The sequence below is a fragment of the Ammospiza nelsoni genome, chromosome 26 (genome assembly GCF_027579445.1).
Source record: "Ammospiza nelsoni isolate bAmmNel1 chromosome 26, bAmmNel1.pri, whole genome shotgun sequence".
Classification (NCBI taxonomy): domain Eukaryota; kingdom Metazoa; phylum Chordata; class Aves; order Passeriformes; family Passerellidae; genus Ammospiza; species Ammospiza nelsoni.
Window position 1 is genome coordinate 3,542,308 of NC_080658.1, and position 115,441 is coordinate 3,657,748.

Here is a 115,441-nt window from a genome sequence, read left to right on the forward strand (position 1 = left end):
TGGTGCTCTCTGAGATGTCACAGTGAGCCCCAGGTGACCAAGCCAGACCAATCCCAGGCTGGTGCTGAGGATTTCAGCCAAAAGTGCCACCAAAAGGATACCAAGCACAAGCTAAACCTGAATTCTTCCCTTGCAAGAGAACTGGAAAGCAAATTTCATTTCCTAATATTGGAATTCTAGCCCTTATAGCTGCAGTTGTTGTTTCAGTGACAATTTCAGCAGGGTAATGAATAAATCAACTTCTGACTCATTTTCTCTCCCTTTCCCTGCAAAAATCCATTTGTTTCTGGCCTCATAGCCAAAGAGGAGAATTCTGTGTGCCACAGAGCTTTGGGCTTTCATAGCTGGAATAACCACCCCCCTTCATTATCACATTAACATTGGAAGGCCATCTATAAATCAGTTTGGTTTATGTCTCATCAGTAGGGGATCCTGGATTAAATCCTAGTTTGTGTAGATTTTCAGGGCTACTTTAATTGTTTTTTTTTTTAACTTTTAAGTGAGTATCTTTGTGCAGAAATAGTGAACATTTTGTGCTTCAATTCGTTGAGCCATCCAAATATGCATGAAAATACTGAATTTCCTTTGGAACCGTCTGGTGCTCTCTGAGATGTCACAGTGACCCCCAGGTGACCAAGCCAGACCAATCCCAGGCTGGTGCTGAGGATTTCAGCCAAAAGTGCCACCAAAAGGATACCAAGCACAAGCTAAACCTGAATTCTTCCCTTGCAAGAGAACTGGAAAGCAAATTTCATTTCCTGATATTGGAATTCTAGCCCTTATAGCTGCAGTTGTTATTTCAGTGACAATTTCAGCAGGGTAATGAATAAATCAACTTCTGACTCATTTTCTCTCCCTTTCCCTGCAAAAATCCATTTGTTTCTGGCCTCATAGCCAAAGAGGAGAATTCTGTGTGCCACAGAGCTTTGGGCTTTCATAGCTGGAATAACCACCCCCCTTCATTATCACATTAACATTGGAAGGCCATCTATAAATCAGTTGGGTTTATGTATCATCAGTGGGGGATCCTGGATTAAATCCTAGTTTGTGTAGATTTTCAGGGCTACTTTAATTGTTTTTTTTTTTAACTTTTAAGTGAGTATCTTTGCGCAGAAATAGTAACATTTTATGCTTCAATTTGTTTAGCAATCAAAATATGCATGAAAACACTGAATTTCCTTTGGAACCGTCTGGTGCTCTCTGAGATGTCACAGTGACCCCAGTGGATAACTGGAGGTGACCAAGCCAGACCAATCCCAGCCTGGTGCAGGGGATTTCAGCAAAAAGAATGATGGAATACAGGCAAAATAAAGCTTTGCCTGTCCTCCTTATATCTGCAATAGTCACTTTTCTGATTTGTGACAGGGAAAAAGGGAGAGTTGTAATGATTCTGTTCTTTCTGCTGCTGAAACATTCTGAGGACAGCAAACTTTACTGAAATATTCTGGAAAAAGAAATGGATTTCTCTGAAATGGAGGATGGATTTTTCTCTGTAAAGTAATATGAAGTAATGAGTTATTTTTTTCTTTTTTTAATAGCATACTTAAGTTCCAATCATGAGTCTGGCAATTCTTTTTTTCCATTTCACTTAGATATAATTTTTGATCTTGAAAGCCTTAATAATACAGTGAGGAATGCAATTCAGAGCCAAACTTTAGAAGTGAGTGGATTCTGAATGGCATAATAAATAATTAAGTTACAATTATTAATAAAAACACTTGCCATTAAAGGAAAATAGACAGAGTATGTCCATGAATTCCCTTCACCAGACTTATACAATGCATAATTCAAGGTACATTGCCAAAAGAGGGCTGATAATCATTTATCCACAGGCCTGTAAAATATGACATGATAATTCTCCCTATTTCAGTAGGAACGATCTGCCATGCAGACAGCACAGAATAGAACATTCGTATCATAGTAACTCAAACCACCAATTTAACTTAGACAAATGAAAAAAAAATAGGCTGCAGCCCACACACTGTGGCCTGGCACAGAGCAGCACCCAAAGATGAATGCAGATGATGAGATTAATTTGTTGGGCCCTTACTTATCACCTAGAGCCTGAGGCTTCCTATATTCTGAGCTCATTTCCTGCTGCATGCCCAAGGTGCTATTTCAGCTTGGCTCCAGCCAAACAGGGCAATTTAGTGCAGCCAGAAGGGGCCAGAATTACCACATTAAAATGCACTCACAGCTCAGCTCTTTGAGCCTTGGCTCTGTCTGTCTGTCTGTCCGTCCCTTGCTCCATCTCACGCCTGCTGCTTTTTGGCCCTGGGACGTTTTAGACCAGAGGGTCTCACAAGATCTGCTGCAGGATTTTCTTGTTTGCACTTTGTGCTGGTGTTTGAGCATGTCTTCTCTTCAGGAAAATTTTGGTGTGGAGTTTGAAAGAAACAAATTCCCCTGTGCTGCTCTCCAGCCTAAGGGGCAGAGCTGGGACACCTGGGAGGGTCACACTGACTTGTGGATTCTTTTGCTTCTTTTCTTTTGCTTCTTTTGCTTCTCTTCTTTTGCTTCTTTTGCTCCTCTTCTTTTGCTTCTTTTGCTCCTCTTCTTTTGCTTCTTTTCTCTGCCAATGTCAGGATTAAGTGTGTGAGATGGTATTTCTTATTTGGACTCAGATGTTTATTAGTTCTTATCTATGTTACAGCCTCACAAACCACGCAGCACTTCAGCAAATTAAAAATGGAGCCTTATCTCTCTCTCTCTCTCTACAAGGCCTTTTAAGGATAAACTGTCCAATTGAGAAATGACACCTAAATTATTTTTAATTTTAACCCAATAACTAATCACCCATGGCCCACAATGTGGATTTTTTTATCCAATTGCACAAAACCACCCAAACCCATGGAGAAGAAGGTGAAGGAGAAGGAGAAGAAGGTGAAGAAGAAGGAGAAAAAGAAGAAGAGGGATCAGCCTCCACCCTAAAACCTCCATCTTGCTCTATATTTATTCCTATATTCTAAACCCTTAAACTCCAAGTTTTCCACCCTGTGATGAATGCATCTAATAAACTTTTTATTTTTATTTACCAAAAATGCATTTTGTTTATCGCACTGCCTCTCTCATTTCAGCTGGAATTGTTTTGTTCCTGCAAATTGCTATGAAAAATTAAAGATTCACAGAGAGAAAGTTTTTTAGGCCTGACTGTTGGGAACAAAATCTCCTACAGTACCCAGAGTGTTCCTGTGTGCTGCATGTGATTCCAAAGAAAGATGAGCAATTTTCTTACATGAACTAATTAGTATTTAGCTTTGGGATATGAAAATAAGATATTGTTCTGATGACATTAAAAATCAGTGAAAAAAGCTTATTTTGACATCATTATCTGACTGTGGTGTTTGTGCATTTCTTTGCTCATGACACAGTCTTTCTTGTAGTACATTTAAAATCTCGTGGTAAATATTTTCTGGTGAACTCAATAAATCTAACGATTTTACATTTAGAATCCAGTGGTAAATGTTTTCTGGTGAACTCAATAATATAATTATTATTAATTATAATCTAATAATCTAATTATTTTACATTTAAAATCTAGTGTTAAATGTGTTCTGGTGAACTCAATAATCTCATGGATTTACATTTAAAATCTAATGCTAAATGTTTTCTGGTCAACTCAATAAATCTAATTATTTTACATTTAAAATCTAGTGCTAAATGTTTTCTGGTCAACTCAGTAAATCTAATGGTTAACACTTAAAATATAGTAGTAAATGTTTTCTGGTGAACTCAATAATCTAATAATAGAATGGTTTTACATTTAAAATCTAGTGCTAAATGTTTTTTGGTCAACTCAATAATCTAATAATTTAATGGTTTAACACTTAAAATCTAGTGCTAAATGTTTTTTGGTCAACTCAATAAATCTAGTGGTAAATGTTTTCTAGTGAACTCAATAATATAATGATTTTACATTTAAAATCTAGTGGTAAATGTTTTCTAGTGAACTCAATAATATAATTATTATTAATTATAATCTAATAATCTAATGATTTTACATTTAAAATCTAGTGGTAAATTTTTTCTGGTGAACTCCATAATCTAATAATCTAATGGTTTAACATTTAAAATTTAGTGGTAAATGTTTTCTGGTCAACTCAATAAATCTAATGGTTTTACATTTAAATTCTAGTGGTAAATGTTTTCTGGTAAACTCAATAAATCTAATAATCTAAAGGTTTTACATTAAAAATCTAGTGGTAAATGTTTTCTGGTGAACTCCATAAATCTAATGGTTTTACATTTAAAATTTCACGATGTTTTTTGGTGAACTCAATAATCTAATAATATCATGGTTTTACATTTAAAAGCTGGTGCTAAATATTTTCTGGTGAACTCAATAATTTAATTCTCCCCAGAAATACTGGTCGATTAGGCTTGCATGTATTTTTGTTTTACAGGACATAAATAACTGGTCCTGGCAGCAAGATAAGATGCAATTCTTTGAGCTGCAGGATGGACACCACAAGTGAGTGACAGCAGCGAACCCGTGAGACTGGGGGAGAAAACTTTAATTTATTTGTCCAGCATGCACATGGAAAGGCCCTTCCCTCCCGTTTGGCTGATGATAAATGACAAGATGTGACAGTTATTAATTAAACTGCCTGGCATGGCAATGTACATGATGATAAGGGCTAAGAAATGTGCAGCATTCCTCCTTCCCCATCCTGAGAATGAGGCCCCTGCACCGTTCTCTGGCCCAGCAGAGACTGGAATAAAGCAGCAATATTCCACCACGAGCTCCTAGTAACTGAACCCAGGGCCCTAAAAATTGAAATTCTCCCTTGTGTGATGTGCAGTAATTAAACTTCAGCATTCTTTCTGCAGGAAATGTTTCCCCTGTGTTGTTCCCACAGATTGTGCTACAAGAACAATTCCAGCCCCATGAACTGTTAACCAATTATGAAGGGATTTTCTCAGTCTGCTTTAACTGGGGATCAAAGACAAACCCCAATTTTTTTTTTTCTTGCCAGATATTGTAATTTAGGACAGAGAACACCAAGCTTTGGTCAGTCCAACAAAATGGACTCAGTAACTCAGATCCATTTAAACTTTTCTGATTTGCCTTACCAATATTCCAACTGCTTTTCTCCTTAACATATTACCACAAAATTCCAATATATTTGTCCTGTTCTATTTCCATTTATTTCACATCTATATCCTATATAAATATCCTTCATATCTATATATATCTATCTATATCCTCTATATTTCCATATATATATATCCTATATATCCTTTATATATTTACTTTTAATATATATACTCTCTCTCTATATATATATCCTATATATCCTATATATCCTCTATATCCTTTATATATGTACTTTTAATATATATACTATATATCTATATCTATATATGTATATATCTATATCTATATCTATATCTATATATATATATGTATATATATATCTATATATATATATATGTATATGTATATGTATATGTATATGTATATGTATATCTATATCTATATCTATATCTATATCTATATATCTATATATCTATATATCTATATCTATCTATCTATCTATCTATCTATATATATCTATCTATCTATCTATCTATCTATATATATATATATATATATATCTCCTTTATGTATATGCTTCTTGGAGCTAAGGATGTCTGTATACTGCCCAGTAACTCAGAGTGAAATTTTTGAAAATTAACTAATTTTAAACTGCCATCAGCTGCAGGTGTGAAGAATTCTTCTGCTATTACTGCTAAATATGTTTATTCTGGCTGATTAGTTTGGCTTTTTTGGCCTTTCATACATAAAAGATCTTTTTTTAAACTGCATAAATGCAATCTGGGCAAATACTGTATTAAGAGCTAGATATTAAAAATCAGCACAGCTCCACAGAAGCCCGTATCAATTGCACTTATCTCTTGGGCATGAATTTCTTTACTTATGGGAGGGTTTTTTGGGTTTGTTTGGGTTTTTAATTTTTTTTTTTTTGTTTGTTTGTTTTGTTTTGCCTTTTTGCCTTTTTATTTGTTTGGTTTTGGTTTTTTTTTTTTTCAGTTTTCTGGACCAGCCTCTCACCAGACTTCTGTGTGAGGTCTCCCTGGAAAGCCAGGTCTAAATACATTTTACCATAACTGTCATTTCCCTAAAGACCACCCATAAAAACCATTTGCATGAATACCCTGTGCCATTCTACCTTCACTCTATGTATATATTAAAATTTATATTTCCACTTTTTGCAGAGAAACACAAATAAATTCAAGATCTTTTCCCATGTCTATACATAACACACACTTCAAAAATAATAGTGGTGTTTTTCAGTAAATACAGGCTGATGGCTCTGCTGACCAAACCAGAATTACAGATTTGAGGGCTGTGTAGCTTAAAAGTAAATTGGATGTGGGCTGAGTTTATTGCTCACATGCAAACTGCCAGCTCAGCCTGTGCTCCAAAGCAGCAGCACACATCCAGTCAAATTAGCAGAAGTTGGTTTTAAAAGTGAGAGTTTTCTCCTAAAATTAGGAGACTTTGGCCCCTTTGGGGTTCCAAACCCCTCAAAATAATAAAGAATCCTTACAGACACACAGAACTCCAAATAGAAGAAAGGGATCTGACTGAAGATGTGATGTTTGAATTCTGAATTGATGCCATTTTCCCACTCAGGATGTCCTATTCACTTTCTCCTGTGAGAATATTTGAATATTTGCATTTATTAACACTTTTCCATCGAATATTTACATTTATTAACACTTCTATTTCCACAAAGTGCCATTGTTCCACTGCAAGGGCAGGTCCAATCCTTATGACTGATTGTGAGTTCTCAATGCCATATTAGAGACGGTACTAAAAAAAAACAGTTCTAGAGAAAAATGTATTTCCCAATGGGCCCATTTTTGACTCCTGGGAGGACACTGGACACTTTTGATTTAAAGATTAATTTATTTGGAAGCCTATACTAATTGGTGATCTTAAGTACATATTTTCTATGTCATTGTTTGTCCTCTTCCTGCCCTGAATAATTTCCTGATTTGCACCACTTTTGTTTCTAGACATGCAGAAACTCAACATGAGTGAGAAGTTTCTGGTTTTGAGCGCTACCCTTAATCTGAAGAGCAATTTTAGGAGAAAACTATCACTTTTAAAACTTAACTTCTCCTGCTAATTTAACTAGGGGAAAAAAAATAAGGCCCCGCAAATAGCAAAACTCTCCAAATGGGGAAGTAATTACCTTAAATTAAACCTTATTTCTGGTTATAAAAAAACCCCAACAAAACAACAAAACCAACAACCACCCAATTCTAAAAGCATGTTGGGCAGGCTGGAAGCATTAGAGTTAAATAGAGTTTAGAGTGAAAGGGAAGGAAAGAGACAGGAGGAAGGAAGGAAGAAGAGATTAGAGAAATTGAGAGATGGAAATAGTCTCAGAGGAGCCACCGTGTCCCAAAACCTCCCCTAGGGGAAGTTTTTACACCAAAGAATCTGGAGGTCTGAATGAAGAATGACATCACTTATTTATTTAGCCAGAGCTGAGCTGTTTTCTTAATTAAAATAACCTCATGCTGCAAGCATTAAATTGTTGGGGGAGTGATAATGATGTCTGGTTAATTTAGGAGCTTGATAACCATGAAATAAATACCCTGTTATGGCTTGGTTTGAGAGTATATTTAATTTGCCTGGAAAGCCATGAGATAGAAAGCTTCAGCCTTAGGGTTGATGCTCCAAATATCCTGGGGTGGGAGTTTAATTTGATGCATGGTTTTGGATTTTCAGATCACCCAAGGTTTGGGGCACAGGACTCAGTCAAGACTTGGGGTACTTTGAGATGGAAATTATTATATTACCTTTTGAGATGAAAATGATGACATTACCCTTTGAGATGAAAATGATGGTATTACCCTTCTGGACACCAAGAACAGAGCAATGTGTTCTTTCTTCATCAGAAAATTCACAATTTCCATCTCAAGTTGAGTTCCCAAGTGGCACAACAGGAATCAGCTGTAATCTAAGTGGCCAATATGGGTAAAAAAAAAATATTATTCCCTTTACACACTCACCTGTGGGGGCTAAAATGGATGTTTATGGCTTCAGGAGAACTTGAAGCACATTTCCAACACCTAAATGGGGTCTGGAGGAACCATGGACAGGCCTCTGCAGCAGGGAGCCAGGGACAATGGTTTTAAACTGGAAAAAGTTCAGATTTAGGAAGAAATTCTTCATTGTGAGGGTGGTGAGGCACTGGGAGAGGTTGCCCAGAGAAGCTGTGGATGCTTCATCCATGAAGTGTTCAATTTGTCTGTGCACTGCCATGTGGTAAAGATGAGATGTTTAAAAAGTTCTCTTTGTGTTTGTTTTATACTTCATAATTAACAGGGCATGTGCTTGATGAGTTCAATTTCTCTGTACACTGCAATGTGCCAAAGGTGAAGTGTTTTAAATGTTCTCTTTGTGTTTGTTATACTTTTATTTCACAATTAACAGGGCATGTGCTTGATGAGTTCAATTTCTCTGTACACTGCAATGTGCTGAAGGTGAGGTGTTTTAAATGTTCTCTTTGTGTTTGTTATACTTTTATTTCATAATTAACAGGGCTGATGAGTTTTGTCTCTATTCAGGTTTCACTGATTAGTTTTTTACCCTCTTTTTACAGTAAGAAGTTGTTCTCATAGAAGAACAGTGAAAGCTTTAAGGATTGAAAGAAATAACCAGTTCAGCAGCATCAGAAATGCTTAAGAGAGAGAAAAATCAGCAATACTTCCTCCCTTTGGTCTTGAGACACTCTGTGTGTTCTACTCTACTCAGATTAAAATTCATTTTGGTGAATAATATAAAAAAAATACATATTCCTAATGCAAACAAGGCATCATAAGCCTTGTCCGTGGAACTTTGCTGCTTGACTCTCCAAAATTCAGTGATAAAACCTCTTTCCACAGTTCTGGAAAGAGAAATGTCAATGCCTTGAAAAAACCTGGAGTTGAATTTTCCTTTTGGTGGCTCTGCAGGGAGCAGCTGCAGTTTTGTGCAGCTAAATGACATTGGCTGCGTGTGCTGCAAGTTCTGCAGTTTGTGCTGCCTTGATTTTAAATGCTGAGTTCTTTTAGAAGTTATTTTAGAGTTATTTTAGAATGGATTTCCATCGCTGGCCTGTCAAGGGGAGTTCCACTTTATCAAATTTCAGGTTCACAGCATGTTCAACCCAAACTCCAGCTGCATATAAATGTGTTTTATGATAGCTGAAAGCTTTTGAGGCTGTTTATGACAGAAAAGTTGTTCTGTGTGCCCATATGCTGCACTAATTTGAGTGAAACAAGCTAATTATAAGTTGATGTCATATGGCTAAAAAAAATTACATGTTTATGCCTTGTGTATTTCACAATGCTGATTTTCTCAACCACATTGCAGAACACACATGGGATGTGTTTTCTGGGCCTAGTACCTCACTGGGTAAGGTTATGCTCTTTATTGTTCAATTTCTAATTAAAATGTTGAACTTTGTGCAAAATCTTTGGGGCCTTGTGGATACCAGCAGGATCCTTCTGCTGCTGGTAGGTTTATTTTTCATTTTTAAATTTTTAAAATTTTTTCTTTTAAATTTTTTTTCTTTTTTTTTTTCATTTTTTTTATTTCATTACAGCAGGATTCTACTTTTGCCAGAAAAAAAAATGAAGTGAGCACGGTGACTATTTTAAGGCAGTGAGTGCATTGTAGAGAATGTGCCACAGTCTACACAAATTGTTGGAAATAAAAATGAGGTGGAAAAGCAAAGATTTGGAGGAATCATGGATTCTGTCTGAAAAAAAGTGACTTGATTTCTTTTCTGGGTAAAAGTAGTGACCTGTTACTGCTGATACACCTAAATAATGCACAATTGTGCTGCTTTATTGCAGAAGTGACAACGAAGACATTCACTTTCATTTGAAGAATTTACAATTCCGAAGAAAAATTATCTAATTTAATAATCTAATCTAATCTGCTTTTGTAGAAGAAGCACAAAGCAGATCACTGTCCATTCTTTGAAAAGAAATGAAAACGTGTAATTTTGTGTAAAGGAGAAACTCAAATTTCCTACAAACCCACAGTTAGGGATGCTTTCTCCTCTGAAATTATGCAAAGCAATATTGGAGGTTAAAAAATAGAGGGCGATTGCAAAAATAAATAAATAAATAAATAAACAATCCCAAATTCTCTGAAAAGAATCCATATGGATGTGGTGGTGGAGGAGAATGTGGCATTCCACCTCTGTAACATCCTATATTTTGATTTTTTCAGCTGTTAGCAAGACACTATTTCCAGTTCCTCTCCTGATAAAATAAATTGCAAAAGTGCTGGCTGGAGGTGAGTGTTCCAGGAGAAAAATTACAGAAAATCAGTCATTTCTGCAGTGCTCCTCTCAGCCACCTTTACCCTGAGCTAAAACCAGTGAGAACTCACTGCAGACAGGATGGATTTTGAGAGGAAATACAGCATAAAAGGATTCCTCACCCTCTGGGGTTCTTGTAAAAGCTTTTATGGCTTGCAAAGAATGAATCTTTACATTGTGAGCCTGGAAAATGCAAGATCTGAGCGGCAGTTTGACAGCAGGAAGCACTGACACTTTTGAACAAGAACTGTGTGGGACAATGTGGTTTTTTGGGGTAGGAATATGATTTTTGGGGCAGGAATATGATTTTTTGGGGTGGGAATATGTTTTTTTGGGGCAGGAATATGTTTTTTGGGGTAGGAATATGATTTTTTGGGGTAGGAAGATCTCTTCTAGGTGAAATATTTGGGACAGAGACAATCCTGGTCCACCTGAATCAGGCCTGATGCTTCTGAAGTGCCTGGAACCCAGGGTGGAGTCAGAGATGAAGCGCAGCAAGTCTCTCTCGCTGGCACTGATCACAATCCATATTTAAAAACCAACATTTCATTGATTTTAGATGCTTGGGAGACTGGAACAGCTCTCCAGGGAGCTGAACTGCTTTTCTCACTTCAGCACTGCTTGCAGGGCTCAAACTGAATCCTGGAATTCAAGGCTCAAATTCATGAAGGCAAAGGTAAGTTTGGAAAATGTCGTTGCAGTTGTGACAATGCTTTACTTTGAGTTTTTATGTGGTTTTTTATTATTTACTTTGGGGTTTTATGTGGTTTTTTTTATGGTTTACTTCGGGTTTTTATGCAGGGCTTTATTTTTTCCCCCTAGTCAAATCAGCAGGAGAAGTTAGTTTTAAAAGTGGTATTTTCTCCCAAAATTCTTCTTTATGTATCAAGTCATAGTGAGGAAAGGACAATTTATATACTGGTTTAAATTGAAAAAGCTGCTCATTTTACACCTGCATTGAAAGACCTGCCTGCCGTGTGCAGCCCAAGCTCAGTTTTCTCTGATTTTATTGAAAAATGATTCTTAAAGACTCAATGAAAACGAGCATAGCTCTACAATACCGAAGTGTAAAAGATTTTAATTGTTGCTTGGCAGCCCTTGCAAAGGAGATTCCACACCGGTTTTCTTTCTTTTTTTTTTTCAATGAAGGAAATCTGAAGCAATCAGATTTCAACCAAGATGTCTTGATTGAGAACTCTTGAGTTCACAGATTTATTGTTTTCTTTGGTGGCTGTATCCAGTTGTGGACACACAAATCAGGGAATGTCTGGGGGGAGCAGAAATGAGAATATGGAAATAATTCTGAGCTGCTCATGTGCCCAGGAAGAATTTTTCCATGAGAAACATCCTGTACCAGAGCAAGGAGCTCCAGGGTGGAGTTTCTTTAGGGGTGTGTAGGTTGGTAGAATTAAGGATTTCAATTTTAATCCCAGAAAATGGACTTGACACCCTGACTGTTCTGTGAATCCCTGGCTTTGCAGGAAATCAGCTTTATGCTGTAGCTGGAAATCAGTGAGTCTTTCTAGAATTAATCGTTGTTTCTACTTTATTAACAATTTATTTAAAATTAAAAATAACAGACTAATATTTTTAAAGCAGTATTACTTCTCGTTCTCTACAAGTTGAAACATTGCATAAATAATTTTCTGGAAAAAAAATAAATACATAATTCACTCTCTGAAATGATATATTTTGTCCCTAGGTTCTGGTCTCACATAAAACAACTGAAAAATCTATCAACATTTCAAATTTCCACATTTATATTATTTCAGCATAAATTCTACAGGAGGTATACAGCATTTGACAATTCACTTTCTAACAATATCCTTTAATGTAAAAACATAAACATTACTCTGAGTGTTGAGAAGCTAAGCAAAGGAAAATTGCTGCCAAACTAAAGAAAAAACAAAGCTGCATATCCTAAAGACTTTTCTAGAGGAATTGATGACTTAGCAGAGGCTCACTTTTAATGCAGAAGCACCAGCTCACTCCCAGAGCTGGGTTTGCACAGTTTTACTGCTGCAGAGTGTGTGGCCACATAATCCAACCTCTACAGAACAGAAAATGTAAATGGATGTGTCTAAGCTGATATTAAAGTCAAACATGTTCTAGGAAATAAGGAATAATCACTATATTCTATGTTAGACTATGGATAATGTTAGCTGCTTACAGGACAAACATCAGTGAGCTTATCTGGTTTGGGAGGAGCATCTTGTTCGTAAATCTGCTCCACTCCAATTCCAGGAGAATTTGTTGAATTGTCCCTAAAACAAATCATTGCTCCCAAATCAATATGGTTCCAGCTGCCAGTTTTGAACTTGTCAACCCCATAATCTTCTAATTAAAAACATGAGATGGATTTGTCGCACTTTTACTTCTGTTTTGAGAACATTAATGTCACATTTTGGTTTGAGAGGCAACACCTGGCGCACGAGGACATCTGGTAATGTGCTCATTTCCCAGCAATTTGACTTCATGCACCAGAACCTGAAATCCCTGCTACCCCAAACTTTCTAGGGCTCCTTCAGACACTCTCCTGGTGCTTTCATAACTGCAGCCTTGTCCTGCATCCTGGTCTGGGGAACGGATTCCAAGATTCTATTCCTATAAATATTCCCTTTGGAATAAAGCAAAATGTGGCTGTGCCCACACCAGCTTCACTCTCCCCTGCCTCCCTGCTCCTCCAGGACACACAAACTGCCATGCACCTCCTGTCACCCTGATTTTTCTGATGAACTCAATAAATCTCATGGTTTTACATGTAAAATCTAGTGCTAAATGTGTTCTGGTGGCTCAATAATCTAATAAACGGATGGTTTTACATTTAAAATCTAACGCTAAATATTTTCCGGTGAACTCAAGAATTTAATTCTCCCCAGCAATACTGGTTGATTATCCACAAGGCTTGCAGTATTTTTGTTTTACAGGACATAAATAACTGCCCAGTGCTGGGAGCAAGACAAGATGCAATTCTTTGAGCTGCAGGAAGGACAACACAAGTGAGTGACAGCAGCAAACCCGTGAGACTGGGGGAGAAAACTTCAATTTATTTGTCCAGCATGCACATGGAAGGGTCCTTCTCTCCTGAAAAACTCATATTTAAGTTTTTCTAAGCTTTCTGATGTTTACATTCTTGTAACAAATTTCCTCATATGCTTTATGTAAATAACTCATTGTTTTGCATTCTTTTCTGGAGGAGGAGAAATTTGACAGACTGTTGGTTTGTCCAGTGTCATTGGAGAGGTGGCACTGTCACCCTCCAATCCACTGCCACTTTTGGAAATCTATAAATGCTGGAGCCAGAAATTAAAAATTCTCTTTTTGCCTTGAGAGAGCTGTGTGCTATTTCGTGTCCTGTAGTGACAGGTGCCTCCAGCTGCCTTTATCTCATTCTTTATCACACATAAGTGCTACAATCTGACCCATTTTTTGCCTATTTGACCCAGCTCAGCAGAAGGAATTGGAACCTTGTGCAGTCAGAACATCATGGTGTGACCTCCGAGTGCCTTTTGATGGTTCAGCAAACATCTGGAGCTGCTGGTCTGTGTCACCCAGTGCCACTGCCACATTTTCTGAAAAATCCCTTCGCCAGGATTTCTTCTCCTGGGAAGATGAGAAGCCTCAGAGAAAAGTGAAAACAATATTATCTCATTTGCTTCTCCCTGTTTTGCTGCTTTGGAATTGTTTACCAACAGGTTTGATTGGTTTCATGTGAATTGTTTTTACTTAATGGCCAATCACCACCAGCTGTGTCGGACTCGGAGGAGTCAGCCACGACTTTTTCATCATCATTCTTGTCAAGCCTTCCGGCCGTACCCTTTCTCTTAGTTTTAGTATATTCTTTTAATACAATATAATACCATAAAATAATAAATCAGCCTTCTGAGAAGAAAGGCATGGGAGGCAGATTCTCACCTCATCCTGGGCACCTCACAAACTCAACAACCCAGAGCCACCTCCATCCATCCTTCCATCCATCCTTCCCTCCTAATAGGCATTTTCCAGCTCGTGCTGGTTGGATTTGCCGCTCCTGGCTCTGGCCAGATGCGGTTTCTTGTTCTTCTGGGGCCGGGACACGTCCTTGCCGAAGTCCTTGAGCTCGGACTGGTTGTGGTAGCGGGTGTAGCGCTTGCACTTGCAGGCCGTGGCCGCCCGGAATTTGTAAGTCCGCGTCTCCTGCTGGGGACAGGCCATGAGGACGCGCTGGGTGCGGCTGTGCGCGGGGATGCAGCGGAAATCGGGCGCGTTCTGCCGCCACCACTTGCCGCGGCCGATGGAGTTGGGCAGCAGGTGCGAGGGCTCGCACTGGCCCGAGCACAGCAGCTCCTTCACCGGCTTCAGGCTGCGGCACGGCCCGTCCGTCAGGAACCGCGTGGTGCGAACCTCCCGGCAGCTGAAGGCGGCATCTGCGGACAGGGAACGCGTTAGTGCCTCGGCTGCCTCCCTGCGGCCCTGTTCCTGCCTTCCTCTAATCCTTCATTTCTGCTCCTCCCTTCGGCCCTGCTCTTCCCTTCAGGCCTGCTCTTCCCTTCAGCCCTGCTCTTCCCTTCAGGCCTGCTCTTCCCTTCCTCTAATCCTTCATTTCTGCACCCTCCCTGCGATCCTGTTCCTGCCTTCCTCTAATCCTTCATTTCTGCTCCTCCCTTCGGCCCTGCTCTTCCCTTCGGCCCTGCTCTTCCCTTCCTCTAATTCTTCATTTCTGCACCCTCCCTGCGGCCCTGTTCCTGCCTTCCTCTAATCCTTCACTTCTGCTCCTCCCTTCGGCCCTGCTCTTCCCTTCAGGCCTGCTCTTCCCTTCAGCCCTGCTCTTCCCTTCCTCTAATTCTTCATTTCTGCTCCCTCCCTGCAGTCCTGTTCCTGCCTTCCTCTAATCCTTCAGCCCTCCTCTTCCCTCCCTTCAGCCCTGCTCCTTCATTCCCATAATCCTTCATTTCTGCTTCTCCCTTCAATCCTGCTCTTCCCCTCAGTCCTGCAATCCTTCATGCCTGCTCCTCGCTTCCTTCATTCCTACTCCTCGCTTCCTTCAGTCCTGCTCCTTCATTCCTGTAATCCTTCATTTCTGCTTCTCCCTTCAATCCTGCTCTTCCCTTCTAATCCTGCTCGTCTCTGGAGTCCTGCTCTTCCCTTCAGTCCTGTTCTTTCAGCCCTGCTCTTCCCTGCATTCCTGCTCTTCCCTTCCTCTAATCCTTCAGCCCCCCTCTTCCCTTCCTTCAGTCCTGCTCTTCTCTAAAGTCCTCCTCCCTTCAGTCCTGCTCTTTTCTGTCAGTCCTGTAATCCTTCAATCCTGCAATCCTTCATGCCTGCTCCTCGCTTCCTTCATTCCTACTCCTCGCTTCCTTCAGTCCTGCTCCTTCATTCCTGTAATCTAATCCTTCATTTCTGCTCCTCCCTTCAGTCCTGTTCTTCCTTTCTAATCCTGCTCCTTCCCTTCAGTCCTGTTCTTTCAGTCCTGATCTTCCCTGCTTTCCTGCTCTTCCCATCCTGTAATCCTTCAGTCCTGCTCCTCCCTTACTTCAGTCCTGTTCCTGCCTTCCTCTAATCCTTCAGCCCTCCTCTTCCCTTCCTTCAGTCCTGCTCTTCCCTTCAGTCTTGCTCCTTGCTTCCTTCAGTCCTGTAATCCTTCATTTCTGCTCCTCCCTTCAGTCCTGCTCTTCCCTTCAGTCTGTTCTTTCAGTCCTGCTCTTCCCTGCTTTCCTGCTCTTTCCTTCTGTCAGTCCTGTAATCCTTCATGCCTGCTCCTCCCTTCCTTCAGTCCTGCTCCTTCATTCCTGTGATCCTTCATTTCTGCTCTTCCCTTCAATCCTGCTCTTCTCTTCTAATCCTGCTCTTCCCTTCCTGTAATCCTTTATTCCTGTTCTTTCCTTCATTCCTGTTCTTTCATTCCTGTAATCCTTTATTCCTGTTCCTTCCTTCATTCCTGTTCTTTCATTCCTGTAATCCTTTATTCCTGTTCCTTCCTTCATTCCTGTTCTTTCATTCCTGTAATCCTTTATCCCTGTTCTTTCCTTCATTCCTGTTCTTTCATTCCTGTAATCCTTTATTCCTGTTCTTTCCTTCATTCCTGTTCTTTCCTTCATTCCTGCTCTTCCCTTTACACCTGTTGTTTCATGCCCGTGATCCTTCATTCCTGCAATCCTTCAATCCTTTTCTTCCCTTCATTCTGGGCTCTTTCCCTGCCAGAAAGCGCCCTAAATCTACACCAAACCCAAACCCCAACCCAAACCCCAACCCAAACCCAAACCTCCCATGCCCTGGCTACCTGAGCTGCCAGTAGGAAGGAGGAACAATTTGGGGAATAAATGTGTTTTTAAGGGTTTATTTTACTTCTCACTATCCTCCTCTGATTTTGGTAGTAATAAAGTCACTCTGTACCTCTAAGCCAAGCCTGTTTTGCCCTCAGCCTCCAAACCTCCAGCTCAGTTTCTCTCACTCTCTCACCAAGTGCTACAATCTGACAGATTTTTTTGTTGTTGTTGATTTTTCTCTGCTCTGCCCAGCTGTGGCAGGGGAGGGTGAGTGAGTGGCTTTTGTGGGCCAGTGTCAAAGCACAAGATTTCCTGCAGCAGATCTCTCTCTGAGCCAGACTTGAACAGCAGATTTGCAGGAGAAATACCTCAAAAAACTCACCCATGCTGCTCCTGACTATTCAGCTACTCCAGCTGTAAAACCCTTGAGTAACAAAGTACAAATTGGTGAATAAAATCCACCAGATACTTTTCCTGTCAGTGATGTGCAGGGGGAAATGGGACAGCTGGGAATTTTTGGCAATATTCTCCTGGCTCCATTTAACTGTGGGCAACACCTTCCTCCACTGCTCTAGTTTAACTCTATTTACTTTAACTCTATTTACTCCAGATTTAAATTTTTTTTTCCAATAAAAAAAGAGTGCTTCTTAAGTGATTTTTAGTTTGCATGATGTGTTCCAGGTTAGAGAAATCCCAGGTAAGGACAGCACTAAGGAATTCCCACTATTCAGGCAGCAGCTTTTCCAAATTTCCTGTTCTCTGTGGTAATTCCACATGTCCCACAAAGCTCCCTGAGAGAGCTAAAGGCATCTTCTGGCTGTTAGAACCTTTTTTCCTCTCCTTTTTCTCAATGGATAACTCTAGGCAAAGGAAGCATTAGAAAATAGAGGATTTCTTAGCATTAAGTATTTAGAAATTTTCCAGTTGTAGGAAGATAATTTTTCCCAAAAGTGGCTCTTTTCCCTTGTTTAATTTACTTGTTGGGAAGACACAAAATTTGATTTTTAAGTGCTTATCAAATAACTTCAACTAGAAGTTATTAATTTACATTAGTTATTCATCTACATTAATGTTCTTCTCTTGTCAAAAGGACAAAAAGGACAGATTTAACTCAGGAACACTGTTTATGGTGGAAATCTTCAAAGTCAGCTCACAGAAGGCTGTGTCTGTTAGGCCCATTCTCCTCACTGTGTGCAAGGTTTAGTTCAGCAAAAGAGAATTCTGACCCTGAATTATTAGTGACACAACAGTATTTGGACAGACATTTTAATTTTTGTTTTTCCTGTGAAGTATAGAAACAGGATTTTCAGTGCTCAGATTTATATTTGTCAAAGTACAGCTAGCAAAATTTCATTTTTTTTTTTTTTAATTTTGAAGGACTGCATTAATGAAATTAAGCAATCCTTGTGACAAAAACACTGGCAACTGAACCCCACATGCACTTCAGTAACACTCTCAAGTTCCCTAAGCAGTCAAGAAAATTATGTCTGTCTGTAAATAAATAAATGAGTGGAATAAGGTGCATTTTACCTCCATAAAGCACAGGCAGTTAAATATCCAAGCACTTGCCTCAGCTCTGTAGGTGATATTTGTGCATTTATGTCCTGTGAGTGTGCAGGTGCAAAATCCCTCATGGTCTGGTGCTTATGTTCCAGAAATGGCCACTTTGGATCATAATTTTGATTCCTTATGTTAAAAATCCCAAAATAAGTATACAAGCCCATTGTGTATCTTAAACAGCTGCCCACTCTCCTTCAGTCTTTGATTGCTTAACTTGCTGTGCTTTCCACTTGGAAAAATATGCACAAATCCGTGGGGCAGGTTCCCAGCTGATGGCAGAGTAGTAAGAAGTTAAAAAATGAAGGTGTTGAGATGAGATAAAAAAAACCCATTCTTTTAAAATATTGTTAACCCTCTGGTTTTAAATGCCCTCAAGGCAGCTGCAGCAGAAATTCCCAATTGCCTTCAAGCTGTCCCCAGAAAAAGGAGGCTGGCTCAGATCTGCAATGCCCAACAGTGGAAATTCTAAGTTTGATCTGTGCCTGTGCTGCTCTGTGCTTTGTGCTGTGTCTGGAGGACCAAACTTGCCCTATTTTCCAGTGGAAAACTTTTTTAAATCCACATTTCTCTGTTTGGGGTTGGCTTTCCACCTCCTGCCTCTCCCCAAAAGGATGATGTCTTGCATCACTGCTAAAGTTAGACACTTGGTCGGGTGACAATGGATTTTGGAGCATTTTTGGCTGCTGGAACCTGGCTGAAGATCTGTCAGCCAGGAAGCAGCAAATTTCTCTCATTTAGCTGAGCACAGCCTCAATGTGCCACTTTTGGTGTGATCTTAGCCACAGCTGGTGTGGATGTTCCTAAATTACAAATTTATATTATTGTCTCCACTGTCAACCCATTCCCCATCCTAATATTAAACAGGGAAAGAGAATTTGTGATATTTCCTCACAAAACACAGAGAAGTGTTAAGTAAAATCTACAGATATTTGTTTTTATCTACAGGTATTAATTTCTACAGGTTGGATGTTTTGGAGTTGTCTGCAGAGTAGCAGTATTCAACAGAGAGCTGATGTTTGCATCAGTAAACTCCAATATATTCTTCCTAATATTTATATTCATACTTTTTCAACAGCAGATGCAAATCCCTGTCACTTAAAGCAGCTGGGCCACACCTAAAAGTGTTAATAAACAAACATAGATGATCACAAGTTTTCTTTTACAAATTGCTATGATCCAAACAGAAATAATGATATTTTTCTTACCGCTGAGGTCTGGAGTTTGTTGTATGTGTCTTCCTCCATGTTTTGCCTGGTTCATGGTGTTGTTGTTGCTGAAAGTCGGCTCCATTGGCGTTTCTGGATTTTCAGTGATCTCAGGAATGATTTCTGTAGCATCATTTTTAAACACCTGCCAGCCTTGCACAGAGTGAAGTGTGATTTGTGTCAGGACACAGACAGCACACACAGCCCAAGGGATCTGCATGGTCACAGATCAGCTTTTCAGCACCCTGACAGCCTCAGATCCTGGCCAAAGGCACATTATTCCCCTTTTTAAAATCCCTTTTAGAACCAAGCCAGCCAATGACTATACAAAGTGGGAAGGGCCAGACAACTCATTCATCTCAGCTTTTGTCAGTGTGAAATAAAATGGGTGTGTGGGGGTGGGTTAGTGACAATATTTTACAACTGTTATGCAAAAACTTCTCTCATCTACCTCATTTTTGAGCCTGGCAACAAAAGGTGATAGACAAGACTACAGTGAATTGCAACCTGCCAAGCCTTTCTGCAGTTTTGCTCTGACAGTGGTGTAATTAAAACCTGCTTCTGCCTCCATCCATATTTGAAACTTTGTCTTTTCCAAAGGTTTTCCAGATTTTTTACATTTTGCTGTTGTTATTCAGCAAATTCCCTCTTCCCTTTGCTCAATGTTTAAAGTGAGTAAATCTAGAAAGTGTAGCTCAGTAATTCTGCTTTTCAGTCTCTGCAGGGAAATTATTAGGGTTTTTTCCCTCTCCTTTCCATAACAAGGAGCTTTTTCCCCTCTCCTTTCCATAAAAAGGAGCTCCACATTTTGTTTCATGTTCTTCTAAGCATCATTTTCCTTACTTACATGTAGTAAATCTATTTTTGGCTTGGAGCTGAACTGAACAAGCCGTGAAGGACTCCAAGTCCTGAAGGAGCAGGGACTAAAGAAGGATTTTGGTATTATTTTGGTCAGACAGGAATAGCACCATGAGAGCCTTGTCCAAAGTGACATCAGAGCTGCAGAAAAGCAGGACAGGAGAGCAGAGCAGAGCTGAGTGCTGGCAATCACTGAGTCCTTGCTGCTTCTTTACTCCTCTGTTTAAATGCCCTCAAAGTTGGATGCATCCACCAAAGCTCAGTTTCTGTTAATTTTTCATGCAATATTTCCAAAAGCTGTTGTCTCTAGTGGGCCTGCACTGACAACAATCTCGTTTAGAGTGATCAGCTGTCACATAAAACAGAAAAATCTTCTTGATGTAGCTTCTCCCAAGCACTTAGACAATGTGTATTCACTCTTCTATACAAACTATTACTAACTATTGCATTTATCTGTATAACCCACATGGAGAAATAATACCAAAACAATATCTGATTGAAAAAACCAGAAGATCTATTTAGCCTGTGGCTTAAAACTTCTTGTCCATAAGAAGGGGGGCGGCCTAATAGATGCCAGGAATGAACCCAAAATTCAGCCATTCAGATTCCTTAACTACAAAAACATTTTTTTCACACCCTGTAGCTGCTTGCCTGCTCACAGCCCTTCCTGCAGCAAAGCAGACAGGCTCTGTGCTGCTTCCCTCCCCCCAAAAATTTGATTTTTGTAGTTTTAATGAAGCACAGGAAAAAATAAAAAGAGTTATTAGGGAGAGAGTGTTCTCAGAATGAGCCCTGACAGGGTGGGACTGATACTGGAGCTGAATATATTATATCAGAATATTATATATAATTATATATATATTATTATATATAATATTCAGAGCTGAGCAATTCCATCCTCAGCCACTGCTGTGGTTCGCCCATAGCCAGAGCCAAACCCACACAGGGAAATGGATTTGTAGAAAATTCTCAAAACTTAACAAAAAGCTCACACAGTATACATGTGTATGCAAACTTTAAAATAAGAAATACTAATTTAGAAATACCATGGAATAAGGTAGATATTGTTGAGAGAGAAATTGAACTAGAAAGAAGTTTCAAAAGATAGCCTTGGAAAAAAGACTAAATGCTTTAAAAAAATAGAACTATAAAAAAATACATCGTAGTAAGACCCACAAAAAAGTAATTTAATTTTAAATGATTAAAGCATTTACAGCATAATGTAGCTAAAGCTGATAGGCCAATAAATGCTTATAGGGTGGAAAACTTAAGACTTTGGGGATTTAGAATATAGAAATAAATATTTAATTTCTAAAATTTTATTTAGAAATAAATATATCTAAATGTATATAGATAATATATATATTATCTATGTATATAAGAGTAATTATTCTAAATATTTCGACTATAGAAATAAATATTCTATAAATATTTATATATTTATAGAAATTTTTTTCTAACATGTAGAAATTTGTATAATTACTTATAATAATAATATTAATTATAAGTAAATATAATAAATTCTAAATAAATAGTAATTATTTATAATAATAAATTTATTATATTATCAGTAAATATAATAAAATTCTATTATATTATAAATAAATATATCCTAAATATATTTAGAATATAGAAATAAATATTGAGGTGGTATCTTAAGCAAGATGGAGGTTTTAGGGTGTAGACTGGCCGTTCTTCTTTACCTTATTTTTCCTTCTTCTCCATGGCTTTGGGTGATTTTTTTGTAACTGGACAGAAAAGTCCACATTGCAGCTTTGAGGGATCAGTTATTGGGTTAAAAGGGAAAATAATCTAGGTGTCAGTTCTTAATTGGAAATAAATATGAAGCAAAATGGAGGTTTTAGGGTGGAGACTGGTTGCTCTCCTTTACCTTCTTCTCCATGGGTTTGGGTGGCATTTTGTAATTGGACAGGAAAATCCACGTTGCAGACTTTGAGTGATCAGTTATTGGGTTAAAAGGGAAAATAATTTAGGTGTCATTTCATAATTGGATAGTTTAGCTTTAAAAGGCCTTGTAACAAGAGATTGTTGGCCATTTTGTGTTTTGCTAATGAAACCTGCAGAACTCACGTTGCGAGGTTGTTGCATTGATAAGAAACAATAAACACCCGAGTTTGAGCATGAATTATCATCTCAAGTGCCTTCAATCCAGACCCAGAGAAACCAATAACCCCCAGCAGAAAAGGCCTCAGCTGTGTCTGCCCTGCTCAGCAGCAACACAAACATCTCTGTAAGATCATCACAAACCCAAAATGGGAATAAAGTTAACCCCACTGAGCCCAAAGCAGTGCTCTGCTCTGAGGAGGAAGCAGAGCCACCAGGAGTTAATTGGCATCTCCTGCTCAGCCTGAAGCCACTGCTGCTGCTTTCTGAACTCCAGAAGAGTTCAGAAACTCTTGAAACACTGTCCTGAAACACTGGCATTGAAGCCTGCAATTCAGGCACAGCTAAAGCAGCTCCTAAACTTCCTCAGTCATTCCAGCTCCTGAAATTCCTCATTCCATCTCCTGAAATTCCTCAGTCATTCCAGCTCCGGAAATTCCTCAGTCATTCCAACTCCTGAAATTCCTCAGTCATTTCATCTCCTGAAATTCCTCAGTCATTTCATCTCCTGAAATTTCTCATTCATTCCAGCTCCTGAAATTCCTCAGTCATTCCATCTCCTGAAATTGCCTCAATCATTCCATCTCCTGAAATTCCTCAGTCATTCCATCTCCTGAAATTCCTCAGTCATTCCAGCTCCTGAAATTTCTCAGTCATTTCATCTCCTGAAATTCCTCAGTCACTCCAGCTCCTGAAATTTCTCAGTCATTCCATCTCCTGAAATTCCTCAGTCATTCCAGCTCCTGAAATTTCTCAGTCATTTCATCTCCTGAAATTCCTCAGTCATTCCAGCTCCTGAAATTCCTCAGTCATTCCAACTCCTGAAATTACTCAGTCATTTCAGCTGCTGAAATTTCTCAGTTATTCCATCTCCTGAAATTCCTCAGTCATTCCATCTCCTGAAATTTCTCAGTCATTCCAGCTCCTGAAATTCCTCAGTCATTCCATCTCCTGAAATTGCCTCAGTCATCTCCTGAAATTCCTCAGTCATTCCATCTCCTGAAATTCCTCAGTCATTCCAGCTCCAGGTGCTTCCCTACCCACCCCTGGGCCTGAGGGTTGTGCTCAGCATCCCAGCCCAAAGCTGTGCAGGTGCAATTCCAGCTTCTCTGTGCACAAACTTCACACACTGCCCAGGAATTCTGGTTTTGACCTGATCAAAATTCTGAATTTTGACATGATCAGAATTCTGTTTTGACATGAACTTTGCTTCTCAAACAGTTGTTTGTTTTTTGTTTTTGTTTTTTTTTTTTTTCCATGCTGCAGCCTTTCCCAATCAACTTCCAGTTGCCTCAGAAGAATTCTGCAATGTCACAGAGTGAATAAAGTCTGAATGCTGTGGTGTCATCTCCTGCAAGAAGCCAAAATAAATGGATTCTTATTATTTTCCACCTCACACTGCTAAGTCATTCTGGTGGCTTGTCCTTTCCAGTGGTAAGAATTCCCTGGATTCACACCCCAGCACAGTTCAGGAGCCAGGGATGGCTCTCCAGGGAGGAAGAACAAGCCTACAGCTCCATCTGGTGAGTCAGCCAGCCAGCAGCACCAGCCTACAGGAGCTACAATTAAAACACACAACCAACACTTTGTTATTTCCAGGATTTATTTGCAGAATAAATTAATAAATAACTACAACTAATTCTCACCAGCAAATCCTTAAAAGACACCTCTCAAGCTTGTTCTATTTCTAGTTTTGCTCTTTGGTGAAGCCCAGAAAATAATTTTAGGAGAAATTTCTGTGCCAAACTAAGACAGATTTCACTAGATAATCTCTGTGCTAAAAACATCATAGTAAACTAGCAGAACTAATATAAAAAATAAAATTAGGTAAAAATTTCTGCTTCTGGCATCAGAGTGTTGCTGTTTGCGACAAACAGTTCTTTCCAAACGTACCTCCCTAAATTAGCATTCTCGTAAGGAAGATCTCACAGCAAAGGGCAGGTGCTCAGCAATTTCAGAGGAATAAAAAGCTCTATTTTTTTCCAATACATTCTCAATTTCATATTACAAGGAAAGAAAGCTCTCATTCCCATATTTTATGTATCTTTCCTTCTACAATCAGGAAGAGAAATTTGGTATACAGCATATCACTGTGGGTCACAGACATACAAGACCTTCCTGGCCAGCTAAAATGGGCAGAGGAATTTGCAGCATGACGGTACTTGGAGAGCAAGACTCAGAGGAAGGCTATGATCCATTAATGGAGCAGTGCTCTGACATTTCAACTATTTTTAGCCTGCTCTAAAAGCAGAAATGGTTTTGTTGCTGAGTTGCCTATCAGTGATTTTAGATATGATACACTGTCTCAATTTTAAAACCAATTTATAACATTGTTTTACTTATGCCTCTCCACTCTCATATTGCAAAACATTTGCTAAATCAGTTTTGTTATACTGAGACAAATGGGCCAGAGTTTCCATAAGAGTGACCAGTGTCCCAAGAAGTAAAAATTATCTTGAATATAAGAACAGATTCCCCTGTTTTGATTTTCAATATTTCTTGTTAGTGACAACTACAGAAATATCACCATAAAGTAAACACACTCAATTTTAATAAACCATTCTGGTTTATTAAAGGTCAACAAAGATCTAATGCCTAATGGTTTCTTAGCTCTTTAATAGACTGGAATTTTGATTTCCAAGTAACAGGTGAAAGATAAAGTGCATCCAGTGTGAACTTCCCTTTTTCTTCCTTATAGTGCAAATAGGTGTTAAGAATACATGGTGTGAGACAATAATAAAAAAAAAAAATCTATGTTTAAAGTATTTTTTAAAGGGCAATTTATAAATTAAACTGCAGTATGAAAAGTCAGCATTGTAGAAAAGGAGAAAAGGTAAGGCCAGTATTCCTGTTTCTAAAGCCACTACTCCTACTTCACACAACATGAAATTAGTAACTAGGAATTTTGAGGAAGCAATTAATCTACTCCTGATTAAGTGGATCAATGGGAGGAAGCAAACAGGTGTGTAATTAGGTAGTGGAATTGATTACTACTTATTAGTACCGAACCATCCTGGTTCAAAGCCAGCAGGGAATACTGACTGACAGTGGAGATGTGACAGGAACACCATGCAGAGTGTCCCTCCACTGTCACCTGAAGGACACAACAGAGAAAAGGCTCCTTGATGTGGCAGCTCCATCCTGTGGAAGGAAAAACAGGAAGAGTGGAGCTAAAGCAGAATAATCTGCTCTGGAATTTAACTTCAAGAACTTTACCTTGCTGTACAGAGCCCCCACTGCCTCTCCCCCACCTCAAACCACACAACCCCAAAATCAGCAGAAAAACAATGCATGCATGGCCTTTGTGATTTCTGATTGTAAACCGATGCATGCATGGCCTTTGTGATTTCTGATTCTAAACAATTTCTGATTGTAAAACAATGCATGGTTGTCCTTAGTGATTTCTGATTCTAAACAATTTCTGATTGTAAACCAATGCATGCATGGCCTTTGTGATTTCTGATTCTAAACAATTTCTGATTGTAAACCAATGCATGCATGGTTTGTGATTGCTGATTACTGACCTGAGTAGACAAAATTTCATCTGGGATCACATGTGCTACTATTGAAGTGTTTCTCTTTAAAACAGTGTTAAGATTTTTCATTCTAGAACTCCATTAAAGCACAGGTGAGCATGGAGCAGTCACCCAGGTTTCTGATGGTTTAACCAACAATTCCAGTTTGCAGTGGGAGATCACTGGCATGAATACAGTGCTGTAAATCACAGGTACACATTTACCACTAAGTCAGGCACAGTGCAAACAAAGCTCCCTCTCCCAACACTCATTTCATCTGTAGTAAACAGAATCAAGTCATCATTTATTTGAATACAATGTAAATATTTCCTATACAGTGTGGTACATTACAGTGCTCATTTTTATTTCATGATACCATGCAAGCAATCCAAGAAGTCAAGAGTGTTCTTGTGCAAACTGCTTTGTAAGGAAGGAATCTGCACGTGAGGTCATTCCATTCTGTTACTGAACAGCGATAGTAAAGAAGAGATAAAGACACTGTAATTCCATACAAGCTTTGAAAGGCATTATATTAGGATACTTATATTATATATCCACCACAAACACTTCTAAATATTAATATTATTTCTTCCTTGTTCATGTTCTTCCCTCAGCATTTGTAATTGACGTTTTTTCTACTATGATCTTGAAATAAAAGAGCATTTAATAACAGACTATTTCATGTCCATTGTAACAGAAAAGATAAAAAACTATTCTTGGAGACACAGTGTACATCAAGCATGGGTTCTGAATGGCTTTACTCTCACACTGTGTATAGCATAAATCCACACAAAACACTGCATGCACTTTCTTTTCCAAGTGAATGCATCTGTGCATTTGTACATTTGCTTCCCATTCCCTGAAGTTCCTACATTCAAACCTTAGGCACCTGTGTGCATGAAAAAGAAGCTTTAGAAATTACAGTTCTCCTGTTAAGAGTGAGTGAAGGGATGTGTTGGGGCTTTTGGGAGCTGGTGCTCTGGTTGAAAATATAGGGAGAAAATGTTTCTAAAATCATGGGTTATCCAGGGGAAATGGAAAGAAAGGCTGGGCCTGGGAAAACGTTAGGCTTTAATGGATCATGCAAAACTGCACCTGTATAATAATTTAATGACTGTGATAAAAGATATGATTGTTATATGATAAATGACATAATTGTTAAATGTGATGATTGTTTGGAAATTGGATATAATTATTGTTTAATCATAATAAGAATCACGAGAAACTATGTTTGGGGGGGTTTGATGGAAATTACTGAAATCCATGCTTGGATGAAATCAATGTATTGGATTTTTGGATTGGGAGTGGCACTGGGGACATTGGGACAGTCCCAGTCCAGTGTCCCCAAGGGCTTGTCCTCAGCACCAGCTCCATGCAGGATGCCAGGGACCCAAGCATTAGGTCCAGTTTGCACTGGGAACAGGGAAATGGGGACACTGGGGACACTGGCAGTGGCACTGGGGACACTGGAAGTGGCACTGGGACAGTCCCAGTCCAGTGTCCCCCAAGGGCTCATCAAATTACAAGAATCCATGCTTGGATGAAATCAATGTATACAATAGAACAATGTAAGTTTAATAATTAATATGGAGTTATATAATAAGGGTATAAAACTGTGCTCATCCTGAACCCATGTCAGAGTCAGATTTGGGTCTGTGCCCCTGACACCCAGAGCTCTTCAATAAAAGCAGCTGCATATAATCAATCTGTGATTATGTGCTCCTGAACTGGTGAGACAACTAAAGACAAAGCTTAAACAAATCACATTCAATGTCAACGCAAACCACATATGCTATGGAGCCTGCAGGGGCTCTGAAATGTGTGTGAAGACAGCTGAGTTACCCCTCTACAAACATCCCTTGATGGCAACAGCTCCAAACAGCGACACAATTTTGTCCCATCTCGAAAACATCACAGAGTTCCAGACGGACATTTTCACTAGACAAGCAGCAATTCCAGCCGGGCGGTTGAAATTCGCGTCTCTACAGCGCCTAACCCGTCCTCTAAAGCTCCGAGAAACCGAAAACAGAACCAGCGCAGCGCGGTGCTCTAGGGCTTGACCTTGCCCTCCTTGAGCAGGCGCTCGTTGAGCTGGCAGAGCTGCCGGAGGAAGCCGTCGTTGGGGCCGATCTCGCGCTGCTGGCGCACGGCGCAGAGCGCGCTGCGCACGTCCATGCCGCGCCGCAGCATCAGGTAGGCGATGACCAGCGTGGGCGAGCGGCTGTAGCCCTCGCGGCAGTGCACCAGCACCTGGCCTGCAGGGAGACAGCCACAGCTCAGGGTTAGGCTGCAAAGCAACGGGAAATGTAATAACAGGTGATGCGTGTTGGGAAGGGTGAAAGTTTGCCAAGAGTCAGCCAGTAGAGCGTGGGACTCTTTGAGCCCCACGTTGGGCGCCAAGTGTGTCTGTAAGAGCCGAAATGAGGGATGTGGGACTCCAGGCAGCTCTCCAAAATGCAGCGTATTCCATCCAAGAGGTTACAGCGGGCCAGGGTCACTCACTTCAATGTCAAACAAAACTAATAATTTGCAGTAGCCGGTTAATCTTAAAACTGACTCCAACATCACCCAGCTCCAAGGCTCATCCTTGTTTTCCACATTAAAAAAACAGTGGTAGGTGTGGTAAACAACTGCTCAGACTGAAATGGAACTGCTGCAAATCCAGACTGACTCTGAATTTACTGACCCTGAAACTTTTGAGATTAAACTGAGCAGGTACAGTCATGGCACAGCAAACCATTCTCTCCTCTTGCAGCCTGTTTCAGCGAGTCACAGTGCTAACTGCAAGAGTTGCATTTAATTTTTAGAATTTTTCATACTCCGCCAAACTGGATGAAGAATTTATTTCCATCTGTCAAAACCCACATCACAGCTCCAGAACCCCTTTGCCCATTTCAGAGAAAGAACTTCTAGAACTGTGGGAGTTCTCATTCCTGCTATTCAATGCTCAGTCACAAAGCAAGAAGGAAATTAGGCATGTGCAGAAATAACTGGAATAGCTAGACAACACAAACACCATCTGTCCCACTGCACTGTGTCCTAGGATTTCTGCTCTGAGGAAACACACTACAGAGAAATGTGGCAATAAACAACATTGCAAATATGACCTTCAACTTTCCTGCAATCCTAGGAAATAGAGGCAATCAACACATAAAATAATACAATGACTTAATATAAGAAAAACTATAAGGTGACAGTCTGTATTCTTACTGTACATTTGGGAAAAAACCCCATGTAACAGGTTATGTGACTACTCTTCAGTACTTGTATTACTTATATCAATTCTGCCTTTAAATTGTAATTTCTAATGTCCTTAAACCACTTTTAACTGCTTAACTTATTTTTTAAAGAATATTTTATTAGAAGAGAAGAAGAGAAAAAGCAAAAATATCTAAGGAAAAGTAAAATCATCTCTTGCCAGAAAGAAACTATAATAAGATGCATCAGCTGTTTCTCATTTCAAAGTCAGCCCTACATAATTCTCTTTGCCAGGTACTGGAGACCTGCATGTATAAACACAAGACTAAGCTGTGCCTTCTTGTGCCTGATCCAGGGCCTTTATCTGAATTTTTCCCTTGGTTGTTCTGTGAATAATAAGAGCAAAGAAGCATTTTCAACAGCAAATGACTAAGAAACCTATGCAGTGCACAGAAAACATGGTAGAAAGGTATTTCAGTTTGCCTTACCATCCTTCTGGGAAAGGGCTTTGTCAATAAAATCAGCTGCCTCCTCAAAGTAGCGACTGAGGTTAAATTCCTGTGTATCATTAGCTTTAATGCCATGGTATCTGATGCCTGAGCCTTCATAGAACTCTGCATTAGTGTTCACATGCATGAATGATTTCCCCTCTGCTGCATTCAGAACATGGGTTATCCCCAGATGCTGCAGCCTCGTTATGTTCTTGGCTATGAACCTGCATGACAAAAAGTGTCAAGAAAATGATTAGAATTTGGTGAATCATCTCAGTATTTAGGTATTGAGAACCAAACCCTCGGATTTTTCTGCTAATAGATGCCAAATGTGCCCAGAAAGTGAATTAGCTACAGGTTATAAATTCACAAAAATATTCAGAGCCATGGTCCCTTACTTGAGCATGAGAGAATGCTGATTTCTTGTCTGACACTGAGGAATGCACACATGAAAGTGAATCTGCATCTGTTAGATCCTACTGTGGCATAAAATTCTAACTTTCTGAACAAAAAATTCTGACCAAAGTAGGAAAATACTGGAGATGATAACACATTAACTTCTAAGGTTAACAGTTATCCACATAAAATGATTTAAAAACCAGTTAAACAACCCTGCTCAGTAACACAAGTGACCATGCACCAACCTCAGCTTGTGCCCTGGGATGCAATGTACAGTAAGAGGAGCTAACCATAAAGGAATATCAGGAGAGCATTGACTCCTTTTTGCCATAATCCCACTACTTTTCATTCTGAGTCTGATGATTTCCTTATGTCACTTGCAATATTTGCCTCACTTTCCTGGGAAATAAAAAAAAACCACACGTTTTACCACTCTGTGTGGTCTCCCAGTAAAATCTAAGCCCCACTGGCCAACATCAGCAGAATGTGAGAGATCCTTTAGCTGAAGGATAAATCAGTTCCTGCACACTGTGTGAAAGGAAGTAGCCTAGACAGATTGTTTTTAAAAGCAGCTTTCAGTATGTGTTTAACTGGATATGGAAACAAATATTTTTTTAAAACTCCCCACAGCTCAACTCATAAATTGCAAATACAAGAGGTCTTAATATTAAGCTGAGCTCCAGATAAGCATTTGTGCAGTATCATCCTGGACAAGTTTCTGTGAGATGGCAATGCATCCAGGGCTTTTGGCTGGACACTTAGGTAATCTAAAAAAATAAACATCCAAATTAGTTAGTTTACATCTATATGAATCTCTGAGTCCATTCACTCACAATTTTGATCTAATTCAAGGCCATGAACATCTTGAGAATTTCCTTCTTCCTGATGATTGCACACCCCTTAAATTCTAGTGAAAGCAGATGAAGATTTATGCATGACTGAAGCTTCTACATTTTCTGCTGTCTGTGCCAAGCAACTATGGCAATGAACCAAATATTTGTAAGACTTCATTACCCAAACAAATGCTGACAGATTTTCCATCTGGCAGGACATCATCTGTGCCAGGGGAGAAGTTTCAGTGTCTGGAGAATTCTGCTTTCAACACAAAAATCCTACAGAGCAAGGCCAAACCAAAAAGTGTTAATTCAGTGGTGAGTTCCTATGCTTAGTAGGGTGAGAACATGGTTTAATTAACATTATATAGATCAGCATATATCTGAGTGTTCAGCATCAACAGGAACTCCCATCCTGAAATCATGGTTGAATGTGACAACAGATTGTTATTTTTAAATTATTTACTGCACAAATCAGCTTGCAAACTATGACTTCCTTTTTTCCCCAGGAAAAAACTACTTGTTTTTTTACTACACTATTTTATAACTACTACAAATATGAAGGAGATGGTGGCTGTCAGACATCAGGCTGTTTACTGGATGATTTCAGTCCCCTTTCTAGATGTGAATGTCCTGGCAGTAACAAATATAATTTGGTTTGCCTTAGGAGTAAGTTAGTGACAATCTATGATCTTGACTTGTACTTCTTTAGAAGGTAAAAATCTAAAATAAGTACAGGGATCCAGTGTATTTAAAAAAAAAATCCCCCAATTTCACAGGAAAGAAGTGCACAGGAATGGACCAAAAAGGGAATGGAAAATCAGCAGTGTGAAAAATGTGAACTTTAGGATTGGCTTTTCTCAAATATTAAAATGAGTGTTATATGTGTTGTGTTAGAAAGTAATGCTGTATTAATTCTCTTAAGTAGTGTGTTTAATATGGTTTTAGGTTATAACAAAACGTTAAAATGGAAACTATGCTTTGTAGGATACTTTTTTCCTAAAGAAAGGATTCACACTGAGATAGCAGCCACAGGACACCTGAATCTTTCAGAGAAAGAGAATTTATTGCTCCATTATCAGGAGAAACGAACTTCTTCCTGCCTCGCTCAGTCAGGACGACGCTGTCAGGATTCAGAGGAAGAAGCTGACACTGACCAGACAGAATCCTGTGTTTAAATGGAATTTATGCATCATGTATGAGGTGTATGAATATGCAACAGGCTGTTGCTTTTAAGGGTTAATCCTCGGTTAACGGGTGTCCTTTTTCGGGCTTATTTTGCCCAGAAAGAGGTACCCAGATCCTCTGTAACTCTTTGTTTCTATTGTCTCATATTATCCTAATCCAAATTGCCCAAATTTTTATTACTCTAATTATGGTACTATTTTTACAGCCATTTTATCACTATTCAACTTTTAACATTTTAAAAACAAGTGAGTGGCGTTTTTTACGAGCAGGATAGGACCGGATAACTGAAACCATGATGTGGCGTAAAAAATAAACCCCGCTGAGATCCAGCAGAGCCCGTCCTGCAGCCTGACTGCCCTGGGCTCGGAGCACCGGGAGCTGCTCGGTGACGGTCACGGCCCGACCCGGCCCTGCCCGGTCTCACTGCCCTCCGGGCACTTCACCCGGCCCAGCCCGAGTTCTTCACCCTCTGGGCACTGCACCCAGCCCAGCCCGAGTTCTTCACCCTCTGGGCACTGCACCCAGCCCGGCCCGAGTTCTTCACCCGCCGGGCACTGCACCCGGCCCAGCCCGGCCCCTCCACACACCGCACCCGGCCCAGCCCAGCCCAGCCCGGCCTCACTGCCCGCCGGGCACCGCACCCGGCCCGGCCCGGCCCTGCCCCTCTTCCCGCCGGGCACCGCACTCGGCCCGTCCCGGCCCGGCCTCTCCACACACCGCACCCGGCCCGGCCCCTCCGCACACCCCACCCAGCCCGGCCCGGCCCGGCCCCTCCGTCCCCCGTGCCCGCCCAGGCCGGGCCTGCCCCGCGCCCCCGCTCCGGCGCACTCACGCGTTCCCCACGTGGATGCGCGGCACCACCTCGTTGCTGTGCGCGCTGGGCAGGCTGTAGCAGCCGCTCCCGTTAGACAGGAGCTCGTTCAGCTCCTCCACGGAGAGCTGGAAATCGCCCATGGCCGAGCCCTTGGCGCTGCGGCTCCAGCCCGGCCCGCTCCCGCCCCGCCCGGCCCCGGCCGCCGCCTCCGAGGCGGGGCCGCACCGCCGGGAGCAGCGGGGGCCGCTCGGGGAGCGCAGCAGCAGCAGCAGCAGCAGCGGCGGTGCCTGGCCCGGAGCGCTGCGGGATGGAGCCCGCAGGCCTCACCCTGAAGCTGCTGCTGCTCGGGGACAGCGGCGTGGGCAAGTCCAGGTGCTGGAGCGGCCCGCGGGGGAGCCCCGAGCGCAGCCCCGCGCTGAGGCCGCGCTCTCTGTCCCCACAGCCTCCTGCGGAGGTTCACGGACGGCGCCTTCGAGCCGCGCCTCACACCCACCGTCGGTGAGCCCGGGGTCCGCCCGCCCGCGGCTGGGCTCCTTCCCGCTTGGGCTCCTTCTTGATGGGCTCGTTCCTGTTGGGCTCCTCCTTACTGGACTCGTTCCTGTTGGGCTCCTTTCTTCTTGCTGGGCTCCTTCTTGCTGGGTTCCTTTCTTCTTGCTGGGCTCCTTCTTGCTTGGCTTCTTTGTTTTGGGGTCCGGAGCCAGGATCGTGCAGATGTGAGGGCTGCCCAGGGTGTTCGGGTGCCGAACTTTTTCAGCAGTTCCTCCTGACGAGCCTCCCTTTCTAACTCTCAGGTATTGATTTTAAAGTGAAGAAAATGCTGGTGGACGGCCGTGCAGTGCAGCTGGCCATATGGGTATGTTTTGTTCCAGACAGATGGGGGTGTGTTGGGTTTTGAGAGGTGTGCAAGCTTCAAGAGCTCGTTTTTGTGGTTTCCTCGTTTCCTTCCTGCTCTTCCTCTCTCTTTGCTGAAGTCTTCCTCACGTTGAGATTTCATGAGTGTCGTGATGGTACAGCAGGAGCTGCAGACAAACAGAACCGCTTCTAGTCTTCCTTAGTCAAGGTTTGGGACTTCCTTCCATTTCATGTTTTCCTTACTGCTCAGGAGTTAAAATTTTAAATTTGCTTATCTTGTTTAGTTTAAAATACCCTTTTTTTGTTGTTATAAATGTATTTGATGTTGTGTGTTTGGGGTTATTTCCCCCCTCCTTCTGCAGGATACAGCAGGACAGGAGCGTTTCAGAACAGTGACTCCCAGTTACTACAGAGGAGCTCAAGGGGTTGTTTTAGGTATGAAATAAATGGAAGAAAAGCATGATTACAGAAATTGTGGGCTTTATTTCTCCTAAATGTGCATGTCCTTGCAGAAGGAAGTTATCCAAGATAATCAGAGGAATAATTATGGCTGAAACACTGGGTATGCAAAACCACAGGCAGGAAATATTGCTGCTTCAATTTATTGCTTAAATTAAAAAGACAGAGATGTCATGGTGCTGGCTGTTGAGTGGATGAATTATTAGCTTTGTAGCTATCACATGGGTGATTTTCTGGTAATAAGGCTAATCAGGGGTTGTGTTGTGTTCATTTCCCCATGATTTTGCTTTTTTCTCCCACCAGAAACTATTGATGTGATTGTTGTGATTATGGTAAGACTTGAGGTTTGTACACAAAGCCCTTTCTGTGTGGCAACAGCAATTAGAAAACAAAGGGGTTCTTCCTTTCAGGATTTGTGAAGACTAACCTTAACTTTGCTGTACAAAATATTCTTTCTGTGATTTTTAAACTTTAGTGATTTATGTAAATGCAGTTATTAACTCAGTCCATGTTTTACCAGCAGTGTGTGCATGTACTTATACATAAAATTAGCTTACAAAATACCTATTTAAAAATATTCTCTGTGGCCTAATTCAGCACTACCAACAGATAGAGTATTTCTGTTGGGAAATCTGATTTTCCCTCCAGAGGTGCTTGTGTTCTGTAATCCTGAGGGAGCACAGCCCAGTGTGTTCCAGCTGTGGGAGGAGTGTGTGGTTAATCCCTCTTTCTGTAGTTTCCTAGCACCTTTTGTTTTTTCCAGGCAGTAGTTAGGAAGTGTGGATGGACTAAATTCTGTGACAATGAAGGAAATGTTGTCCAAGGCTCTATAGCTGTTAAACTCCTTTTCCTCTGTTCTCAGTGTATGATATTACAAGAAAAGCAACTTTCACAGGACTAGGAAGGTGGCTGAACGAGCTGGAGATGTACACCACCCCCAGCAGCACTGTGAAGATGTTGGTTGGCAATAAAACTGATAAGGTCAGTTTGGGAATGCATCCTTTTCCATTCTTCCCTGGGTTATTTATTCATCAGAGTGTGTAAATGTGAGGTGAGTGCTGTAAGTAACACAGCTGTTGTGTCAGGAGGTAATTCACTCTGCAGCTCAGCTGGGAAGGCTCCATCTCTGGATTTTTTATTTATCAGTGTGTAAATGTGAGGTGAGAGCTGTAACACAGCTGTTATGTCAGGAGGTAATTCACTCTGCAGCTCAGCTGGGAAGGCTCCATTTCTGCATTTTTTATTCATCAGAGTGTGTAAATGTGAGGTGAGAGCTGTAAGTAACACAGCTGTTGTGTCAGGAGGTAATTCACTCTGCAGCTCAGCTGGGAAGGCTCCATTTCTGCATTTTTTATTTATCAGAGTGTGTGAATGTGAGGTGAGTGCTGTAAGTAACACAGCCAGCCTGGCAGTGAGCTACAGAGTGGGAGACTCCAGTTTATTATTACATATCACAGACATTTTTCCTTTCAACAAAACTTCATTTTTGAGGTTTAGTTCTCATTTCAGTGCTGCTTTTCTGGGTGCTTTTTGAAAGTGGCAAGTGTAGCTTATTTCAGTTGTGTTCTTCATCTGTCTCTGCAGCCTGAGCGTGAAGTGGAGAGAAAAGAAGGGCTCCAGCTTGCCAGGAAACACTCACTGCTTTTTATAGGTATGAACCTCTGGGACAAAAACTTCCACATTCAAATGCTTATTTTGGTATTGCCAAGCATGAATGTACAATTGTTTTTCAGCTTGATGGGTTGTTAAACCTTTTTTTTAAATACCTTATTAATATGAGTTCCTTTTGCTGTAATTCCTGTGCAGGGATGTAGGTTTCAGATTCTGCATTGACCAGAAACATTTTTCTCTGAAACAGAGAATTTACAGAGATTTTTTTTTACAGAAACAGAGATTTACTGCATATACTGTACAGGCATAAATTTCATATTCTCTTGAAACTAGCAGGATTTTTCAATTCAGAGCCCAGAAGACTGAAATTTTCCTCCTTACTGATGTCTGCAAGGACCTTGGCTGATCTTTCATTTCCAAGTTTCTGTTGCAGCTACATAAAAGACAATTTCGTAGAGCAACAATAAAATGTACAATGTGAAGATATAAAGGTGGGAGTTTCTAAAGAGGAAGTTTCTTGAAAAGATTTCTAGGAGAAATTAAACACATAGGGGACAACATGCAATTACCTCTGTATTCTTTCTCAGCTTGGTTGTGGAATAATTATCTTCTAGATTTACTGTCACAACCTGAGAAGAATTTCTTTTTTTTTCCATTATGGAGAAAATGGGCAACTGTGGATTTCTTTTTGGTGGAAAAATGTGATACTTCAGACTGGGTTGTATTTCTGTTTATCCTACATAAGTGTACATTTAAGAGAAAGGAGAGGAGATTCACTAATTAAAAAACTCCCATCTTCTCTCTGGTCCCAAAATACATTTTTCTAAGTGGAATATACTCCCTGCAAATAAGATAAAATATTTTTTCCCCTTTTCTCCAGAGACCAGTGCCAAGACACAGGATGGAGTGCACCATGCCTTTGAGGAGCTGGTCATAAAGATCCTGCAGACTCCAGATCTTTGGGATAAGGGCACAGGGAAAAAGGGAATCCAGCTCATGGAATCTTCAGCACAGCAGCATAAAGGGTTATGTGGTGCCTACTGTGCACTTATTTAAATGTACAGCTGGCTGTTCTGCCTGACTGGAGGCAAAAAAAAAGGGGGTGGGGATGGGATTCCAAGCACCAATCTGTGCCATCAGTTGTGCAGATGCAAACCACAAACTCATTAGCAAAATACATTTTTATTCGTTAACAAAATACAGTTTCCCCTTCCCTTTTGCACAACTGCTGCCTGCAGGTATTTTTCTGGTAGCTCTCAGATTTTTCACTATTAAATCATAGTGCTGCTTAGAGAATTGTGCTGTTGCTGTATTCAACATGGACTTTTGCTGGAATTCCTGCCTCAGCATAAATTAATTGGTATTCAGTTCTGGAATATTATTGAGAAGATTCTCTTCCCTTGGATGGCATGGGAGGCTTTGAGGCACCCAAGTCACTTTCATGTAGTTACTCAGCAGGAGTTTGATCAGTGGACAGAGTTTCCTGATTTTGGATGGTTTTAAAAAGTCAAAATTGCTACATGTGCCCAGACAGTAAGCTGAGTTACTGGTTAATTTTGGGGCTGGATGAAGAGGATGTGAATTTTAATACTTGTCAGGAAAAGTGCAGGGCACTGGTGATTGCTGTTCTCTTTGCACTGAGGATCAGGGATTTTTAGGGCTGTGATGAAGAGGATGTGTATTTTAACAGGAAAAGTGCAGGACACTGTGGTGATTGCTGTACTAAGGGTCAGGGATGAGGTGCACTCATCATTTTGGGCTGTGGTTTTGCAGTCACTGAGAGTCTCTGCAAACCCTTGTTCTCTTCCAGAAACCACAGACAAAATTGAAAATTTTATCAGAATTGATAAAAATGTTATCAGAAATTGATAAAACTCAATTTCACAGAAAATGTGCTGCTTATGGGAGACTTTGCACTTGGGTGTCTGTCACCAATCCCCCTATGAAGTTACCCTTTTGTCTTTTACATTTGTAATGGCAATATTGTATTTTTACTAACTTACATTAAAATAAATGAAAATTCCAGATGTAACTTGTGCCTTGCTTCTGTTAATGCATATTCCTACTATTAGACTGTGTTAGATAATAAAGCAAACATAACAGCTTTATTTACCACTAGCCATGCAAAATATTTTAAGATGTTATGATAGCAACCTTGCTTTAAATAAATTCTGACCCTTAGCTTTTTAACTTAATCTGAATCTTCTAAATATATTCATGTCTTGCAGACACTAAAAATCAGTTTGTAACCTGAAATACACAGCTAGGGTGAGATCAGTCTGGCCATTTATTATTTTCATAAAATGATTTAGTTTAAAATGCTGTTACTGAAATAATTTTTGAAGTATTTCCTATAGTTTTTCACAGGATCAAGGTATATCTGTCATGAATTGCCTCTCTAAGAATCCTTTTTGGTAGCACATGGTTGCAGAGCTGACAGCCCACTGCATGTGGAGGAGTCCTCAGCATTTTTTGAGGTCACCAGGCTGCAGCACTGACAAATGCAGGAAAAAATTCTGTTTTTGTAGCAGTGGGAACAGAACCTCAATGCCCACGGGCAGGACCACACATGGAAGTTCTCATTTGGAGAGGATGGATGGGGATGATTCTTCTGCACAACTTTCTGGGCTTGACATAATGTAGATTCAGTGACACTGGTGTGTAAGAAATGTGCTTTTAATATGCAGCTTTTAGTTCTGCTAAATGTCATGGAACAAGAAGAACATTATGTGTTAGAATATAAGGAACACCAAAAGCTCTTGTTTAATACAGAGGAAATATCAGACCTCAGCAGGCAAGTGAGAACAGGAACTAGTTACAGCTACCATGCACCTGTGCAATGCTCTCCCCTCAAATCCCCCAAGGATGAAGCACAGCTACTTCCAGAATCATCTCTGCACCTTCCTAAGACCCACTCAAAAATACTCTATATTCAAGTCTCAAATATATACAAGGTCCTTTAAGAGTTTTCTTCTCCAGGCCAATTAGATGCTCTGGAAGCCTTTACCAGATTTGGAACAGAAGTGGTCACAAATGCTGGAAGGATGAAGATTTTGACTTGTAGCTCCTCCTTTGAGTGCATAAATGCTGGAAGGATGAAGATTTTGAGCTGTAGCTCCTCTTTTTAGTACATAAATGCTGGAAGGATGAAGATTTTGAGCTGTAGCTCCTCTTTTTAGTACATAAATGTTGGAAGGATGATGATTTTGACCTGTGGCTCCTCCTTTGAGTGCCCTTTTTGGAGCTGTTCCATTGGTGTCAAGGCTGTGGCCCACCATGTAGCACAGGCAAAGATGTTTTGCAGAAACAAAGCTTCCTAACTGTCCTGTTTTAGAACCATTTGCAGTTGTTTTCATGTACACTATAAAAATCTGTGCTTTAGGATTTAATTAAATTGCTTTAATTTAATTAAAGGTACCCTCAGAGGTTGTTCAGCTTTTGTGACTGGGAAAGTGAGCATAAGTTGTGGATGAGCAGACAATACCTGTGAGCTGTGCAAGATAATTTGGAGTACAGGAAAATGTGATGGACATAAAAACCCCTCCTATAGCTGGCCTAGTTTTTAGTGCCTAATTAGGAATTGAAATTAATGCTTCTGTGTGAAGGGAAGCATGTTTTGCTGGCCAGCTGAACTTGTTGAGCCTCTCTCCAAAGAACACTTCCCACCCAGCTGAAGGAGCTTGTTCCTTCATTCTGAGGTGTTCAATCTAGCCACAAAAATTTGTGGCCAAAGGACAAACCTTCCATCTTTGTCAGTGTCTCAGCACAAAATGCTTTGGAAGTGTGGGAGTCTCTGTGAAACACCACTGTAACAAAATGCACAATTTCCAGTGTAAAGATCAGTAAAAGACTGGACTGGCTTATATGGTCTGAGTATCAACTTCTAAACGACAGCTGCTATTCAAAATTTGACTCAGAAAGGCAGTGTCAACTTGTGACTTTGTTTAATCTTTCCTCATACATTCTTTATTTATTGCCTTCTAGGTAAGACCAGCAGTTTTGAAGCAAATTCAGTGTACTCCCCTTTTCTAATTAATGTATTTACAGAACATTTTTATACAGTCTTTCCCTCAAACATGGTAACAAGCTATGACCTAACCCAGCTGACTGGCACCCAGAATGAATCCTTGTTCAGTTTATCTAACACAGTTTTCAGCTCATTACATGCACTCTGGAGATCTTCTTTCACCAGTACAGTGTCAATTAAATGGCCATACTGCTCTTCAATGAATGCTGCTGAATTCAGAATTTCCTGCTGTTCTTCATCCTGTTGATCCAAACAAGATATTGGTATGAAATTTGCAGCATGTCCTTCTAGTACTTCAAAGTATGTATATATTATTTTAATATATATATTAAGCTATACATATAAGATTATTATATGCATTATATATATTACTATACATTATAATAAATATATATATATGTATAAAGTATATGGTATTTTAAAGCATAATGAGTCATTACTCTGAGAACATGTAACAAAAGCTGCTACCATTAGGAAAAGGTGTTGAAGATATTAAAACTGAGATCAAGGAGCAGTATGCTACAGGCAGCTGTTCCAAAAAATGCAAAGGGCCTCAGGGAAGGGGGAAAATATGGTATAGGAGGGACAGAAAATGGTGATACTTCATTTTATGTAGTTTAACCCAAGATATGGCAACCACACTCCTCAAAACTGAAAAGAAATTATGCATCTACTGTCCCAAGTTCAGTATTTTTGAGGGTTTACACAAAAACTTACCAAGTGAACTAAGTTTAGGTTATCATAAATATATATATATATATTATATATATATTATATATATAATATATATATTTTATATATATATATTATATATATATATATATATACACACACATAAATTTAAGTTTAGGTTATCATAAGTAAAACCACTATGCACTCTGTCACTCTGTTCAGGTTTACACATCACCAAGCTGCAGCTGATCCAGGTTTGATCCTCAAGACATCCACACACTGTGATTTGTGTGTACACCATTAAACACTGCTGTGGTTGTCACTTTGGGGGTATAACAAAATTACTTTTTGATGGCTGCTCATAGGAAATGTAAAATTATTGTTGGTTTATCTGAGTTCAGCAGCAACTTCCTGTCACTGTGGTATTTTATGAAAAATCCCTTTGCCAGGATCTTTTCTCCTGAGAAGCTGGGAAGCTTCAGCTTCTCCATGTTTTGCTACTTTGGAATGTGATTTAGAGAATTGTTTACCAGCATGTGAATTGTTTTTAATTAATGGCCAATCACAGCCAGCTGTGTTGGACTCTCTGAGTCTGTCATGAGATTTTATTATTTATTCCTTTCTAGCTTTCTGATGTCTCCTTTCTCTTTCTTTAGTGTCGTTTTAGTATATAATTTTCATATATTATATTATATTATATTATATTATATTATATTATATTATATTATATTATATTATATTATATTATAAATCAGCCTTCTAAGAACTTAGAGTCAATTCTCATCTCTCACCTCATCCTGAAACCCACAACAAAACCACAACAATTAATAACCACAACTCCCCCTGCTGCAGCCTTGATGATGTACCCAGATGAATATGGAAGACTGGCACTTGGCTTTGTGTTACTTTAAAACTTGAGGAGATAAGGAATCAAAAATTCCATTTTCTGAAGTTACACCTGAAAGGCTACAGGACCTACTTAGTGCCCCACTTTAACTCTTGTTATGGAAGAGGAGTTCTTTCAAGTAACAGAAGTGCCAGCCCCAAATATTTCTTTCAAGACATTAGAACTTGGAATACTCACAAGAGGGGATGAGATTTCTTCTGACATGTGAGATTTTAAGACATGTTTTTTCTTTTCTGAAATGAGAGGCTTCACAAATATAACATAAGGCTTAAACTCAGGAGTCCTCAAGTGCTTTACTGCCTGTGAACAGATGATTTTTTTTGTTATCAGACTTGTTTTTGCAACATTTCCATGAGACTCAAACTGGTTTCAGTGGTTTCACTGGTACTGTGGTGTGAAGTGCTGTTTCCTACACATCTGACCACAGCAATTTTTTGCCCTTCAAACAAAGGCTCATGCCAGAATCCTGGCTAGCACCCAAGACTTCATGGAGCATTGCCTGAATAGCACTGGGATTCCAAGGGGCAAGGACATGGCAAAAAATACTGAGGAAAGTATAAAAAACCCCTGACTTCATGGGCAAGTTATGGTTTGCTTCACCTATGCTGCAAATTTAATTAAAGAAATGTAATTCTTTGAACAACTGCTGGACAATCACTTGGCAGACACTAAATCAGAAAATCTGACCTCAGCAGTCAGTTCTAGGAGATACCCTTGAATTTCAGGGCATCCTGAGAAACTGCCTTAGCACAACACTGCAAATTTTAAACCTGAAATTCATCTGAGGTAGCACCACAAACCTTTTCCTAGCCCAGTTAGAAAATCTGGATGAAATTTTCAAGTATTAACTCACAGCATGGGGGTACTGAGAGCTGGCACTGCTTTCACTGCTCCTGTCCTGGGGTGATTCATGGTGTTACTGCATTCTGTATCTGCACCCAAAAATGGGTTCTGCATCCTTGAGATCCTACAAATGAGAGCCTTGGGGGGGTGTGGGTGTGCCATGGCCAGCATTTTTAACATCAGAACTAGAATGGAAACAACAACTCTGTTCTAAGGATTCTCTCTGGGTCCTGAGCAGGCTGGGACAGGGTTTTTTAAAATCAGATCTAGAATGGAAATAACAACTCTGTTCTAAGGATTCTGTCTGGGTCCTGAGCAGGCTGGGACAGGGTTTTTTAAAATCAAATCTAGAATGGAAACAACAACTCTGTTCTAAGGATTCTCTCCAGGACCTGAGCAGGCTGGGACAGGGTTTTTTAAAATCAGATTTAGAATGGAAATAACAACTCTGTTCTAAGGATTCTCTCCAGGAACTGAGCAGGCTGGGACAGGGTTTTTTAAAATCAGATTTAGAATGGAAATAACAACTCTGTTCTAAGGATTCTCTCCAGGACCTGAGCAGGCTGGGACAGGGTTTTTTAAAATCAGATCTAGAATGGAAATAACAACTCTGTTCTAAGGACTCTCTCTGGGTCCTGAGCAGGCTGGGACAGGGATGCACACTGGTCCTACAGCAAGGGAAAAGTCCCACAGTGAGCATTACTACAGAGACATCCAGGCTGTGCTGGATTAATCCCTTTTCTGACCCAGAGATGGGGTAACTGAGATGTGTTTTAAAAGCTTTTATCCAATTTTCAGTCTCATGTGAAGGGTGAGACAATACAGATGTTATAATTCACGCCATCACATTCAGAAGCCAATTATTTGCTAATTACAATAAATTATAAGTGTTTTTTGACCTATCAGCTTTTGCCACGCCATGCTGTAAATGCCTTAAAGCCAATTACCCCTCGTGGGTCCTACTACAGTGCATCTTTCACAGTTCTATTTCTTTAAAATATCTAATTTTATCTGCAAGGCATGTCCCAGCTGGACTGTAGGAACTGCAACCACTGCCCTGCATTCCCAAGAGTGCCATTCTGCTCAGGCAGCAGGAAATGATATTTGCATTCTTTAAAAGAAGCTGCAGGACTTACTTCAGGTACCACATCCACCAGACAAACTTTCTTTTTGGCCATCACAGACCGGATTGCCTCCAGGCTGGTGCCATACAAATTCTCTTTGTACTCTCCGTGTTCCACAAATCTAAAAAGTCAATACACTTTTAAATATCATCTACAAAAAATATTAACAATATTTAACTTGGAACATTTGATAGTTGTTTGCTGAAGTCAAAGCAAAGAGGGAGGAGAGAGGCAGAAAACCAGGAGTGGGTGGGGAGAGATTTTTTTTTTTTTTTACTTATTTTTTTTCCTTCCTTGCTTTGTAGCAATTCTTCATAAATCACTAACAGTTAATCAGCACTGCTGACAAAAAGGGGAAGAAGAATGAATATTTTTCACAGAAAACAGAACAAAGCTGGCAAGGCAATGGACTGCAATTCTCCCATCTTTTGGGAGCCTGGTGAAGATCTGAACTTGGAGAAAACATGTTCAGGCTCACAGTGTCAGGTACAACCACAGGTTCCATTTAGCACACACTTTCAAGGAGACTTGTGAATAAAACTTTTTACTTTCAAGGAGACTTGTGAGTAAAACTTTTTACTTTCAAGGAGACTTGTGAGTAAAACTTTTTACTTTCAAGGAGACTTGTGAATAAAACTTTTTACTTTCAAGGAGACTTGTGAATAAAACTTTTTACTCATCATATTAAACAGAAAGTAAGCAGCCCAACCAAGTATCTGTTATTTTCACTAGATTCAATTCTGACCAATCATTATGCAGATTATTTAAATTCTAACTCAGGATCCTCCTACTGATGTTATTCCTAAATTGCTTCCAGCTCAATATTTGAGTTTGCTCTAACAGTCCAGACTCTGTAAAGAGCTTTTTACATAAAAGCTGAAAGCTGAATCCTTCTAATCTTGTCCAACTTGTCACCTGATTTTGGTATTCATGATGTAAAATTGTGCAACCAACATTTTTAAATAATCAATTATAGCAGTATTTAAAAATTAACTCACTTGTTTTGCTGCACATCTGTCTCAAATGATTGCTTAGAAACAAAATTGTATTCTACTCCTTCTCTCTCATGACTTTTCCTTGACCTTGTTGTATCTAGAAGAGAAGGGAAGCAAGACATGGGAGACACATCAGCCTTTGCAAATGTTTTCTCTACTTAGTTCCAGTCACATTTTCCCAACTTCAAACAAGAAAGTTACACAGTGGCAAATTTAAATGAACAAAATATAAATCAGACCCTATAATTTTGTTTTAGACTCAATTTCAAATATTGTGTGACCAAAAACGAAGTTATTTTGCTCCCAGGAGTGCTGTAACTAACAAAAAAAATTTAGGAAGATGAGAATTTACCATGAGAAAAAAAATTGGAGTGCTTCATAAATATTAATATAATCAATAGTCAGAACAGAAATGATTAGTGCAGATGGCAGGACATTAATTAGACAGCATTTATGGAATACAGATGTAACAAACACAATCAGTAAATTTTACTCACGTGGAACTGCAACCCCATACTCCTGGGGGTTCTCTGACACAACTTTTTGCTTGAGCTCACTTAACTTGGCCCCCAAACAACCTAATAAAATAAAATAACACTGTCTGACAGGTTTCTGTGTGAAATTAAATAATGCAGAAAATAAATATATTACTTTCACACAAAGAATATGATTTGGGAGTGAGCTTGAAGAAACCTCCTTCATGAGAGAACTCGTGACCTGCTCTGCCATATTCTGCTTTGAAGATCATCAGGAACAAATTTAATTCTTTGAACTGCTGGACAATCACCTGGCTGGCACTAAATCAGGAAATCTGCTCTTAGCAGTCAGTTCTAGGAGATACCCTTGAATTTTAGGGCATCCTGAGAAACTGGTTTAGCACAAGGCTGATAAGCTGAAATGAAATTTTATACAAAATCTTGATAGATAATTCTAACATCTGCCTCTTCATCAATAGTTCTGACAGCCTAAACACTCGAGTAAAAACCAGAAAGTGAATCAGAAAAATGAGAAATAGTCCTGCATCATTATTTTTAGAAGGATTTGGTGAGTTTGATTCCTTGTTTTGGTTTTTTTTTTTTCGCTTTTTTTTTTTTTTTTTTTAATGTAATTTAAAATAAAAGACTGAGTTCAGAAAAATATTTTGAAAAACCCACCAGAACCCCAAAATGAAACATGTAAGAAAAGCCTCTGGAAGTGCAGGATAAAGGAAGAAGGAGAAATATGAAAAACTTTGAACACATTGGGTACCTTACCAATCAAAACCACCAGCCTCTGCTGTTCACCAGGCTGTTGCTGATATTTTGTGACTTCTTCATATGTGAGGAACTCTGCTCCATCTGCCTGCTCTGCCTGCTTGCCCTCGTTGCCATTGTTTTCTTTCTCTTTTCGACTCAACCTAAAGCTCCTGCGTAAACCAGCTGGGCACAAAACACAAGAAAAAGATAAAATTCAGATTTTTAAACTTGTTCAGCCTCAAGTTGTTGTCTTCAAATGGGAGTTACTCCCATCAATTTTGTTTATCATCAAATCAGTGATCAGATTATAGGAGAAATCTGTAATAAAAGCTGCTGCCATGAGGAAAAGGTGCTGAAGATATTAAAGATGAGATCAAGGAGCAGAATGTTACTGGCAGCTGTTCCAAAAAAGGCAAAAAGATAAAAGGAAGGGGGAAAATATGGATATGGGATAGAAAATGTAACATCTCATTGAATATGGGATAGAAAACCTAAAATATGGGAGAGAAAACCTCATATTCCACTGAATATGGGATAGAAAACCTCACATAGGTGATAGAAACCCTCACATCCCATTGAATATGGGATAGAAACCCTAAAATATGGGTTAGAAAACCTAACATCCTATTGAATATGGGATAGAAACCCTAACATCCCATTGAATATGGGATAGAAACCCTAATATATGGGACAGAAAAACTAACATCCCATTGAATATGGGACAGAAACCCTAAACCATGGGTTAGAAAACCTAACATCCCATTGAATATGGGATAGAAAACCTCACATAGGGGATAGAAACCCTCACATCCCATTGAATATGGGACAGAAACCCTAAAACATGGGTTAGAAAACCCAACATCCCATTGCATGTGGGATTGAAAACTTAAAATCCCATTGCATATGGGATAGAAAACTTCATATATAGGATAGAAAACCTCACATTTGGGATAGAAAATCTCATATTCCATTGAATATGGGATAGAAACCCTCACATCCCATTGAGTATGGGACAGAAACCCTCACAGCCCATTGAATATGGGACAGAAACCCTAAAACATGGGTTAGGAAACCTAACATCCTATTGAATATGGGATAGAAACCCTAAACCATGGGTTAGAAACCCTAACATCCCATTGAATATGGGATAGAAACCCTCATATTCCACTGAATATGGAATAGAAAACCTCACATAGGGGATAGAAACCCTCACATCCCATTGAATATGGGATAGAAACCCTAAAATATGGGACAGAAAAACTAACATCTCATTGAATATGGGATATAAAACCTCCCATCTCATTGCCTATAGGACAGAAAACCTGACATCCCATTGAATATGGGATAGAAAACCTAAAACATGGGTTAGAAAATCTAACATCCCATTGAATATGGGATAGAAACCCTCACATCCCATTGAATATGACAGAAACCTAAAATATGGGTTAGAAAACCTAACATCCCATTGAATATGGGATAGAAACCCTAAAATATGGGACAGAAAAACTAACATCTCATTGAATATGGGATATAAAACCTCCCATCTCATTGCCTATAGGACAGAAAACCTGACATCCCATTGCATATATGGGATAGAAAACTTCCCATATGGGATAAAAAACCTCCCATCCCACTGCATATGGGATAGAAATCCTAATATGTGAAATAGAAAACATAACATGCCATTGAATATGGGATTGAAAACCTCATATATAGGATAGAAAACCTCACATTTGAGATAGAAAATCTCATATTCCATTGAATATGGGATAGAAACCCTCACATGCCATTGAATATGGGATAGAAACCCTAAAACATGGGTTAGAAAACCTAACATCCCATTGAATATGGGATAGAAAACCTCACATAGGGGATAGAAACCCTCACATCCCATTGAATATGGGATAGAAACCCTCACATCCCATTGAATATGGGACAGAAACCCTAAAACATGGGTTAGAAAACCTAACATCCCATTGAATATGGGATAGAAACCCTCACATCCCATTGAATATGGGATAGAAACCCTAAAACATGGGTTAGAAAACCTAACATCCCATTGCATATGGGAGAGAAAACTTCAAATACAGGATAGAAAATCTCATATCCTACTGCATATGGGATAGAAATCCTAATATATGAAATAGAAAACCTAACATCCCATTGAATATGGGATAGAAACCCGAATATATGGGTTAGAAAACCCAACACCCCATTGCATGTGGGATTGAAAACTTAAAATCCCATTGTATATGGGATAGAAAACTTCATATATAGGATAGAAAACCTCATATCCCATTGCCTATGGGATAGAAAACCTAACACCCAACCACTAATAAAATCCCCCTCATAAAACTTTAGCTGCTTTAGGTTATGCCTCTTCACAGAGATAATTTAGCTTATGAATGTATGGGAAATTAATTTAATAGTTCAGTTTGGATTTTTTTCATGTGGAGGTGGGTTCTTTTGGGGGTTTTGTTTTGTTTTCATTTTGGTTCTGGTTTTCTTTGGGGTGGGTGTGCTAGGGAACAGGTAAAGGTTTGGTTACTCACCTATGTAGTGTCCATTGAAATATCCTTCACAGTCACAGTCTTCTGAAAATTCAAAAGTGGGGTAGGGCACAGAGGAAAGGAGTGAGAGGGAGGAAGGAATATCAGACAATGTGTGTGATACAAGTCTGGCTCATTGGCAAGGAAAGAAATTTTATATCCTGCATTGTTTGCAGGTACTTTTTAAACATAAACTAAAAAATACTTGCCTTTACTAGTGGTTTGTATTTGAAAAAATCCTTGACTTTGATATTGAATTAGAGAATTTTATACCTTGGTATTTACAGTTCCCAGAGTTTATGGAATTCAACAGGAAATATGTGATATTTAGAAAGGCAGCTGGTACACGACATACAAACTGCATAAGCCCAACAGAATTGCTCATAATGAAAATAACACAGAAAACAATGAAGACAAATCACTTAGAATGAACATGGGTGCCCTAAAATGTTAAACCCTAATATTTCTTTATTTTTTAAACATACCAAAGACTGCATTTAACTTGCAAGTCTTTGAACCTCACTCAGAAACCTCCAGAATATGTAAACACATCTCAAATCCTTTCTCTTGAATCAGAAAAGCAAACTCACCATTACTTAAGTCATCAACCTGAATTAGATTACTTTAAATAATAATTCACAAAGAAAATGTCCTAGGAACAATATATCTACTGCTCCCTTTGGAATTTTAGAAAATTTTATTATTTTTATTTTAGAAAATACTTTGGTTGGTTGTATTCATACAGAAAGTGAGTGAGGAGAGCACCTACCTTTGTCAGAAGACTGATCATCTATAAGTTAGCATGAAAGGCAGAGTTGGGATGATATTAAAAAGATGGAAAAATAATTGAGCAAAATTAGAGAAAATAGAAAGGAAAGTTCTGGTTTAATTTGCTTAGCAGGCTTTTCTATCTTAAAAAAAGTACTGCAATACAATACCCTTATCAACTGATTAAAGAATTTGGGGCAGAAATGGAGTTATTATAACCAGTTATCAGCTTAATTGTCTTGAAAACATCTGAGATAAAGCTTAAGCAGCACTCCTCATTACATGCCTTTATTTTCATATGAATCTAGACTTGTTTCATGCACTCATATATGAATTTCCAGAAGATGCATTAGGTTATTTTTGCAGCTTTCAAGTTTCAAATCACAGAAAAAGTGTGAGCAAATGTTAAGGCATCTAAATATGTGAGGCCAGATGTTTTTGAGAGCAGAGAGAGAGGGACAGCTATGAGTTTTGAAAACAATAAGCACTGACAACACTGGATAAAGCTCAAACCCAAATCCTCCTCCTCCCTTGTGTCCATGTATATCAACCAGTGGCAGCTGGTATTTAAAATATCAATCAGTGGTGAAATAATTGTTGAAATAACAGAAAAAAATTATAATTTAGTATCAATTAAAGCACCACTGAAAGAACATCTGACTTACATAAAGGTTTCTTCAGAGTTCTGGTATTCTGCAGAGTGCCTGTTGTTCTCCTGTAAGTCAGTCGTCTGAATAGGAAATAATTCTATTTTACATATGGAAACTCAGAATTACAGAGAATTTATAGCATGGAAAATAAAGAATGACATAGTGCTTTTCTTAAAAAAAAATTAAAATGTTTCTGATTCAACTATTTAAAAGGCTTTATTTAAAACTATGATAGTCTCACATTGTTACTAGTAAGGGAATGAAAAGAAAATTTCAAAACATTTTATGCTTTCATATATCAGAGCATGGAAATCAATAGTTTATCAATCTGGTTTTTTTTACTATTTCCCTTTTGCCCACATGATCTTTTATTGCAACATTAAGAAAAGTAAATAACCTTTGTCCAAAGCAGTCACTGAGCTGTGCATAAGTAGAAATTATCCACCTTTTTCCAGATCACTTGGAAGTTTTCTGTTATTTACTAGTAAAGAAACCAATTTACCCAGCTTGTGTGAAAATGTAAGAACAGAGTTTCAAGTAAAATCTTCCTTAAGTGTTAAAATCAAGTAGGAAGTTTATGATATAATTGGAGAAGATGGAGCTTTTTAGCACTTTCCTCTTGGCTGTATTTACCCTGCCATGACCATGCCTTTAATTTTCTGCGAAAAAAACCTGGCATTGTCACAGATATATTTTATGAAAACTCCTTTTGACAGGATTTTTCTCCTGAGAAGCTGAGAGGCCTTAGAAACAAAATGTAAACAATGGTTATTTGCTGCTGTGGAATGCAACAGGTGCATCTGGGATTGGTCTCATCTGGTTGTTTTTTATTAATGGCCAATCACAGTCAGCTGGCTCAGACTCTCTGGTCAGTCACAAGATTTTATTATCATTCCTTTCAAGCCTTCTGATGAAATCCTTTCTTCTATTCTTTTAGTATATAATTTTATTTTAATATAATATATATCATAAAATAAAAAATCAGCCTTCTGAAACATGGAGTCAGATCCTCATCTCTTCCCTCATCCTGGGACCCCTTCGAACACCACCACAGGCATAAAATCAATTTATCAATATGGTGACAACTGTATACACGTAAAAGAAAAATAAAACCTGTAATCTTTGCTGACAAACCTTTCTTGGAACTGTTTGGAGGGGATCAAGCCTGCTCTGAGGTTGGTGTCCCCAACACGCTTGGCTTGCCACCACGTGGGATCATCCTGGCTCACAACCTCCAGCACGTGGCGGCGTTGGAACGGCAGCCCGGCCTCCTGGCAAGGAATGGCTCTGTCCTCCTTGGGGTTATAGCAGAAAAGTGCCCTCATAAACACCTGCAAAAGAAAGGTAACATGTCTGGCAGGATCATTAGCTTATCAGACTGACCCCAAGAAAAGTTTGAAAGTCGCTTTTCCCAGCCCGGCGCTTGAAGGAGTCAAGGATCTTCATTTCTTGGTCTCAAGGTTGTTTGTTTTATGTTATCTATAAAAAATTTTCTCCTGCCCTGACGAGGTGAGCTCAGCAAGACAGTCTGAGGCACTCTGCCTGCCCTCAGGGCAGTGTTATGTCTTTATACTAAAAGCTATGTGTACAATATTTACAATTACTTTCCAATACCTATCACCTATGTTACACAGTGAGCTTCTACTCTAAACCAATCCCAAAGTGCCACCATCACTGCAGAAAATGGAGAACAAGAAGAAGAAGAAGGAGAAAGGCTGGAGACACCCAGTTCCCTCCATCTTGCCTCCTGAACCCCCATTCTAAAAACCCTAAAATCTACTTTTCCACCTTGTGATAACTTCACTTATATTCTACTTAAACTGTTTTGGCTTGCTGATCTTCATACAAGGTTGGTAATTTGCTCCATGGGTCTAAATCAAAACCACAGGGGCATTTTGTGCTCTGTGCCAGGGTCCCTGAGACCCCTGGCAGGGGTCTTGGCTGCTCAGGACAGCCAGAGGGATGACACGTGTCATTTCTTCTTGTCCTATCTGGAATTTGAAATGTCTGCCTTTAAAAGGCTTTCCCCAATGCTAACACTGCTATATATATACTTTATTCCTCCTGCAAGCACTCAAAAATACTGACACCTGGTAGCTTGTGCAGTAAAATAAATTAACTTTCCAGGATATATCCAGTAATTATGGAATTGTGGAACATGAGACCCAAAAGACCAAAGTTCCAAGAAACACAGATGACAATCTACATTAAGTACAAAATGCAATAAAGGAATGGTTGGAAAAAAATAAGGGAAGGGAGGAAACAGTAAAAATGGATTTTCTTCTCCTTCTGAGAAGCTAAGAGGCTTCAGAAACAAAATGTAAACAATGGTTTTCTGCTGCTGTGGAATGCAACAGGTGCATCTGTGATTGGTCTTGTGTAGATGTTTAGAATTAGTGACCATTCAAGGCAGAGCTAGCTCTCCCTCTCTGTCTGAGCCACAGACCTTTGTTTTCTATTCTATTCTATTCTATTCTATTCTATTCTATTCTATTCTATTCTATTCTTAACTTAGCTTGCCTTTTAAGATGAAACTTTTCTTTCTATTATTTTTAGTACAGTTATAATGTAATATATATATAATAAAATAATAAATCAAGCTTTCTGAAATATAGAGTCAAATCTTCGTCTCCTCCCTCATCTTGAAAACCCCTGTGACCACTGTCACAGATTTTTTGCAAAGTTGCCCAGTCGTAAAGACTGTTCTTAAAATGTTCCTTTAATGCATCAAAATCTACTGTTCAACTTTGGATTTGTATCTTAACACAGTTTAACACAAGGGCAGAACCAATACAGAAAGTGATTTGTGGGCTTGAAGGAGAAGTTCAGCAAGCAAGAGCAGGGAGGCAGAGAGACTGACAGAGGAACCTTGTGAGGGACCAGCTGAGCAATCACTTATTGCTGATCAGGTAGGGCAGCTGAAATGGGCTGCTGGGGTCACATGGTGATGCTGCTCTGCTTGCAGAGCTCCATTTTCACTCAAATGAGTGGCAAAATGCCCAGAGAAAATGGACAGACTGCAGCTGCCACGGTGAGAGGAGACAGCAGAACACTCAATTTAATTACACAGACCAAAAAGAGAGGCAGGATTTCAGAAATGCTCTAAAAGAACACGTGCCAAGATGGAGAGGAGCCATGAATAGAAGGGTACTGCACAAAAAAGCACTGTGCTGTCTTTGCAGCTCAATCAGGAGTCTGTGGCACTTCCCACTGGAGCAGGAATGGTAAAGATGTGCTGAGTGGTTCAGCTGCATACCTTGCTGTCTTTGAGACGATCTTCTTCTTTGATGGCTGGAATTATCTTCAGTGTTATTGACCCTTGAGACTGAGCCTGAGCAAAACAGAAATGGTTTTTTACTTTGAAAGCAGGACAAGGATACAATGCAGACTATTCAAGCTCCAGTTAAGGAGCTAGCAGCTGTCTCCTCAGAACTCTAACAGGCCAAGCTAATCCACAATTTAACTGCATTACAGAGAACATCAGGATTTTCCATGACTCCACAACAGTGGAGACATCCACAGTAATTACTTGGCTAAAACATATTAAGACCTGCATTAAAATTCCCTTGTTTGCTTTTAGCAATTGCATTAATTTCTGGGCTACACTTCAGAGTACATTACATATTTCTGGGGCTTTTAGTACAACACTGACTTAAATTTTTGCAGACTAATAATTTTAAAGTGCTGCTTTGAACAATACTGCTGTGTTTTCTCCATATAGTGGCTAACTTGTCAAGAGTGAAATATAAACATGTACAAAATAAACACCTACTTTCACTCTAGAAATCTTTGCTAGGAAATTACAACTATTAGTTATAGTAAACTAAAAAGCACTTCTGGGTCCTTCAGAAATCTGGAATGGGTTTATCTCATCAGAAATCTGGAATGGGTTTATCTCATCAGAAATCTGGAATGGGTTTATCTCATCTGTTTTAGATGCCTTATTTTGCATGAGATGAACTGTGTTTCAGGGAAGCCTGCAATTCTGCACAGATTAAAAAGCAAACACAAACATTTGTAGCTTTTCTTCAAATAATAAACCATGAAAAAGAAAGTGTTACACTTCAGGCATTAACTCACATGGGACATATGTAATTAGAAATCACACAGGACAGATAAATAGCATCCCAAGATCCCCATAAATTAAACTTTACACACTATTTCAAAATGGTTTTGACACCCCCTGCCCCCCAAGTTAAAAGCAGTCATTGGCATTATTGGGATTATTTGATCTCAATTGAAATGAGGTGATGGAAGTGACACCAGTGTCCTTACTGTGTCCCTAACTCCACTCCACGCCAAGACAAGGGGAATTACAGCACAAAAGGGAAATCAGAGATAAAGAAGCAGAAGAGCTACACCACTTTCTACCAAGATTTGTGGGTATTCATGTTAGAGAAGCTTGAAGCAAGAAATTGCTCATGTCACCAGGAATCTGCTGGTAAAGGACAGACTGACAGCTCTCCTGAACACACAGACAAGACTCTCTTCAGCTTCCCAACACACCACATTATGAATCATCCTCTAGGAGTGTATTTATAATTTGCAGCTTGCTTGCCATAAACAAAGCATTAAAGGGAAGTTCTTGACAGAGCAACATGTTAATTTTGTATTTGTATCTTACTTGGTACCAATCCAGTTCGCAGAAGTTTCTGAAGTCAAAAGGAGAAGACTAATCCACTGGGAGAAGAAAAACTCTTAATGCAAAGACAAGCAGGGATTGCATCTTTTAGCTCTATATTTTAAACTCATGGTTAAATTTCATCATCTACTGTAATTACTAGATCACCAAACAGAAAAGATCTTGAAATGAAAATCAGTGCAGACCAAAATCTGACTTATTTCTTCTGGTCGTTTGTGAAGCACAGTAATACCATTGACTTCTCTTAGTTCATCTCCAACATGGACAAGACCTGAAAAGATGATAAGGAAATTAAAATAGGTCTAGAGACTGGAAAGCACTTCTCCTCTGATGTCCAGCCTAAATCATTAGCTTGTACTTCCTCAGCTCCCTCATCCAGACTGATGGATTTAGTACCAAAGCCTTTGTTGGAAATGTGCCTCAGTCTCCTGCCTTTATTGCTAATGGCACTTTTCTTTCCATGCAGCACAGGCTCAAAGGAAAGCAGCATGCAGACAGGCAAGGAACCCTGGAAAATCACTCTTTGGATCACTATTAAGTATACAACTGGAATAGTTTCATGAGTGTGCCCAAATCAGGAGACACACAGAAAATAAAGGCAGGAATGACATATCTGTCACCTGACAGATCAATACTTCACACTCACAGAAAGAATGCTACACTAAATTTTTTAACAAGCCATGAAGAGACTCTACAAGATTTAGATTTGTTTATCCAGTTCAATAAGAAATGTTGTAGTTGCCATATATACAGCTACTGTTAACTGCCATAAAATAAATTCTCAGTAAAGCAAACAGAAAACAACACATGATACACTGAATAAACCAAGGTACTAAATTAAAAGTTAAAAACATTCTTTGCATTTTTCTACAGCTCAAACATACTTCTTCCATCTCTGTTTTCATTTTTTCCTAATAAAAAGCATATGTAATTAGATGAACAGGTTACTGATAAACACAGAAATGTTAAGAGCATGCCCAGGAAACTTCAGAGGTTTCCAAATTTAATTCAGAAATGAACTACTGCAATCATACCACTGCGATCAGCTGCACCACCCCTCATGATCCTGGCTACAATCACAGCTCCTGTGTGCTCATCTCTTCTGATGGTAGCTCCCTGAAATAAAACATACCCCCCACCCAAAAAAAGGTAAGAAATTTACCCCGAATTCAGCAACCAGAGAATTAATGTGTATACTATTATGACTTTTAGACCGGAATTAATTTATTCTATGATTTTTCTCTTTCTCCCTGATGATTTCCACCATTACTCAAGTTTTGCCCATGCCAAGTGATTATGGGAAGGTGCACCCACCTTCCTTTCTGCTGCCTTTGATTATTGTGGTCATCAAAGCCACTCAAGTGTGCAAAACATATTATTGTAACAAATTCCTTCTCCTCCTTTTCTGAATCTGTATACAATACAGTCAGCACTTTTATATGTAAAAGAAAAAAAGCCAAGTAATTGGATTTTTTTTTTCCTCCTCCTACCTCTGCTGGCAATACAAAGCTTTAATAATTTCTTTCCCAATACAGCTGTTTTGCCATAGGGAATAAATTCTTCCATTTCCATTTGTATAAAATTAGGACTTTGACAATATAATGATTATATATAGGTATCAAACATACTCTCACTGACTTTCATGCAAGTGAACACATGAAGTCACTGAATGCTAGCTACAGCATCAAAAGAATTAATAGATATAATCAGCATAATTGCTCCAACATATACAATTTCTTCACTGTTTCCTGGCATTATAAACTATGCCCATAAAGCAGCTAAATGCAAAATTGTGAAGGTGCATTTATCATTTACCAAATTGTTTTTTATGTTACTTTATAAGCTTCAGAACACTCCAAGTTTCTGAAGGCTATTTGATGACATCTTCAAGTATCTCCTCCATACTCCCAATAACACTCTTGCACTATAAAGTTTTATAATCAGAGATAGGGGATCTAATATGTACCAAGGGTTCTTTATTTTTCACTAGCCGAACAATTTTCACTGATTCCTCATCAAAATCATCATCAAAATTATCAGGCAGAGGTGGAAGAGCTGGGTCAAAGTTCTTCTGTGCTACAGTGTCATGTACTACAAGCATTGCCTGCATAAAGGAAATAAAAAACAATAATGTTTAAAAATGTAATGGAGTAATACCACAATTCCCATTCTCATCTTTCCAGTATTACAGCAAAATTAAACCTCCCCCTTTCTTCCCTCACCACAAATCCTCCAAAAATGATTTAGCAATTACCTTACCCATCATGTAAACTACACACTGGTGTATGTCAATATTTAAAATAAATCCAGGCAACAACAAAAAACACAGTGGACAATGAAAAGCAAGAAGGTATAATTTTCTTCTCCTTTTCTGGTCCCTCAGAAAATATTAAGGAAGAGAAGAACAGAAGACAGCATGGTGCATTATGCAGGAAAGCTGTCTCTTTTCAATTTTTTTCACATGCTAAAGTCTGTGCAGGAAATCCCAGTGGAATAGAAGTTTGTGGGAGGCTTCTATATAACTTTTCTGTTACAAAATGTTCTATCACAATTCTGCAAAGACATTTCTTCGTGGTTTTTACCCTGAGATGTGGTGTTGACAACAGCTGAAGCAGCTCCTTTTCTTCATTATTCACTGGTGCTGTCTGCAATTCTTCTATTACCTTTAAAATAAAAATTTACAACCTCAAAATTAAAGGAATTCACCAAACAAGGTCATGTATTTACATTTCTGTTGAGTGTTTGCTAACATCTATCATCCATCAACGTAGTGTGCACAGATCAAAACTGATCCCAGTCTATAGTGCATGAAACCTGAAAGAAACCAAAGCTTCTTTAGCTATTTTTATTAGATAGTACAGAAGACAGCATTAGGAATCAGAATAACAATCCCTAAACATACATTTTTAAGAGTTATTCCATCAATAGAATTTCAGGAATGAGTTCTGAAATTTTTAATTCCATATGGAATACATAAATGATACCTGAAACAACACTCTTGCATTATTTGATAAAAGACTTTAAACTTGTGCAATCATCTAGTATTACCTGTGTGGAACATGCAACATAACTTCCCTTGTTCCCCTGCAAAACCTGGACACCAAAATATGCCCTGGACTCTCAGGCACTTTAAATGAAAGATGAGAGAAATAATGGAGGCACTTCTGCACTGGGCTGAGTGGGTGGGAGGAGAGAGAAAGCAAAGGAGGGAGGAGGAAGGGAAAATGGATTGAGACAAAAGAGATTTCCTTACCCTGTTAAGGGTTCTAAGCAGGGAATTCATACAGCTCTATAAAAAACTTCTCTGCTGTTCTGAAGATGGAAATTTTGTGTGACTTGCCAGGTAGCAGTGCTGAAACTTTTGTGGAGGTGGTACAGTGTGTGTGGAACAGGGAGAGGGGGTGTGCTGCATGTTAAGGGGGGCCCTGGGGTCTCCTGACTTTGAAAACTGAAATGGTCCAGCTCCCAAACCTTCCACTGCCCCTTCCTATGCTATGGTAGGGAACAGGTGCATGTAAAGAGCCAGCAAATGCCATAATAAAAACAGTTTGAAACCTTCTGAAAATGGAGTGTGCTGCTTTGTGTTGTCTCTGTCTCAACTATGATAATTCAGCACATAAATGAGGCTTACAAGAGAGAGAAAAGCTCTTTACCAAGGCTTGTAGTTTTAAATTGAAAGAGAGCAGACTGGATATAAGGAAGAATTAGATTATCCATATTTAGATTGGATATAAGAAGAATTTTTTTATGATGAAGGTGGTGAGATGCTAGAACATCTGCATGGTGAAATGCTGGAAACAAGGCTGCCAAGAGAAGTTTGGGATGCTCCAACACTGGAAATGTTCAAAACCAGGATAACAGGGCTGTGAGCAATCTGATCCAGGGAAAGGTGAGATCTGTGGTGCTTAGATGAGATCACCTTTGAAGGTCCCTCCAACCCAAACCAACAGCAGAGCTGCCTGGGCTGTAATGGTTTTAAGGCTGAATGTGACTGAATGCTCAGCTGGGATATTTCCACACAGGGCTGAATGATTTTTGCAGCCTCTCCCTTAGGAAGGTAACTCATAATATCCTTTCCTTCCACCTGAATGTGTCCATCTTCACTAAACATTTAATAACTTGGTATTTTTGAGCTCTCATTTCCTTGATTAATCATGGCCAACAGATTACAAAGACAGCTGGGGGAGATGAGAAATATGTTCACATACAGCACAATTGTAAAGCTTTGATTTGTTAGGAAAGCAGGTGTAAATAATAGGAGACAAGAATTTTTACTCACATCTTCAACTAATCCTGCTGCACTGTGTAAAACAGGAGTTGGGCTCTGTCTTTCATAATGCCGGAGCTTTTCATGAATCTGAAAAAAGATTATTCAGGGATATTTCTACAGAGAGATACAAAACTTGCTAAATATACCTACACTGGAATGTTTTTCTATTTAAGGAATATAATTTATCTAAGATGTGTCAGAAAAATAATCTCTCTTAGGGTTATTTTTGTTTTGTTTGGGACTCTGTTTTCTTTTTGCTCACGGTAGTTTCAGACAGAAAATCTGTAAAGACTTTAGGAGCATAAGGAAAAAATGAAGCCATTTCACATTACTTTTTAGCTATGGGGCACTGTATCTTCATTTTAGCAAGAAGAGCAGAAAAATTTATTTCTGAACAAAATATGCTAATTGTCAAACATTATTAATGTTTGTTCTTAAGCACACATATGTTTTGCTTGGTACAGAATTCTTAAAAAAAAGTTTGGCAAAGTAAATGCTTGATAAATCCAGTGAACAGAGAAAAAGTAAACTGTAAGGAGAATGTACATAAATAAATATAAACTTTTACCTTCATCAGGTAGCTGAGACTCCTTTCACTAAAGACATCCCTAAGGAATCCCATTTCCTCTTTATGGTTTGAATCAGGTCTTAGCTGAGATGTCAAAAGGGCCAAAGTTTCGTGCAACCCTAAATTTAGATTCAGGACAGAACAAAAACATTGTACACAGGATTTATCACTGGGCTTTCTACTGCAGACTTAACAGTCACTACATTTATTTGGGTAAAACATTGGTGATCATCAAATTTGCAGAGTTTATCTTGTGTTTATCATGTTTATCTTGTGTTTATCCACCATTCATTTTGCAACATTCCCTTCATAAGTGGCAAACACAGCATCATATTAAAGCAAAGGCTAACAAAGCAATATATATATATTTTAAAATTTCTTTCACATTTCCCACTTCATGTTCAATATCCTTTGTTTCCAAAACCTTTTGTTTCCCTCTTACAAATGTTGAATTTTTAGTACCACAGCAGACTTTCAAAATGACTGAATGAGCTCCTTTAGCAGCTCCACCTCCCCATTCTGGTGGTGATTACAGAGAATTAACAAAAGAGAAGAGCACACCCCCAAAACTTTCCCAGCTCAGTCTCTCTTCCTTGCATGCTGGAGCTCTCAACCAACACCCCACAAGCTCAGAGCTCTGCATGGATTTTTCCTGTGGCAAAATTTGGGCAAAGGGAAGGTGAAAAGAGGGAAAAAAGAGGGGGCACCTGGAGTTGAACCAGGGACCTCTTGATCTGCAGTCAAATGCTCTACCACTGAGCTATACCCCCTGGCACAACACCTGCACCTGGGAAATTTTTAAATATTTCCTAGCAAAGAGAAAGTTTTGTTGTCCAGGAACTGCATTTCTTCCCTTCACAGCTCCACAAAGTGCCTACTAAAGGTACACACAGTTAGACCTCAGAAACTAGGAGAACAATCAAAGCTTTCATACCATTTCACAAATTCAATCCAGCATTAACAAATATAAGCAATCTAGTCCTTTCATAAAGAAGATCAAAAAGAAATTCTGGTGGTGATTACAGAGAATTGACAACAGACAAGAGCACACCCCAAAAACCTTCCCTGCTCAGTCTCTCTTCCTTGCATGCTGGAGTTCAGAACCAACACCCCACAAACTCAGAGCTCTCCATGGATTTCTCCTGTGGCAAAATTTGGGCAAGGGGAAGGTGAAAAGAGGGAAAAAAGAGGGGGCACCTGGAGTTGAACCAGGGACCTCTTGATCTGCAGTCAAATGCTCTACCACTGAGCTATACCCCCTGGCACAACACCCACACCTGGGAAATTTTAAAATATTTCCTGGCAAAGAAAAACATTTTGTTGTCCAGGGACTGCATTTCTTCCCTTCACAGCTCCACAAAGTGCCTACTAAAGGTACACACAGCTAGACCTCAGAACAATCAAAGCTTTCATACCATTTCACAAATTCAATCAAGCATTAACAAATATAAGCAATCTAATTCTTTCATAAAGAAGATCAAAAAGAAATTCTGGTGGTGATTACAGAGAATAAACAACAGACAAGAGCACACACAGACACTGAGTGCTTCCAGCACAACCCCAAAACCTTCCCAGCTCAGTCTCTCTTCCTTGCATGCTGGAGCTCTCAACAAACACCCCACAAGCTCAGAGCTCTGCATGGATTTTTCCTGTGGCAAAATTTGGGAAAGGGAAGGTGAAAAGAGGGAAAAAAGAGGGGGCACCTGGAGTTGAACCAGGGACCTCTTGATCTGCAGTCAAATGCTCTACCACTGAGCTATACCCCCTGGCACAACACCTGCACCTGGGAAATTTTAAAATATTTCTTGGCAAAGAAAAAGTTTTGTTGTCCAGGAACTGCATTTCTTCCCTTCACAGCTCCACAAAGTGCCTACTAAAGGTACACACAGTTACACCTCAAAAATTAGGAGAACAATCAAAGCTTTCATACCATTTCACAAATTCAATCAAGCATTAACAAATATAAGCAATCTAGTCCTTTCATAAAGAAGATCAAAAAGATATTCTGGTGGTGATTACAGAGAATTGACAACAGACAAGAGCACACACAGACACTGAGTGCTTCCAGCACAACCCCAAAACCTTCCCAGCTCAGTCTCTCTTCCTTGCATGCTGGAGCTCTCAACAAACACCCCACAAGCTCAGAGCTCTCCATGGATTTCTCCTGTGGCAAAATTTGGGCAAAGGGAAGGTGAAAAGAGGGAAAAAAGAGGGGGCACCTGGAGTTGAACCAGGGACCTCTTGATCTGCAGTCAAATGCTCTACCACTGAGCTATACCCCCTGGCACACCTGCACCAGGGAAATTTAGAAACATTTCTTGGCAAAGAAAATTTTTGCTGTCCAGGAATCCTTGACACCTCCTTTTGCACTTTAATGGACTTCTCAATGGCTTTGCATGGGGTCAAATGTCATAAATGATGGGGAAAAAATGAGAAATTCAGGTCAATCTGATGCCTGCAGGGAATTTCAAACACACAAAAGCTCACACAGGCAGCCAGTGCTTCTCCCTGCACTTCCCCAGTGTTCTCCTGCCCCTTCCACCTCTGAGGCACCTAAAAAAGCCAGGCCTGAACAGAGGAAGAAAGGACAGGTGGAGATTTCCATTGTGGCAGAATCAAAGCTTGTGGCTTGTTGTCTAAAAATTATTTTAATCACCAGTATCCCAGTTTTGCAGCACACACAGCAGACAAACACCAGATTTTTCCTGGTGAACAATGTCTGGGAACACAAGACCAAAACAAAACAGGAAATAAGAAAAGGTGGAGGGGGCTCAAATATATTCCTGTGGCTATTCTCTCCATGAACCTCAGAGTGAATTTTGATCCAGGAGATTCAAACTCACTCCTGCTTTAACCCTAAGCATCATTTAATATCTGTGACTTCCCTCTGGGCAGCATACTGGAAAAGTTAGTAAGCAGCTCTGAACAAAGTCACTTATTTTAAGTTAAAAGTAAGAATATTAACAAAGTTTACCAACCCCTGTTTAGAAAATATTAAGAAATGACCCAGCAAGCAGCAGATATACATGGGCTGATCTTTAATAAGCAGGAGTAGAAGGCACTGTTACACTGAGAGGTCCAACTCTGCCTACAGAAACTTATCAGAATATATTCAAGTTTATCAGAATATATTCAAGTCTATCAGAATATATACATGTTTATCAGAATACACTCAGGTCTATCAGAATATATTCTGGTGCTCTAGGGTTATCAGGAAACTGGTTCCTGACAAACTTTATTAATTTTTACCTTTTACATTTCACCTTCTTTCTTGTAAGTAATTGCTCAAAAACTCCAGCTGAATTCTCTTAATTCCATTACATTTTAGTCCAATTTGAATTAATTTTATAAAATTTATAAGATTTCAATCCCTGTTCTGTTGAAAACATGCAGCTGAGTTACCTGAGTCTTCTGAAAGCACTGGCATGGCTCTGTTCTTACTCTTAGAGAAAAATGTTCAACTTCAAGAGGATTGTTTCTTTTTCTTAGAGACAAATCTTCAACTTCAACCAACAGGATTGTTTCTTCTTTCTGGGCTGTGGTTCACAGGCAGTCCTGAAATAAGCAAACATAATATCTAAGCTCAAGCATGCAAGAGAAATGTCAGGCATGTAAAAATAGCAATTTTCTAGTATTCAGTTTAACCTGGATCAAGCAGGGCTCTGCAGTTATTCTGCTATGCAAGTAACAATGGAAAATACCAGGTTATGTAATGAAATGTAAGTAAAATGGAAAAGGTTATATAATAACCATGTTGTATCTGGGATAAAGCTGAGGCTGAAGAGAGCATCTCTCAAGATAGGTAATTTTAACAGAAAAAAACACAAGAGAAGAGATGTTTAAAAGCCCTGGGAAATATCACGTGCAGAAACAGAGCATGCAGGAAGATGCCACATCACAACATGTGCTGGGGCTTCCTAAAACTCATCTCAAAAAAGTGTCCACATCCCTGAATTCTGATGGGAACCACGCTACAGTTACAGCTCCTCAAAGCTGGCAGGGCTGGCACCCTGCCAACCTTGGTCACAGGTACTATGGATGTTATAAAAATAAAGCTACTTCCACTGCTCAGAAATGGCTTTGGATACTTCTCTTGCAGATTTCTCTTGTCACTCGGAGCAAATTACTCCAGAGCATTTTTTTTTTTAAATTTAAAACAACCCCCAAAACTGAATCTACGCATGTAATTGCCAGTCCAAGATGAAACATTGTGTTTCAGGGCACTTACAATCTTCTCCATGCTTATAAAATTCATTGGAGTAGTATTTTATAAAAATAAACTTCCATAACAGCACACATACTCCAACTCTTTGCTGAATACAAAAAAGGATGCTCCTTGTGTTTCTATTTGTAGATAAGTCTATCATATTTTGGTTGCATGAAACAAGTTTGATGCTTCCAATTCAAATTTTCTTGACTAGCTGCCTGAAAATACCATAGTACCGCATGGCAAATTAGCATTTCCTTATTTAGAATCTTTTAGATTTCTGAGTTTCTCTACAATACAGTGAAATACTAAGCCCAACAGTCACCTGTGTTTTACACCCTGTATTTTCTACTACTACAATTAATTAATCCATCTAGGCATCAAAACATGGTTGGAGTTCTCTAAATAAATTATCTGAGTGTTGAAATTTCACTCTAATCTATGGATTGTGCTCCAGTGCATTATATATACCTTTATTTAAACACTCTTATTGCCTATTGCTTAGAAGAAATAAACATTTCACTCACTTCATGCCAAAGAAATTTATGGGCAATTCATTCAACTGCTTTGGTTCCTTGATTATGGCATTTCATTTGACTCATATTAAAATCTTCTCAAATGATTAAGAAAGAACTTTAATTGCCTGCTTCATCTTTGCAACAATGTGTGCTTCCTACAGTCAAACCTATTCAGCACCAAACCCCACAAAATGGCAAGTTATTTTCCAGATTATTAGTGAAAAAAAAGCCCACACAGGAACCTGAAAAACACATTTCAGCATCTTAGAAACCTGACAGCAAACTCAGGAGCATCAGAATTAGTCGAGTTAGGCACAGCAGTCAAAATGGAGGCTTCCCCTAGAGGCATCTTCCATGCTCTGTAAAAATCCCGTTACACAGAACTGCCCGGAATGAACACTCCAAAGAATGGAAAACATTCCAGAGCCAGGGCTGGCTCTCAGAGGTATTAAAATCAGCCCCAGCACGTGATATTTTGCAAGATGTGTCTCAAAACCATCAATCTGTCCTCTCATCACTATAGCATCAATAGGCTCAAATACACTTTCCCTCTTTAAAAACATCTACCTAAACCTTAATTCATTTTTCTTGTCCAGCTGTTCCCAAGGCTGAAAGCCTGAAGCACCTTTCTTACCTAGAAAAAGGGTTGATAATATTCGGAAAGGGCTAAATAAACTCAACTGATGCTCACCATAGGGTCAATGCAGGAGATAAAACAGAAGCGTAATATGACCGTAATATTACCAGAAGCATAATATCCCCATTAACTTATAGAACAAACCTATTGTGGTTTACAGCCTAACACAACATAAAGCTTCTGTAATCCAGATTGTATCATTCAAAGCAGCAGCTGCTTTCAGAAAGCATCTGCAGTTTAACATTTCACATTAGATCAGAAGATGCATCACTACGCTAAGCGGGCCGTAAGTGATAGCTGATGGCCACACAGGTTTTCTCCTCCTGTCAAACCTGAGTGAAGCTCTTCACGGGTACCTAGTTCAGGACGGAAAAAGACACTACTCTGGTGCCGAACGAAGCACAGATAAAACCACACAACCTTGATGAGCATCACCGGGCCGGACTTTTCCTCCGAGCCCCCGGTCAGGGGCAGCCCCGGCCCAGCCGCGCTGGGCGCTCCGGGCTCAGCCGGGCAACCCCTGACCGGGGTGGGGACCCGGTGACACCCACCGGCAACCCCGGCAAGGGCTGTCCTGCCCCGGAGAGCTTTATGTGAGCTCCACCGAGCTGGAGGTGATACCTGCGGGCCCAAACCTCCTCACAGCCCCACCGCGTACGGAGCGGGGCTGCGCTTCGCACGGGACCGGAGATGCTTCCCGAGCCGTGAGGCGAGCACGCTCCGGGCCCACATCCACCGGGGAGCCCTAACCCGGAGCGAGCCTCCAGGCACACCCAGCGCACACCCGCGGGCTCCCTCACGCCGGGCCGCGCCTCCAAGGCAGCACCGGAGCCCGGCCCGAAGAGCCGCAAAATGGCGCCGCCCCCGCCGCCTCAGCGGCCCCCGCGCCGCGCCGCGCCCCGGGGCCGGCGCTGCCCCGGGCCGCCGTTACCTGCGGGAGCGGCCCGGGCTGGGCTCCTGCGGCGCTGGAGGCTGCCCCGGCCGGCCGCGGAGCTGCCCGCAGCCTGCTGCGCACCTCGCTCATGCGCCCTCAAGAGCCGTTCTAAGCACGCCTCCCTCCTTCCCTCCCCCAAGCTGCCACGGCCTGAGGGGCGGCTGGATCGCCTCGGAGCCCTGGATCGCCCCGGAGCGGCGGCTGACAACGAAATCGTGGCCTCGGCACCGCCGGGGTTAGCGTCTGCCAGCTCCGCCCCGGGGTTTCGCCCCAGAGCGAGCGGCTCAGGACGCCGCTGTCCCGGGGGAGCTCCGGGCGCCGGGCGGACCTGGGCGCTGCCTCAGGCCGGCTTCCGGAGTTCCCTTGTTGAAGTCACCCTTGGGGACTGTCAGGAAAGTCCAAAACGCCAGAAGTTTATGTCCCAAAAGGAGATGGAGGAGTCCTTTGATTTATTCGAATAAAGGGAGAGAGTTCACTGGGGCACGCACCCGCGGGGTTTTCTCTCTTTGGGTTTCAGAGGACTCGGTCTCCTTTTTATTCTAACTCCTGGCAGCATGGTGCCCTGTTCCTTTCCCCATTGCTGAGGTACCAGGAGGGTGCAGCCACTCCATAGTCCCCCTTGAACCTGGCATTTTACCCCAAAGTTCAGCCTTGTGCAGACCCGTGCCTATCTCAGGAGCCAAGCTCTCCAGGACAGTAATAAACCTGCTGCCCTAAGTCAGTAGAGACATTAAAACCCATTTCAAAGATGTTAACACCCATATCTTCATCCATTAAATTATTTGTAAAGACATCAGTAGTTAATTTAGTAGCTGGCAGAGGGCTGTGTTTTGGAACCAGTATGAGAATAATGTTGATAACACACTGATGGTTTTGGTTGTTGCTAAGCAGTGCTTATCCTAAGCCAAGGACTTTATGTCTCATTCTCTGCCAGTCAGGAGGTGCACACAAAAGCTCAGTGGAAGAGCCAGAACAGGTTATGGACTGGCCAAAGGATTTCCACACCATAGAACACCACACTCTACATATAAATTGCGGGAGTTATTGAAAGGAGCACCGACAGGAGTTCAGGGACAGAGTCTACTATCAGCTGGCAGGTGGTGTGATTGTATTGTGCATCACTTGGGTGTTTTTACCTTGGGTACGTGGGCTCGGCCGGGCACCTCCAGCGCCGAACCCGCCCCGAGCCCTGGCTCTCCCAGGCACTGCGTCCACAGCCCAGCCCGGCGCGGGGCGGGGTCTCTCCCCGGCCGAGCCACTGTCTCCACAGCCCAGCCCGGATCACCCCGGACCGGCCTAGTCCCCCCTCCCCATCCCGGCTCTCCCAGCCCCAGCCCCAGCCCCAGCTCCTCTCTCCCGGCCCAGCCCCTCTCCACAGCCCAGCCCAGCCCGGCTCTCCCCGCCCCATCCCAACCCCTCTCTCCCCGCCCCATCGCGGCTCTCCCCGCCCCAGCCCAGCCCGGCTCTCCCTACTGGCTTGCTTGCTCCTACAGCCGTCTGCCCGCTCAGGCTGCAGCTGCTCCAGCCGTTCTCCTGCCCCGCTGGCGATTGGGCAGCGCTGGCAGCACCGCTCCAGCTCCGGCTCCGCGGGCATCCCGGAGCTCCCCGCGCCCCGGGGGTTGGCGGCCGCAGCGCGCAGGCAGCGCGGTGCGCTCAGCCTCCCGCCCCGCCGCATCCCCGGCGTGCCCGCCGAGCCCCCGTGCAGCCGAGGGCATGGCAGCCGTGCGCAGGAAGTTTGGGGACGAGTACCAGGCCGTGGGCCTGGCCCGCTGCAGCGCCCGCAGGGAGCGGCAGCGCTTCGTGGACAAGAACGGGCGCTGCAACGTGCAGCACGGCAACCTGGGCGGCGAGAGCAGCCGCTACCTCTCCGACTTCTTCACCACGCTGGTGGACCTCAAGTGGCGCTGGAACCTGCTCATCTTCCTGCTGACCTACACGGTGGCCTGGCTGGTGATGGCCTCCATGTGGTGGGGCATCGCGTACCTGCGCGGGGACCTGCAGCAGGCGCACGGTGACTCGTACAGCCCGTGCGTGGCCAACGTGTACAACTTCCCCTCCGCCTTCCTCTTCTTCGTGGAGACCGAGGCCACCATCGGCTACGGGCACCGCTACATCACGGAGCGCTGCCCCGAGGGCATCGTGCTGTTCCTCTTCCAGTCGCTGCTGGGCTCCGTGGTGGACGCGTTCCTCATCGGCTGCATGTTCATCAAGATGTCGCAGCCCAAGAAGCGAGCCGAGACCCTCATGTTCAGCCGCGCCGCCGTCATCTCGCAGCGCGATGCCAAGCTCTGCCTCATGTTCCGTGTGGGCAACCTCCGCAACAGCCACATGGTGTCTGCCCAGATCCGCTGCAAGCTCATCAAGGTGAGGCGGTGGCACAGGGTGGCACCTGGGTGGCGGGGGTGACACGGGTAGAGGTGGGCACAGAGGGCAGCAGCGTGAGGTTTCTCCTGTGTAGCCGGTGCTGGTGATGCCAGCTGGCAGCTCTGCCCTGCCCCGTGCTGTCCCTTGGCTGGGGCGGTGGGAAGGACTGTGCAAGATTTTTCCTGTTCGCAGCAGGAGCCGTGAAAGAGCCAAGCAGGTGTAGGGAAAAATTGTCTCATCAGAGAGCCCCCAGTGGATTGCGAGGCTGGCAGAAAGTCAGGATGGAGGGATGGATGTGTCAGGATGCAGGACAGCTCCAAGGATGGGTACTGAGGCATGCTGCTTAGCAGATGATGGCTGGGAATAAGGAATTGATTTGTGGTGGTATTAAACTAGGATAAAGATCAACCTTGACCTCCTCTTCCTCTTGGAGGAACTTGGTGAGCTTTAACTTGCAGTCCCATATCCCAGCTATGTTCCAGCTAGTGACCTGAGAGCATTTCAGAGGGATTGTATAGATGCTCCTTTGATTGTCACCAGTATCTGTTTATTAATCACTGACAATGACCAGTAGAATTCAGAATGGAAAAAAAAAAAACTGGGATTCAAAGGGGAATATAAAAAACAAACCAAAACCAAACCACAAAACAACAACAACAACAAAAAACAAACCCAAAGCAAACAAACAAAAACACCCAGAAGAGTTTGGCAGTCACAAAGGTCCAGAAGATAAATTGGGCTGGAACAGAATGGAAGAAAAGCACTAAAATCCTAAGCAATGTATAATCTCACAGCAGCTGTGACTTGTCAGGGGAGCATCCTTGGTGAGGAGCTCTGTCTGAAGCTCCTAAGCTGTCAGAAGCTGGATCCCAGTGATGAGATTAATTTCAGGATATCATATTTGAGTGTTATAAATGTTCTATCTGGTAATTCTCTCTGGCCTATTTAATAATCTGCATGAATAAACATGAAGCAGTAGGTGTTGGGGCAGTGGTAAATATGAATTATAAGTCTGTGTTAAATATGAGTGGTAAATCTGTTCTGTGCTGAATGCCATCCTGAGCTGTGAATTTTTCTTGCTACATAATACCACTTAAAATGGAGAATCTGCTAAGGTTTAAAAAGAAAATGTTTATATATCTATATCTATGGGAACAAGCTGTCAGGAGTTACACTGGAGCAATTTTTGTAGGAATTGGAAAGCCAGCTGAACCATGGTTTTTGTTGCTTTATCCTCCAGAAATCTCCTTGAAAGTGTTTAATTCTATCATTCAGAATGGAATGCAGGTCAAAGTGGAATAAAAGTGGTGTCACATTGTGTTTTTACAGAGAGGGCAACTAATTTTCTTTTGAAATAAGACACCAAGTACACAGCCTGATGTCCTTTCTGCTGACAATTCTATTGCTACACAATGCTGGTGACTGGGCCAGAAAACTGAAGGACATTTGATGGACCTGCATGACCATGGTATCTTAGGATAGCTGTTTTGTTGGCCAGACTATGAATCAGTGAGCAATTCTTAATTTTATTTTTTTTTAATATGATCATCATGTTGTCTTCAAGCTGCTTTGTGACCTTTGACAAACACCAGCTATGAGCAGAAGATTTAAAATTGAGTGTGCAGTAACTGCCCCCTCAGTCCTCATTGCAAGGTGTGGTATTTCTGTAAATCCTGGTCACTGAACTGGACACACCGTTCTGGGAGCCACTGGTGGCTCTCCAGGTCACCCTTGAATTTCCATCAGCTGCTTTAAAGGGACGTTTTGTGTCCTGTAAATTAGGGTGGATGTGCCAGAATTTGCTTGCTGTCTTCAGCAAATCCTTTTGAGCTCTGCCCTCTGTACTTCCCTGCAGCCAGCTCCTGCACCTGATCAGGTAGCCAGAATTTTCTTTTGTACTGGTGCCACAGTGAATAAATGTGAATAAACACATCACATTTTTGTACTTGAGCTAGGAGATATATTCAGCAGTGAATGTGGTGTTTCGCTGAGACCAATGGAGCTCTGAGGATTTACCTTTGTACACTAACCTGAGTTTGTCTGAACAGCATTTCCTGACAGTGTGATGATGCCCTGGTCCATTCAGTGGAATAAAATGGTGCTGCCACACTGGGCTGGCTTTTCTTTGGGTCCAGCAGCATGGCAAAGTGATACCATGCAAAAGTCCGTGGCTCTATTTAAAATGAGTTATGGAGAGCTTGGAAGACAATTACAAGATTAATTGTGTGTTTTTCAGCAAAGACTTTTCCAGAAATCCAAGTCTTTTCTAGTTTACATAGAGTGCTACAGAAGCTGGGAAAAGCAAAATCCTGGGGCAAGAAACAGAAAAGAAAAGCTATTTGGAGCTAGCTGCTGAAAATGTGCAGTTTCAGGTCCTGGACTTTTTAAAGTCACAATGAACTGTATTTTTCTGCCTTGATTCCTGGACCTTTCTAGTGTGCCTAAGGCAGCAGCCACAAGTATGGCAATCAATATTGATTTTGTAAAACTCAATCACAGTACACATTTGTACATTCTCTTGATGTGGCTACATATGTCATTAATAAACATGATAGCATGGTCATCTATACAGTATTTCAGCTAGTATAGGACATTTTGATTCAGAAGGAATGTAAAATCATCTTAGCCTGTTTTCAACAACAGTTTTAACATTAGTTTCATTAGTACCATTAATAACAATAGTTTCAACATGTGCTAACAATAGTTTTAAAAATGCAGTTGTGAAATATGATAGCCACAGGGCAGTGAGCTTTGGGTTAGAACCAGCAGGCGCCTGTTCTTTAGGCTGTACTTACTAACAGCTTTGAATGAGCTGAAAGCAAACAAAATTGTACCAGAAAGTTTGCAGATGGCAGGTGACAGGCATTGGAAGTAAGTAAGAAGACCCATTATATTGTGATTTCAGTAGGCTGATAAGTAGGGCAGAAAGTGCAAAACAAAAGAGATTTTTAATATTACAGAATTGTTCAGATTGGAAGAAACTTCAGGAAGTTTGGGGTCCAACCTTCTGCTGAAAGCATGGTGAGCTAGATCAGACCAGGTTATTCTGGGCTTTTTCCAATATAGTTTTGGAAACCTCTGAGAAAAAAAACCTGCACAGTCTTGCTGGGCAAGCTTTTCCACAGCTTAATTGTCCTCATGATGAAAATATTTTCCTTCAATCCAATCCAATCCAAACTTCCCTTGTTTCAGTTTATACCTGTTGTCTCTCATTCCTGCCAGGTACCTCTGTGAAAAGCCAGGCTCTGTCTTGGTCGTGTTCCTCTCATGTTCCTCATCCCTGTTGGGGTGTTTGTTAGATCCTCCTCCATGCCTTCTCTGCTTTGGTCTGAGCAAGCCCAGCTCACACAGGTCCTATTTACAAGCAGACTAAAATAAAAAGCAGCAGTGATCCTAGGAATTCTCTCCAGTGGAGCTCCAGGTGTAATGTCACAACTGATAAACTCCACACAAATCTTCAGCGATGGTATCCAAGTAACAAGATCATTTTATTCCATTGTTCCATAGACTTCATATTCCAGTAATACAAAATACAATAACACTTCTTGCAAGCTGATAGTCTGAGTGTGGGGGAGGAGCAATGAGCATGTACCAATTCAGCATTTTCTAGATTTTTTTCTAGATATGTTTCTCTACAATATTAAGCTTGATGGTGCTCCATCTTTTGAGTCCCACTTTTTCTGCTCCAGTGCTTGATTAGTTCACCTGGATATCAAAACATAATTATGTGAGTTCTCTCATGAGTGAAGTGGCAGAGGGATAATAATAATGATAATGATAATAATAATAATAAAGCTGCATTATCTCTACAGGGAGATATGCATGTTTATGCATAAACAGGGTTTAGAAAAGCAAAGAGAATTAATAAAGGATGGGAGTGAAGATTTAAAGAGCAGGATGTATTTGTTCAGACACTAAAACAGACTTAAGTGGTGATGCAGTAGAAGCCTGCCTTGTAATAAAAACTGAAACAAAGATGCAGTGGCAGAAAGTTAAAGACACAGGAGTCTTTTTTGCATTTTAAATTTTTTTTTACTTACCTGTGATGCAATTAACCTTTAGAGGAATTCTTTGAGACTTTTAGATTATCCCTCTCTGACCACATTTAAATTGCAGGCTAGGGCATTTCTAATTCATTGTTGCCTTGTTCAGCATGTATTAATCTGCAAAATTTCCTTGTCTTTGTGTTATGCGGATGGTGAAAATAAAGAGTCACAAGTGTTCCTTCCAGACTTATTCCTGACATTTCATAGCCCTCTGTCTTCTTGTTTTGTGATCCTCTGAGTAAAGCTGTAGATGTAAATGTAAATATAAAACAAAGGTCACTGGCTAGGAGGCTGAGCCTGTTGGGGCTATTAAGCTCTCTTCATTCAGGTTAACCTATTTTTATTCAACAAACAAGTTTAAAAATCCTCCATGCCCTGCATAAATCAATCCTGCATGTAAGATCCTGAATACCTCAAATAAAACCTTCTGCTTTCTCCCAGATGTGTTACCTCTCATCATCCTGGCTGGGTTTGTTTACTATTGAATGGGTTTGATTGAAGACTTCCACAAAGAAAAACGCTGTGTAGATCAAACAATTCTCAAGTCAGGCAACAGTTTGTGCAAAATGGCACATTTTTTGTCTAGGTAGATGCGTTTGATGAAGATTTGGGACAATTTGAGATTTAGATGTTGGCTCATACTGGTTAGAACAAAGATTATACCTGGGCAATCAATTTGTGCACCCACTGCAAGAACAGCAGCCCGGCAGCAAAAGCAGTGTTGGTCTGCAGCTTAGCTCTGCAGGAAAAGAGAAAAGATGATTTTGCACTAGGCTGATTCCACCTTTGCTTATAACAGACTGTCATGACTGCTGTGGAAGTGTTGATAACTTTTATCTCACAGTAACATCACTTTCATCTCACAGTAAATCTCACAAAGAGATTTTTATCTCTTTACCTTTCAGATCATAAATAATTTGTGAAAATGCTTTCACATGCAATCAGCTGATATTTTCTCTGTCTTCATCAGCAAAGGAGAAACTGAATCTTGGCCTCCTGTGTAGGAATGTGCCCTGGAGTGACTAAATTATCTTTTGGCTTCTTAAAAAAAGGAAAAAGTTCAGAAGTTTCTCTCCTCAATGAGGTGAAAAGACACTTCATAGGACCTTGGGGACTTCACCTCAAACTTAAGGACGGCCAAGTGGACAGAGGCCAAAAGGTCCTGCCTAAGCAATTCACTAGAAAAAAAGAGAACAAAGGAACTAAATTGGTTTTGTGGGGTGTTTTACCAGGAACAAGAACCTCTTGCCCCTGGCTTGGTTTTTCTCTATAAAGAGCTTTGTTATTTTGCCTGTTTTTAAAATATTTCTGTTTCCAACACTACCACAGAAGCCATCCTGCTGGTTTTATGTCATTTGAGGTGGCTGAGCTATCTCAGGTGTGATAGAGACCTCCAAGAGCTTATCAGACCTGGCTCAAAGAAACCCCTGAATCACTCCTGTGCAGGGGAGAACTTTGTTACTTAGACAGGAAGAATATTTCTTCCTCAGCAGCAAAACAAGCAGGTAGCACAAAGATGAAACCATGGATTGTATTTAATAATGAGCTGTGCTCCAGCTGCTGCCTAGCTGGGTATGTAATCCCCAGTAAATACTAGGCAGTTATAAAATCAGCATTTTTAAGGTCCATGTGAAGAGGGGAGACAATATGAAGATCAACTATTTGCTTGGGGATTTTCTTTAAAGACAGAAACTTTCTTAAAAGAACACTAGGCAGATCTGAGTTGATGGAAAACTGCTGCCTTTGGCTTGCTCTCAGTGAACAAGGTTTCCAAAATGCAGCACAATTAAAACTATTTATTTGTTTATTTATGATAGTAGAACTTATAATAATATTACTAGAAATATAGATAGTATAGATAAATATATATAGATAATAGAAATATATATATATAAATATAGGTAGTAGAAATATAATAATATTTATTTATTTATTTATAATCAGTAGTCATCTTCTTGAAGAGTTAAGTGCTTTTTGGTCAGAAATAAACAGGAAAGATTTGAAATAGGATTTATTTATCAGCTGTGCAAAGCTGCTAATTTTGGTGGGCAGTTTCCACCAGACACCTTCAAAGCAATCACATGAGGAGCTACCTGGCCAAGTGATGTAATTTTTAGTTAGACTTTGAATACCAGGAAAATTTGGAGAGAAGCCTGTGGGGTAGAGGGAAGCTGCTATGTCAGTATTTTTATTGAAGCCATGGAATGATGGGAAGAAGAATGAGGCACTTTGTTTAATAATAAGTTCAGTTTGTTAAGGTTAATATGCAGTAGGTGGTACAAGCAAGGGGTGAGAGCATCATCAGCATCAATTCAGGTGATTTGTGAAAATGCCACTCACCAGATACACTGTGCAATTAATGTGGTGGTTACCTTTGAGTTAGTACATCACAGTGCCAAACAAAAGTTAGTAACATACAAAAATAACAGAACATTAATTCAAACATCAGAATAAAATGTGTCCAGCTTCAGATTTTGGTCTCATTAACAGGAACTTTTGCCACAGGGTATTCATGTTGAACATCCATTACAAGGCATGTAGTGTGTGGTACATGACATTTTTTGTCAAAAATAAATGTATATTAAAAAGATATAAAAATAAATAGATATTAGATATATAAAATATATAATATATAACTAAAATAATAAATTATATAATAATTAAATTTAGAAAAATATATCTTAATATATTATTAATAATGCATTATAATATAATGATATATAATTATATAATGATATAATTAATAATATTGTAACATATAAGATATAAATATACACACACACACACACACACATATATATATATATATATGTCACAGTAAAGTTTGTAGGTGGTGATGAGATCCAGTGGCATAATAAGAAAAGTCAACCTTGATCTTGCATAGCACCCTCACAGTATTTAGCATTATTTCATCTCCATGATGAAGCCCCCAGACCTACCACATGCAGCTGATAATATCATGCAAGAGGCAGATTTAAACTTTATTGCATTGATTTTATGTTTTGCCTCACACAGTGATTACTAAATCATCTTTTTCTCTTTAGTCCAGACAGACACCGGAGGGGGAATTTCTGCCACTGGACCAGTGTGAGCTGGATGTTGGATTTGGAACTGGAGCTGACCAGCTGTTTTTGGTTTCCCCTTTAACCATCTGCCATGAAATCAACTCAGAAAGCCCCTTTTTCTGTCTCTCACAAAGATCCCTGAGGAGTGAGCAATTTGAAATCGTTGTCATCCTCGAAGGAATCGTTGAGACCACCGGTAAGGCTTGGAATAATCTGCATACTCTGATTTTTAATCTTTGTTTTTTTCAGTGCTGATATTTTTAGCAAGGCAGCTGTTGGTGCTGCATGCTGCAGCATTTCCTGCCATATGCTGCAGAGCTGCAGTGGCTCTCACAAGGAACAGAGACCTCCCTTCCCCACAGGGCTTGGCACTGCCAATCCCCAGAGTGGCCAGCAAGGGACACAGCCTGCCACTCTGTGTGCCACAGCTCAGTGCTTTTATGAGGCCTCTGTTTTAGGGATCATCACTCTGAAAGAAAGCTGAACTTTAAAATTTGCCAGTGCTGCAAAGTTCCTTTCAGCCTAGTGTGGTATTTTCTGGTTCCCCAGGATGAAGGAGGTATTGAGAATCTGACTCGATGTTCTTAGAAGGCTAATATAATATAATATAATATAATATAAATAATTGTTTTATATAATATATAAAATATTAAAATAGATAAATAAACCTATATATTATTATATTATATTACATTACATTATATTACATTACATTACATTACATTACATTACACTATATTATACTATATTGTATTATACTATATTTTATTATACTATATTGTATTATATTATACTGTATTATACTATACTGTATTATACTACATTGTGTTATATTTTAAGGAATACTCTACTAAAACTATACTAAACAATAGAGAAAGGAAGCAGACAGAAGGCTACAAAGAATGATAATGAAAACTCATGACTGACTCCTCATAGTCTGGCACAGCTGGTTGTGATTGGTCATTAATTAAAAACAATTCACATATTGGATCAGAAATCTCCAGACCACATTCCAAAGCAGCAAAACAGGGAGAAGCAATCAGATAATTATTGTTGTCATTCTTTTCTGAGGCTTCTCAGCTTCCCAGGAGAAGAAATCCTGGCAAAGGGATTTTTCCAGGAAATATGACAGTGACAGCCTAGCTTACACTGACTTGAATTCAGAGTAAGAAATTCATTATTATACATAATTATACAGACAAATTTGACTGAATTTTTTCTGAATTTTGACTGAATTATTCTCTCAAGGCTGAATTGGGATTATTCAGCCTGGAAAAGGGAATCTTTGGGATGACCTAATTGCTTCCAATACTCAACATGGAGAAGAAAATTAATTCTGTCCCAGCTAAAACCAGCACACAAGCTAATACTGTTTTATTTTATATTTTGCTATGGCTTGGTTGCAAGTCTGCATAAAAATGTAGTCAGTCAATTAGAGGCACTCCATTGACTGGACAATCAGATTGTCTAGGAACAACTGCCCCATTTTATAACCTATAAAATCGTTGGCTTGCTGGCTGAAATTTATTTTCATCTGTCAGCCTCTGGCAAGCAGTAGTTCCTTCTCCCAAGAAACAGTATTACTTACTCTCTCAAGTCTGAATAGGGATTTTTCAGCCTGGAAGAGGGAAACTTTGGGATGACCTAATTGCTTCTAATACTAGAAACAATAAAGAAAATTAATTCTGTCCCAGCTGAAACCAGCACACAAGCTAATACTGTTTTATTTTATACTTTGCTATGGCTTGGTTGCAAGTCTGCATAAAAATTTAGTCAGTCAATGACTGTCAGAAGATTGTCTAGGAGCAACTGCCCCATTTTATAACCTATAAAATCACTGGCTTGCTGGCTGAAATTCATTTTTATCTGTCAGCCTCGTGTATTTTTGGTTCCATGTGCCAGTCTGCTTGCTCACATGGAATGCTCTTGTCCATTTGCACAGGAATGACGTGCCAAGCCAGGACCTCCTACACAGAGGATGAAGTGCTGTGGGGTCACAGGTTCCTGCCAGTCATGTCTCTGGAAGATGGATTTTTCCGTGTCGATTATTCTCAGTTCCACGCCACCTTTGAAGTCCCCACTCCTCCTTACAGTGTCAAAGAGCAAGAAGAAAGCCTGTCCCAGTCATCTCTCTTGAACAGTCCTTTTGAGAAGAAAAGCAGAAGAGAACAGGTTTGTCCTCTTGACTGTGCTGATGCTACAGGAGAGAAGAACAAGCTCCCTGCTAAACTCCAGAAGATCAGCTCGAGGAAGGAGGGCCTTCCACCAAGAGCCCTGAGAATGAGTTCCTGTAACACACAGAAGAATTTCAGCACTGGAGATCTCTTGGAAATTGAAGAAATAAGTCCCATGTCTGATGGTGAAGACAGTGATCACAGGATGCAGCTGAAAGGCTTAAAAATAAATGCCAAGGCTCTGACTCAGTCAACCAGCAAGCTCGAGTTACAGAAGGATTTTCCAGGTATGGGCACCCTAGAGGTGAAATTGGAAGATAATTTCCCTGCCAAACTTTGAAAAATGAACTCTGATTACTTCTTTCAAGAGCTGAAGAAACACAAGTTGCTGATAAACTGCATTTGAGACTGCTGCCTTGGAAGAGTTGTATCACAGTAAAGTCACAACTTGGTTTTGCTGCTTTCAGGAAGAATGATCCTTTTTGTATAATTGTTCTGTACAGATCCAATCTAGGTAGCATAGCAGGACTTTGAGGGACAGTAAGGTTACCCTGTCATGCCAAAGAGGTTCCTGCCCTGATAATGCTTGTCAGCATGCTCATTGCAAATCCAGCCTGTCTTCCGTGTATGCAGATGCTTTTTCACAAAGCAAGGATCAGATCCTCAGGCACAGATGGAAGCAAGAAGGGTGTAAGAGCAGCTGGAGCCTGGTTTTGTGCAGCTCAGGTCCTGGAGTGCTCCTGAAGGGCAGAACATCAGAGCACAGGAGGAGTATGTGACACTGCTCAGCCCTAGCCCAGCTGTCTCTTTGCAAAGAGCCTTTCCTGCTCCATCCTTCTTTCCCAGTGACTGTGGCACACTCCCTGTGTGCTCCCAGTGTCTCATCCATGGTTTTTCAGGTGAGGAAGCAGTGTGCAATAACCATTTGGGTCATGTGGCCCACATGAGCTCTCCTAAACGTGAGGATCTTTATCCTGTCCAGAATTAGACCTCAGCATTTGATTTGGTGGAACATGTGCTGAATTTTAATGGCCATATCACCACTCACTGTGAAGGAAACTTGAGATCAGTAGCTCAGATTCTTGGCATGTTTTATACTGCAATTAAATGACATTTCAGTTTGGAGACATTGTAAGTAAATAAATAAAAGCCAAGTGCTAAATAATGCTCAGTCATTACACATCTCAGAGTTTTACTAATGAATGGTAGTCTTTGGTGTTGCTAATTTTCATTTTGTTACATTTGCCTTCTCCATTTATATATGATTCTCAGTAATTTTGTAGATTTGTTATTTATTGCTATTCAGCTCAATCCACCTCTGTCTGTGAGAGAGGCTTTTTCTTTCCTGGTTGGTAGTAATTATAAACACACCCTGCTGTTTGTAAACAGTGTTCAGTGCTCAGCATCCAGTGTTCATCACCAGACCACTCTCCAATAAAGGATCAATTCTGCTCTTGTTACATGGACAAAATTCAGTCAGATTTAATTATAAGGGGGGCAATGGCCATGTTGTTTGCTAATGCATTCCTTGATGGTAAAATTATGTATCCAGGCTATGAACAGCTTGGCTTGCAGAACTCACTATTTCTTTTGATCTGTCTACAGTGTGAAACTGGAAAATGCTGTTTTATGCAGGGTTAAGATGTGCTGCTTTGTTGTTGTTTACCTGTTCTCAACATGAATTTCAACAATATATATGTGCTAAAATCTGTATTTTCATTTATCAACTGTATTTGTATGGAGTACTTAGATGACAGCATGAAGTCTTAAGTGATGATGACTCTCCCTACTCTCCAGAGCTGCCAAAATTAGTATAAAATAAAATTACATCCACCTCAGGTCTCAGGTGTTCTTTGCTCAAATGTGCATGTGTGTGTTGGAGCAGAGCAGCTGCAGGAGATGAGGCCCCACCCTTGGGCACACTCCCCCTCTGCTGTGGGGCAGAGTCATAGTATTAATTAATTGTTAATGAGCAACGGCGCTAATTATCAATGAGTTACCCAACTTAGAGGCCAATGTTTTTTACACTGCCACTTATAAAATAATTAAACCTCCTAATTTCTATACACACTGACACACAAAAATTAACTTACAGAAAAAGTAATTGGACCTCGGAGCACTTCACCATAGGAGAATGGGTGAGTATAGATCTATACAGAATAAATAAATATCACCTAAAATGTTGAATTGACTCCAAGGCTTTGGAATGCTGAATGCTTTATATTATATTATATTATATTATATTATATTATATTATATTATATTATATTATATTATATTATATTATATTATATTATATTATATTAATCTATACTACAAAGAATCCTAAAGAAAACTCATGACTGTCTCCTGACAGTCAGGACACAGCTTGGGCCTGATAGGCTAATTAACATAAACAATTCTTGTATTTACAGGGAATGTCCCAAGAAAGGCAGGAATGATGAATCTGATCCCATGTTCTCAGAAGGCTAAGTTATTATTTTATAATGCTATATTGTATTAAAAAAACACTACACTATACTAAAGAATACAGAAAGGATACTTACTGAATACTAAAAAGATAATAATGAAAACTTGTGACTCTTTCCAGAGTCTTGACACAGCTTGGCCCTGATTGGCCAATGAGTCAAAACAATTCACATGAAACCAACGAAACAACCACCTGTGGGTAAACAATCTCCAAACACATTCCACATGAGCAAAACACAAGAGAAACAAATGAGATAAGAATTGTTTCCCTCTTACTCTGAGGCTTCTCAGCTTCCCAGGAGAAAAATCCTGGGCGAAGGGATTTTTCAGAGAATGTGAATGCCACATCTCCTGAGTCACAAGAGAGCCCAGTTTCAAGTCCCACACCCAGGGATCCCCCTGATGGGCAGCAAAAATTGTTCCCTACTGCTGTCCTCAAGAGCTGTAGCCCCTGTGACCAGTGTTCCCTTCTCCCATCACAGCTCTGTTTTGCTGGTGCCTGGCCTGGGACTCCTTGTCTTGCACAGGAGACTGGACTGGACTGCAAACACGTGCTAACAGTGGCTATAGGCAACTTTATTTCCACAACTAAATTTCAGCATTTGTGTGCGTGCAGAGGAGGAAGATGGGCAGGAGAGAGGACACCTTTGACCCTGAGGCTGCCTTTGGATCAGCAGGCACAGCCCCAGTGTGAAGTGGTCATGGTCCACTGCAGCCTGCGCTGGATCTTCTTCATCCTCCTCCTTCTGTCTTGTTCCCCATGAGGCTCTGCAGCATCTGGTGCACCTGAGTTAGGAAATGCTGCAGTATCTCGTACGGATGTGGCGTGGGAAAGAGAGAGTCTGTTGGCATTGGCTCCACAGAGAAATTTGAGGGCCAGGGTATCTCTGGCATGGTTGCTGCAGTTGGCTGGTAAGTACTGGCTGTAGTAGAGCAGCCTGCCTCTGTTGGTGTTGGTGTTGGCTGCACAGGGGGGGTTGTGCTGAAGGTTGGCTCTGGCGTTGGAGCCTCTGTGACAGTTGTCTGTGGACATGCAGTGGGAGTAGAGGTGGAGCAGCCTGATGGTGTTGGTGTTGGCGTTGGCTGCTCAAGAGGCATTGAGATGCAGGGTGACTCTGGTGCTGAAGTGGCTGTCACAGGTGGGCACACACCCATCTGGATCAGGATCCAGTTGTAGAAGTACTGAGTGGAGGTGTAGACTCCGGGCTGTTTGGCTTTGGCACAGCCTTTCCCCCAGCTGGTCACTCCAACCAGCCAGAAGTAGCTGGCACGGTTGTCTTTGCACACCAGAGGCCCTCCACTGTCACCCTGCAACACAGGAAGGAGGATTAGGGTGGCTGCTCTTGCACATTCCTACACCTCATACATGATGCATAAATTCCATTCAAACACAGGATTCTGTCTGGTCATCATCAACTTCTTCCTCCGAATCCTGATGGTATTTTCAGGGCTGAGTGAAGTGGGAAGAAGTTAATTTCTTCTGATAATGGAGCAATAAATTCTCTTTCTTTGAAAGATTTAGGTGTCCTGTGGCTGCCATCTCATTGTGAATAACTCATTCCTTTCTTTAAAAAAATATCCCACATACTTGGTTTCTATTATAACATTATGTTATAGCCTAAAACTGCATTTAACACGCTACTCAAGAAAATTAACGCAGCTTCACTTTCTAACATGACACATATAATATTCATTTTCATATTTGCGAAAATCATAAAATATGCATTTTTCACACATATTCATGCACCTCATACATGATGCATAAATTCAGTTCAAACAAAGGATTCTGTCTGGTCAGTGTCAGCTTCTTCCTCTTAATCCTAACAGTGTCGTCACAACTGAGCAAGGCAGGAAGAAGTTCATTTCTTCTGATAATGGAGAAATAAATTCTCTTTCTCTGAAAGATTTAGGTGTCCTGTGGCTGCTATCTGGTGTGAGTACCTCATTCCTTTCTTTAAAAAAATATCCCACGTACATAGTTTCTATTTTAACATTATTAGTTTCTATTATTTAACATTATTTCTATTTTAACATTTTGACATTATAACCCTCTATTTTAACATTATGTCATAACCTAAAACTCTATTTAACATGCTACTTGTGTAAATTAATACAGCATAACTTTCTGACATAACACATATAATATTCATTTTAATATCTGTGAAAATCATAAAATGCACATTTTTCAGAATCAAAAATGTCAAGTCCTACCTGGCAGGTGTCCATGGCACCCCGTGGGTAGCCAGCACACAGGTTGTGGGTGTGGATGGCCCCGGCGTACCAGCGGCTGCTGTTGACCAGCCGGATATCCATGAGCCGGACCTTGGCTTCCTGCAGGACATCGCTGGCACCCTGAGCTGGGAGCACAGCAAGGAGTGAGCACCCAGCAGCTCCCTGCCACCTCCACTCCCCTGTCTGGTGTTCTGAGGAGATAACCCAAAACTCCACAACTTTGTGGAAGTTGTAAAGCCGGTATGTTTATTGCAGCGCCGGACGCACGTGGAGATTGCTCTCCTTAAAAGGCATGTGTACCTTTGAGAACTTCAGGTCCCTTTTTATCCCCCTCTCAGATACATATGCATTCAATTTCACAGTAGGTTCATACATATTCATTTTTACAAATTTCATGTGACATTTGCCACTAGTTCTTCTTTTTCAGAAAGAATTCCTAGGTCAGGTTGACCTGCTCTCACAGCAGTCTCTCTGTCTTTCTTTATCACCCTCTGCCTCCCTTTATTTCTGTCCTTCACAGAATCCCTGAGCCTAGGCCTTGCATTCAGCCTACATAGCTATGTTTCAAACTACGGACTTAACTCAAAGATGTACATTTCACCAAAATCAAAATGGATTTCTACCCTGGAAAATTTCCACTTTGCCTCACTGGGGGTGAAGTCATTCCCCTTTGATGCCGGCCAGGGGTCTCTGTACAAATCATGAATGGGATGGAGGCTGCTGTGGAAAGTGCCTTGAGCTGTTTTATTTTCCAGCATCAGTCTCAGTACATGGTTATGATAATGGGAAGATGCCAGCAGCTCACATCTTAGGCAGCAGACCAAGAACTTAATGTTACAACTTACTTTGTAAGTTTGTGTGACCAATCACACAAAGCAAAAGCACATTGACAGTAGTTCCATCCAATTGCTATAAGCACAGGTACCTTTGGTTAAAACAATGTTTGCTTCTTTCAAATATAATACTTGTAAGCTTTACACAGAGCTCCAATATTAAGCTTCAAACTTCCTAATATCTTGCTAGATAAACTTTTCTGTAGCTTAGAGAGTTATTCTAGACAAGCGTTAATACACAGACCATTGTTCTATTTGTCCTTGCTTTTCTACTTTCTAAATAATTTTTCTGCAGACCTATCTCATGGCTGCTGCTTAGCTCTAATCACAGTTCTGCTGTCTCTGGGGCCTGCCTTTTGCAGCTTTCCCAAAACCCTCAGATTTTGTGGATTCCCACAACCAGGGCTTGGCTTTGCCTCTGGAGCAGCTGTTGAAGGTCTGTACCCTATAGGAATGTGCACTGTGTTGATGGAGTGACAAAACTATCCTTTGTCTCCTTGTTTGCTTTATCTCTCTCTCTGAGTGACTGCATTCACACCTCCCTCCAGAGGGGGCATTTGCTGATAACAGCTCTTGAATGTCACTGCATGGCTGATAAGAAATATAACATCCCATTGGGAGATGTGAGCCCAGAGGGAGGAGCCAAGAATTGCTACCCAGATATAATCCAGAGGTTTTGAGACACCAGCACGGCTTTCTCCACTGCATTCCCCAAAGGAACAGCAGCTGTCTCTTCCTCCACTGGATCTTCAGAGGCAGAATACATCCTTCTCTGCAGATCCCCCTGCTCCAACAGAACCCCCCCTGACACTGCAGGAGGGCTGAGCCACAATTCCAATGGCACTGCCACCAACACCCTGACCCACAGGGTGTCAGGCTGGGTTCTGACTCTGTCAGTGTTGTTCTAGTGTACTGCATTGTTTATTTCATCCTTTTATTTTTTTTCCTTCCCTAATAAAGAACTGTTATTTTCTGCTCCCATATTTTTTTGCCTGAGAGCCCCTTAATTTAAAATTTATAGCAATTCAGAGGGGTGGGGACGGTTTACACTCTCCATTTCAGGGAAGGCTCCTGCCTTCCTTAGCAGACTCCGACTCCTGGCTTTCCAAACCAAGACAGCCCAGCTCACCCACAGTGTGGAATAAGTGAATTTTTGGAAGCTCACCTTTAGCACTGGCAGAACTCCATCCAGCAATGTAGCAGGTTTTCAGCTCCGACACCGTGAGCGAGGCATTGGGCACGCAGGCGAGCTGCACGTAGTCGCTGCACTTCACGGGCTCGTCCAGCTCCAGCAGGGCAATGTCATTCTGCTGGGAGTCAGCCGTGTACTCCTGGTGGGCCAGCAGCCTCTTGACGTGGCGCACCTGAGCCTCGGGGCCCAGGTGGCTCAGCTGGGTGGCCCCGATCAGCACGCGCCATTTGGTGACGTTCCTGCAGGGCACAGACAGGGCTGAGAGGGAGCAGAGCCGGCTGCTGGTGATCCCTTGGGATTTGAGCTTTTGTGTTTTTTCGTCTGTGACCGTGTTCACAGGAGTCTTAGGATGAGGGAAGAGATGAGGACCTGACTCCATGTTTCAGAAGGCCTGATTGTCGCAGATATCTTTTCATTAAAAATCCTTTCCTTAGGATTTTTCCATTCTGAGAAGCTGAGAGGCCTCAGAAACAGAATGTAAACAACGGTTATCTGCTGCTGTGGAATGCAACAGGTCGATCCACGATTGGTTTCATGTGGTTGTTTGGAATAAATGGCCAATCATGACAGAGATGGTTCTTTCTCTGTCCAAGCCACAGACCTTTGTTGATTCATTCTTTTCTATTCTTAGCCAGCCTTCGGATGAGAACTTTTTCTTCTATTCTTTTTAGTATAGTTTTAATGTAATATATATCATAAAATAATAAATCAAGCCTTCTGTAACATGGAGTTAGATCTACGTCTCATCCCTCATCCTAAGATCTCTGTGAACACCGTCACATCTTGATTTATTATTTTATGATATATATTACATTAAAACTATACTAAAAGAATAGAAGAAAGGATTTTGTGGGAATCTACAAAATTAGAGGGTTTTGGGAAAGCTGCAAGATGCAAGCTTTAGATACAGCAGAACTGTGGGCCAGAATAAAGCTCTGGATCCAAACCCTCCATCAGAACAGACTCCTTTCCTTCACCATCACCTTAAATCTTCTCTGCCAGAGGTAAACCCAAGGATTAGACGCTGTTATGTGGGGAAGCTCCATCCCACCCCCACCAGAGCTCCTGCAGGCCTGGAATTGTCTCCACACGCCCAGCTGCAGCACCCAGCCAGCCAAAAGCGTCTGTGGGGTGAAACACCACACACCTGCCAGTCCAAAGTGTCTGTGGGGTGAAACACCACACACCCAGCCAGCCCAAAGTGTCTGTGGGGTGAAACACCACACACCCAGCCAGCCAAAAGTGTCTGTGGGGTGAAACACCACACACCCAGCCAGTCCAAAGTGTCTGTGGGGTGAAACACCACAGTGCCTCTATTTGGTTCAGCACCAACGTCCAGACAAACTCAGGCACGTCCTGTCTGGCTATATTGGTAATTATTCCAATATCTCCCCCTTACCTGGCCTGGAGGAAGCAGTGTGCTGCTGTGAGGACCCACTGTGGGCTGATGAGAGACCCTCCACACGTGTGGCCGCTGCCATCTTTCCTGGGGTCCTGGATGCTGACAATCCAGGGCCAGGCCCCGGGCAGGGCCCCTGTGCCAGCCATGATTCTGTAGTCAGCAGTTATGGAGTCGTAGTCAGCCATGGGCCGCTGCCCACAGGTCCCTCTGGAAGCACAAAGTCATTATCAGAGTGATCAGGTTCTGGAATGTTCTGCCCCGGGGAGGTGGTGGAGTCACAATCCCTGGGTGTGTTTAACAAAGTCTGGATGTGGCTCTGGGTGCCAGGGTTGAGTTGAGGGGTTGGGGCTGGGTTGGACGCGATGATCTTAAAGGTCTCTTCCAACCCGGTGATTCTGTGATTTCCCTCAGCTCTGCTGGAGAAATACATCTGGGGAAACACTCTGCTGGGTGCCATCCCTGGATGTGTTTAACAAAGCCTGGATGTGGCTCTGGGTTCCAGGGTTTAGTGGAGAAGATGTTGGGCCTGGGTTGGACTCGATGATCTTGGAGGTCTCTTCCAACCTGGTCATTCTGTTCTGTCCTTTGTGCTCACACCATTCCCACGAGGTCATTTCCTCTGCAGTGCTCACCAGTGACACCAGGACAAGAGGACACAGCCTCCAGCTGTGCCAGGGGGAGTTTAGGCTGGGCATGAGGAAAAAATCCTTCACAGAAGGAGTGACTGGGCACTGGGATGTGCTGCCAGGGAGGTGGGCACTGCCCTGGGTGTGTTTAAACAAGGCTGGATTGATACTGGGTACCAGGCTTTGGTTGAGGTGTTGGGGCTGGGTTGGACTCAATGATCTTGGAGGTCTTTTCCAACCTGGTCATTATGGGAATTTTGGGACTGGGGAGGTGGTGGAGTCACCATCCCTGGATGTGTTTAACAAAGCCTGGATGTGGCACTGGGTGCCAGGGTTTAGTGGAGAAGATGTCTGGGCTGGGTTGGACTCAATGATCTTGGAAATCTCTTCCAACCTGGTCATTCTGTGTTTCTGTGAATTCTGTGATTACTGCCCTGCCCATTCTGGCTCCTTCTGCCTCCTCCCACATGGAATTTGGAGTGTGACAGGGGGAGACAAGCCCTCTCCCAGAGCCTGGGGCCATACCTGCAGTTGTCCCAGGTGCCATGTGCAGGTGTGTATGCAGCCAGGAGGATGAGGAGGTACAGCAGGCTCATCACTGCCAGCTGAAAGAAACAAAGGCTTGTCTCTTCCAGAGCAGCCTGTGAGCCGAGTGCCTGCAGCAGCTGCACTGCCCCTGGCACCTGCAGCCCTGGGGCTGATGTCACAGACTGGGTGGTTCCAGGTTCTGGGCACGGTGGCCTCAGAGGGCAGGGAAAGGCCACAGCCTTAGAGAAACACAGGATGGTTTGGGCTGGGAGGGACCTTGAAGGTCACACAAGGAAAAAGGGGTCCCGTGCCTGCAAAATGACAAATCTGGCACAAAGGGAAAGTCACTCCAAAGGCTTCCCCAAAGGGAGCAGAGGGACACCCAGGTCCCTCTAAGGGAGTAGAGGGACACCAAGGTACCCAAAAAGGAGCAGGAGGACACCCAGGTTCTCCTGAGGGAACAGAGGGACACCCAGATTCCTCAAAGGGAACAGAGGGACACCTGGGTTCCCCTGAGGGAGCAGAGGGACACCCAGGTACCCAAAAAGGAGCAGAGGGACACCCAGGTTCCTCAAAGGGAACAGAGGGACACCCAGGTACCCAAAAAGGAGCAGAGGGACACTGAGATTCCCCAAAAGGAACAAAGGGACACCCAGGTGCCCAAAAAGGAGCAGAGGGACACATAGGTTCACCAAAAGGAGCAGGGGGACACCCAGGTTCCCCAATGAGAGCAGAGGGACACCCAGGTTCCTCAAAGGGAGCAGAGGGACTCCCAGGTTCTTCAAAGAGAGCTCAGAGACACCCAGGTTCTCCCTCTTTTAGGGAGCAATCAGGATCCAAATTCTGGGGCTTTTTAAGGCTGTCAGGAGCATCCCTGGGCCCTTACCCTTTGATTTTTATCTAAATCTGCAGTGGTTTTGATGAGACATCAAAATGAAGGGCAGAAAGCAGATCTTCCTCCTCTGAAACTGCAGCTTCCCCCCAGCTCAGAGGGAGCAGAATAAACCTTGGCTGGGAGGAGTTTTGTTACAGTGACCATCACCTGGATCCTCTGGGGAAAATCCCAATTCTTGGCTGGCCACATGGATACAACAATCACAATATAATAGAGAGTTTTCTGCCATGTACTTCTTTTTCTTCTGATTTCTTCAAAATGTCCTTAAGATCTTTAAATTCTGTATTCCTCATGTCTCATTTCAGCAATATGTCTCTCTTCAGACTTTGTTCATTGAGGCATGTCAAGGTTAGTTTAATAAAACTTTAGAGTGTCAATAATTTTTCCAGTAATTTTCCCAAACTTTGTTCCTGAAGTTAAAAGTTAATTTAAATTCATTAAAATTAGTTTTAAATTTTTAAATTAAAAACTGTCATGCCCCTCTATGGCAGTGGTCACAAATGCCATTATTAATGAGAGAACTACACATTTCTTCTTTCTTAGGCATAAGAGCATATGACAAATCTAAACTACAATAACAGAACTATACATCACTAAAGCTTTTTTAATATTCACACAATAGTTCCCTTTTCTTGGATCCTGATCTGAGGCTGCTGTGGGGCTTGCAGGGAAATTATTTTGTGCAATTATTGCCAAGGTGGAAGTGAGAAGGAAAACCTAATTCCTAAATTAACACAAATATAAATGGAGTTTGTGTGGTTCTGGCACCTCCTGCCTGTGCCCCAGACTCTCCCCAGCAGGAAGGTGTTTGGTGGGCCCTGATCTCCAAAAATCCATCCCTGTTTTCACAGCCTTGTGACAGAACTTGAACCCCAGTTCAAGTGGGGGTGATGCCTTTTGGGACTACATAAACACAGAGGCCAGAAAAAATTAATAAAATAAAATAATAATAAAATAAAAGTGGAATAAAAAGTGGTTAAATTTATTGAAGGGCCTTCAATAAAGGTACATTTTCGGCAGATGAAGTTCCTCCACGTGCTACACCCAAAAACGAACCATGGCTCATGGATTTTTTATATTTTTATAAGTTTAGTCCTTTTGCATATTGGGGGTTAATCTTCCAATTACAGCTTCAGGTAATGAAGTTATTTACCCACAGTTTGCTCCCCCCAATTCACTTTTGTTCACATCTCTTGGGGCCTGAGGCAGTGAGGTGTCCTTGGAGAGGAATTGTTGTGTCTGACCAGAATGGGAAAGCAGCAGCTCACGTTGAATATAGAGTTTAGAGTTATACAGGAAAGAATTGCGGGATTACAAATAGATGAAAAATAGAAAAGTTAAATTTGAAGGCATCAGTGGTGAATAGCAGCCTCCTTGCAGCATGAGGAACACCAACTGCTGCTCAGAACTTCAGCGCATGGCCCAAACCCACATGGATCAAGTGGAGCAGGAACAAATCTGCCTCCAGCTGTCCTGAGTGAGAATCTGGCTAAAGCTGTGTCTGCTCAAACCCAGCCTGGCCAAGCCTGGAGGAAGGATTCAATGTGAAGCTGTAAAAAGTTCACTCAGCTCAGGCTCTGCAGGGCCCCTTTGGTGATGCTGGTTCAAGTCAGCTTGGGGGTACCTTGAGGGCTGATAAAATTCCCTGTGTTATGTTTGCCCAATTATCCCATCATAAAAAAAGCCCCAAACAATATTTGAGGTAGCAGCAATTTTAATTGAATTGTTTAGAAAATATACATTGACAGTATAATTTGATTAAAAATAAGGGATAATTTGGGGGGTCATTTTTGATGAAGGCTTCTCCTCTTCTTTGATGTCTTTCAACTCACCCTTGGGTTACACATGTGCACCAAGCCAGTACAATGTAAGCCAAAACTAACATATTACTTCATTTAAGCATCAAAGCAATAAATCTCTTATAGCTGGCATTTTCCTGGGACCCAACCAGATTTTCCCTTCTTTCTGTTAGTTTTTAGTAACTGTCATCTCTTGCTTTTTCCTGCCCTTGAACATCTGCAGGAAAGGGGGGGGGGGGGGTGGAACCCCTCTTCTCAACCCCTCCTCTCCCTTTCTTTCTTGGCATGACACCTTTTCACTGTTTTATTATTTCCAAATATTAATTACTGTATCCATATTGATTACTGTTGTCGATTCTGTCAGCACGAATCACACCTATTTACCACAACTGGAAATGACCTTGTGAGGGCCTTGGGTGCTTTGCCAGTGGAACAGAAAGCCCCAGTGACCTGTGTGCCAGGCAGAGCTGCGACCAGGCTTGTGCCAGCTCTGGCAGACCTGTGCTCATTCATCTCTGTGGTTTGGGGAAGGAGTGGCAGCTTTTTCTAATGAACCCCTCTTCATCAGCAGCACAGGGAGAATCCCAATGACTTCCACCTTGAGGGGAGCCAGGTGGGTTCCTGTGTGTCGCAGACATCTTTTATGGAAAATCCTTTCCTCCTGAGGATTTTTCCTCAGGATTTTTCCTCCTGAGAAGCTGGGAGGCCTCAGGAACAGAATGTAAACAATGGTTATCTGCTGCTGTGGAATGCAACAGGTGCATCTGGGATTGGTCTCATGTGGTTGTTTGTAATTAATGGCCAATCACAGCCCAGCTGGCTCAGACTCTCTGTCCCAGCCACAAACCTTTGTTAATCATTCCTTTCTATTCTATTTTTAGCCAGCCTTCTGAGGAGAACGTTTTCTTCTATTCTTTTACTATAGTTTTAATGTAATATATATCATAAAATAATAAATCAACCCTTCTGAAACATGGAGTCAGAACTCCGTATCTTCCTTCAACATAAGGCCCCTGTGAACACGGTCACACCTGTGCCCATGTGGCCTCAAGGGGACACATCCCTGTGTCACAGAGGGGCAGAGATGTGGCACCTGTGCAGCGATTGTGACCTCACCTGCCCAATGCTGGGTGTCCTGAGGGCAGGCTAATGAAAGAGCTGGCCTGCAGGATAACTCAGCTTCTTCCTCTACTACTCATGTCCCTGCCTTTTAAACAAATTTATTGCTTACTGTCCTCCTCAACTTTCATCCTCTCTAAGGTAATTATGATTTGACTCTTGGGATAGTGTGACGGTGTTCACAGGGGTCTTAGGATGAGGGAAGAGATGTAGATTTGACTCCATGTTTCAGAAGGCTTGATTTATTATTTTATAATATATATTACATTAAAACTACGCTAAAAGAATAGAAGAAAAGGTTCTCAGAAGGCCAGCTAAGCTAAGAATAGAAAGGCAACAATGATAACAAAGGCAGCTGCCTCAGACTCTCTGTCCAAGCCAGCTCTGCTATGATTTGCCATTAATTAGAAACAACCACATGAGACCAATCACAGATGCACCTGTTGCATTCCACAGGCAGCAGATAACCATTGTTTACATTTTGTTCTTGAGGCCTCCCAGCTTCTCAGGAGAAAAAATCCTAAAGAAAGGATTTTCATAAAAAGATGTCTGCGACAAGATAGATCACAGAGGAAGGAGATATGGGATAAAAGTCTAGGCTGGTTTATACCTTGTAGCTGCCCAGATACAGGCCAGGCTAGAGCTCTTATTTGCTGATTCTCTTTAGCCTAGGATAGGTAAGTAGGGGGTGATTATAGTCTGAGGGGCACAAAGCCCACCCTGGCTGCTGCAGAGGGAGTGAGAAAAAGGAGAGCAGCAAAGGCTGTAGTTAAAGTAGTGGCTGAAATTTGGCCACTCCTGCAGAGGAGGAGGGAAAGCCAGAGAAGGGAACGTGCCCTGGAGCACTCCAGAGGAACCTCTGAACCTCCCGTGGGCTGGGGCTCTGCCACTGATCCCAAAGCTGTGAGCCTGCAGTTCAGCAGCTGGTACAGGCACCACTGAAATTCTGGATGGCAAATGCTCTTCTATTGGTTGTATTTTTTATACTTTTGGTGAGCTACAGTAATTTCTTTGCAATCAGGTGATGGGATTGACACAGATCTCTCTATTCCGGAGCATGTCCTGATGTCCTTGGTCACCCAGAGCTTTGCCCTCTGCTCCTGAGAGAGGCAATGGCCACAACAGGGAAGGATTTCTGTGAGTAGCAGCTTCACTGGCAGGTTTGGACTTGGTGAATCCCCACAGACAACTGACATGACTGGTGGTCAGACCCAGAATGATGTGCTCACAACCCAGAGTGAGCTCTGGGATGTTTCCTGAGAGCAGCCAGACTGACCCAGGTGTTTGTGATTAGGACAACACCTTTTGTCTCTCCTTTTTCACTATTTACAAGACTTTGAAACATCATTGCTCATAGAGAGCTCTGACATCCTTGAGTTACCTTTTGTGTTCAGTTTCTTGTTTTCTGTAAGTTACAATCAGGGAAAGCTTGACCTGATAATCCAATCTACAACTCTGGTGAGAAAGGAAGGTTCCCTGGGGCCCAGAAATCAGAGTTGGGGTTTGTAGGACTCTTGCAAAGTAAACAGGGATGTGGGAATCTTCCTTACTCAGGGTCACCAAATGTGGTGGAGACCACAGGACAAGGGAAGAGATGAGAATCTGAATTGTTTCAGAAGGCTAATTTATTTTTTTATGATACATATTATATTAAAAGAAAATGATATATTAAAACTATACTAAGAGAATAAAGGATTTCATCAGAAAGCTAGAAAGGAATGAAAAGGATAAAAATAAAATAATAATAAAAAATAAAATAATGAATACTAAAATAATAAAATAAACAATAAATTAAATAAAAATAAAAACTACAAAATAAATAAATAATAAAATAAATAATAATAAAATAATAAAATAAATAATAATAAATAAATAATAAAATAATAATAAAATCTTGTGGCTGCTCACAGCCTCGACACAGGTGGCTGTCATTGGTCACCAAGTAAAAACAATTCACATGCTGGGTAAGCAATTCTTCAAATCACATTCCAAAGCAGCAAAACATGGGGAAGCTGAAGCTTCCCAGCTTCTCAGGAGAGAAGATCCTAACAAAATGATTTTTCACAAAATGTGACACAGGGAGCAGAGTTTTCCAAAGCAGTAAATTTCAAAGGCAGTGCTAGGCTTCCCCTGGTGCTGAGTTCAAGATTCAAGTCCTGACTGTTTGTGTGGAGAGCTCAAAGTTTAAATGAGGTTTTGCTCCTCACCTCACCTCTTTCCAAACCGGAATTTCTCCGCAGTCATTGCTGAGGGAATAGCTCCTCCAAAAAGGATCCTCTTTCCACCGGAGAAGATCTGCATGGTCTGGCAGCAGAGGCAGCATGCTGGGGCTGGGCTCTTCAACGTGGGCAACACCTGCTTCCTCAACTCTGTGCTGCAGTGCCTGACCTACACCCCGCCACTGGCCAACTACCTGCTGTCCCGCGAGCACAGCCGGGCCTGTGAGTGCTGGGGGAACATCTCCTTGGGAAATCTCCCTGAAAATCTCTCTGTCAAACCCCAAAGATGCACAGAACATGGAGTTAGATTTAGGGAGAATGTGGTGGTACCACTGTGGGTGTCTCTGGGTCTGCATTGAAGGCACTTGAGATGATATTTCCAAACATAGTCATGTTTGGACTCATGTGTTTATTATTTCTTATCAGTAAAACAGTCTCAAATGTGGTGGTACCAGTTCTGGGTTTCTCTGGGTCTGGATTGAAGGCACTTGAGACAGTAGTTCATGTTCAGACTCAAGTGTTTATTGTTTTTCATCAGTAAAACAGTCTCACTACTGAGTTGGGCAGCTTTTCATTAGAAGGCACAAAATGGCCAACAATCTCTGGTTACAAGGTCTTTTAAGACTAAACTATCCAATTAAGAACTGACACCTGCATTATTTTCCCTTTTAACCCAATAACTGATCCCAAAGAGCCCACAATGCAGACTTTCCTGCCCCATGATAAAATGCCACCCAAACCCATGAAGAAGAAACTCAGGATGACACTCTGTGCCATCTTGCTTCCATCCACAACACACTAAAAACCCCAAAACCTCAATTTCTCGCCCAGTGATACACCTACACTGCTCTCTATAATCTATTTCACACTTTTGTGGGTTCCAGTCTGTCTTGAAGTCTGGGAAACTTTCTCCATGAATGAGGGTCAAAGTCAGAGCTCCCCTGGGGGTCAGGGCACCCCAGAGCAGACAGAGAAATATTCCCTGGGTTTCCACAGGAGAACAGCAGTCCTTTGTCAGCCCCATGAGTTTATGTTCTTTGAGCACTCAAGCCTAGAAGCCACTTGTCCTACCCAGCTGTCTTGCCCTTCATGAAGACATCTCTTTGTAGCTCCAAGTTTTTACTCCTGCAAGTTAAACATTCTTGGCTTATTGCACAGAAAACTGTCAGTTCAGAAGCCCTCTTAAGAACATTTTCTAAAATGCCCTGGGATCGCTGGGATAAAATCCCTCTTTCTAAAATGCCCTGGTGTGGTGTTGTGAGGTCGCCAGGATGAGGTGAGAGATGAGAATTTGACTCCATGTTTCTCATAAGGCTGATATATTATATTATATTATATTATATTATATTATATTATATTATATTATATTATATTAATCATACCATACCATATTATACCATATTATAGTATATCCTATATCCTATATACTATATACTATATTATATCTTGTATATTATATATTATGTTATATTATATATTAAAACTATACCATAGAAAGAGAAAGGATACAGCAGAAAGCTAGAAAGGAATGAGTAATAAAAACCCATGACTGACCAGAGTCCCGACACAGCTGGACTGTGATTGGTCATTAAATTAAAACAATTCACATGCTGGGTAAACAATTCTCCAAATCACATTCCAAAGCAGCAAAACAAGGAGAAGCTGAAACTTCCTAGCTTCCCAGGAGAAAAAATCCGGGTAAAGGGATTTTCCATAAAATATCATGGTGACACCTGGGATGGCTGGGACCCTGGGAGGAGTGGAGCATTGCACTGGGGTGGGAGAGGGGCATTACCCCGCTGCCGTGGATATTTTGGTAACCTCAGGACCTTCCCTGTGTTCCTCCTCAGGCCACCACCAAGGTTTCTGCATGATGTGCATCATGGAATCTCACGTGAACAAGGTCCTGCACTCCCCTGTCAGCGCCATCCTGCCCTTGGCTGTCCTCAAGGTTTTCAGACGTAAGTCATGCCCTGTGCTTTGGCAGGTTTCCTTCCCTCCTTGTATGAGAAAACCACAAACTCCTTCTTTTTTAGGCATAGGAGAGCATTTCCAGCCTGGCAGGGAGGAAGATGCCCATGATTTCCTGTGCTGCACTGTCAATGCCATGCAGAGAGCTTGTCTGAGTGCAAGCAATGAGTAAGCACAAGCAAATCACCCTCAGAGCATTCTGAGCCCTTTGGGCTGCTTGATGTGCTCCCAAAAAAAAGGAAAACTTGAACCCTGGGCTTTCAGGGCAAGCAAAACCCATGGAGGAGATAATGCTTTGTCTTAACACTTGTTTCCAGTTTGGACCTCTCTTCTCAATCCACCACCATTGTCTATCAAATATTTGGGGGCTTTCTGAGATCCAGAGGTATGTTTGCACAATTATTACTCTCTTTGCCATTGTCTGTGCCTGATATTTGGTCCTGGGACTGGTGGGGCAGGTGCAGTGTGTAAATGGGCAGTGTCAGTCAGTTCAACATTGCTCAACATTTGGATTTTTCCTTCCAGTCACCTGCTTCAGCTGTGAAGCCATTTCTGACTCCTATGAGGCCTTCCTGGACGTTCCTTTGGATATCAAAGTAAGAGGCTTTGCAGTTGTGGTACAAAACATCCCCTGCAGCTTCCCAGAGCCAACACATTTGCCTTAAAAATGTACCCAGGAGATCTTGGTGTGGGTGGGAAGGGCAGTGGAGAGTCCGTGGCACTCTGTGGGTGCTGTTTTTAAGCGGGACAAGCAGCATTATCCTCTCTGCACCCTCGATATATCCTCATCCTTGCTCCCTTTGCCCTCCCACCACCCCTGTCTGCCTCCCAGGCTGGTGGGTTGCATTGTTTGCACCACTGGTGCCCCTGCAGAGTGGCATCAGTTGGACTGAGCAGGGGTACAGGGAAGGGAGCTCCTGATGGCTCCAGGAGCTGCTGGGACACAGGGAAATGTTCAGCATCACTCTCTGCTCCTGCCTCCTTCTGCACAGGTTCATGGTGGGTCTCTCCAGCATCAGCCACAGGGGCTTTCTGGGGAAATGTTTGGGCTGAGGGCATTTCCTGCAGCTCAGAGTGCTCATTTCTCTCCCCTCCAGGCAGCCTCGTCCCTCACTGCAGCTCTGGAGGAATTTGTGACACCCGAGCACCTGGATGGTGATAACTGCTTTAAATGTGACAAGTAAGACGACTACTGAGAACTTATTAACACAAAATCCTGTGTGAGGGGGCTGAATGTCGTTGAGCAGAAGTCATCTTCTTGTGGAGGTTTCCTGCACACAGATGAGATGCAGCTTTTAAAAACCATAGCAGTGAAAAGCCTTAGAATAGCAAAAACTGTGTGAGGCAGGAGAGGTTTCCTGGCCACTGTGGTGTTTGCAAGGTCCTCAGGACAAGGGAAAAGATGAGGAATCTGACATTCTATTCTATTCTATTCTATTCTATTCTATTCTATTCTATTCTATTCTATTCTATTCTATTCTATTCCATTCCATTCCATTCCATTCCATTCCATGTCATAATATAATATTTATATATCATGTTATATTTACATATAATATTATATATAATATAGATCTCATATTACATTATATTATATTATATTATATTATATTATATTATGCTAAAACTATACTAAAGAAATAGAAAGGATACATCAGAAGGCTTAACAAGAATGAATAATAAAAACCCGTGACTGACTCCTCAGAGTCCAACACAGCTGATGGTGATTGGTCATTAATTAAAAACAATTCACATGGAACCAATCAAAGATGCACCTGTTGGTAAACGATCTCCAGATCACATTCCACAGCAATCAGATAATTATTGTTTACATTCCTCTCTGTGGCTTCTCAGCTTCCCAGGAGAAGAAATCCTGGGCAAAGAGGATTTTTCCAGAAAATATAATGGTGGCATGGCCGCCTTGGGCAGGATTTGTGTGCATTTCAGCGCTGGGCTCTGTGCTTGGTTCCAAGGTGTAAGAAGAATGTTGCTGCCTCCAAGAGGTTCACAGTCCATCGTGCCCCCAAGATCCTCACGGTGTGCCTGAAGAGGTTTGACTGCTTCAACGGTGGGAAGATCAGCAAGGTGGGTACACAGCTGGGGGACAGCTTTCTCTTCCTGGAGCAGATTTCCTGGGGCAGCTTTCTCTTCCTGGAGCAGATTTCCTAGAGCTTGGCACAAGCCTCTGCGTTGGGTTAGTCCTGTTCCCTTCTGGGGAGAGTGTCACCATTAGGCTGGACATGACATACACACACATGATCAGGGTTTAAGAAGAAAAAAGTTTTTATTTTGCAGTTTTCCAGCTTATGTACTCTTAACAGAGTGTGAATTTAAGTTAATCTTAAATTAAGATTTAATTATACCACACTAACTTACTGTATTCATTGGTGCAAAGCAATTAGCATCAATATAATTGGCAAAAGTTTTACAGAAATTTAATAAAACACATATACACATCTACTTATAGGCATAGTCTAACTTACAAAAATTTTCATATATCTTTTCTATATCTGTTTCTATATCTGTTTTTCTGTTTCCATGCTAACAACCTTGTCTTCTTCCTTGCTATAAATACACTCAAAAATAATCAATTGTTATTTTTTTCTATTAACTTTTCTTGCAAGCCAGCTGTCAAACCCTTCCATAGGAGGAGGCAGGCAAGCGCTCTTCTCCAAGAGCTGCTTTGGCCAAGAACACTCTCCTGCCACCCAAACCATGTTGCTTTATGGAAAACCAGCTGTTTATGAACCCCAAAGATGTATTTACACACCTGTGGTCCCCTCCATAGGAGAGAAGAATTTCCTTGGGAAGACAGGCAAGCTCTCTTCTCCAAGAGCTGCTTTGGCCAAGAACAATTTCCACCCAAACCATTACACATTGCTTTATGGAAAACCAGCTGTTTATGAACCCCAAAGACGTATTTGAAATCATAAATTGTTATTTTTTCTATTAACTCAGCTTTGCTTGCAAGCCAGCTGTCAAACCCCCCACAGGAGAGAAGAAGACAGGCAAGCTCTCTTCTCCAAGACCTGCTTTGGCAAAGAACAATTTCCACCCAAACCATTACACATTGCTTTATGGAAAACCAGCTGTTTATGAACCCCAAAGACGTATTTGAAATCATAAATTGTTATTTTTTCTATTAACTCAGCTTTGCTTGCAAGGCCCTCCATAGGAGAGAAGAATTCCCTTGGGAAGACAGGCAGGCGCTCTTCTCCAAGAGCTGCTTTGGCCAAGAACAGTTTCCTGCCACCCAAACCGTGTTGCTTTATGGACAACCAGGTGTTCATGAGCCCCAAAGATGTATTTACACACCTGTGGCCCCTGGATGTGGCAGGCTCTGCTGTGTCACAGGTCAGGGTCACTTCTGAGCCCTGCTGGTGTCCCTGCAGGTTGTGGAGTACCCTGAATTCCTGGACCTTCGTCCCTACATGTCCCAGGCAGATGGAGAACCCCTCCAGTACTCCTTGTACGCTGTCCTGGTGCACAGTGGGGTCAGCTGCCAAGGAGGACACTATTTCTGCTACACAAAGGTGAGCAGCAGTTTCCTTCCTTCCTTCCTTCCCCATGGGGAAAATGTGTGCTGGGGGAGATAAACTTTCCAAGGTTTTGGGGCAGAAGGTCTCCTTAGGAGTTGGGCTGGTATTGTATTTGTGTTGTCCCCAGATGAGGGAAGGAATGATGAATCTGACTCCATGTTCTCAGAAGGCTCATTTATTATTTTATAATGCTATATTATATTAAAGAATGCCATACTATACTATACTAAAGAATTCAGAAAGGATACTTACAGGAGGCTAAAAAGATAATAATGAAAACTTGTGACTCTTTCCAGTCTTGACACAGCTTGGCCCTGATTGGCCAATAAGTCAAAACAATTCACATGAAACCAATGAAACAATCTCCAGTTGGATAAACAATCTCCAAAACACATTCCACATGAGCAAAACCCAGGAGAAGCAAATGAGATAATTATTGTTTTCCTTTTTCTCTGAGGCTTTTCAGTTTGCCAGGAGAAAAATCCTGGGCAAAGGGATCTTTCCAGAAAATGTGAATGCCACAGAATGGATTTTTTAAATATACTCTTTGCTTGGTAGTTTTCTGACTGTGTTTTTGGAGGGAAACCATGCAGAAATCCTTGCCTGTCACCATGGTATTTTCTGAAAAATCCCTTCAGCAGGATTTCTTCTCCTGGAAAGCTGAGAAGCCTCAGAGAGGAATGTAAACAATAATTATCTGATTGCTCTGGAATGTGGTCTGGAGATGGTTTACTGACAGGTGCATCTTTGATTGGTTCCATGTGAATTATTTTTAATTAATTACCAACCACCATCAGCTGTGTCAGATTCTGAGGAGTCAGTCACGAGTTTTCATTATCATTCTTGTTAAATCTTCTGATGTATCCTTTCTCTTTCTTTAGTATAGTTTTAGAATATAATGTAATGTAATATAATATAATACAATATAATGTAATGTAATATATTGTAATATAATGTAATAGAGTACAATGTAATACAATATAATACAATGTATATTATATTATATTATATTATATTATATTATATTATATTATATTATATTATATTATATTATATTATATTATATTATATTATATTATATTATATTATATTATATTATATTATATTATATTATATTAATTTCAGCCTTCTGAGAACATGGAGTCAAATTCTCATCTCTCACCTCATCCTGGGCACCTCCCAACACAAAAATTGCCTTTTTTTTCTTTTTTTCCCAGGCCAGCAATGGGCTGTGGTACGAGATGGATGATGAGTCTGTGGAGCTCCGTTGCATTGACACAGCTCTCAGGCAGCAAGCCTACCTGCTCTTTTATGCCAGGTAATAACCAGGATGCAGATCTGATCAGAAGATGTTTCCTTTTCCCTGTTTATTGTTTTGCTTCTCCTACTCCAGAGTGTTTTTCAATTACTGCCTGCATCATTCAGTGCTGTGAAACCTTTGCTACCCCATGTACCTGATATTTGTCTGCTCTCTGATGCTGGAATTATGTACAGAAGAGCAAGAGAACTTAAAGGGGCCTGCAGGAAAGATGGGGAGGGATTCTTATATCAGGAAAGGTTGGACAGGATGAAGGCTGTCACTTTTCAGCTAACCCAGGGCAGGTTTACATTAAATATTAGGAAGAAATGCTTCATTGTAAGGGTGGTGAGACAATGGAAGAGGCTGCCCAAAGTAGATATGGGTGCCTCATCCCTGGAAGTGTTCAAGGCCAGTTTGGACAGGGCTTGGAAAAAAACCTGGTCTATTGTTTATGTGACAGGGGGTTGGAATAAAATGAGCTTTAAGGTCCCTTCCAACACAAGTCTCTGAATTTATGAAATGGAGGCTGCAGAAGGTACCAAAATGAGGTTTTGCAGACTAAATGGGAAGACTCTAGTTGAAATTTCCATTAGTGGCCTTGGTTAAGTCTTCTCTCTGTCATAGGAACCTCTCCAAGAAAATCACTGAACCCCAGAGGAAGCTGCAACAACAGCCTTAAACTGAGATCAGTCTTTTTTCCTCCAGATGCTCTGATCTGAAGATTGGAGAGAGGGCTGCTTCTTCCTCTCTGACAACACCACATGCCCCTTCCTTCCTCAGCCACTGGGCAGGCAGCAGCAAGAAGGTGGCTTCCATTGGCCCCCAGGGTTTGCCTGGCAGGAGGAAGGTAACTCTGGGCAGGAGGAGCAGGGGATTTTCTCTAGGATGTCTCTCAGAATCTCTGCTGGTCAGAGATGTGTTAGAAAATCTCTTTCCCCAGCTCAGCAGTTGAAGAAAGAGTCAGAACTCTTCTATTCTCGTTCTCAAGGTTGTTTATTGTTTCTGATCTATAAAATTCTTTCTCCAACCTGCTGAGGTCCGTTCAGTAGGTCAGACAGAGGCACTCTGGTGTTATCTTTTTGTACTAAAAACTACATGTACACTATTTACAATAACTTCCCAATACCTATCACCTATTTTAGTGAGCTTCTACTCTAAACCAATCTAAAAATGCCAACATCACCCAGAAGATGGAGGCTATGAAGAAGAAAGAAAAAGGACAAGGCATGCCCAAATTCCTCCATCTTGGGATCCCAAGCCCCCATTCTAAAAACCTCAAAAAATCTATTTTTCACCCCATGACAAACTATTATTCTATTTAAACTTTCTTGACTTGTAATTCTTCATATAAATGTTGGTAATGGTTTTTTCCAAGGGCTAAATCAAAGGCACAGGGGTTTTGGGCTCTGTGCCAAGGTCTCTGAGCCCCCTGGGCAAGGGCTGGAGCCCTCCAGAGGAATTTGCTGGGTTCTGACAGATCTCAGCATTTCTGCTTTTTCTCCTCCCATCCTGCAGCATTCTTCACAGCCACAATGCTGCTTCGTCTCAAACACCCCACCCAGATCCATCCCATTTGTGCACCTTTGGCCATTTGTCCTTGGCAGCCTCTAGAAGAGCCTTTGGGAGGCTCTGAAATGTCCCCTCCCAGAACTTCTGGGGGTTCCCCACTGACTCTGGCCCTTTCAGGAGAAGAGGACAGGAACTCTCCACAGCTCTCTTTGCAGGACACAGTGCTGGAGGTGGAGGATGCTGGCACGGAGCAGGCCTGGAGCAGGTCCCAGCTGTGGGATGGCCACAGCTGCTTTGTGGACACCATGGACTGTGACCCCTCAGCAGGGAGGAGAACAAACCCTGCCAGCAGTGGCCATTCTCCCAGGGATGCTGCAGCTTCAGGGCCTTCCAGAAGGAGCCTGCAGTGGGCTGGTGCCCCCAGGGCTGCCCAGGAGCAAACCCTGCTGAGGCACAGAGAGATGAGCAGATCCGTGCGGGGCGGCTACAACCTCCGCAGCCGCTTTGTGCTGCACACAGAGCCCTCACCCAGGAGGAGGAGGAGGAGGCAGGCAACAAATCCTCCATGTCATGACCATGCCCACAGAGCAGTCCCAAAGCCCTCCAGCATCAGCTTGAAGCAGGCTGGCACACTCAGACAGCAAAGCCCACCGAGGTGGAGGGAGCAGAGGAGAAGGGGCTGGGAGCGCCGCAGCCGCTCGGTGCAGCGCACACACCATCACCACCTCTTTCTGGGCAGGAGGAACAGGGGCAGAAGGAGTCCTCCACATCGTGACAAAGCCCCAGTGGATAACAACAGCGGCTTGAGGAAAGCTGCCATGCTCAGGGCTGCTCAGGAGCCATCCAGAGCCAGGCTGAGGGAGCAGAGAAGATCCCTGCGGCCGGGCTACGATCTCCGCAGCCGCTTTGTGCTCTGCACCCACCAGCCTCCAGCGAGGAAGAGGAGGGTTTCCATGGCCAAGAGATGCGTGTCAGACAAGCACTCAGAGCACCCCAGGAGTGCTGCAGTCAGATTGTGGCCCTGGCTGAAGCAGAATGGAAGATTAGCGCTGCGGTTTTTAGCAAAGGTGTCCTTGTTTTCTACACGCCTTCTCACACATGAGGGTTTATTTACATGGATGATGATGTTAGTGGCTAGACTAAAAAGGGTTTAATTATAATTCTTTATTCCACTGTGTAGATAGTTATTGCTACTAATATAGCTCAGTATTTGGAAGCAATATTGAAGCAATTATGTTAAAGGTAGAAAATGAAATGTTAAGTAGAGACTGACATTGCTCACCCTTCCCAATGGCCCTGAACATTTTTCTCAGTCTCCAAGTGAAACCTGGCTGGCTGTCCCCACTCAAAGGAGGAATCTCCACACTCTGAGAAGGGAGTGTGTCCTATTAAATAGTGGGACAGGCTTTTAGAGTATGAAGGGATGGGCTGTCAGGGAGCCAGCTGCAGCAGGACACTGTCTGAGCAGGGACACAGCTGCTCCAGCTGTTTACACCTCACCAGGAACGGAGCAAGGAGAGTCTCCTGTTTTTAGTTTTAAAAACACTGAGAGCAGCTTGACCAAACGGTCACATTGTCACTGAAAACATCAGAATAAATTAAGCTCTCTAATGTCACTTTTAGTATCAGAAAGCACACATTACCTTATTAAAGTGCTCCTCTCAAGATGCACACGCTCTTTCTAAACTTTGCACTATTTATACATTTTAGCAATTAATGTTCATTTGCTATAAATTGCAAAGTACTCTTCATTAATTAGTTTTCTGTCTTCTATTAATTATTGACTTCTTGCTTCTCATGCTAATCAATTCATATTTTCAGTCTTTTTATTATCTTTTTCCCAGATAGAGAGAGGTATCGTGTTTTAAACCCAGATGGAAATCAAGCACCACGCAGCTGCTTGCTCAACCACCTCTTCTTCCCCACCACACTGGTGCAAGGGGGAGGAGATTTGAAGTAAAACTTGCGTGCTGAATCAAGAACAATTTAATATTTGAAAATAAAGTCAAGTACAACGATAATAGTAATTAATAATGATAATGAAAAGGGGCCAAATGCAACTGCAATCGCACACCACCTGCTGACTGATGCCAGAGCAATCAAAATCCCTTCCCAAACCAAGATCAGCTGCCTTTCTAGGCAATTGCTCCCAGTTTATATACCAGGCATGATGCTCTAGGGCGTGGGTGTCCCTTTGGGCAGTTCAGGTCACCTGTCCCAGCTGTGTTCTCTCCCATTTTATTTTTTGGAACCTCCTCACTGGCAGAGCAGAAGATGAGGAAACAAACAGTTCTTGACTCAGGATAAACACGGCTTAGCCAAACCTAAAAATTCGGTGTTATTAACTCCATCCTCATTCCAAATCCAAGCCACAGCACTGCAACAGCTAAAGAAGAAATTAAAGAAGAAATTAACTCTACTCTACCTGAAACCAGGACAAGGGGATTACAGTGAATTGGCTTTGTTAGTTCCCTCTTTATCTCAGGGTTCTGCACAATGGCCTCATGGCTCATAAATCCTGCATTCCTTGTGTCCAGCTTCAGCAATAAATCCCTTTTCCAGCTCTGAGACCATTGAAGCTTATCAAGGTTGATTACAGTGGTTTTAGCAAAACTTAAAGCTTCAGGAATTTTCCCAAGCTGTGTTCCCACTGTAGCAGCTTATGACAAACCTTGCCGAATGTTGGCTATGACAGAGTGGAAAATTACACTGGTTGTGATTAATTAAAACAAGGAATTAGAACATTTAATTAAAACAATTCATTAGAAAAGGTGTCTGTAAAGTTATATCATTCCCAAATAGATACTCCCTGATCTGAGGGCAGGAGCAGCAGGGATGGCCAGGCCTTCACATGGAAGCGAGAGTCACAAGTGTCACAGTTCTAACACCTCTTTTAGCAGAAAAGTTGAATAAACCTGACAAAAGAAAATCTAAAAATGTATCAGATTGGCAGCCAATCCTGTTATGCTGTAGAAGGGCAATCCCACTTTTGCATGGTGAAAACTTTTAGACTACCACCCTAAGGTGGGTGAAGATCCCTCCCTTGAGTAGGGAAGCCCCTTAAGGTCACTTCTCAAGGCTGAGAAAAATAGAAAATAGATTTTCTCGTGGTTGTTGCATGGGTAACATCAATATCTACTTAATTATTCTTTTGCTAAATTTAATATAATTGCTTTTCTATTCCTTCAAAATTAGTGCACTAATACTAGTAGTTATGGCTACCTGTGCTATGTAACAAATAATTCTGATCAAGTTATTTTGGTTAATCATTGCAATAAATGTAAATAAATACTTCATTTTATTTGTAGAAATATATTTGCTTTGCCATCTTTAATCCCATGGGACAAAGTTGTCTACACGCCCAACACACATGGAGAATAGAGAGATTTGATGAATAACTCTAAACCACAGTTTAATATCTGAGTTCAGGCTATCATTCTCTGGATGGGATGCATTCCAGGAAAGAATTACCTAGTGAACACAGATAATCCCACATAATCTCCACAGTAACATGCAAAAAAAAAAGCCAAATAATGTAGATTGCACCTCAGGAAATAACATTTGTCCCAGGCATGTTTCAGGTGTAGCAGGTTTTTTTTTCAAAAATAAAAAAATGAATTGATCTTCTATTGAAATGATATTCTGTTCCAATAATCCATTTTTTCTTCATAGGCTGTAAGTCTCCCTGAAAGAGAAGCCCTACCTGTGTAGGTGCCAGAGGACAACAGCATCTGGAAGAAGAGACAGAAGAATGAAATAAAATAAAGTAGCTCAGCTGCCAGTAGGAGAAATCTGTGGTTAATGTTTTTTTGGAAAAGGCCACATCACAAATCTGAAGTGTTTTTATCTGTGTTCCCAGAGGAAAAGGGTCTGGTGGGTATTGACTGCTGCAGTTGTGGGAGTCAGGAATTTTCTTCTCATTGTTTAGGTACAACACAATTTAGGTACAGCACAATCTTTCTCTGGTTCTGTTAGAACAAACTGTAAAGAAAGACCTTCAGAGCACTTGCATTTCTATTTTAATCTGTTATGTTTTCACCTTTCATGGTCTTGGGCCTGCTCTTGCCTGAATTAAGGGATTAAAAATTGATGGGGAGACAAACTACAAAGAGGAATGGGAAAATGGCTTTAAATGTTTTGCAGGAGGAAAAAACATGTGCATAACTCACATTTAACTCTGATTTTATTATTTTCTAATTAATGGTGCAGGAATGGCCTGCCTTAAGAGATCACATCATACCATTGCAGATAGGCCCTTCAGATTTCTCAGAGATTTTCCTCTGTGGATAATAATTTCTGTCTTTATTATGTTTCTGGTTAATTAAACAAAGACTGCACTTTCAGGCTGTCACTATACAGAAGACACATCACATGAGGTGGCTCTTCCCTACAAAATCACTTTCTGCTGTTCACAGGATAGGGCTGTGATGCAAAGGTCATTCTAAAATCAGTGACTAAGAATAAAAGTGGGCGAAACCAGTCAAGGAAAAAATGATCAGTCTGAATGAGATGTTTTAATACTGGAAATATGAGTGTCAGCCACTAATTCAACTTTTAATCAATCTCTTTGGCATTGAAAGGGGCACCGTGGTGAGAGAGACAATGTGGAGTTCCTGATGGGTCTGAGCAAGAAACCACACAATAAACTAAACAACAGCAAAATAAAAAAGATCTTTTAATAGGATACAATAAAAATTAAGATTGTTAATGAGTGAATATTTTGTTCCTTATCCCCAGATGAATGTGGACTGTATCTTTGCTTCACCTTCAAATTTTATTGAGAAAGCAGAAGTATTGTAAGCCTGTATGATAACTGTCATTAATTAAAATAATAGTAATTACTGCAAAGTAAAACCAGATCTTGATATTTCTGTAGGATATCTGGGTTTATATAGAAATAAATTTCCAAGCTATGTAAATCTAGAGGTGGCTGTGAGTCAACTCAAACAAGTGCATCAGATTTATCCAACCACTAACAACTATTCCTTGTTGCTCCCATCAGCACTAGCCAGTCTCTGTGGACTTTATAAATACATATAAATACATTATAAAGAGCTGTGGAAAATCCTCTCCTCTCCTTCACTGCAGAGTGCTCAGAGTTGAAAGCTTTTCTGGAGATCTCACAATTTAGGGTTTTTTTTCCCTTCCTCTTCTTCCACCACACTCCACAACAGGTAACAGAGAAATTACTTTTGTTATATTCAAATGCTGCTACTGATGATTTTGAGACTTGAATTGATTAGTCCATAAAAAGATATCTGCTGTATTTTCTTTTATTTTTCTACAGGGTAAAAATGCTAGCTGAGCATTTGAAGACAGTAGTGAATATGCAATGAAGGCAATGCTATGAAAGAAGAATCTATCAAAAACAGAGACAAAAATAAAGGCATAAGGCTGCCTTATTTTCTTCAGGAAGTTTTATAATCTGTTCAGAAGATCTTTTCTCATAAATTCCAGCCATCCTTTTGTCTGCTCAAGCAGGCAGTTGTATTTTGATTGCAGATTTGCCCGGCTGTTTGCAGCTTCATCTCAAACCAAGAAGGATGATCCTTGGGAACCTCAGTGGACCGAGCGAATTCAGACTCCTGGGTTTTTCTGGAAACTCTCATTTGCACCCTTTGCTCTTTGTAATTTTATTATCTCTTTATATCCTCACCTTGGTGGCTAACACAGTGATAGCTTTCACAATAAACACTGACAACACCCTTCACACCCCCATGTATTTCTTCCTCACTCAGCTGTCCTGTCTGGATATCTGCTATTTATCAGCCATGATCCCAACCATCCTGGAGAACCTGGTGGTGGGAACAGTAAGTATTTCCAAGGCAAGATGTGCCATGCAAATGTTTTCCTTCCTTTTCTTCGGGGTTGCTGAATGTTTCCTCTTGGCTGCCATGTCCCTCGATCGTTATTTCGCAGTTTGCCACCCCTTGCACTACACAATTATCATGAGCAGCAGGGTCTGCAGGGGCCTGGTTGCTGGCTGTTACATTTGTGGGGCTGCTGTGGGTTTAATTCACACCCTGCTAACCTTCAGCTCACCCTTGTGTGGCTCTGCCATCGACCACTTCTTCTGTGAGATCCAGCCCATGCTGGACCTGCTCTGTGGCAACACCTTGCCAAGAGAGCTCCAGGTCATTCTGGTGGCTGTCTTTGCTATTCTCAGCCCTTTCTTACTCATCATTTATTCTTATATTCATATCATTTCCACCATTCTTCACGTGGCATCAGCTGAGAGCCGGCAGAAAGCGTTTTCCACTTGCTCCTCACACCTCTTGGTTGTGACTCTGTTTTATGGCACTGCAGGCTCCACATACCTGAGGCCAAAATCCACCTACTGTGCCGCTGTGGATAAATTCCTCTCACTCTCTTATTCTGTGCTGACTCCTCTGTTGAATCCCATCATTTATAGCTTGAGGAATAAGGAGGTAAAAAGAGCCCTGAAGAAAAAATGGAGAAAAATTAATTTAGCGTGGAAGTGAAATGGAATATTTGGGGTGTCTCAGGTGTTTGTGTTGGTATTTTTCACTCTCAATTCTTGTTCAGTGAAATGAATTTCCAGATTCACTTCAGCTTTTGGAAGTAAAGAGGGAGAAGAGTGGAGATTTTCAGCTGTAAGAGGGAGTGTCAGAAGCTATGTTAACATTTTGGAAGGAAACTTCTTCCACATACTTAAGAAATTCTTAACTACATAAACTTTTCCCCTTTTCCTTTTCTGTTTCTTTTCTTTCTCTTTCTCTTTCTCTTTCTCTTTCTCTTTCTCTTTCTCTTTCTCTTTCTCTTTCTCTTTCTCTTTCTCTTTCTCTTTCTTTTCCTTGCTACTTTTCAGAAACTTTAAAATTCTCTTTTACATACTTCTGACTTTTTGAACATAATTGTAATATTCAGGAGCCTGATTTTACTGAAAGAACTGAGAAGAATAAGTTTTCATCCTTCTGCATTTATTTCCTGAAAATGTTCAGTAAATTTCTCTGGGAGAGGATATAATTCAGGCTATGATATGGAGCCCAGGAAATTAATGTGTACTGAGTATTAATTCTGAGATTGTTATTGGAAAAAAACCAAAAAAAAAGAGGTGTGCAAAATTGCATTCCTGCCCCACTGCCTCAAAGATATTTCTTGAATTTTAGAATAATTGTTTTAAACATATTAGACCAAGTCTAGGCATTTGAAGACCTTAACCACTGTAAAGCTCTGTAACTGTTTTAATAAAATTATTTTTATGAAATCCTCAAAACTGGAATGATATTGGAAAGTTAAGAACATGATTTCCAACAGCAAGGTGTTTTTGGGCAGCTGGGAGATGCCAGACCAGTGTTAACCCCAAAATAAGCAATAACCACGGGCCCAAAAAATCTCTCTACAGGAGAATTTGTTTGATTTATCTGACAAACAACAGAAAAGCTCTTGTGGGGGGAATGCCTTGATACACAACGTCCTGTTGGGATGTTGGGGGACACAGAACAGATGATGGACTTTGGACCTGGTTAGCACAAGGGATTTGATAACAGGATGCTTTGGCAAGAGCAAAAGAACTTTGAGAATTAAATCAAGATTGCCAGAAGATCAAATCAGATGGATCTACCAGGAAAAGAAAATTACATCAGCCTTCTGCAAGCAAGAGATGTTTAAAATGTGTAAGTTTGTTTATGTGATTTTTAACCCAAACACTGTAGTAAGACATTACTAGCCTCCCTAAAATAATAAATAAGTGTCACCATGATATTTTCTGAAAAATCCCCCAGGATTTTTCTCCTGAGAAGCCTCAGAAAAGAAATGTAAACAATAATTATCTGATTGCTTGGAATGTGGTTTGGAGGTCATTTACCAACAGGTGCATCTCTGATTGGTTCCATGTGAATTGTTTTTAATTAATGACCAATCCCAGTCCAGCTGTGTCAGGACTGGGTTTTTATTATCCAAAATTTTATTATTTTATTATCCATTCTTTTCCAGCCTTCTGTTGGCTCCTTTCTCTTCCTTTAGTATAGTTTTACTATAGCATTTTCATATAATATAATATAATATAATATAATATAATATAATATAATATAATATAATATAATATAATATAATATAATATAATATAATATAATATAATATAATATAATATAATATAATATAATATAATATAATATAATATAATATAAAATATATCAGCCTTCTGAGAATTTGGAGTCAATTCTCGTCTCTCACCTTGTTCTGGGGACCTTCAAAACCCTGGAACATAGAAGCATTTTTATCCCTCAATAAATCATATTCAGCATTTGTATCCCACAATAAACCAGATTCTGATCACCAAATCAGTCTTCCCTGTCTCTCCTCATCACTGACAACCTCCCTGCAGATATTTAACATGGGAATAAGGTCCCCTCTCATTCTTCTGGAGGCTGACCAGGCCCAGCTACCTCAGCCTGGCCTCACAAAAGAGATTCTGTGAGGATTCATGGGATTCATTGTCCTCCACTGGACAATGACACAATTTTTGATCATGTGTGCTCCTCCTGTGGAGAAGTTTCTTGAAATTGTGGAGTTCTGTGGGCCTGGAGGAGAGAACCCTGGGGTCAGACCTCATTGTGGTTTGCTCCATCCTCCTGAGGGGCAGGTGTCCATCTGTCCATCTCTTCACCCTCATGGCAGTGACAGGACTTGAGGAAATGGCTGGAGCTGACTGAGGGCAGGTTTAGGTTGGATATCAACAAAAACCATTTCACTCAGAGGGTGGTTGGGCCCTGGCAGAGCCTCCCCAGGGCAGTGGGCTCAGCACCACGTCCACCTGAGCTCCTGAGGTGCCTGGACAATGCTGTCACACACCTGTGGTGACCCTGGGGGTGTCCTGTGCAGGGCCAGGAGCTGGGATGGATGGTCCTGGCAGGTCCCTACCAGCTCTGAGCTTCTGTGGCTCTGTGACCTTGCTGAGAGCCCATTTGTCCCCCCAGAGCTGCCTCTGCCATCAGCCCTGCACAGAATGGCCGTGAGGCCTCAGCTGTCACAGCAAACCTGCTCTGGAACAAGGCAATTATTGCTCTTGTGATAATGAGCAGATTATTTTGACTTTAAATTGGAACACATCAGGAGCTCACTGCAGCATGTCTGCATCATTGATATTATAAGTATCTTGAGTTTATTTGGCTTTTGGTTTCTCCAGCTCTTCCCCTGTGCCCTTGCTGTCTATTCCCTCCTCTCCATGAAGTTTCTTTCCAAGACTCTGAGTGCAGACGTCCCAAGGCATCAGAGTTTCACCAAGTTTTAACTAGGCCTTTGTGTTTAGCTGGGTCCCTCCCAGGGGAGATACTGGGCTGCAGAGAATTGGGGAGAGGGCAAATCACCAGCTAAGAAAGTTCTGAATCTCAGGAGCCAGTCTAATTGCAGAAATCCTTGTTAGCTCCAGCTAATTGCTCTTAGATTTTACCAAACACAAATGTTTCCTTTTCTGAAGAAATGGCAGGATCACATCAACACAAATCTAGATGAGACTGGGAATACTCCTCTCCTTTGGTGCTACACCCTTGTAACATCAGAGATGGAGAGAGTGAGGAGTTTTTAAAAACTTCAGAACAGCTGCAGGACCTGTCAGGACATTGCATTGTGTTCATGAGGCCAACAGGCATCTGACTCCTCATAGGCCTGGTTTACCTCTGCCCAGAGATGAACAAATCCCAGGAGCAAGGACCAAAGGGAAGCAAGAATCCCTTCCCAGCAAGAGACAGGTCATAGGTACTGTTTCTGGCTGGTGCAAGTTCCTTTAACCAAAGCTATTGCTCAAAAGTTCAAAACCACATGCTCTGGTGTAAACCAAAAATATCTGTAATAGAACAAGCAGGGCAGGATGTCCTCCTGTACCTCATAGCGTAAAATGGAGTGAATTCAGACTCCTGGAATCTCTCATTTGCTCCCTTTGCTCTTTGTAGTTTTATTATCTCTTTATATTCTCACCTTGATGGACAGTACAGTGATAGCAAAACATCCTGCAAACACTCAGACCAAACCTCCTCCTTCTCACCATCACCACTACATAAAGAAGTAGATGAAAACATTTCCTCTCCTAACAATACACTGATTCCCTTTTTCTCCCCAGAATTCCAGGTAAACATTAGGGGTTTTCATTGCTGAGCTGTGCTTGCACAGAGCCAGGGCCTTTCCTGCTCCTCACAGTGCCCTGCTGGCCAGGAAGGGGGAAGGTAACCTGCCAGGGATGAGGAGAGACAGGGAAGACTGATTTGGTGATCAGAATCTAATTTTATTGTGGGATACAAACACTTATTTACTATTTTAGGGAGGCTAGTAATGTTTTACTACAGTGATTTGGTCAATAATCATATAAACAAACATACATTTTTAGCACCTCTTGCTTGCAGAAGTCTGATGCCATTTTCTTTTTCTGGTAAATCTGATTTGATCTTCTTGCAATCTTGATTTCATTCTCAAAGTTCTGCTTGTTATTCCCAAGGCATCACAGAACCTGAAAAATAGAAAAGCTGAAACCTGAGGCATCGCATCCATAGTGTAACTTCTGTTTAAGTTCTCCTTTGTGCAGAGCACCCCTGAAGGTTGTCTCAAGCTGCTGCTGCTGCTGCCTCCCAGACAGGGAGAGAGGCTTGCAATGAACACTTTGGGCAGCAGATGGGAGCAGCAGCCTGGATTTGCTGGATTTGTGCTGCAAGCACCACCTGGAGAGAGGAATTCCTATGGAATTTGCAGGGAACCCCCGATGAGGGGAGAGAACGATGCATCTGACACTATCTTATCAGAAGGATAATTAATTACTTTATTATACTATATTATTCTGTACTACATTACTATACTATATTACACCATATTATACTACATTATATTATACTGTATTACACTATATTATTACTATATTATACTATATTACACTATATTAATACTATTAGAATTACTATAATTATTATATATATTACACTATATTCCCTCCCCCTGATGAGGGGAGAGAACGATGCATCTGACGCCATCTTATCAGAAGGCTAATTAATTATTTATTATATTACGATACTATATTACACTATATTACACTATATTACACTATATAATGCTATATTACACTATATTATTACTATATTACACATCATTATACTATTACTATATTACACAATATTTCACAATTATACTATATTACACTATCTTACACTACATAATGCTATATTACACAATATTACACAATATTACATTTTAATATATTACACCATATAATACTATAATATTACTGTATTACACTATATTACACTATATTATTACTATTTTACACTATATTCCCTCCCCCCAATGACAAAAGGGAATTATGCATCTGACTCCATCTGACCAGAAGGCTAATTAATTACTTTAAAATACTATATTGCTTTAATATAAATGACTTTAAATTTTTTTATTTTAAGAATATTAAAATTTAATATTTTAAATAAATATCAATATTAATTACTCTAACATTAATTACTTTATTACTAATTACTTTAATATTAATTACTTTAAATACTATCTTGTTCTATACTATATTAAATTACATCTAAATTAAATCTGCCAAGCACTCAACCCTGCACACCCTGCACAGAATCTCGTGGCTGTCAGTGACAGTCCTGACACACACACACTCACTTGGCCCTGACAGGCCAAGGAAACAAAACACCATCACTGTGCGTAAACAATCTCCATATTGCATTCTACTTTGGCACAACCCAGGCACAGCAAATGAAATAAGAATATTCTAGGGAAGAATTGTGCCTTGCTTTTCTCTGTGAAGAAAAATGTGGGGCCTGCACACCTGGCCCCGACAGGCCAAGGAAACAAAACACCATCACTGTGGGTGAACAATCTCCGCATTGCATTCTACTTTGGCACAAACACAGGCACAGCAAATGAGATAAGAATTGTTCTTCCTTTCTCTGAGGTTCAGAGAATGTGAAACCCAGAAATATTCTTGGGGAGAATTGTGCCTTGCTTTTCTCTGTGAGGAGAATCGTGGTGACAAATGCCAGCTGCTGGAGCTGCTGCTGTGCGGGGAGGAGCTGGGGGAGGCTGTGTGGGGGTGGTTCAGCAGAGCTGCAGGACTGTGTCACAAGCACAGAATGTCACAATGCTGGAGGCATTTCTGGAGATGGAGCTGCAAAATTCACTGGCAGTGGAGCATAGTGTGATAAGGCTGAGCTGTGTCTCCTTACTTCTATTCACTTCTGCATCACAACCTGCTCGTATTTTCCCCACGACCTCAATCTAAAGACTGCTCCCCTATTCTGGTACATCCATTTCCACCCATTATTCACCCATGTACATAACAATTTTTTTAGAATCCTAGATTTGCTGTGCCCTGCTCCTGTCAAACCTGACCCACAGCATGAATCTCTATTTAGAGACCATAAACATTTAGAGACCATAACATCCATGCTGAGCCAGTGATTTACCATCCTAGAATTTAAGTAATCCCAGACTTAATCCTGATTCATCTCTGACTTCCTGGCTTGCTCCACCTTATCAGTTTGGCACTTTTCCCACCCACAGCCAGTCCTTCTGCATTCACAGCTGCTCTGCTCTGCTCTGTCAGGGTTCCACTGCCCAGGACAGGTTCAGCCACCTCCAGGCACCAATTAAAATGCACAGCCCCCTGTTCCCTCAGTGAGAAAACTCATTCTTGGGAATTCTCGTGGATGCATCACTCTGAATTTCGTCCAAACACTTGGATGACAGTCTGCTAGGGAGTGAACCTGACTTCTGGAGGCAACAGGCCTTGATTCCTGATTTGTGTTCCCTTACTACAAATCCACCTCTATTTCACATTCCTGCAAGTAAAAGAAAGTTTGTAATGGCTCTAAGTAGATTGTAAAGATTTAGATTTGTAAAGGCTCTAAGTAAAGTGTACAGCCTTATGCATGAAACAGAACTAATTTAATGCACCAATTTGAGTGCACCTGACTTCTGAAGGCAACAGGCCTCGATTCCTGTTTTCTGTTCCCTGACTACAAATCCACCTCTATTTCACATTCCTGCAAGTATAAAGAAATTTTTAATGGATTTGTACAGATTTGTAAAGGCTCTAAATAGGGTGTACAACCTTATGTATGAAACAGAACTAATTTAATGCACCAATTTGAGTGCACCTGACTTCTGAAGGCAACAGGCCTTGATTCCTGTTTTCTGTTCCCTGACTACAAATCCACCTCTATTTCACATTCCTGCAAGTATAAAGAAATTTTTGATGGATTTGTATACATTTGTGAACCTGACTTCTGAAGGCAACAGGCCTCGATTCCTGTTTTCTGTTCCCTGACTACAAATCCACCTCTATTTCACATTCCTGCAAGTATAAAGAAGTTTTTAATGGTGGTTTTTACAACCACACCCTTTTTATTTTATATAACCCTTCATCATCTATCAGTTCAGTTTCTCACTTAAGGCATAGTCTCACCTTATTACAGTCTCACCATTCTTATATTATAGAAATATAAGTTTATTATTTTCTGCTTAACACCTGTGTATTGTATTTTTACATCAATCCAAGCTTCTTCCAAGGCTGCAGATCAAATCCTTCAGTGTCTCTGGAGGTTTCTGTTTTTCTGATTGCCACAAGGAGCCATGGAGACTTTGTGCACTGTTGTAACTTTCTGTTCTGGGAGTTCTTTCTCCCCCATTATCTCAGTGTAACTCAGGAACTTTGACCATGATATTTTCTGAAAAATCCCTTCGCCAGGATTTCTTCTCCTGGCAAGATGAGAAGCCTCAGCTACTCCATGTTTCGCTCCTCTGGAACATGATCTGAAGATTATTTATCCAAATATGTGAATTGTTTTTAAGTAATGGCCAATCACAACCAGCTGTGTCAGACTCTGAGGAGTCAGTCATGGGTTTTTATTATCATTCTTGTTTAGGCTTCTGATGTACCCTTTCTCTTTCTTTAGTATAGTTTTGGAATACATTAAAATATAATGTAATACAGTTATATTATATTATATTATATTATATTATATTATATTATATTATATTATATTATATTATATTATATTATATTATATTATATTATATTATATTATATTATATTATATTATATTATATTATAATGTATCAGCCATCTGAGAACTTGGAGTCAAATTCTCATCTCTCACCTCATCCTGCAGACCTCACAACACCTCAAGGGCCATCCCAGCTCACTACCTGGCCTGCCAGATTGTTCCAGTTCTTTCTTCCTTCCTCTCAAGCAGAACCACTCAGTGTCACCTGGGCACATCCTCATTCCTGGCTCCTTGTGGCTCTTCCTGTACAAGGGGTTGGAAATACCACAGCAGTGAGTTACAGCATGCACCAGGGGAAATGGATTTGTAGGGAATTCTCCATGTCTGGCAGAAGGCTCACACAGTGTGTGCATCTGTGTGCAAACCTGGAGATGAGAAATGCTGACTTGGAGATGCCATGGAACAGGACAGACATTGCTGGGAGAGAAATGGAGCTAGAAACAAGATTCAAATAATGGTTTTATAAATAAGATTAGATACTTTGGAGAGATAGAACTATGAAAGATGCACTGTAGCAGGACCCACGAGAGGTAATTTTAGATGATTAACTTCAAGGTATTTACAGTATGGTGTGGCAAAAGCTGATAGACCAAGAAACACTTATAATATACTGTAATTAGGAAATAATTGGGTTCTGATTATGATGGTGTGAATTATAACATCTGTATGGTCTCACCCTTCACGCAAGATTGAAAATGGAATAAAAAGTTTTAAAATACCTCTCAGGTACCCCATTTCTGGGTCAGAAAAGGGATTAATCCAACAATCCACAAGCCATTCCAGCTCTGACAATGGTGATGTGTGTCAGCATGTCCAGGAGCCTAAATCCTTTGTTACCCTTCACACACTGATTTCTTATCAACATTGGAACTAGATTTTGGAAGCTAGTAAGGCTAAATCTCACAATCT

The 115,441-nt window shown here is 41.1% G+C and overlaps 6 protein-coding genes, 1 long non-coding RNA gene and 4 other non-coding genes across 14 annotated transcripts; 3 read left to right on the top strand and 8 right to left on the bottom strand.

The window, feature by feature from the left end:
* The first annotated feature begins 10,211 nt into the window (after window positions 1–10,211).
* Window positions 10,212–14,145, top strand: LOC132084243 (uncharacterized). The gene is made up of 4 exons (XR_009420039.1): window positions 10,212–10,309; window positions 10,894–11,010; window positions 13,262–13,333; window positions 13,781–14,145. It is a non-coding gene; the product is annotated as an uncharacterized LOC132084243 (long non-coding RNA).
* Window positions 11,863–19,587, bottom strand: SOST (sclerostin). The gene is made up of 2 exons (XM_059489288.1): window positions 19,345–19,587; window positions 11,863–14,740 (listed from the first exon to the last, which is right to left on the bottom strand). Exons 1-2 carry the CDS (start codon window positions 19,562–19,564, stop codon window positions 14,322–14,324), a joined length of 639 nt encoding a protein of 212 aa, XP_059345271.1. The 5' UTR covers window positions 19,565–19,587; the 3' UTR covers window positions 11,863–14,321.
* A 3,960-nt stretch (window positions 19,588–23,547) lies between these two features.
* DUSP3 (dual specificity phosphatase 3) lies at window positions 23,548–32,943 on the bottom strand. Its single transcript, XM_059489293.1, has 3 exons — window positions 32,783–32,943; window positions 29,528–29,754; window positions 23,548–28,096 (listed from the first exon to the last, which is right to left on the bottom strand). Exons 1-3 carry the CDS (start codon window positions 32,902–32,904, stop codon window positions 27,891–27,893), a joined length of 555 nt encoding a protein of 184 aa, XP_059345276.1. The 5' UTR covers window positions 32,905–32,943; the 3' UTR covers window positions 23,548–27,890.
* LOC132084208 (ras-related protein Rab-18-B-like) lies at window positions 32,820–37,718 on the top strand. 3 transcript variants are annotated; one of them, XM_059489267.1, is made up of 7 exons: window positions 32,845–33,136; window positions 33,207–33,262; window positions 33,556–33,617; window positions 33,979–34,051; window positions 34,938–35,056; window positions 35,660–35,726; window positions 36,567–37,718. In XM_059489267.1, the coding sequence occupies exons 1-7, from the start codon at window positions 33,072–33,074 to the stop codon at window positions 36,740–36,742; spliced, it is 618 nt and encodes a 205-aa protein (XP_059345250.1). In that variant the 5' UTR covers window positions 32,845–33,071; the 3' UTR covers window positions 36,743–37,718. The 3 variants fall into 3 exon arrangements, with proteins under 3 accessions (XP_059345249.1, XP_059345250.1, XP_059345252.1); XM_059489269.1 differs by having other exon boundaries at window positions 34,971–35,056; XM_059489266.1 differs by lacking the exon at window positions 33,556–33,617 and having other exon boundaries at window positions 32,820–33,262.
* A 1,907-nt stretch (window positions 37,719–39,625) lies between these two features.
* Window positions 39,626–65,324, bottom strand: MPP3 (MAGUK p55 scaffold protein 3). 2 transcript variants are annotated; one of them, XM_059489207.1, is made up of 19 exons: window positions 65,230–65,324; window positions 62,339–62,491; window positions 58,937–59,055; window positions 58,378–58,455; window positions 56,681–56,761; window positions 56,065–56,202; window positions 55,133–55,214; window positions 54,284–54,369; window positions 52,713–52,787; window positions 50,591–50,787; window positions 49,472–49,536; window positions 48,808–48,828; window positions 48,042–48,080; window positions 45,508–45,672; window positions 44,752–44,832; window positions 44,258–44,351; window positions 43,272–43,380; window positions 41,470–41,592; window positions 39,626–39,953 (listed from the first exon to the last, which is right to left on the bottom strand). In XM_059489207.1, the coding sequence occupies exons 2-19, from the start codon at window positions 62,361–62,363 to the stop codon at window positions 39,774–39,776; spliced, it is 1,758 nt and encodes a 585-aa protein (XP_059345190.1). In that variant the 5' UTR covers window positions 62,364–62,491; window positions 65,230–65,324; the 3' UTR covers window positions 39,626–39,773. The 2 variants fall into 2 exon arrangements, with proteins under 2 accessions (XP_059345190.1, XP_059345189.1); XM_059489206.1 differs by having other exon boundaries at window positions 48,042–48,083.
* Window positions 59,635–59,706, bottom strand: TRNAC-GCA (transfer RNA cysteine (anticodon GCA)). The gene has a single exon. It is a non-coding gene; the product is annotated as a tRNA-Cys (tRNA).
* Window positions 60,125–60,196, bottom strand: TRNAC-GCA (transfer RNA cysteine (anticodon GCA)). Its single transcript has one exon. It is a non-coding gene; the product is annotated as a tRNA-Cys (tRNA).
* Window positions 60,631–60,702, bottom strand: TRNAC-GCA (transfer RNA cysteine (anticodon GCA)). The gene has a single exon. It is a non-coding gene; the product is annotated as a tRNA-Cys (tRNA).
* TRNAC-GCA (transfer RNA cysteine (anticodon GCA)) lies at window positions 61,147–61,218 on the bottom strand. Its single transcript has one exon. It is a non-coding gene; the product is annotated as a tRNA-Cys (tRNA).
* Window positions 65,325–66,945: 1,621 nt separating the features above from the next.
* LOC132084174 (G protein-activated inward rectifier potassium channel 1-like) lies at window positions 66,946–78,703 on the top strand. Its single transcript, XM_059489218.1, has 3 exons — window positions 66,946–67,596; window positions 74,687–74,903; window positions 76,650–78,703. Exons 1-3 carry the CDS (start codon window positions 66,946–66,948, stop codon window positions 77,219–77,221), a joined length of 1,440 nt encoding a protein of 479 aa, XP_059345201.1. The 3' UTR covers window positions 77,222–78,703.
* Window positions 78,704–80,082: 1,379 nt separating this feature from the next.
* Window positions 80,083–86,231, bottom strand: LOC132084033 (acrosin-like). The gene is made up of 5 exons (XM_059489030.1): window positions 86,161–86,231; window positions 85,007–85,216; window positions 83,581–83,846; window positions 81,562–81,707; window positions 80,083–80,658 (listed from the first exon to the last, which is right to left on the bottom strand). Exons 1-5 carry the CDS (start codon window positions 86,229–86,231, stop codon window positions 80,083–80,085), a joined length of 1,269 nt encoding a protein of 422 aa, XP_059345013.1.
* Window positions 86,232–115,441: the final 29,210 nt, after the last annotated feature.

Excerpts from the sequence above, each read along its gene's own strand:
- DUSP3 (XM_059489293.1), bottom strand. The coding sequence starts at position 32,904 with ATGGGCGATTTCCAGCTCTCCGTGGAGGAGCTGAACGAGCTCCTGTCT. Across the intron at positions 29,755-32,782 it reads CGCATCCACGTGGGGAACGC|GTTCATAGCCAAGAACATAA; the intron begins GTGAGTGCGCCG and ends TTTGTCATGCAG. Across the intron at positions 28,097-29,527 it reads AGCCCTTTCCCAGAAGGATG|GCCAGGTGCTGGTGCACTGC; the intron begins GTAAGGCAAACT and ends GTCTCCCTGCAG.
- MPP3 (XM_059489206.1), bottom strand. The coding sequence starts at position 62,363 with ATGCCAGTGCTTTCAGAAGACTCAG. Across the intron at positions 56,203-56,680 it reads TGTCAACACCACATCTCAGG|GCAATGCTTGTAGTACATGA; the intron begins GTAAAAACCACG and ends TCCTTTATGCAG. Across the intron at positions 48,084-48,807 it reads TGATCAGTCTTCTGACAAAG|AAGACTGTGACTGTGAAGGA; the intron begins GTAGGTGCTCTC and ends TTGAATTTTCAG.
- SOST (XM_059489288.1), bottom strand. The coding sequence starts at position 19,564 with ATGCAGATCCCTTGGGCTGTGTGTGCTGTCTGTGTCCTGACACAAATC. Across the intron at positions 14,741-19,344 it reads ACAAACTCCAGACCTCAGCG|ATGCCGCCTTCAGCTGCCGG; the intron begins GTAAGAAAAATA and ends CCCTGTCCGCAG.
- LOC132084033 (XM_059489030.1), bottom strand. The coding sequence starts at position 86,231 with ATGAGCCTGCTGTACCTCCTCATCCTCCTGGCTGCATACACACCTGCA. Across the intron at positions 85,217-86,160 it reads GGCACCTGGGACAACTGCAG|AGGGACCTGTGGGCAGCGGC; the intron begins GTATGGCCCCAG and ends TTGTGCTTCCAG. Across the intron at positions 83,847-85,006 it reads CACTGCTTCCTCCAGGCCAG|GAACGTCACCAAATGGCGCG; the intron begins GTAAGGGGGAGA and ends TGTGCCCTGCAG.
- LOC132084208 (XM_059489266.1), top strand. The coding sequence starts at position 32,903 with ATGGCCGAGCCCTTGGCGCTGCGGCTCCAGCCCGGCCCGCTCCCGCCC. Across the intron at positions 35,057-35,659 it reads TTGGCAATAAAACTGATAAG|CCTGAGCGTGAAGTGGAGAG; the intron begins GTCAGTTTGGGA and ends CTGTCTCTGCAG. Across the intron at positions 35,727-36,566 it reads ACACTCACTGCTTTTTATAG|AGACCAGTGCCAAGACACAG; the intron begins GTATGAACCTCT and ends CCTTTTCTCCAG.
- LOC132084174 (XM_059489218.1), top strand. The coding sequence starts at position 66,946 with ATGGCAGCCGTGCGCAGGAAGTTTGGGGACGAGTACCAGGCCGTGGGC. Across the intron at positions 67,597-74,686 it reads TCCGCTGCAAGCTCATCAAG|TCCAGACAGACACCGGAGGG; the intron begins GTGAGGCGGTGG and ends TTTTCTCTTTAG. Across the intron at positions 74,904-76,649 it reads AGGAATCGTTGAGACCACCG|GAATGACGTGCCAAGCCAGG; the intron begins GTAAGGCTTGGA and ends CCATTTGCACAG.